This window comes from Crinia signifera, chromosome 19 (assembly GCF_055691185.1).
Source record: "Crinia signifera chromosome 19, ASM5569118v1, whole genome shotgun sequence".
NCBI lineage: Eukaryota > Metazoa > Chordata > Amphibia > Anura > Myobatrachidae > Crinia > Crinia signifera.
Window position 1 is genome coordinate 109418755 of NC_139226.1, and position 144179 is coordinate 109562933.

At 46.2% G+C, this 144179-nt stretch overlaps 6 protein-coding genes across 6 annotated transcripts; all 6 read left to right on the forward strand.

The window, feature by feature from the left end:
- The first annotated feature begins 9816 nt into the window (after positions 1–9816).
- On the forward strand, positions 9817–14047 carry LOC146042031 (uncharacterized). Its single transcript, XM_083161939.1, has 4 exons — positions 9817–9912; positions 10029–10131; positions 10212–10338; positions 12676–14047. The coding sequence occupies exons 2-4, from the start codon at positions 10083–10085 to the stop codon at positions 13598–13600; spliced, it is 1101 nt and encodes a 366-aa protein (XP_083018065.1). The 5' UTR covers positions 9817–9912; positions 10029–10082; the 3' UTR covers positions 13601–14047.
- Positions 14048–19261: 5214 nt separating this feature from the next.
- Positions 19262–25368, forward strand: LOC146042892 (uncharacterized). Its single transcript, XM_083163172.1, has 4 exons — positions 19262–19417; positions 19664–19765; positions 19849–19975; positions 23357–25368. The coding sequence occupies exons 2-4, from the start codon at positions 19717–19719 to the stop codon at positions 24282–24284; spliced, it is 1104 nt and encodes a 367-aa protein (XP_083019298.1). The 5' UTR covers positions 19262–19417; positions 19664–19716; the 3' UTR covers positions 24285–25368.
- A 14392-nt stretch (positions 25369–39760) lies between these two features.
- On the forward strand, positions 39761–48223 carry LOC146042032 (uncharacterized). Its single transcript, XM_083161940.1, has 2 exons — positions 39761–39823; positions 45652–48223. The coding sequence occupies exon 2, from the start codon at positions 45737–45739 to the stop codon at positions 46568–46570; it is 834 nt and encodes a 277-aa protein (XP_083018066.1). The 5' UTR covers positions 39761–39823; positions 45652–45736; the 3' UTR covers positions 46571–48223.
- Positions 48224–54616: 6393 nt separating this feature from the next.
- APOA5 (apolipoprotein A5) lies at positions 54617–72177 on the forward strand. The gene is made up of 4 exons (XM_083163175.1): positions 54617–54831; positions 60220–60296; positions 62681–62786; positions 70865–72177. The coding sequence occupies exons 2-4, from the start codon at positions 60248–60250 to the stop codon at positions 71739–71741; spliced, it is 1032 nt and encodes a 343-aa protein (XP_083019301.1). The 5' UTR covers positions 54617–54831; positions 60220–60247; the 3' UTR covers positions 71742–72177.
- A 3866-nt stretch (positions 72178–76043) lies between these two features.
- On the forward strand, positions 76044–89887 carry ZPR1 (ZPR1 zinc finger). The gene is made up of 14 exons (XM_083163174.1): positions 76044–76290; positions 79497–79658; positions 80104–80194; positions 80296–80366; positions 82362–82448; positions 84091–84213; positions 84409–84474; positions 85039–85105; positions 85569–85639; positions 85776–85865; positions 86086–86196; positions 87856–87945; positions 88353–88418; positions 88512–89887. Exons 1-14 carry the CDS (start codon positions 76177–76179, stop codon positions 88644–88646), a joined length of 1344 nt encoding a protein of 447 aa, XP_083019300.1. The 5' UTR covers positions 76044–76176; the 3' UTR covers positions 88647–89887.
- Positions 89888–110663: 20776 nt separating this feature from the next.
- BUD13 (BUD13 spliceosome associated protein) lies at positions 110664–135460 on the forward strand. The gene is made up of 11 exons (XM_083163176.1): positions 110664–110851; positions 118571–118661; positions 119269–119353; positions 121803–121848; positions 122635–124358; positions 124853–125040; positions 127054–127153; positions 129269–129407; positions 129945–130129; positions 132519–132600; positions 134824–135460. The coding sequence occupies exons 1-11, from the start codon at positions 110715–110717 to the stop codon at positions 134915–134917; spliced, it is 2871 nt and encodes a 956-aa protein (XP_083019302.1). The 5' UTR covers positions 110664–110714; the 3' UTR covers positions 134918–135460.
- Positions 135461–144179: the final 8719 nt, after the last annotated feature.

Consider the following 144179-nt stretch of genomic DNA (forward strand, 5'->3'; position numbering starts at 1 on the left):
CCTATCCACTTGCCTATATGTACCCCTCTCTAAGCTGCCGCCCCTATGCTACCTGATTGGCAGATCTAACTGCCACTCACCTGAGATTTCCTTTGGCCTTATCCTATCTTTTCAATAGCTTTATTTAACAATCACAAATTCACAGGCTCTTAAATACACTCGAGCCTATGCGGCCCTTGTTCTATATTACTCTGTCACATTATACAGATCCACAAGTGTCCTGGAAAACATGAACTACAGTATTGGTTGAGTTCTTAATTATTGGTTTGGCCACCGCGGCTTTAGATAACCGGAGCACAAACACTATCCATGCTTATCATTTCAGGGAATACATCAGTACTAGGGCTAGAGTAGACTAAGGCTTGTGGGGGCCGTGATCAATAAAACTACCAATATGATATACTGATAATATTCTATTAAGTAATACTATTGTTTTAAATGGAAATACTTCCAGTATCACAAATGTGTTACACATAATGTGGTACCCCAATCTACTGGTAATGCAGATATGTATGGAGGTTCCTTACCATTCCTCGCCACCATGTTAATGTGACATTGATCTGTAATAAATATATTGGGGCAAATTTACTACGAATAAATGGTTACAAATACTCCTATATGTAGTCATTTGTGGCTGTACACGGCCGTAAATTCAGATTTTAAAAATGTACAATGGCCGATATATAACAATTTGTATTCTTGTGACAGGCATATTCGTATTCCTAATCAGGAATACGAATGCATACGCCATCAAAAGAATACGGCTAGGAATCACCATTCAGTCGAATGGTGATTCCCAATTTACTAGCAAGCCGTATGTAATATACGGCCGGTAATTGACCCGAAAATATGGCTGGAAAACACTCCTCATTTTCCAGGCATATTTGGGTGAAGCCTGCATGAATCAGTCAGATCTGTGCAGGCTTCATTGTGTAAAAAACTGAATAAATAATTTAAAAAAATGATGTGTGGTCCCCCCGCCCGGCAATTAAAGGCCACGAGTTCAAGAGCCGGTCCTGGTGCCAGAAATTCAGGGGGGAAAAGAAGATGGGGGTTCCCTGAATTTCGGACACCAGCACCGGGATCTTGGCCTGGCCCTGGTTCTCAAAATACGCGGGGCAAAAGGTGTAGGGGTCCCCCGTAGTTTGAAAACCAGCACCAGGCTCAAACAGCCAGCAGGGTATCAGGGCAGTATCTCTTATACAAAATGCTTAGGACCAAAATAATTTTGGATAAAGGAATTATTCTGTATTTCGGAATATTTTCATATTTCAGTGAGGTATCTTGAGGCATCTTGCATTTATGCCGTTTAAATACATCAAACACATGAAATACACACAAAAATATTTTATTTGTGCATGAAACAAGGTTTCAAAAACATGAAACAAAGTTTGTGTACTATCTCAGGCACTGAATATGAATGCCAATCAATCATTTTCTTATGCCCCCCATACACGGTCCGTTAATCGGTCCGTTAACAGCACACATCGGATCGGATCGCATGCCTAGTGCATGCAGTGTGCATGCACTGCGATCCGATCCGATGTATAGCTAGTACAAAAAGTAAGTGCAGCACATACTTTTTGTACCGTACTATGTAATGCGCGGGAGTGCGCATCGCATAGTACAGAACGGAGCCATACACAACGGACCGTGTATGGGCTCCTTGAGACATATTTAGTGCCAATTACATATCATATCCTCAGTAGTGCATTACAGATGTACCCAGTAGTGCTCTTAGCAAAAAAAAAACATTCTGGAAACTATGGATAAGGGATATTTTGGATAAGGGATACTCAACCTGTATAAGGCATAGTTACCTCCTTTCCTGCATTCTGCAGGAGACTCCCTGAAATAGCAGCAATCTCCCTCTCTCCCTCATTAGTCTAGCAATCTCCCTCATTTCACCTAGCCCACATTACACTGTTACATTTTTTGGGAAAAAAGGAATGAGAGATAGATACATTTATATTGAATCATCAGCACCATTTCCCAGCACTTTACCAAGTATAGAATCTCTTACTAACTGCTTTGGACTCATCTACATTTGTATATAAGTCATTTTATAAGAATTCTCTCAGATATACTGTAGCTGTACACACGCTTCTAGGTGCCACGTTCACAATCTCTTTTCACAATCTCTCCATATATGGAACTAGACACGCCCTTTCGGTAGAGCATGACACGCCCCCTCAATGGGGCGCTTTGCAAAATTCTACTACCAACTATAGTCTCCCTAAAACTAGTTTTCAAAAGTAGGCAAGTATGGTATAAGGTCCCACAGCCAAAGCATTAACCCAGTGACCAGTGGCGTAAGTTCGTCCCAGGTGCCCGGAGGCAAGATGAATGTTGGTGCCCCCCCATACACACACACTTTATTATATATAATGCAATATGCTACGGTGCCACTGACTTCAGCATATATTTATGGTTTAACTTACTCTTACTCCCTCCTTCCTTGCTCCTCTACCTCCATCTGTCACCCCTCCGCCTCACCATCGACTGTTCAACCCTACACCTGTCACTCTGTCCACCTCTTTGTCCCCATTTCCACTGCACCTCTTACTCTTTCCTTCCCTGCACCTTTCTGCCCCCCTGTCACCTCTCATTCCCTCCTCCCCTGCACCTGTCCTTCCGTCTGTCACCCCCACATCTCCTTTGACATCTCACTCCTTGCACGGCATGAAGCACAGTAGCGGTGCCTTGCCTATGTGTGTGCTTGTTGCATACCCGATCCGCAGCTTGCTGTGGGGACTCTGCCAGGACATCTCCTTTGCGCTCCTCTGCCGTGGCTTCTGTCTCTGGTCCCGGCAGGTGAGTGTGCATCAGGGCGGAGTGGAGCCGTCCAGCTCCTGGTGCAGCAACCTCTTCTCGCTGCAGTGGCATAACTAGAAATTTTTCTCCCCCTGCCAAAAAAAATTCCAGCGCGCCCCCTATTTTTTGGTAAAGCAGCACAATTAAACTAAAAATAAAAACAGTACCTGCTTTATTCTGTCAGTCGGGCCTGGGACGTACATCCTGACATGCAGCAGGCGAAGGAATTCAGCAGCAGGCGCCACACTACTGTTTCAGGTTTTTCAGGTTTTGTATGCTGGGTGCAGACTCTACAGCGCACACAGAGCTCCTGCCACCTGCTCCATGAGAGCACTGTGAGCAGGGGCGGTTCCCTACAAAAAACAGGGGGGCACCATGAATAGGGATGATATGGTTGCAGAGGGAGTTAGATTGTGGCACCGTTCTCTGGGCACCATGGCACAGTGGTAGCGCTCAGTGAAAACATGTGTGGGTACCAGAGACCCCTCATCTTATATAAATTGGGGTCCCACACATTATTCTTTTGAGCTTATTTTTCGTGAAAAAAGAGGGAATTAGAGAAAGAGATAGAGGTGTGAGAGACATGTCAGATAGAGAAAAGGGAAGGAACAAGAGAGGGAGGAGTGCGAGACTAGGGCAGAGAGAGATAAAGAGATAGGTAAGATGGAGGGACAGTGAGAGAAGGAGTAGGGGGAGGGGAGTATGGGAGAGAGAGAGAGAGAGAGAGAGAGAGAGAGAGAGAGAGAAAGAGGAGAAACTGCCAGGCAGATAGAGGGTGATAGAGATGCGGTGGGAGAGAGAGAGCAAAGGAGAGAGAAAGGTGATGGAGAGGAAAGAGATAGCGTGGGGGGGGGGGGGAAGAGAGATGGAGACAGGTGAGAGAGAGAGAGAGAGGTGAGATGAAGGGATGGGGGAGGTAAGTGGAGAAGGTGAGAGCTGGTGATGTGACAGGCTTAGACAAGAGGGGGTGAAGCGACAGGCTTAGGCGAGAGGGAGTGAGGTGATGGGCTGAGACTAGAGGGGACAGGGCAAGGACGACTGACTAAGATGAGAGGGGTTGAGACAATGTACTATGGTGAGAGGGGGAGAGGTGATGGGCTGCAGTAAGAAGGGGGGGTGATGGGCTGCGAAAAGAAGGGGCGAGGTGATGGGCTGCGAAAAGAAGGGGCGAGGTGATGGGCTGTGGTAAGAAGGGCCGAATTGACATGCTGTGGTAAGAAGGGGCGAGGTGACGGGCTGCCGTGAGAAGGGCGAGGTGACGGGCTGCCGTGAGAAGGGACAAGGTGACGGGTGCGGTGAGAAGGGTCGAGGTGAAGGGCTGCGGTAAAAAGGGACGAGGTGACGGGTTGAGGTGAGAAGGGGCAAGGTGATGGGCTGAGGTGAGAAAGGATGAGGTGAGAAGGGGCGAGCTGATGGGCTGAGGTAAGAAGGGGCGAGGTGACGGGCTGAGGTGAGAAGGGGCGAGGTGGCGGGCTGAGGCGAGAAGGGGCGAGGTGGCAGGATGAGGTGAGAAGGGGCAGGATGAGGTGAGAAGGGGCGAGATGAAGTGAGAAGGGGCGAGATGAAGTGAGAAGGGGCGAGGTGGCGGTATAAAGCGAGGTGATGGGCTGAGTTGAGAAGGGGCGAGGTAGCGGGATGAGGTGAGAAGAGGGTGAGGTGGCGGGATGAGGAGATGGGCTGAGGCAAGAAGGGGAAGAGGGGCATGCTGACAGGGGGTGAGGTCACAGTGATGAAATGGGGCAAGGTGGCAGAGGGTGAGTCGAGAGGGGTACAGGAGAAGGTAGGAAGAGGAAGCAGATCTATTCCCACTAGCATTGGGTGGCTTACAGGGGCCAGCCTCTGCTGGCTGTCGCTGCTCACCTCATACTAGCCTTTGGCTACCGCTTCTCATGTGGTCCTGGTCGCCGCTGCCCTTATCATGGTCCCCGGCTGCTGGCTGCCGCAATGCTGTTAATAACCTGCTCCCACCAGCGCCTACGTTCCCGGCCACTCCTGCTCCCTGCCTCTGCTGCTATTCTCACTGTGCCCGGCCTCCGGCGCTGCTGCTACTCTCCTGCTCCCCGGCGCCAGGGACTGGACCGGACACGTCCAACATTTCCACCTCCACACGGCGCACGGGGACTGAGGAGGAGAGAAGCACCTGCCGCCAGAGCTCATCAGCCTCTTCCTGCAGCAGCAGCTGCGCGCAGCGAGGTATACTGATAATAAAAAAAAAAAACTGAAAATGACAGGGATGACCCTGCCGCTCCCCCCGCACCATCTTTGTTGGGGGGGGGCACTTTGTCTTACAGGGGCTCAGGCGTCTCCGGCTGGACTCCCAGGAGGCAATGGAGCCAGTGCCCCCTTTAAGGCTGGCGCCCGGCGGCAGATGACTCCATTGCCTCCGGGAGTTCCGCCACTGCCAGTGACTGGTCAGGCCAGGCAGAGAACCTGGGGAGTGGGGATCCCCTCAATGAAGGAGTCCCCCCTCCAAAATTAACCCTGCCGTGCCTGAAGCCCAGGCTCTGCCTGTGCCCAATGGCGGTGGGATCTGGGCTGATTTCAGTGTAAACAATAGAATGATTAACTATTGGGTTCTGCTGTGGAACTATGAGTCCCAGCAAGCCTCCCAGCTCCCATCACAACTCCCATTCCAGCGTTGCTGCCAACAATGCCATACCGCCCTATACTGCCCCACTTCGAGCACTGGATAGAGGTATAAGAAAGGAACCACTTAAATTTTATGTGTGCTCATAAATCTTAAATAGTTATTTATTTTTAGGAAGGTATTTGGGGGATTCATTATATTTGAAACTGACTTTCAAATTTATAGCCTAGACAAGTGGTGTCCTTTATTAATAGTGGGATTTTAGAATAGGCAATAATAAAAGTTCTATTCTATAATTGAATTGTGCCACATACAATTTTTATCTTCTATTCCTTGCTAATACAATTTACAAGACCTTTAGGGCGGGGGTATTCAATCTGTGCCGATATTTCCTGAAAGGGGAAATTAGCTGCACTCGCCGATTCAATGCTGTCATTAACGACAGGACTGAAGGGTGTCAGATCCGACTTTTTAAAAAGTCAGATCTGTTTTATTGGAAGCAGACGTTTTCACTGATCCACTGACTTTTCGACACTCGACAGCTGGAACATTAATTCCAGCTGTCGAGTTTTTGTCAGAAGAAACTAAAATGGATGAAATTCCGACTGTTCAGACGTTCCGACAGACGGAATCCTGGATTTTGTTTACTAGAATAGGCTAGAACATAAAACTACACTACACCATCATATTTCACTGTAGGACAGTAGTTCTGACAATTTAACCCCTTCAGTGGTGTTTTTTTTTGGAAGCGCTCCCCACTGGGCGAGTTTTTTATGGGGAGCGCTCCCTTAAAAAAAAACCACCACTTGTTCCCTGGGTCCGGGCAGCGCCGCTGCACTGTTAATCAGCGGCTGCCCGGACCTGCGCCCCCCCGCGCCACGTCCCTGTCCCCGGCAGCCGGCTTGTCATAAGCCTGCGCCGGGGACTTCATACAAAACCCAGAGGGGAGGGGGGAGGAGGAGGGAGCCGGAGGCGCTGCAGAGGGGAGGGAGCCGAGCAGCACTGAAGCTGCCTGAGTTCAGTGATTGAACTCAGCAGCGCTGCCCGGCTGTAAACAGTGGCAATCCCGAGAATTTTCCAGGCTTGCCAGACTGGGCACTGAGGCACAGCCCGGAAAATTCTCGGGATTGCCACTGAAGGGGTTAAATCACTGAACCCTAGAGTTTAAGAATTTTGGATTAATGTTAATGTATTGAGAAATTTAGAAAAACTATATTAAATTAAGTACATTTTGTATATATGTCATCCTTAGGTTTATTCATGAGGCAAGGGACAGGATTCAGTTCTGTTTGTCCACATGTTCTATGATTGGAAGCCACAGCACTGGTTTGCCTATTACAGTGGCCAAAGATAATTAGAATTGGTCCAGGACCACCAATCCACAGCACTCCCGCACCTTCCCTGTATCTCCCCTGGGTGCCACAGAAATGCACATTGTACTACTGTAGATACTGCTACTGAGTAAGGGCCACTCCTGTTTCACCATTTATTGTGGCAAAGCTGAAACCAGTTACCAAGCTAATACTCGGTGTGCTGGACTATTAAGCCTGGTGAAGTGGCAAAGCAGCCACCTCCCTCACACACACACACACACACACACACACACACACACACACACACACACACACACACACACACATACCCATCCCTGCCCTAGCCACCTCCCTCACACACATGTACACCAGCCACCTCCCTCACACACACACACACACACACACACACACACACACACGCACGCACGCACACACACACACACACACACACACATATACCCATCCCTGCCCTAGCCACCTCCCTCACACCCATGTACACCATCCACCTCCCTCACACACATATACCCATCTCTGCCCTATCCACCTTCCTCACACACATGTACACCAGCCACCTCCCTCACACCCATGTACACCATCCACCTCCCTCACACACATATACCCATCTCTGCCCTATCCACCTTCCTCACACACATGTACACCATCCACCTCCCTCACACACACATATACCCAGCACTTCTCCTATACTCCAGCCAATGCAGTCACCTCCATCACAAACACTGATACCCAATCCACGGCAGCCTCCACCCTCTTACACACTTACTGATACGGTACTGAGCCGCCAAGGAGAGCACTGTACCCAGCAGGGAGCAGGTAAGCTGTACGGCCCCCCGTCCCCTGGATCCCGCTCGTGAATCAGGATTAAACCTGCTGCCCCCTGTGCTTGTCGGAAATGTTTGGCGGAGGTAGCGCCCGCACACCCCCCCCCCTGGAGCTAGTTAGCGGCAATCCGCTTCCCCCCCCCCCCCCAGGACTGGAAAGCAGCAATCTGCCCGCACCCCTCCCCTGTAGCACGGTAATCTGCGGGTGTGCCGTGCCCCCCCCCCCCGAGCCAAGCGATCGGTGCCTGGGCTTGCACCGGCCCTGACTGTATACACATCCCTGTCCCAGCCACCTACCTCTCACACACATATACCCAGGGGTTTAAAGTGAGGGGGAACAGGGGTGGAACTGAGTTCCAACACCTCTAATGGTGAGGTGGAACATTTTAACCTCCACATTGGCCCAGCACAGTAATTCCTGCAGAAAAGCATTCTAGTTTGCAGGGGGATTCCATAAAACCCTACTACTGGCCCTGTCTCTGCCTAATGGGGGGAGGGGAGTGGCAGCGGTGAAAGTAGAAAAAAATGTCTTAGCGGTACTGTGTACCGAAAAATGGGCGTGGTTAGGGGCGTGGTCAGGGGCATGGTCATATGACACGAGGGGGAGTGGCTACATGGCAAAACTTTAAAACACCATGACATTTCTGTTTGGGCTTGTGCACATATATGCCCCCACAGTGCCAGATATCATTTACCCCTACAGTTCCACACAGTGCTACACATATATGTCCCCACACATATATGCCCCCACAGTGCTAAGTATGCCCCCACAGTGCCATGAATATGCCCCCACAGTGCCAGATATGCCCCCACAGTGCCAGATATGCCCCACAGTGCCAGACATATGCTCCCCAGTGCCACACAGTGCCAGATATGCCCCCACAGTGCCAGATATGCCCACACAGTGCCAGATATGCCCACACAGTGCCACCCATATAACCCCAGTGCCAGCAATATGCCCCCACAGTGCCAGACAGTTCCAGATATGCCCGCACAGTGCCAGATATGCCCCCAGTGCCAGATATGCCCCCCACAGTGCCATATATGCCTCCAGTGCGTGATATGCCCCCCACAGTGCTAGATATGCCCGACCACAGTGCCAGATATGCCCCCACAGTGCCAGTGGCAGCACAGCACAACTCACCGTGTAGTGCTGGCTGGCTGGCCTGGGCGGCTCAAGTTGTCTCCTGAGTCCTGCTGCAGCCTGGTCTCTCCCCCTCCAGCCGCTGCCTCCCGCCTCCGCCGCCACTGCTGCTACTGAGGGAGGGGAGGGAGAGGAAGGAGAGACGCGCAATGCGCTCCCCGCCCTCCCCTCCATAGGGAATCTGCTGTGGTGGGGGGCGGCGGACCTGTACAGGCCACGCCCCCCGCCACTTACATATGCGGGCAGTAGGAGTCGGGGGGGGGGTAATTTGTTATGGTGGTATGGGGTAACGGCACACTATGTTTTAGTGGTAAGCCGTACTACCCGTACCGCCTCACTTGCAGCACTGGGGAGGGAGGAAATTAGGTGGCATAGAGACAGTGGCGTAACTATAGGGCCGCAGCCCCCGCGGTGGCGGGGAGGCGCCGGGGGTCTGCGGGCGCTATTGTTTCTCCGCCAGCTCCCCACTGCTTGCGGGTGCAGCGGGGAGCTGGCAGGGGGGGTCTGTGCGGCGCGGAGGTACCTGTAGTCAGGGAGAGCCTGGAGGTCCCTGTGCCTGCGGCGCTGAGTATGATGTTGCCGGGGTCCCTGCAGTGAAGTGGAAATAACGTGCTATCTCCGCCGCCCCGCGGCGCGGGAAGCGCTTCTGACTGAAAACACTGGCTGCACACTGATTGGCTGACGTGTTTTCAGTCAGAAGCGCTTCCCGCGCCGCGGGGCGGCGGCGAAATTGTCCGGGAGGGGGGGGGGGGGGGCGAAATTGTCCCGGCGGGGGGGGGGGGGGGGAGCAAAAGTTTTCGTTACGCCACTGCATAGAGAAATTAGTTCCCCCACCTCTGCATGACCACTTTAAGCCCTACATATACCCCAGCCACCTCCCCACTGATTCATGGTAATTTGGCCTGAATTACTCTCTGTAAATCTATTCATTTGTTAAGCCCAGATATGACCGATAATAACCTGAAACTCTGTGTCCACATGCATTGATGGTGGGACTTGGTATTTCATTGTAAGCTGCAGCTTTTGAATAACAAAACACTCAGTGACCAGGTCTGATCCCACTTCCAGCATCACTGTGCATACCACGTGAATAACATTCTGTAAAACAAATCAAAAGTCCAGTAAGCTGCTTTGGATCACAGGGAATGGAGATGGTGCAATATAAAGGCAGCCTACAGAATCAGCACCAGCCTCACACTGGTGCCGAAGGTCCAGGTAAGCGAGATCTTAGCCAGCCTTGCTATGGGAGTAGACATGCACAGCGCAGAACATGAGGTTTCGTTTTTGAATTTGAGATGGATTCTAACCTTCGTATCCATTTCTTTAAGCAGATTTACATTGCTGGGGATCTTTTTATTTTCTGCTGACCCATCCACTGACTCAACATGTTGGTGAAAGTAGCGGTGTTGGCGCTCGCTGTGTGCGCAGTCGCAGGTCAGTACACGCATACAGTAGGCAGGTGAGTTTCTGTGAGTGAAAGACTTAAAGGTTCTAACACATTCTTCTTGCTTTAGGATCTCAGGCTGAAGTCAGCACTGATAATCTGGTTGATGCCTTCTGGAATTACTTCAGCCAGCTGACCAGCGCCACTAAGGACACTGCGGTGCAGATTAAGCAGTCCGACATCAGCAAGCAGCTAAAGTAAGTGACGGTATCATAGGCAGCAATACCAACCAAAGTTTTAGGTATTAAAGTAGTACAAGGGTGGTGTTACCCATAGCAACCAATCAGGCATGTGAGTTTATTTTCTAAACTGCACCAGAAAAATGAGAATGTTCCTGTAAAGCTCCGCACACACGGAGCAATATATTGCTGTGTTCCATTTTTCATCAGCGACCAGAGATGATCGCTGACAGGGGCTTAACTAGATATTCGTAGGCCCCATAGCAAATGTTTTTAAGGGCCCCCTATTTAGCAACTGATGGTGATAAATGTATGTAAAACATATTACTTAGACAGTAAAGATGGGCCCCCCTCAGCTCTGGGTCCCATAGCAGCTGACCCCCTTGCACCTATGGCAGTTACGCCCCTGATCGCTGATGAAAAGCAGACACTGCTGGGGGAAACAGCTAATTACTGGGGGAAGCCGCTGGTCGCAGGAGCATGCTCCTGTGACCAGTGACCACCCCAGAGCGACAGTCGCCCACTACACACGGGGATATGGTCGCTCAGTGACCATATCCAAGGCGATCGTGTGTATGGGGATTTACAATAAGCATCATGATATTTTCCCTTTACAACAATTTGTAGACATGTAAATTATTTATACATCTTCAGGTTTTGTTATTTATTTCAACAGTGAGCCTTGAAATAGATATAGTGAATTAATTATATAGATAGTTGTTCTAGGTCAGGCATGTCCAAACTATGGCCCTCCAACTGCAAGTCCCATCATGCCTTACCACAGTTTTGCTGTTAGGGAATGCTAAAACTATGGCAAGGCATGCTGGGATGTGTAGTTTCACAACAGTTGGAGGGCCATAGTTTGGACATGCCTGTTCTAGGTGCTTACAGGCTTTGTTGAATGTGTATTAAGCTTGCAGAGATAAAGTGGAAAGAGTTTGTCCCAGGCAACCAGTTCCTAAATGTCATTATACAAGCTGTGCTTTCACTGGTATAAGTTTATTCTAGGAGCCCGGAACCCAGTGTTTCACTAGTAATACCCTAGACTCAGCAGCAATATTACACTTCCCCTTACCCACATTCACTGCCAACACCCCAGCATCATCCAGTCACACAGTCCTCCTCCCCTGCATTCATTACAATCACCATAGCAGTAAACAATCTCTCCTACACCTGCATGCACTTCCAGTGCCCCATCAGCACCGAGGCCCACGCTCTACTTCACCCCACCCCCTGCATTCACTGCCAACACCCCATTATTAGTAGTGCTCCTTATACACCTTACGCCGCATAGCAGACTTATTATACACCTGATACCACACAGTAAAGCAAGGCAAAAAAGGGCCACTTCTTAAAAAAAATCACTGGCTGACAGGTGGCTTAGTACTTGTGTATTACCAGGGCGCCCACTAAGCAAATTGCTTAGTGGGCGATTCTGCGCAAGAAAATCAAATTGCATCGCATGGGCCGTTTTAGTGCCCTGCGATGCGATTTTCCTACGTAATTTATTCACTGCTCTCTTATCCCCGGCGGATCGCATCGAATCGCACCTCCCACAAAATCGCATGCGATTTTATAGGGTGAGATGGCATTACATTAGCTACACACTTGTATGACATGCAATGAGGTTTTAGGCACCTCCCCACTATCCACGGCACCCCGAAGCGTGGCAAGTGCAGCGAGTCCCACAAGGGGCGGCGGAACACGTCCTTCAGACCTTTTCATACCCCACTATCCACGTCGGTGTGGAGTTGATTTTATATAGTGTGGCGAGCTCAACGAGCCACCGAGCCCGAAGCGCGGCGAGCGCAGCGAGCCCCGCGAGGGGACGTGGATGACTTTACATGTATTCTGCATCCCCACGTGGGTCTCGCCAAGCTTCGGACTTGGTGACTCGCTGCGCTCGCCACACTATATAAAATCAACTCCACACCGACATGGGGGTATGAAAAGGTCAGGAGGACGCGTTCCGCCGCCGCTTGCCACGCTTCGAGGTGGCGTGGATAGTGGGGGGGGGTGCCTAAAACCTCATTGCATGTCATACAAGTGTATAGCTAATGTAATAGAATTGCACCCTATAAAATCGCATGCGATCGCAAGCACTTAAAGCAACAGCCGCTACTAACCTTGATAATCTTACACATATAGGGCCAGATGTATCAAGCTTCAAAAGTGATAAAATAGAAAGTGATAAACAGCCAGCCAATAAGCTCCTTCCTGCCATGTCACAGACTGTGTTTGAAAAATATCAGACAGGAACTGATTGGCTGCCGGGTGTTTAACACTTTCCATTTTATCACTTTTGAAGCTTGATACATCTGGCCATAGTATCTAATTCTCACCCTTTCTCCACAGTTCTCTCATTGAGGAGAACCTGAAGACTGTAAACTTCTATGCAGGAGAACTAGAGCAACAGTTGGTTCTCTTTGCTCAGCAGATTCAAAAGCAAATGATGCAAGACTCAGACAAGCTGAGCGAGCAGATCAGACAGGAGCTGGAGCAGCTGAGGGTCAGGCTGTCTCCATATGCAGATGAGGTGCAAAAGCAGTTGAGCAGGAACGTAGAACAGCTTCAGAAAAAAGTGGCTCCGTATGCAGAAGAACTTCGCACCCAACTGGACAAAAACATTCAGGTGGTCAGCCAGCAGCTGAAGTCTGCAAATAAGGACCTTGAAGCCAACATCCGTCAGAATGCAGACCAGATACAGGTGTCACTGGTCCCATTTTATCAAACACTGGGGGTCATAATAGACAACAATGTGGAGCAGCTAAGGAAGCAGCTAAAACCCATCACTGATAAATTGAAAGATAACATAGATCAACAGTTCCTGGAGCTCTATATAAGCCTGACCCCCTATGCTGGGGATATGGAGGAAGTGCTGCACAAACAGGTGGAGAACATGGACAATCAGATAAGGAAGAAGGTAGAGCAGATGGAAAGCCAAATCCTCAACTTAACCGTACAGCTGAAAGACCTACTCTACCCCTATGCAGACCAGCTAAGAGACAAGCTCAATGGTGATATAGTAGATATCATAGAGACACTAAGGCCCTACCTGATTAAGATAGAGCGGCAGATTGACCAGAAGATTGCAGAGTTTAGAGACACAATTGTCCCCTTTGTCAATGGCCTGAACAAGGCACTTGTGGAGAAGGACATGAAGCAGGAGCTGGGTCAAATTAGTGTCAGCACGCAGGATCAGATGGATGTTTTGTTGGAGCTAGAGGTCCGAGACAATATCCAAAATTTCATTAATAGGGGAATTTCCCCTAAGAGCTGAGTCCTCATCATTCCGACCTATGCCTGGTCAACAATGTCACCTAATGTAACCTATAGCATAACATATAAACAATGCTTGTAAGTGCATAAGTGTATCAATGTCGGTGTGACTTGTTTTAAGCTTAAATAGGTCCAAGTAGGGGTGTAAGTTCAAACCAGGTGCCTGGAGGTGAAATAGATCGTGGTGATCAGTGGTGGCTCCAGAGGAGGGACTGCAGCACAGTACAAATACTAATATGGGAGCAACACCAACTGCCAGTGAGTCAGTTTGGAAAGGCAGTTGGTGTGGTTCCCTATTTGGATTTTGAACTGCTATGCAGGCCCCCTCTGAAGCCTCCCCTGGTGGTGATCCACCCCTTTAGCACATGTGCGGTAGAACAGCTGACGGGGCAAAGAAAAAGACTACTTTCTATATCATATTTCATGTAAATAAAGTGTTTAGAAACAACTGTATTTGCATATTACTTTGCATATTACACATTCTCTATGGGGGACTTTCTTAGCATACAGTCTCTGCAGAGGGACCTTTAAAACTCCCAGCACATTCTATTACTCTTGAGCTCAAGATCCAGCTGGGGGTCACCAAGGGGGCTTGTGAGCAAGGACAGCAGTCAGAAGTGGTTCCAATAAATCACTACAGAATGAAATGTGTGGAGAGAGATCTATCCATGCTCAGCAGCCCCCTCTGTCGTTCCCTTTGGTGCCCCCCTGACAGCTGGAGCCGGGTGTGGTGTGACACACCGACAGTCGGGATTCCGATAATCATTACTCCGCCGTCGGAATCCCGACTGCACAGCGGGGCAGCGCAATAAAGCCGCTCGCCACGCTGCACTCACCACGCTGCACTCACCACGCTGCGGGCACGGTGGCGAGCTGCGCTCGTTACCTATTTTATTCTCCAGTCGTGGACCCCCATGAGGGAGCAGTCGGGATACCGATGTCGGAGTAATGACTGTCGGAATCCCGACTGCCGGGGAGCCGTCCGGCACCCCTGGAGCCCAGGGGCCAGTGCTTCCAATGGAGTTATGCCACTGGGTCCAAGGCATGTCAAGTTGTATGGTTACCTGGTTCTCATAACAGTCTTTTTTTTCAATGTGATATAATGTTGTCCACAAAGGCCGAACTACCATTGGTGCAGCAGGTGCATTGCACCAGGGTCCTGAGGACTAAAGAGGCAAACTGATATAAACCACTGCTGTGTACACACCTCTCAAATTGTTCATCTTTAAACCGGGACCTGCCGCGCCAAAGGAGGTGGGCTAAGGGGGAGTGGGTGTGGCCTTGCCACAACCCTTTTTTACAAATTTCAGGGGGGTCCCAGCACTCCCCTAGCAGCTGGGTATCCCCCTGGGCTCCCTCCCTACCTCCTAAACAGTTGCCATGCGCAGGCTCATGGCATCTCTTCAGTGATCTCCTCCCCCCCCCCCCTGCCTGCGGGACAATGGGACAGTCTCCAATAGCAGGACTGTCTTGCTGTAATCGGGACAGTTGGGAGGTGTGTGTGTGTGGCATATTGTAAACTTGCGCTGGAGTAAAGGAGGGGGGCCCAAATTATATTTTTGCACCTGGGCCAACCACTCACAAGTTCCGCCACTTATTGTCCATGTCATGTCATTTATGACATGTCAGGTTGTAAACCTCTGCACCTCTGATTGTGTTTAAAAGAGCAATTACAGATGGAGCCCCTCTCATGCTTGCAGGGGCTGATGAAAGAATCGCCAGCCCCCGCCAGCCGCCAAGCCCCACCAACTGTTGGAAGGCGGTGCGCTCACACGAGACACTTGCATGCCCCGTTCCGAGGGAGCTCCCCGTTGGTCACTGCCACCTCATCGCCGGTCCCCGTCGGTTGCTGCCACCCCCCACACCCCCCGTAACCCTGCCCGTCTCCCTGAAGCGGAGATGGGCAGGGTCCTGCCATCCAGCCATTGACTGATTGGGATGCGAGTGCGTGCGAGCACCGGCAGTGAATGAAATGGGCTCCATCTGTATGTCACATGGTCAGGTTTTGCTAGTAAAAACATTGCCCTTCTAAATATCAGGCATAAACTCAATATTACCTATTCAATTCACTCTAAATTACTAATAGCTCACTTCTGCTGCATGTGGTTTTGCTCAGTGCATATGACTGTTTAAAAAATAAAACGGGTCCAGTTGCTTGGGAATCCAACCTGTGTAGCTTACATTGACTAGTCAAAAATTAAAATATCCAAATAGTGTCTGTGGCTGTAATTGGGGATGGAGAGATTTCAGCCCTCCTGTATGGACGGACAACCCCCACCTGCTGGTCCATTCCAGTTGGAGTTTAGGGGAGTTCAGGCATTTAGAGATGACATCAACTCCAAGCACCGGCACTGCTCTCGTGTGCAGTGTGAATGGCGCTGACCCAGAAATATCACAGGCAAATGCCGCAATGGAAATGTGGCAAGACCTGTGTCTGATTTTGGACTTTGGTGGAAAAGGGGTATATAAGTGATTACAAGGCGTTCAGGAAAATATTCTCTATCTACAATCCCCTAACCACAGCTGTAAATGATGTTGACACATCATGGGTGAAATTTAATAGGATGAGAGATTCAGAAAGTGAGAGATTTGGTAAGAAATCTCCAGTTTTTTTTAAAGCGGCAATCATTTACACTGCAAAACCAGTTTGATTTTAAAGTATAAATAATTGCTGCTTTAAAAAAAAATATGGAGATTTCTTACCAAATCTCTCAATTTTTGAATCTCTCATCCTATTACATTTCAAATGTATTGCGGTATCACTGATGTTTTTCTTAATACTCATGGGTAAGTGGACTATTAGAAGAAAGCTTACTAAGATGGGAGTTCTATTGCAGATGAGATATTGCTATGGGCAACCAGTCATATAGGGGGAAATTTACTAAAGGAAATTTGTAAAAAAATAGGTGTATTTGTATTTAGAAATACACTTATTTCTAAATACAAATACACCTATTTTTTTTTTACAAATTTCCTTTAGTAAATTTCCCCCATACTATCTATTATCCTCTAGGGAGTGCTAAATTAGTAAATTCTGGTTGGTTGCCATAGCAACATCCCATGTGAAACAGAACTCCCATCTTACTGTTATAAACAACACCATACAGCAGCATACTGTAACTGACAACATTTTAAAACAATTCTTCAGCAACACTGTATAGTTATTACAGATCGTTAATTAATCTTTAAATTCTAAATGCAAAATAATTATAATAGATATTGGAAACGTCTGCCAATATTACAGGGAGTGTGCATATTGGAAATACTAAAAGTTATTGGCTTTTCCTATTTCTTGGGATGGATCTGTAATATACAGGACTGGTCCTTAACAGTTCAGAAACTTAAGGGCGAGCAAAGGAGAATGAGAAGAGTGTTTGTATAAGAGTCATAGGAGCAAAGTTCACAGATCACGTCACACTCACCTAATCTAGATGTATGTCCTTGGAGTTATGTTCATTAGATATGCTTCCCCAAATAATATACTGTTTCATGTGTCAGCCTCTCGTAACTGTACTATGCTCAGACAACATTTAATTTTGTGTCCAGGTTATAACATCATACAATTCATAATGCACGGGTCATTACTTTGTGTTAGTACATAAGCACATAGACTTAAAGCAGCGGTAATATAAAGGCAAAACTAAATGGGTTATTTTCTTTGCATTGTTTGCTGCTTTAACAAAATGTGCACAATTACTGAGACTGTTCATAGGGTATTAGATTTTGGTCTGATGGAATGATTTTGATCGGTCGACAAGTATAAGGTCGAGGATTAGTAAGGCCCCAGCTGGAATTCAGTATTCAGATCTGGGCGCCACTCCTTAAAAAGAAGAGGGACGGTTAGCCAGGCAGAGGGACGGTTAGCCAGGCAGAGGGACGGTTAGTCAGGCAGAGGGACGGTTAGCCAGGCAGAGGGACGGTTAGCTAGGCTAGGAATTGACATTAGAAAAAAAGGAGACATTATTAATATATATAAAACATAAAGAGCCAATACAGAGTACTGTCGGGTGAAGTAACTCCAGGGGTAGGGAGGGGGACCGGATGATGCGGCGGCGGCCACCTAGTCGCTCCGGAGGGGGGGAGTTGTGGCCTCCGCCGGTGCCACTCACCTCCATCGAGGGGGGGGGGAACACCTGCTGTAAACTGACGCCCTCCAGTGGCCGGCACCCTAGGCAAATAACTAGAGCTGCCTAGTGGTGGCGCCGCCCTGGCTGGAGGAAATGAGATTTCATACGCAGCGAAGGAAAGGTTTTTTCACAGTTAAGGAGCCAGATGTACTAAGCTTCAAAAATGATAAATGGAGAGTTATAGTCAGCCAATCAGCTCCTACCTGTCATTTTTCAAACACAGTCTGTGACATGGCAGGTAGGAGCTGATTGGCTGGCTGGTTATCACTCTCCATTTTATCACTTTTGAAGCTTAGTGCAAGCTCTGGAATTATCTGCCAGAAAAGGTTGCGATGGCTGATTCACTTAATATATTTAAGAAAGGCTTGGAACAATTTTTAGTGGAGAAAGACGAATGGGTAAAAAATTATTAAATATAGCGGGAGTTCCAGTAAGATAATTATCAGCCAAGGGCTCAGGGAATGCTGGAGATAGGATACTATAGTATAATTTTAAAAATAGTTTGAACTCGATAGACTTTTTTTTTACTTTAAAAACTTTTGCTTCCACACAGGGACCGATGGTGGTGCGGTGCGCATTCCTGTGCATTCACACTCAGAACAGTGAGTGGGGGACTGAGAGGGGCGTGGAGGCTGGTGGCCTCATTAGCATATGGGAACTCCCAGCGTTTCATGGGCATTCTCATGAGAACACTGGGTGTTCTCATGCTAATGAGGCCATGACGCGGGCGCAGGGGGCGGGCAGCTGACATGTCAGCTGCCCGTCCAATTCCTTCCCAGTGTGCACACATACGTAAGTGACTTGAAAGTCACTTTTATATGCGCGCACCTTCCACATATTTTGATGGTCGGTGACCAACGAAAGATGTGGGAGGTTCCCCCTGGCCTGCGAATAGATGTTACTGTTTAACATACATTCGCAAACCCCTGCATGCAAATCGCCTTTGCGAATGGGTGCCGCTAGCCATCCATTAGCAAGGCGGGGTTTGGTGGACTCGCAAGGATGCGAATTAGCAGACTTGCGAATCAACCAGAATAATCCCCTATGTTACTATGTTACTATGTTACCCACCACCACTATGCGACACTGAGGCCCCTAGAAGCTGTGGCAGGACAGCCGAAATCAGGACAGTTGGGAAGTATGATACTAGAATCAAGGTCAGCTTTCAGGAAAATGCCAGTTTTACATGACCCCATAGGCACAGACAGTATGGTTATGAAATCAACTCTGTGGTGTGGCTTCCGTTAAGCAACTTCAATCTTGATCTAGTAAGCTCTTTCCTAGGGTCAACATCTGCAATTCAGTACAGATAAAATAGAACTGCATGTGATTCATGGTTATTTTGCCTGAATTGTACTGGTAAGTCTATTATTTTGCTAAACCCAGATATGACCGATAATAACCTGTAGGTCTGTGACCATATGCATTGATGATGGGACTTGTGATTTCACTGTAAGCTGCAGTCTGAATAACAAAACATTCAGCAGTTCCCTCCTATGACTCAGTGACCAGGTCTGATCACACTTCCAGCATCACCATGAAAGCCGGGACACGTCACAAAACCACGTTGTAAAACAAATCAAAAGTCCAATAAGCTGCCTTGGATCACAGACAGGGAAGAGAGATGGTTGTAATATAAAGGCAGCCTACAGCATCTGCAGCAGTCTCACTCCCAGGAACCAAGGGTCCAGGTAAGGGAGATCTTAGCCAGCCTTCCTATTGGAGTAGACACGCACAGCATAGAACATGGTTTTGTTTTTGAAAATGAGAAGGGTTCTAATATTAGTGACCATTTTGATATATATGCATTAGTCACACAATGACAATCTCACCTAGCTAATGACATTATTTTTATGTTATTTGTAATGTTTGGAGTCTTGAAGATCTTCGTTATTAAGTCTAACCATTTCTAATCTTTTATCCATTTCTTTATGCAGATCTACATTGCTGGGGATCTTTTCATTTCTGCTGACCCATCCACTGACTCAACATGTTGGTGAAAGTAGCCGTGTTGGCGCTCGCTGTGTGCGCAGTCGCAGGTCAGTACACGCATACAGTAGGCAGGTGAGTTTCTGTGAGTGAAAGACTTAAAGGTTCTTCTAACACATTCTTCTTGCTTTAGGATCTCAGGCTGAAGTCAGCACTGATAAGGTGGTTGATGCCTTCTGGAATTACTTCAGCCAGCTGACCAGCGGCACTAAGGACACTGCGGTGCAGATTAAGCAGTCCGACATCAGCAAGCAGCTAAAGTAAGTGACGGAATCATAGGCAGCTATACCAACCAAAAGCCAGCTTATGAAAGTCTCAGGATTGCACAGGTGAAGGGTAGGGATGGCAGTAGCGCACGCAGGGGGGGTTTCTGAGTACCCAGAAACCCCCCCCCCAGGAGTCTAAGGGCCCTAGGCTGAAAGCTGAGGGTCCCCTCTTTCCATGGGTACAAGAATTTTAAAAATCGGCCCTTGGGAACCGGAGATATCTGACTTCAAAGCAGTGGTCCCCATCCAAGCCTGTTAATTGCTCTTCCCAGTCAGATATTTCAGGTTCTGTCTGACATAGAGTTTTTCTGATGGTATATTCCAAAAGCTGGGACTCTCCCCCTTTGAGGGACACTAGAAGCTTGTCTCTACTGATCCCAGAACCAGAGATATCAGCCTTCCAGCAGCTGGTTACTGCTCCAGCTCCACTCACCTGGTATGTAGTTTTATATTCTCGTTGGCAGATTGCTCTGCCTCCTGAACTCTGATCCCCTAGTCCCCAATATCATTTGGTAGGTGGGATTCTCTAGATTTTAATTCCATCTTCCAAAATCTAAGAAATCTATTTCTGGGAACTGGAGATATCTGCAGTCAAGCAAGCTGTCCTCCCACCAGAAAATTATGAATAATAAGCCCACTCCACTATACACCCCTCCTCTGCATATTAAACATCCTCTACGACCCTGGAAGTTATGTATCAGGGCCCCTTCATTCAGCCCAATGCCCCCTTCTCCCACCCCATCTCCCACAATCTGTGCAGTAAAGGGCTAATTAGTGGAAATGACTGATCCAGGCCCTACATACTGAGCGGCTGATATAATACCCCCTACCACCCGGGGGACATCAAAGCTTCCCCCACCCCTACCGCTGGAGGATCGATAGGGGCCCCAATACATTGCTATGCTCAGGGGTCTACACTGCTGTTGACGCCCCTGTATGTATATATATATATGTATATATATATATATATATATATTTTTTTTATTATTATTATTATTATTATTATTATTTTTTATATACATTTGGTCTATCTATAATACTTTAACTGACCCAGCATATACTGGGTCACCTAAGTGTCCATCTCTGTGCTTTGCTCCGCCCCTCTGGAAACCCCCTTCTGAAAATCCTGCGTTTGCCCCTGGATGGCCATCAGCCATTGATGATTCTAAATCATTAATGGTTTATGACTAATGTAGAATAGTTTTACCATTGATGGGGAGATCCAGATTGGTTTCCCTCCATCAATGTCAAAGCATAACCAAATAGGCTTTTTATTTTCTTATCCAAGGGGCCGGGACATGGAGCATAGCTCCGCCCCTGACACCCGTAAAGCACCGCCCCCAGGTTTTGTTTGGCCCACAGGCCAATCAGTCAAAGTAAAGGGATGGAATCGATATTTAAAACCATCTATGGTCATACTTCCCATAGTATGCTACCATTGATGGCTATTTACACTAATGCCATCGATGATAACCATCATTGGTGATAGCATCGATGGCCATCCCTAGTCAAGGGTGGTGTTACCTTAAGCAACAATCAGATGTGTACTTTCACTTTATAAACTGCAATAGAATAACTAAAAATTATTAGAATATCAGGTTTTTCCTTTACAACTGTTTTCATAAATGTGTTTTGTACATCTTCTGATTTTTTTTTCTAATAGTCTTGAATGCAGTAGTGAATTCATTATTTAAATAATTTTGCATGCTTCCATGTTTGCTGAGTGCCTATTAGAAATTCAGGTTGTCTATAGCATTGATCTACAGACAGTGTCTGACTGGGTCATGAAAGGCCCATTGGGGAAATGCAGTGGTAGGTTCCCATGGATAGAGACTTGGCTAACCATTAATGCATGGTGTGGATCCCTTGATAAATATAGATAGTAAATACTGCTAGTCAGTGGAGGCTCCAGTGGGGAGGGGGCTGCAGTAAACTCTAAAATGAAATTGGGGAGCCACGCCAACTGCCAGTGAGTCAGCTAGGAATGGCAGTTGGTTGCAGTTGCTGTGCCTCCCCTATTTGAAATTTGAAATGTTCTGCAGTCCCACTACTGGGGCCTCTCCTGCTGATAGTGCATGCATGAAAATGTACCAGATTCATAATAGGAATGTAATGTATACATCATAGTTGTGTGCAGTAAAATATAACATATGCATAATGTAGAAATTAAATGCACAATCTGGAACCTGTGGGTGGGGCCCACTGGGAGTTTCCCATGTACCCATGTGGGCCAGTCCAACACTGTATACAGATATAAAGTTACGCCCCCATACACACTAGGCGATGTTGTAAACAATATTGCTCAGAAAGAGCTTCTGAGCGATATTGTTCACAATATCCACTTGTGTGGACACACAATGGCAGGTATTCAATGCCGACAGCCAGGGCCGGTGTGAACTGTCCCAGCACCCTAGGCAAATTATCACATACCCGCCCGCCTGCCGCCACCGCAGCACCCCCCCCCCCACATTTCTCTCCGCCGCCCCCCCTCACCTCAGCATAGCCGGCTTTCTTCAGAGGCTGCTGGAGTCGACACTTCTCATCACGTCGGCCAGGCGGGTGTAAGCTCACCCGCAGATAGCCGCGGCGCTGACCAGCAAGGGTGGAGGATAGCATCAACGGGCGGGCTCCACGGGGGGGGGGGGGGGTGGTGTAAGTTCACCTGTTCCAGCAGAGAGCTGCTGACCAGCACGGGGGGTTTGCCGGCACCACCCGCCGATCACTTCAACCGGCGAGCTCCACGGGGGTGGGGGAATGAGGGGCAGGGGGGCAGCGTAGGGGGGCAGTGCAGGGCGTGCGGGTGTAATGTAAGCTCATCTGTTCCTTGCTGGTACTTAACAATAACAGCTGCTTTAGTTTCTGCTCTCCTCGGACAGGAGCGCTACTGCAGCTCAGTACCGCCCTCCAGTGGCCGGCGCCCTAGGCAAGTACCTGATGCTGCCTAGTGGTGGCGCCAGCCCTGGCGACAGCGAGCAGAGCTTTCTGCTCGCTGTCACCACTCACCCGGTCAGTATTCAACGCACGCCCCCCCCCCCCCCCCTCATATGCCAATTCCCCCTCGCTCCATTTTTTGAGAGAGGGGGAATTGACGTATGCGGCTCCAGAAGCAGCGAGACTCGCGGCTAAATACAGCGAGTTTTCTGCATTAGCCGGGGGTCTCGCTGTTTTGGGGAATTCTCGCCGTCCTGTGACGGCGAGGATTTCCCCAGAACGTTGAATAGAGCGAGCGGCCGGCACGGGGGTTAAACAACGAGGCGGGATCCCGGGATCCCGACTGTCGGACCCCTATACCACACCCGAAAAAGTATGATGATCTGAGAATTCTACCACTGATCCTGTTACATGTAGTAACCCATTCTCACTCTTCCTCCACAGTTCTCTCATTGAGAAGAACCTGAAGAGCGTGAACCTCTATGCAGGAGACCTGCAGCAACAGTTGGTTCCCTTTGCTCAGCAGATTCAACAGCAACTGACACAAGACTCGGACAAGCTGAGAGAGCAGATCAGGCAGGAGCTGGAGCAGCTGAGGGTCAAGCTGTCCCCATACGCAGATGAGGTTCAAAAGCAGCTGAGCAAGAACGTAGAAGAGCTTCAGAAAAAAGTGGCTCCTTATGCAGAAGAACTTCGCACCCAACTGGACAAAAACATTCAGGTGGTCAGCCAGCAGCTGAAGTCTGCAACTAAGAACCTGGAAGCCAACATCCGACAGAATGCAGACCAGATACAGGTGTCACTGGCCCCATTTTATCAAGAACTAGGAGTCACAATAGACAACAATGTGGAGCAGCTGAGGAAGCAGCTGAAACCCATCAGTGATAAACTAAAAGATAACATAGATCAACAGTTACAGGAGCTCTCAAAAAGCCTGACCCCCTATGCTGAGGAAATGCAGGATGCGCTGCGCAAACAGATGAGGAACATGGACGTCCAGATGAGGAAGAAGGTAGACCAGATGGAAACCGAAATCCTGAATTTCACAGTACAGCTGAAAGGACAACTGTACCCCTATGCTGACCAACTAAGAGACAAGCTCAATGGGGATATGACAGGTGTTAGACAGACACTGGAGCCCTACCTGGCCACGATGAACCAGCAGATGGAGAAGAAGATCACAGAGTTTAAAGACACAATTGTCCCCTACGCTGATGGCCTGAACAAGGAACTTGTGCAGAAAGTGGAGGACATGAAGAAGGAGCTGAGCCAGTATACTGTCAGCATGCAGGATCAGATGGATGTTCTGGAGCAAGATGTCCGAGACAAGATCCAAGATTTTATCAATAGGGGAATTTCCACTGATAACTGAGTCCTCTTCCCTCTGACCTATGACTGCTGCACAAGTCACCTGATGTAACTTATAACATATAGAGAATACTTGTTATTGCATAAGGCAAAATGATATATCAATGCTGTTGTGACTTGATTTAAGCTTAGATAGGTCCAACGCTTTAAAAGTTGTATGTGCTTAGTTTTTATAACAGTCTTCAGTGTTATTGAATTGCCATTATAACTTTACATTGTAACATAGTAATTTTGGTGGAAAAAAAGCTGTTAGTCCATCGAGTTCAACCCATTTGACTTGTAACTACTGACTCGAGTAAGTCATATCTATAGGATTCCCTTAGTGTAATGTATGTAACTTCCATAATACACAACAATTATACTTGGTAAAGGATGTTGGGATTTCCGGTACATCAACAGCTGAAGCAGTGGCGTAACTATACATTTTGGTCCCCCCTGCCAAAAGGTTTGTGCCCCCCCCCCAGGCTCCTCTCCAGCGTGTTTCCCTAGCGTGTGACGTGATGACATCACACGCATAACGGAGAAGCTGAAGCAGGAGAGAGAGAGACCAGCATACACTGCTGCTTCCCTTGACTCCAACGCATCCCAGGCCGCCCTAGCACGCCCATCCGCCTGCCCATCCTCTACACAGTAGCCAATAGCTGGCTCTGTGTACAGTAAATTTAATCAGTGGGGGGGATTTGTCATCTCTGCCATAGCCGCACCCGCGCTGTGGCTGACTCTCCTCCAGTGCTCAGTCAGTGGGCAGCCGCAGGCAGCAGCATGTCAGTGCGTCGAGCGGGTGCCAGCGCCCACACAGACCCCACTGCTGCTTGCTCCCCCAAGCGGCTGCTGGGGCTGCCTTACAGTAGTTACGCCACTGAGCTGAAGGTAGACAATTAGTCCGATCATGATTTAACTAAAAACCAAAACCAAAGGGCAGTACAATGCAATTGCGGGAACGTTATCATTATTTAGCTTGACAACTGCTTATGTTATTGTATTGGAGCATTCCTCAATTTTGTCTGGTGCCACTTCTTCAATAGTAAACGTGATAACCCTGTGTTTGCACTCATTGTATTCCATTAATAAAATGCAACTCAGCAATGCACAGTGTGTCCAGATTCCAGTTAATGAAAAGATTTCTGAAAATAATATTAACATTTAAGTTACATTAATCTGACGTCCTCTCATTCCATTCTAGAACTCAACATATTTCTTCTTACAGTGCTTTCATTTTCTGTTTCTCCATCTGTTGTTTAACCCTCTGTGTGCCAAGTGAATTTGTCAAAATAGGTGTGAAAATTGCCAAGCAAACATTTGTATTCATTATAATGACCTGCAATGTTACCTTATATAGGAAATATCATCTTTTTCTACATTTTTTATTTGAACTTATATAACAAATGAGGGCAACGCTGGCATTTTTAGCAGATATTTTGCCCATCTCTCACAGAGCTGTTGGCTCTCAAAGGGTTAAATACTCCTTTATATACAAATACATGCTTACCCTTCCAGGAGCTTGGGCGACTCATGGTTTATGGGGTCATCCCCAGCAGCCCCCCAGAAGAGTAGACAGCTCTCCCGCATCCTGCACGCTTCCTGGGGAAGCAGGTAGGATTTTATGTTAAACTACAGAAAAAGGAGAGGTATTTGCACTTCCTAATTAAAAATCTATGTATATCAAATTATAAATATGTACCTGTGATATATGACGGAACAAATCATAACACACTACAATCATGCCTCTTTCCCACTACGGCTAAAAAATGGTAAATTGCCGATTTTCAGCGCAATTTACCGTTTTAAGGCTGCAGTGGGAAAGTGAGTTGAAATACCGTTTAAAGCTAAATGGTATTTCAACCCGTTTTTAAAGCAGAGTCCTACACGTTAAAATAACGTTTAAAAGGCAGTGGGAATGCCTCTTAAACGTTATTTAGCCTCCAGCCAGTCCCAGTGCCTGATGAGAACTAGTAGTTCTCACTTTGTGCATGTGTAATGAGTGCACGTGCATAATAATGAGCCGCTCATTACATATGCACATATGTAATGAGCGGCTCATTATTATGCACGTGCACTCACTACATATGCGCAAACTGAGAACTACTAGTTCTCATCAGGCACTGGGACTGCCTGTACCCTGCATGGACCCTGCATGGACCCCCGCTGCCTCCCCACTGCCCTGCATCCCCGTGCAGGTAAGTACAAGGGGAGGGGAGGTGGGGGCACAGGGCAGGGGTTAGGCAGTCTTTACACTTGGGGGGGGGGGGGGGATTAGGCACTCTTTACACTGGGGGGGGGGGTTAGGCACTCTACATTTTACACGGTTCACTGCAATGGGAATGGTACTTAAATGGTATTTAAAATGGTAATCTGCTGCAGTGGGAATGCTAATACCGTTTTTAATACCATTTAAGATTACCAGTACTTTAAACTGGTCTGCAGTGGGAAAGCAGCATTATAATAACAAATGTATTTAATATAATACAATGTATATAAAACAAATGGTCACCTGTAAAACATGCAACATATCAAGTAAAAGACTACAATGTTTCAATTGCAAAAAAAGGACCTCTGTGGTTCCATGTGTTCAAAAAGCAAAAATATTTTGTTAATAATATTTGATACCTTACTCCATCCACAGTGTTTTACATATATTTGATTGAGTGGTTCTCCTCTTTATAATGGTGACAGTCCTGCTGAGGGCTCCGTACTGGACCGTGGTGATAAGGGTATAAAGGTGCATACACACTGGGCGATTTTGCCCAGCGAGAATGTACAGCGATGATGGGTAAAATTGCTGGGCTGATAATCCCTCAGTGCATACACACGGAGCATTTTTCACCCGTTTTACTGATTTTCTCAGGGGTGGAAGGCTTGCCATAGCAGCCCTGTACGGACAGGTCTGAATCAAGCCCTCTATGAGGTCACCATGGCCCTTATTCTGATCGATGCGGATATTCCCGCTTGCGTACGGGCCGCCGATGTTTATCTTCTGCGCATGTGCAGAGGTCACTCTGCGCATGTGCAGGCGATTTCGCCGCAAGGATTCTCTATACGCCGCACAGGGGGCGTAGAGGGGCGTGAGGGGCTACTTAGCCTCATTACCCTATGCATACGCCCCGCGTTTCATGGGCGTTCCCATGCAAACGCGGGGCGTATGCATGGTAATGAGGCCGTGACGCGTGGGTACGGGGCGGGCATCTGACATCGCCGGATGTCAGCTGCCCGCCCCCATACAAGATTTCACACGGACAAGTGTCCGTGTGGTCTTGTGTTGCGGGACCTGGTGGAGCGTGCGGCCCTGCATTCGATGTTCGGCGACCATCGAATGCAGGGGCTGCTCCCACCATGGAGGAGGCGTATCCCCGTCCAATTTCATGCGGATCGCCACATATCCGCGTACGGACGGCAGGTGGCGATCCGTATGGAAGGCGGGGATTTGCCTGCACGGTCGTGGCCGCATATTCTGATCGGGCCGCACCGATCAGAATAAGGGCCCATGTTATGTCATCAAATTCATTACTAAGAATCTTATGTTTACTGCAAAAACTGTGACATATAATTATTATTACATAGCAATACTAAAGAGTTGACTACTTATACTTTCTTAATTATGTTTGTTTTTATTGCTCAGTTGTGTTAAGTGCACAATGACACTACATAATGTGGCAGATACAGCATATTTCTACATGAGGATAATGTGGAAAATCCAGACCAGGTTTTAGAGCAGCAGCAGGAAAGTTAGATCCAGTCCAGGTTTACCTAATGATGTGATAAGATTTGGGATTTCCAGGGCAGAGGGTCAATGTTCCTGATGGGGGAATAGCTGCCCAATTGATAGGCCGGGGGTGTGGGCTGCATTCGGGACTACTGGAACATACTGAGGAGTTTCTTCTATGCCATAGGGGGTGTGGGTTGTTAGGTCTACAACAACTAGGTCGACAAGCATTGGGTCGACACCACTAGGTCGACATGGGTCTAGGTCGACATGGGTCTAGGTTGACAGAACATTAGGTCGACACAAGCATAAGGTTGACATGGGCAAGGTCGACAGTCAAAAGATCGACATGGGATTTTTCACCGTTTTTTTTTACCCGAATGTCGACACAGTCGACATGGACACAGTTTGAAGTGCACTACATCCCCTCGCAATGCTCGCTTTGCTCGCAATGCTTCGGGCACACTATTTTATTCACCCACCATGCCCTAGTGGATGGTAGGGCATGAAATACCGCCTGTTGGCACATGTCGGCTCAAAAAACTGTGAAAAACCCCATGTCGACCTTTTGACTGTCAACCTTGTCCATGTCAACCTTATGCTTGTGTCGAACTAATGTCCTGTTGACCTAGACCCATGTCGACCTAGACCCATGTCAACCTTGCTGCCTGTCGACCTAGTGGTGTCGACCCAATGCTTGTCGACCTAGTTGTTGTAGACCTAATGAGCGTATCCCGCCATAGGTAGCCAACTCCAGTCCTCAAGAGCTACCAACAGTTAACATTTTCCAGGTCTCACAAGTGAAGTTATTAGCTCCACCTGTGGATCTTTTAAAATGTGTCAGTGAGTAATGAGTGCACCTGTGCACCTGCTAGGTGGGCTAAAAAATCATGAACTGTTGGTAGCTCTCGAGGACTGGCGTTGGCTACCCCTGTTCTATGCTGTGACATCTGTATGCTGCAATGCTGTAACCATCCTTGCCTGTGCTGATTACCTGGTATGCTGTTTATCTGCTACAAAATAAGGACCAAGACTTCATCTTATCCAGTGTATGTGATTCCTTGTCACAATACATTGTTGATAAAAAAGGCCTTCATAAGCCTCATGTGTGTCAGGGCCGGTGCTAGGCACCGGAGCGCCCCAGGCGGGAGGGGTGCCACGGCGCTCAACTGCTGGGGGGGGGTGGGGGGGTGCGTGACGTGTCCGACCACCGGGGGGGGTCGCGCGGTGTTGCTACCCGGATGCCGGGGGGGGGGGGGGGGGGAGGGGGGTGCACGCAGTGTGTTTGCTGGGCAGGGTGGAAGGTGTGTCCGCGATGTGGCTACCCGGGGGGAAGGGGGGGGGGAGAGAAGGGGTGCGCGATGTGGCCTCTGTGCTGTTGGGGGGGGGGGGAGGAGAGGGAGGGAGTGTTCACTTACCGAACACCTGCTCCTGCTCCTTCCCCCGGCTCTCTGTCCTGCTCCTCTGCTGATGCGGTGGTAGAGCTTTCCAGCTCACTACCGCCCTCCAGTGGCCGGCGCCCTAGGCAAATGCCTAGACCTGCCTAGTGGTGGTGCCGGCCCTGCTGCCAGGACAAACTGTGGGGAGGCCTCTATGATACTCACATTGCATTAAAGACTTCACGGGGGAAATGTAATAGGATGAGAGATTCAGAAAGTGAGAGATTTGGTAAGAAATCTCCAGTTTTTTTTAAAGTGGCAATCATTTACACAGCAAAACCAGTTTGATTTTGCAGTATATATGATTGCCGCTTTAAAAACACTGGAGATTTCTTACCAAATCTCTCACTTTCTGAATCTCTCATCTTATTACATTTCCCCCCTAGACACTATGGGATGAATTTACTAAGATGGGAGTTCTAATGAAGATGGGATGTTGCCCATAGCAACCAAATTTTATCTATTATCTTCTAGAAGTTGCTAAATAAGTAAGTAGTAGAATATGATTGGTTGCTATATATCAAATTCCATCTCCAGTAGATCTCCCATTTTAGTAAAGCCCTAGGGATTAATAAACACAAAAATACAACATATATATCTGTTGTCAAGTATAACTTAAGGACCATACACACTGGGCGATTTTGAGCTGAAAGCAGCCCAGTTTTTTAGCTCAAAAGCCAGCAGCGATGAGTGGTGAGAGCTGATGCCCGCTCCCATGTCATCGCCAGCCATTGCTGCTCATCTGCTGGTATTATTTATTTATTTTATTTATTAACAGTTTCTTATATAGCGCACACATATTCCCCAGCGCTGTACAGAGAATATATTAACATTCACATCAGTCCCTGCCCCAGTGGAGCTTACAATCTATATTCCCTACCACATATACACGCACACACAGACATTCTAGGGTTAATTTTGTTTGGAGCCAAATAACCTACCAGTATTTTTTTGGATCGCGGGAGAAAATCGGAGTACCCGGAGGAAACCCACACAATCACATGGAGAATATACAAACTCTGCACAGTTAGAGCCATGGTGGGGATCGAACCCATGACCTCAGCGCTGTGAGGCAGTAATGCTAAGCATAACACAGTCCGTGCTGATATTTTGCTTTCCTATAATGTTCACAATTGCAAATTTATTTTCAGACTGTAGGTGGCACACACGTATAAATATGGAACGCAATATGCAGCTTATTACATTTATACCATAAAGCATAAAAATGTTAAAGCAATAAAATCATGGCAATACTTAATAATGCAGATCATACTAATGGGAAGTTAATATAAGGCAAATGTATATAGCAGAGATTTAGGCTTTATACAAAATAAACGAATGTCATTTGAGATATCCTGAAGAGTAACAGTGAAATTAATCATGTGTGTCATTGTTTTACACTGTCTGTGGTTTTTGAAAATGTCTTAATATCTTTTATCACAATTTTCATTAGGCTGTCAGCATTTTAAACGAAGTGTTGACCTAGAAGGTTTAATGTGGTTAGAACATTATACACTCATTGTATTAGTAATTGTATCAGTGTTATAGTAACTGCATGTGTTGCTTTGATTAAAACACCACATTATTTAGAAATGTATGTCAACAAAATGATACCGTAGGAATAGAGTATTGCTAGAGGATGAAAGGTTTAGGGCGGGACGAAGTAAAGGGAAAATATGTCCAAAAATCTCCAAAATTAGGTTTTCAGAATTTGGACTCACTTCCCATATGTATCAAGCATTTCCCGAATGGTAACGCCATCTTTATGTAGCGTTACCCAATAGAAGCCTATGGGTCTTAACCCTTTCAGGTCCAACGTCTAGTCAGGCTCAACAGCCCTAGCGCTAGTAGCAGATCCAGTGGTGAGCCACTTTAAAATAAGAACATTAACATCGTTCAACATTCGATGTAGACCATTTTTGAATAAAAAATAAAAAAATACAATTAATTTAAACTTTTAAACCAAATTAAATGCCGACACGAAAATGAAGAGTTCGGAGGGCAGTGCTCATAAAAGCTTGCTTTCTAATTGGAATAGGGTACAGCTGAAGCAGATTAGAGATTGGAACAGCTGTGAGGGTGTAATAATATGGTAGTATATGTGGGAGAAGGGTAAACCTATTTAAAGAGATCCTTTTACAGAGAGCATTTAAAATGAGGCGGCTGTGGGAGAATCTGATCAGGCATGTAACTGTTAGCTAATTGCACAGGTAAGAAGCTCCATGAGAAAAGTTTTGTAGGCTGTTGTGAGAGATGGTTACCAGACCAACTGCGTGGCACGGGGCAGAGGTATCTCTAAAGACCCCCATACACTATGCGATTTGGGCCCGATTTCACCCAATTCCGGCTGATCGGAACGAGAAATTGGGTGGAATCGTGTGAAAATATAAATACAAGAATACTATGGTTCAAAGTAAACAAAACATCAATCCAACATCAAATAAACATCTAAGCAACATCAGATAATAATACAGATGGAGCGGGACTTATCTATCCAGGGGATGGCGACGCCAGCCATCATCCCCTGCCCCGCGCCATCTGTATGCCAGAAGGGGACGCGCGCGCATGAGGTGCACGCGCGTCCCCTTCCGACGGTGCTGCCGGCGGTCGCCCGGTGTCTACACAGGGTCCCCGCAGCCCCCCGCAGCCCCCTGAAGCGGGAGGCGGACAGGATTGCGTCAGCCTCGCCGCCCGGATACTGAGACGCGCGTGCGTGGGGGACGCACGTGCGTCTCAGTCAGATGGAGCACCGTGTTGCTGGCGGATCGCCAGCAACATGCTGCTGGCGGTTCGCCAGCAACAATAAGACCCGCTCCATCTGTAGATATAATATCAATTCAACATCAAATATATATATAAGCAACATCAAATAATAATAATATATATATTATCAATTCAACATCAAATAAACATCTAAAGATGCAAGAGATGGCGGGTGCATGTTCACTATACAATCATTACTCCTTCATTATTTTAATTATATTTAAATTATCATATATGAGGTGATTAGAATATATTTGGCCAAAGAGAGGAACTTGCAAACCAATGTCCAGGTCACCTCTGTTGAACAGGTCCCTAAGACTCTGGGGTTCACGTCAGTGCGCATTGCACCACCAAACCAGCGCACCCCCCCCCTCCCCCCTCAAAAAAAAAAAACAACACAGGGATTTATGCTTGTCCGCTTGAGGATGTGGAGTATCCAGGACATCTGGCTTTATGAGTTTGATATAATCACCAGTATGGATGACCTAGCGACTTTATGCCGATATTATCTCATCACTTCCTCAGATGCGCAAGGTGATAAATGGGCCCCTATGTACTGCATGAACAGTAGTGTGTCATATAATATAACTCCAGCATTCTCTTGTCTCGCCAGCATTTTCCTGACATTGGAGAAGCATCAGGGATGCCACGCTCACGCTGTTACCTGAATTTATGCCAAGAAAACAGTTTGGAAGCACAGCCAGACAATGGTGATGCTCTGGTATAAAAATGGCTCTATGGAACTAGCGTTAAACTCCAAAGCAGAGAGAGGGTGAGGTAAATGAATAAACGTTCTGCTTGCTGTAAGGAGATACTGTGGGTGAGATTTAATAGGATGAGAGATTCAGAAAGTGAGAGATTTGGTAAGAAATCTCCAGTTTTTTAAAGCGGCAATCATTTACACTGCAAAACCAGTGTGATTTTGCCGTGTAAATGATTGCCGCTTTAAAAAAACTGGAGATTTCTCACCAAATCTCTCACTTTCTGAATCTCTCATCCTATTAAATCTCACATTGGGCCAGATTCTCTAAGCTTCAAAAGTGATAAAATGGACAGTGATAAACAATCAGCTCCTGCCTGACATTTTTCAAACACAGCCTGTGACATGGCAGGCAGGAGCTGATTGGCTGGCTGTTTATCGCTCTCCATGTTATCACTTTTGAAGCTTAGAGAATCTGGCCCCTTGTATGTTTACTGTTTACATTATTCATTTGAAATATGTATGCTGTAGTCATTTATCCTCATTGTTGTAGAACTAATCAGAAAGTCACCGTAGTTTCATGTGTATGTATGATAACTGCATCATGTAACATATAACATTATTGTTGCAGAATCACCAGACGAATCATACAGAGAAAATGTTGGTGAAAGCCATAACCATCACTCTGATTGTGTTCTCTATCACAGGTCAGTAAGATAAATAATGGAAGCCCCATAACCTGTAAATGGAATGCATTGGCTCAGCAATTCTCTGTGCTCGGGCAGCTGGGGCTGTAATATGGGCCTTATTCTGGTTTACTCACTCGGGCATGAATTCGCACCCTTGCGAGTCATCCAGAGCCCACCCGGCGAATGGTGGTACGCCCGCCCCCATTTGCATGCTGAGTTTGTTCGTCCAGCACACGAATGGATGTTTAAACAACCATTCGGATACCAGTGGGAACCTCCACCATCTTTCGATTAAGCACTGAGTTCGCACGCCCCCAGCGTATGCATATGCTCAGAAATGCAGCTGCGCATGCACATACACAAAATATCTGTCCCGGTGCGAATTCATGCCAGATCGAATCAATCTGAATAAGGGCCTGTGTGTGTAAAAGCCTGTACATACTGGGTGACTATAAGCTGAAAGCAGCTCAGTTTTGTTGTTTGAGCTGCTTTCAGCTCAAAATCCGCCCATGTGTACAGGGCAGTGATGAGCGGTGAGTGCTAATGCGCGTCCCGCATCACCGCCGTCTGCCTCCACTGCCGCTCATCTGTTGGTACTACCAGCAGATGAGCGTCAGGATGGATGGCTTTCCAATGACAGTGGCCCCCTAGTCATTGTCTGTAAACCTGACAGTACGGTAGCCTGTAACAGAGGCACTTAGTAAATTACTGGAAATATATATATATATTTTTATAAACAGACCCGTGTACATACATAACCAGCCGAGTTGTAATTCTGCAGAAACTTGTGAGCTTAGTAAATTTACCCTGTAGAATCATATTGAAGAAACAGGAACAAATGACATAGAAATTTACTGTACACTCCACAGCACAGTAGACAGCTGACCCTTAAATTGTGTAGTGTACAGTAAATGTCTATGTCATTTGTTCCTGTTTCTTCAATATGATTCTACAGGGTAAATTTACTAATGCCGTGTTCTCACTGCGAGTGAGAAAGACACGGCTTTTACTCGGCATTAAAATGCCGGGGACTGCCGCGCTGGACCCCCATTCTCACTGCAAGGCAAATTCCCGGGTGAAGAAGTTCTACCCGGGAATTTGTCTTTAAACACGGGTTTTTCGGCAGTGTGAACGGGTTTTACCCGTGTATGAGATTCGGATATGCGACCCGTTCACACTGCCAAAAATCCCGTGTTAAAAGGAAAATTCCCGGGTCTACATGCTCGACCTGGGAATTTGGCTGCAGTGAGAACGGGGTATAAGCTCACGTGTTTCTGCAGAATTACAACTCGGCTGGTTATGTATGTACACGGGTCTGTTTATAAAAAATATATATATATCTCCAGTAATTTACTAAGCGCCTCTGTTTGGTGCGTTTGAGTTTTTTCAGATGGTGAAGTCATTTGTGTTTGGCTGCCATATTTGCCATAAATCAATCACTTCCAAACATGACGCACACGTGGATCAGTGAGATACATCTGTGTTTAGATGTAAAAGAAAGAGTTAAGAATGACATACACCTTTTATAATTCTATTACTTTTATGCCATGTTAAAGGTGCCCACACACACTGAGGCGATTTGGTCCGATTTCGGCCGATTGCGACCAATCGGCCCGTTAAATCTGACCAAATCGCCTCTCCCTGACATGCCGTCGGGTTCGATGCACTGTCCCGTGTGCATCGGACCCGACCGGGTGGTCGGACCTGCTGCCCGTCCGACCACCCGTCCTGGGAAATCCCTCCTGGCGGTGAGGGATCCGGGAAGCAGGGACGCATGCGATCCATCACAACGGATCGCATGCATCCCTGCCGCCGGGAAGGTCCTGTCGGCTTGCCAGGGTATCGGGTGTCCAAACACTGCTGCGAGACATTGCAGCAGTGTATGGGCACCTTAAGTCTAGTTACTACATCATGTGGCAGGGACAGCATACTTCCACAAGAGGGAAGCATGCTAAATCCTGGACTGGAAAATTCAGTCCAGGATTTAGAACAGCAGCAGAGCTGGGGAGATCCAGTCCAGGTTTTTCTAGGATGTATTGGGAATAACTGGCTGATTAGCAGCACCTGTTGCTTCCTGTTATATGTGTGTTCAGTATATGTGTGTTCAGGGCAGAAGGACATGGTTCCCAATGGTAGTTAGCGCCTGGGCAATAGGCTTGCGGGGGTCCGGGGATTACGTTAGGGATTCTCTGGAAGTACCCTTATTGTGATAACTGCCATTGCTGTGACCTGAGAACTGCCATGCTGTAAGTTAAGAACTGCCAATCTGTTATCCTGGAATGCTGTCTACCTGCTGAAAATAAAGAACCAGACTTCATATTTAACCAGTGTATGTGATTCCTTGTAACAATATATAAAGGATGATCGTTTCTTTATCTTAGGGTCCCAGGCTGATGTTGACATCAGCAAAGTATCTGATGGTACCTTAAACTACCTCAGTCTGCTGAGCAGCAGCACCAAAGGCAGCTTGTTAAAGATCCAGCTGTTTGACATCACCAAAAAACTAAGGTGAGTGAGCCTGTTGTGGACTACATACAACAGAAAGCTATTATTAATACCATTGTAGAATGCGATTTTTATTACTAGATGCCTGTAACTTTGCCAAGCAAAATCTTTATCAAATGGGCAAAACCATGATGCACTGCAGGTGGGGCAAATGTAATAAGTGCAGAGAGAGTTAGATTTGGGTGAGTTATACCGCTTTCACATCGCAAAGCCATGTTGAACCCGGGAACATGATCTTGGGTCCAACCTGGCTCCAACCCAGGTCTGATCCTTTCACATTAAACCCGGGTCACCCATTATACACAGGCGACCCAAGTTTAACCCTTCTTACATCCCGGGTCGAATTGCTGGGTTGGTCGATTAGGGTTATTAAGTTTGGTTTACTCACATCGCACCTCGACCCGGGTCAACCAGGCAGCAACTCATCAATAACCTGGATTTTAGAGGAGATGTGAAAGGGATATTATTTTGTTTCTGTGCAGAGTAAATACTGGCTGCTTTATTCTTACACTGCAATTTAGATTTCAGTTTGAACACACCTCCCCTAAATCTAACTCTCTCTGCTTATGTTACATCTGCCCCACCTGCAGTGCAGCCCATTAGGGAAAGATGTAGCTGTTATGATCCTGAGTTCAGAGCCGGCCCTAGCTAATTTGATGCCCTAGGCAAAATTTTGGCTGGTGCCCCCCAGCACTGCTGCTAGTTCTATCTCTGATCCAGCTCCCCTCTCCCGGTAAAGCATATATAACTCAGCAGAAGCCAGCAACACCCATCATCCACTGATGTATCCATAATGGGTGCAAGGTGTGCAGCGCACATGGTCCCCTGGGTCCTGGGGGCTCACACGCTGTACACTCTGCACCCATATCATTCTACTCACCTCATCGTCGGTCCGGCAGAGCAGCGGTAAAGATCACTGGGAAAATGGCTGCGTAGTGACCCAAAGTCACATTACACAGCCCATAGTGACCCATATTCACATTACACAGCACGTAGTGACCCATATTTACATTAGACAGCATGTAGTGACCCATAATCACATTACACAGCACATAGTGACCCATAGTCATATTACACAGCACGTAGTGAACCATAGTCACATTACACAGCACATAGTGACCCATAGTCACATTACACAGCACATAGTGACCCATAGTCATATTACACAGTGCGTAGGGACCCATATTAACATTACACAGCCCGTAGTCACCCATAGTCACATTACACAGGACAAAGGGGTTTATTCTAGTTCATTCTTTCTGACAAAATCCTTCTTAGATGGACAAAACCATGTGCACTGCAGGGGGGCTGATGTAACATGTGCAGATAGAATTAGATTTGGGTGAGTTATTTTGTTTCTGTGCAGGGAAAATACTGACTGCTTTATTTTACAATGCAATATAGATCTCACTTTGAAGAAAAACCCCACCCAAATCTAATTCTCTCTGCACAAGTTACATCTGCCCCACCAGCAGTGCACATGGTTTTGTCCATCTAAGAAGGATTTTGTCAGAAAGAATGAACTAGAATAACCCCCATAGTGACCCATATTCACATTACACAGTGCATAGTGACCCATAGTCACATTACACAGCACGTAGTCACCCATAGTCACATTACACAGGACATAGTGTCCCACAGTCACATTACACAGCACGTAGTCACCCATAGTCACATTACACAGGACATAGTGTCCCACAGTCACATTACACAGCACGTAGTCACCCATAGTCACATTACACAGTGCATAGTGACCCATAGTCACATTACACAGCACGTAGTCACCCATAGTCACATTACACAGCACATAGTGACCCATAGTCACATTACACAGGACATAGTGACCCATATTCACATTACACAGCATATAGTGACCCACAGTCACATTACACAGGACATAGTGTCCCACAGTCACATTACACAGGACATAGTGACCCACAGTCACATTACACAGGACGTAGTCACCCATAGTCACATTACACAGTGCATAGTAACCCATAGTCACATTACACAGCACGTAGTCACCCATAGTCACATTACACAGCACATAGTGACCCATAGTCACATTACACAGCATATAGTGACCCACAGTCACATTACACAGGACATAGTGTCCCACAGTCACATTACACAGGACATAGTGTCCCACAGTCACATTACACAGGACATAGTGACCCACAGTCACATTACACAGGACGTAGTCACCCATAGTCACATTACACAGTGCATAGTGACCCATAGTCACATTACACAGGACATAGTGACCCATATTCACATTACACAGCATATAGTGACCCACAGTCACATTACACAGGACATAGTGACCCACAGTCACATTACACAGGACGTAGTCACCCATAGTCACATTACACAGTGCATAGTGACCCATAGTCACATTACACAGCACGTAGTCACCCATAGTCACATTACACAGCACATAGTGACCCATAGTCACATTACACAGGACAGTGACCCATATTCACATTACACAGCATATAGTGACCCACAGTCCCATTACACAGGACATAGTGTCCCACAATTACATTACACAGGACATAGTGACCCACAGTCACATTACACAGGACGTAGTCACCCATAGTCACATTACACAGTGCATAGTGACCCATAGTCACATTACACAGTGCATAATGATCTATATTCCCATGGATCGCTAGTGCACTATGAGCAGTGACCCCCTGGCAATGAGCAAGAAACCCCAGGCAATGAGCATATGTAAAGGAAACCGTCAGCCATTGAGGACGGAGAAATGCGTCAAGCCATTTAACTCTGCTACCAGCATTGCTTCACATCGCCCCCAACTTTAGCTCCATCTCCTATTGCTCTATCTGGTTCCTGTGACCACCGCTACTTTGGCCGCACGCTGGGAGTGACCTGCTGCGAACTCCACAGTGCTAATAATTAACGAAACACTTATATGCAACTAAATCCTATTAAGGCACATGAACTGTCACACTTAAATGGGAACTGAGCTATACAAATCTTTGGAGATATGTGAACTGATCTCAATTAATCAAAAGTGATTAACAAAAAGCAGGGGACTGTATTAACAAATCCATCATAAAAAGTTATACCATTGAATTAATTGAAACATCATCTGTAGAAATGCTGGATATCAATTGTTTTTAATTGTTTTATTTATGTATGGTTATATGTATATTTAGATGAGAGAGAGAGAGAGAGAGAGAGAGAGAGAGAGAGAGAGAGAGAGAGAGAGAGAGAGAAATAAAATGGATCTTTACCCTGTTAGTGATGAAAGCACATATTTGTGCACAACCGGGAGGAGTCTTTTTACTGATGCTGTCATGCTGCTGACCTGATGGTTTTATAAACACAGAGGAGGCAGGGGGAGGCAGGGAACTGCAGGGCTGACTCCCTTCTGAAACGACAGCCTTATCACAGACTCCAGACATGCCAGCGCGGATCCACAGTGTAAATACACATGCAGTATGTCAGCGCTGCTTCCTCGGCTCCTTTCTCTCTGAGTCAGTCAAAGCAGGGGGGCACAATGGCCTCATGAGATTTGTAGTTTATCCTTAACTGCTTGAAATGTGCCCCAGAAAACGATAAACTACATATCCCATGAAGCCAATGTTCCTACTGCTCTGGTTGGCCGGCTGCCTCTGTTCAGCCTCTGATACGTAACAAACAAGCTGCAAAAGGGACACTGTGGTGGTGCTCTAGCGACCACACCACCGAGAAACCCGGGATCCAGGGAGGAGGAGGGAGGTGAGCCGGGCCCCCCTAACATACCCGGGCTTAGTAAACTGTACCCGCTCCCTCTCTCGGCAGCACAGGGCATAGGAGACTGCTGCCCCTAGGCATAGGCTGATGCCCTAGGCAATTGCCTAGCCTGCCTATGCCTAGGGCCGGCTCTGCCTGAGTTTGTATTATAAACACTGTAACAGCTCTGACCGTCTGAAGCAGGGGTTCTAGCACAAGCTAGATTGTTAGCCCCTTATATCTTTGGTAGCCTGCAGCATCTGAAGCGAGTATGGAGTATAGGATAGACAGAGTCTAAGTCAGGGGTGGGCAACTATTTTAGCTGGGGGGCCGCTTAACAAAACCAGAAAATATTCGAGGGCCGCACACATAATATCTTGTATATACAATACAAATCACAAAAAATGCTTAAGATTTTTATCAAGAATATTTACTTTCCAGGATATAATATAAAAATATTATATATATATAGTGCAGGTTTGTACCACAATACTGCAGCGGCACTCACAGGATTTAATTCTTCAAAAGTATGGTCTGCATTTTATTTAAAAAAATTAAGTCCTGTGAATGCCATCGCAGTACTTCGGTACAAAACTGCACTATATCTCGAGAATGCGCCAGTAGTCATTGCCATTTGCTGTGGAGTGCCGGCTCATGCAATTATATATATATATATATATATATATAGTGGGTCGACGGACTGGCACTCTCCTCTCGTAGGTCAGCAGCCCTGGTGCTCGGCTAAGCAATATTTAGAAGAATGAACAAAAAAGCAGGCACTCCAGGGACTTGATGCAAATGGTGTATTAGAAAAAACAGCAAAAAACACAGCCAACGTTTCGGGGCAACAACGCCCCTTTGTCAAGGCACAATCAATGGTGAAAACATTATAAATATATATATTTATACACATACATACATACATACCCACCCACACAGTGTGTGTATGTATGAATATATATATCTATATATATATATATATATATATAGATATATATAGATATATATATATATATAAATATATATATAGATATATATAGATATATATATATATATATATATATAGATAGATATTCATACATACACACACTGGAGGTTATTCTGATCGGTGCGGCCAAACGTGCGTACGTTCGCTATTAACGTACGCTATCCGTACGCGGCCGTTGGGGTTAAGTCCACCCACAACTCAGCCGCATACGTACGGCCAGAAACAACGTCAAAGGGGAGTGGCGTACAATTGAGCGTACGCCAACGTACACGGACGGGCCAGCCCTTACACTCCGACAACTGGCGTACAATTGAGCGTACACCACCGTTTACGGACGTCTCTCGTCCGTCTTCCCACCGACTTCTTGCGGCTATCTGAGCATACGCCAGCTTGCACGGACGGGTCCCTATTGTTTTCAATAGAAAAGTCAGCTTATGTCACCGCTCGTGAGAGTGAGCGTACGTCCGTGTACGCTGACATACCCTTCACATATATGGACCTGCAAATCTTGGCTTTCAACTATAATTATGAAAATTAATTAATTGATTTAATTAATTAATGTGCAAAATATTGGGCATGGGCTTAAAACATTGCTGAAACATCCTTTGTAGGTGTTAGATGTGGTTTATGTTATTGTATCCTAAATACAAAACCTATGTTTGTATTAGAGTGAACACGTTGACACATGTCGACTTGTGTAGATTGAGTGTGCTACTGTGTAAAGCAGGCATGCCCAAAGTCAGGCCCGGGGGCCAATTGCGGCCCGTGTTGTCTTTTCAAGTGGCCCGAAGCCTCCAGCTGGAAGCGGGCAGAGCATCAGATGTGGGAAGCACAACACAGGACACTAAAGGTGGGGCCCCGGCGAGTGCGCCTTTACCTTGCTGTCTGCTAGAGTGAGGAGGTGCCAGCCGCCACAGTCAGATGTGTTTGGCGTCCTACCCCTGCTGCTGCAATAGTATATCACCCTACTCCACAATCACAGTGACAACAGTGTTTGGGGAGGGGGGCAGCAAGGGGGAAGCTTGCTCCCGTAACATGCAGAGCGGAGGAGGGCAGCAGCGGGAGCCCAAGCATCTCCTGTCCTTGCAGTGCCTGCTTTGCCTCTCCTTCCTCTGGCTCACACAAGGGGCTGGGAAACATACAGAGAAGGGAGGGGGCAGAGTGGGGGACATACAGTGAAGGAGGGTCAGGCTGGGGGACATACAGTGAATGGAGGCAGTGATGGCCATTCAGAGAAGGGGAGCAGGGGCAGGCTGGGGAACATACAGTGAATGGGGGAAGAGTGGGGTACATAGAGAATGGGGGTCATACAGTGAATGGGAGTCATACAGTGAAGGAGGGTCAGGCGTGGGGACATACAATGAATGGAGGCACTGATGGACATTAAGAGAAGGGGGCAAGCTGTGGGACAGAGTGAATGGGTGCAGAGTGGGGAACATACATTGAATGGGGGACATACAGTGAAGGAGGGGCATGCTGGGGGACATACAGTAAATGGGGGCAGGCTGGGGGAAATACAGTGAAGGGGCAGGCTGGGGGACATAGCGTGAATGGGGGCAGAGTGGGGGACCATTCTGATGTGATAAATGATTCAAAGAATGTCAGGCTGAATGGTCGGCCCCCCACATTTTCACCTCACCAAATCTGGCCCTCGTCACAAAAAGTTTGGACACCCCTGGTGTAAAGTCTATGAAAGCACGTAGTGAATGTGTCTAACTGTTTAACAAATACCTACCTTAGCATATATAAGCAGGTCTTACAAAGATTCTTACCTTAAATTAAACAAACCTTTAAATGTAGAGAAGTATAGAAAGATAAGCTTCCAATGTGTTTGAGTGCTGTGTGTGGCTTGCAGGTAGTGAAATCATGGTTTGGACTTAATAGACTGCAGCATTGGTTATTACATTCAGGTGTATGTGTTTGGTAGTAATCAGCGTAAATTAGCAAATCCAGGCGCACGCTGGCATGCGGTATCTGTAGGGGTGGTTTGAGATGGCGGTTGGCGGCCGCCTGTTTTGTGTCCGAAATGAACGGTGCTTTAGTCGATCGTGCGGTAGTAGCACCGCTCATTTTTGGTGCACACCCCCGTGTACGCCCATATTTACGCCCATTTTCCCTCATTATTTCGGCCGCTCCCCTCATCACGCCCCTATGCCGCCCCCAATGCCCGTACACTCGCGTATAGGTTTTTTCGCACGTTGAGACCCGTCCGTAAGCGTTGTGGAGTGTTCGCGCCTGCGCATTAGCGAATGTACGCATGCGCAGATCATAAAAAACCCCGGGACGTACGCGTACGGCCCGGCCGCACCAACCAGAATAAGGCCCACTGTATGGGTGGGTATGTATGTATGTATGTGTATAAAAATATATATATACACACACACACACACACACACACACACACACAGTGTGGGTGGGTGTGTGTGTATATATATATACACACAACACTAATGCAAAAAAATTATTGCCTGTTAGCAGCCGTTTTTCAGCCTCACATATTTGTCCGCCAAAACACTTTATGCAGGACTGTGCCTGATGCGCACAGCATACCTTTACAGCATTGGGACACTCAGCCTGGGGACAAGCTGACACTTTATGGAAGTACTGCTGCCGCCGTTAATGCCCGTCTCCGTCTGTGCCTGCCGCACACAGTATTCCTGGAAGCGTGGGAGGGGACGCGGTGACGCGGCAGCGCCAACCAATGGTGCAGAGCCGGCTGCCGCGTCATCACGTCCCCTCCCACACTCCCAGTAATGCTGTGCGCGGCAGGCACAGACGGACTTTAACGGCGGCGGCGGCGGCAGCAATATCAAAGTATTTTTTTTAAAACACACATTTAAATAAAGTAATGGCGCTCGCGGGCCGCATGTAATATTAAAATATGTTTGTTCGGCGGGCCAGACAAAAGCGTCTCGCGGGCCGCATCCGGCCCGCGGGCCGCCTGTTGCCCACCTATGGTCTAAGTGGACAGTCAATAGGTTAAAAAAAAAGGAAACATCGGTTGTTCTTTGCCATCAATGTAAGGAAACCATCTGGTTCTCCCACATCAATGGCAGTATTCAACATCGGCCATAAACCATCGATGATTTCAAATCATTGATGGTGGATGGCCATCCTTAATAAAGGTTGTTTCATACACCTGAGCGACATTAATACAGGGTTGCCTATCTGGCCCTCTCCTTCACCATGGCTGCCTCATCTGGTGCACTTGTGGATGGGATGAAAAATACATTGACCTGAGTATACACTGAAATCACCCATTTTGGGTAATTTCTTTTAGGGGTAAGCTATTCCACCCAGGGTAATCCTACGCAGAGCGCCTAAAATGGCAGCCGCACCTGGTACCTTATTAGGGTGGAGTACACAACCCATGGAAGTTATTATCCAAAATGCTGCACCAATCCTGCATTATGCTTACTGTGTGCTCAATGCCGGGTTTCTTTTGTCTGTGACTTGTCTGTTTCTGTACTACCATCCTCCTCTGTATTGTGTGCATTGTCTGTTACTGTACCACCAACATCCTCTGTATTATGTGCATTGTCTGTTACTGTACTACCTACATCCTCTGTACTGTGTGCATTGTCTGTTACTGTACTACCAACATCCTCTGTACTGTGTGCATTGTCTGTTACTGTACTACCTACATCCTCTGTATTGTGTGCATTGTCTGTTACTGTACTACCAACATCCTCTGTATTGTGTGCATTGTCTGTTACTGTACTACCAACATCCTCTGTATTGTGTGCATTGTCTGTTACTGTACCACCAACATCCTCTGTATTGTGTGCATTGCCTGTTTCTTTACTACCAACATCCTCTGTATTGTGTGCATTGCCTGTTTCTTTACTACCAACATCCTCTGTATTGTGTGCATTGTCTGTTACTGTACTACCAACATCCTCTGTATTGTGTGCATTGTTTTTAAATGTCCGTAAAGTGCCTTGAGTCCTGTTGGAGAAAGTGCGCTATATAAATTAAACTTACTTACTTACTTTATTAAATAAAAATAAATTCAGAATCACTCCCAAAAGTGCTGTTTTTTTGTATTTATTTTCTTTTATTTTTTAGGGTCTGAGTACCTCTAATAAACAGCTGCAGACTGGGAGTTAAGTGAAACAGTGCTCAGTCTTTCCCCCTATTTGCAGTTAGGTGCGAGTTGGATCTTGAGTGCTGTAAAATTCTCAATAATGGGTAAAATGATGTAGGAAGGGCATCTGGTCGTGGGAAATATGGTTTTAGAATTTGCAAATGAGATCTAAAGTGCTTTTTCCCCCCAACGTTTTACAAAACTATATTAAATTATATGTGGGGGTCCCCATTTTCTCTGTATATCACCCAGGTCAATTTTTATAGAAAAGTTGTGTAACTTGGTCACGAGTCTCTCAAATTGCCATTTGGAATTGAATTGCATTTCTCTGGTGTGAAATTCACATAGTGTAATTGAGTTTCATGATACAAACCCGCTTGCACTCCTAATTGACCCCAGCACTGGCCTTGCTAGCCGGTCACAAAAGGTTGAAACCAAAGTGCTGGCTCTTTGGCTTTGACAGGAGCCAGGTGCTTCATTGTGGCACTCTCCTGCAGCACTGCAGACAACACAGTCTCTGGGAGCAGCCAGCATCTCCAGGAGTGCTGGACACGCTCCTTGAGTGACGGAATGGGGTCCCTGTGAGGCCATGCCCTCTTTCAGTTAGGCCAACCCTATTTTTGGGCAGGCAGTGGGTGGGAATGTTAATGCATGTGTGCACCAGGTATCACCACCTTCAATGAAGTTAGCATCCAGTATGTGTATGCAACATCTACTGTATTTATTTTTAATAACTTTTTTATTTTTAAACTTTAACAGTGCTCTGATAGACAACCTAAATAGTGTCAATGAAGAAGACCCACACAAGAAAGCTACTATTTTTGCTAAACTGATCCAGGCCGAGATGGAACCAGACTCTGTGAAACTGCCAATAGAGGTCCAAAAGGAATCAGAACAGCTGAGAAACAAGCTCTCCCCATATTCTGGTGCAGTAGTCAAGCAGCTGAGCAAGACCACAGAAGCCCTTATGGACACACTTACGTTCTTTGATGAGGAACTTCAAGCTCTTCTACAAAAAAACAGCTTGACCGTTACCGAGAAGCTAAAGAATATAGCCTTGGATCTAGACATTAAGATTAGAGCGAATCCGGGAAATATGCCATTGCCATTTGTATCTTTTTCACAAAAACTGGAAAATACCATTACAGAGAGCCTTGAGGAGCTAAGTGAGAACCTACTAAGTAGCACTGAGAAGATAACTGAGAAGATAGACCAGCAAGTCCTAGCTTTGTATCAGAGTCTGTCTCCATTTGCAGATGATTTGCAGAATTCCTTGAGCAAACAGATTGAAAACATGAATTTAAAGATTAAAAAGAATGTTAACCAGGTGGTGAGCAAGATCCTGGACAACACTGCACTACTGAAAAAGCAAATGAGCCTCTTTACGGATGTTTTTAAGGAGAAAACCATTTTGGATCTTGGGTATGCCAGGAAGACGCTAGACCGATTCATGATCAATATGAACCAGAAGGTTGTAACGTTCAAAGCTATGGCAACATTCTACGGAAACATCATCAAGCAGGCACTTGTAAAGAGTGTCGCAGACTTGAAGCAGAAGCTAATAAATGACGCTGTGAGTGAACAGGATCAAAGGAACCTGGAGATCCTGGAGAAAGATCTCCTTGACAAGATCAGTAACTTCATTAACAGCACCTTGCTCCCAGCCGGTAGCGAATGACAGTGTCTATCAGACAACCACATCAAATGGTGTCCTTCAAATATTTGTATAGCTTCATTAGTTACTATGTGTAATCATGTTATCTTGCTCATGAAATGGGCTATATACATTATTAACACAGTGTAGAACATAAAATAATAATAATAAACATAACTCTACGTAGGTTTATGGTAGCTGCACGTAGAGGCGTGCTATCTGACTTGTTCCGGCAGTAGAGAATATAACGAATCAGTGAGAACCAGTAGGAGTGCTTTGAGTTTTTTCTGCTTTGATGTAAAATCAGTTAATTTAAATATACCATGTTATGCTTACATCCAGGGCTTAAAGTGGTCATGCAGAGGTGGGGGAACTAATTTCTCTATGCCACCTATTTACACCCCCTCCCCTCCCCCCATTAAGCAGTGACGGGGCCAGTGGTAGGGTTTTTGGCATCCACCTGCAAACTAGAATGCTTTTCTGTGAGAATTACTGTGCAGGGCCAATATGGAGGTTAAAATTTTCCACCTCACCATTGGATGTGGTGGAACTCAGTTCCATCCCGTTCCCCCTCACTTTAACCCCTGCTTACATCTTATGCATTTATATCTATAAATCCCAGAGGAAGAATAGGAGTATTAATATAAGAGTCTTGAATTAAAATAGTTTACTTTACAGTTCTAGAATTGAAAAAACTCATTGCATTGGCACTTCTCTGCAGTACAATACAAGGGTGTTTCTGGGTACTACGTCAACAGCAAAGGTATATTCTGTCTGTACCCTTAATAATAGCATTCTCCCTGTCCCCCAGGTGCCTTCTATCCAATGGTGTCTGTTGTGGATTAAATAATTAAATACAAGTGTCAAAGGATCTACAGTATATATCAAATGCATATGCTAAAATGTTAAAAACTGTGGTACAACTAAGTTCACCACCTGTAGTGGTGAGGTGGAAGTACTGTAGTTCAACTTCCACCTTCTCCCTGCACGGTAATTCTATAATAACATAAAAACATTATAGTTTGCAGATTAGTGCCAAAGACCCTACGACCGGCCCTAGCTCTGCCTAATAGGTGGGGTAATTAGGTGGCAGAGGGAATTGATTGCCACCACCTCCTATGGACCACTTTAAGCCCCAAGTATAGCACATAATATTGACAACCATATTGAAGACCAGAGTATGACGGGAGGAGGTGTGATGGTAGTGCACATGTTGGCACTGGGCATCACAGCTGTGGACATGATAACTGTGGGTATGACAATACTGGGCATAATGACACTGGTTATGACGGCAGTGGGCATAATAACATTGGGTATGACAGCAGTGGAAATAATGGGTATAATGACAGTGGGCATAACTGCAGTGTGTATGATGGTGCTGGCATGGTGGCACTGGACATGATGACACTAGGTACGATTGAAATGGGTATGATAGCAGTGAGTATGCTGGCAATCCTTTTTGTGAGACCCCTTAATTAGTTATTTTCCCTTTTTTTTTTCAAAATCGTGACCTTCGACCGTATACATTCTTCAGTGATGTCACTCTGGCTGCAATCATGACATATATAGCAATTATTTTGTACTGTGTAATCTCTATAATCACACATTATCTTGTATCTGTCCTATATTGTAACAATATTCTTCATGAAATGAACAGTAAAGCTTTCATTAATTATATTTTCTCAGACTTTGGCTCATTTTGATTCTTGCCAACATGGATTTTCCTTACAGAGCTCAGATTCAATTGTATAAGGGAACATGGGAATAGAAACATTCTAGGTACAGTAAGCTGAGCTGCAGGGGATCTGAAAGACTGATCTACTATTACACATCAAAGTCCAAGGTTTCTACTCATCCCATCTCACTAATACTGTCAGTCATTTCTGCCTTTTACCGCTCCATACAGAGATTCACTCATTGGAGGATTACATGTTAAACATTAAAAAAAAAAAACATTCTTCTCAAAATAAAAGAAAAAGTCTTCCCCTTGGTTAGATTAGTCCACCGGGGTAAAGGGGATTGGCCATACCCCTTAACAGTGGACCCTACCATTGCATCAGTGATTGACAGTCTAAGTCTGTTTGGGGGTGAGGCAGGGAGTGTGAAAATGGAGGCGTGTCATCACCATTGGTGGGGAGGGCTAAGGACAGTGACCTCTGTGGATGCATACAGAGCTATCACTGTCATGGGCGGATTTAGCGGTGAGGGCACCCCTTGGCACAACTGTAATGGCCATCTCCTTTAACTGGCCTAATTTTATTATGTTCATTGATTGGTCATAAAACCTCATTTGCGAATATCCAATTTAATAGAATAATAAAAAACCACATAATCAAAATTTGAAAAACGTTTTAATATGTATACATACTGTATTTACTAAGAAGGACAGTTTATAGGGTCAGTATGTGCGTGTCCTATCCGTTTACACTCCATTCAAGATGTCATATTGGGCCTGATTCAAGTCCGCTCCCTAAGCAGCGTACATTCGCTGTTTAGTGAGCTGGTAAACGCTGCTCACCGGACATACGAGCGAAAAATCATTTGATGGTAACCAACCATCAAATGATTTTTTTTCCCCTGTTCGCAAATAAACCTCAGTCTAGACTGACATTTATTTGCCTTGGAAATGGCCAAGAATGAGGCTGGCGTTCCCGTCATGTGACGTCAGCCACCCCCCCCCCCCCCCCCTCATGCAGGCTTTGCCAGGCCTGCATTTACATGGGGGCGCCCAGTGTTTTTCTGGGCGCACCCACCTCTTTGTGGGTACATTTACAACTGACCAACACAAGCATCCAAATTCTGCCCTCCAACAAGTGCTGACCCTAGGCATATGACTCATGGGAAATTTCAAGGAAGCAGCAGTGGTAGCAACTCCGACCACATCTGAATAACCCCCAATGTCAGTATTGCATATAGCACAAGGATGTAAGATTTCCCGAAAGTTATTGAGTAAGTACGTAGGTTATCTTGAAGGACTCTTTACTGATCCCAAGTCAACACCAACACAATATAGCACTTCTAATACGTGTGTAAGCACTGAAAGAGGTTTTTTTTAATCCCTGTTGTATAAAGGTAAAGATTGCAGCGGTTATGGTATATTATAAAGCAGCTGCTTGTTATAGAGTTTGTAACACCTGCTCTAGTGATTACCCTACGGTTCACTTCTACATTTATCTTATATAAAAAAAAAAATCTGTTTCACAACGATGATTTGAAGGAATTTTCACAGAAAAAAACATCATTAAGGCACAAATAATTGTCTTTTATTAAAACATAAATGTCATGAATGATAGTAAATTAAATATGAAATCACAAAACCAATGGTATAGCTATTGTACATACAAATTTCAGTCTGGTGGACATTTGACAGGTGTTCTGGCTAAGCGCATCTGCATTGCATTAGTGGCTTCAAGTCAGTCAGAGAGCGAAACAAGCTTTTTATGATCCACTGAAGATGGAATCATTGTCTGTATTCTTGGATCTTGGGCAGTGTAGAGTTCATTGCAAATACTATAATACAAAAACAGAGACACAATTTTCAAACAAACTTCAATTATTTCAAATTTGGAAATCATACGGATGATCGGCAGTCAGAATACTGACACCTGCATACCAAAGGAGGGAAACCCAACATGCGTTAGGTAAGTATACTTACCTTCCTCTGTTTCTTCTAACCCTAACCCTCTCTTCCAGCTAGGACCCGTGCAAGCCCTGTCAGCACCCCAGGCGATCCCCCGCTCACAACCCTCCTCTGCTCCCCCCCTCCTACGCTCACCCGCTCTGACCCGGTCCACAGGGGGGTGGGGGCAGCAGACACCACCCAGCGGATTGATTCTATGAAAATGATTTATCAATATTTCCCATTCATTAGTCCCCTACAAAGATGTGTTTGTGACTTTTCTCTCCCCCCCCCCCAGAATACATGTACCCCACCATGTGCTATTCCTGTAATGTGTACCTCCGCAGGTTGCACACCCTGCTAGCTCTGACCTATGCAAGCTGGTTGCCTCAGTTGGTATCTCTGCGGGCAGGAGGTCACGTGGATGTTTCTGTGCAGGGTTTATCATACTACTACACAAGTATTTGCTTTCCAGTATATGCATTGGGTCCTTGTATAGCTCGCCTCCTACAGTGTAACCTTCATAGTGCGCCCACCATGGCTGAATCACCTGGTGCACTTGTGGATGGGATGAAAAATACCGCCACCCGCAATCATAATCCACGGGTGGGCTCCAGGCAGGGAGGTGTACAGCTCACTGACACCTGCTCCCTGCTTGGTTGAATTCCTGGGTGTCCCGTACTTGGCAGCTGCTGCAGCTTTCTTCCTGGTCTCCTTGGCGGCTCAGTACCGCCCTCCATCCTTCATTCTGCTTTCCACTCTTGCCCTCCCCACCATGGTAGATGCTAAACTGTAGTGGGCTAAAGGACCTTCCATGCCCAGGGGAGGAGCAAGATCGGGGGGCTTGCTCCTTCACTATCCACGCCACCACTGGTTTCCTTTAGTAACCAGGTGGCGAGCGAATCGAGCCACCATACACGAAGCGTGGTGAGAGAAGAGAGCCCGCGAGGGTCCGTTTGGGACCTTTCTTACGACCTTGTTCCTCCTTTCTCCACCCCCTCTCCTCCCCTGTGACATCAAGAGGTCCCTTAGCCCACTACAATTTAGACCTAACCCACCTTACCATGTCCCTCTTCCGCCCAGAAAATGCCATACATATATTATACCATTTTCTGCCACTCAAAAACAAAATAATAGCTTTAATTTAGTATTATCCAATATATAATGTGTCCTACTGTCTGCATTACACAGAGCATGGGGAACGTGAGGAGGAATTTTCCTTTAAATGAATCTGAGCACGTCAGCACTCAGAACACAATGCAGCAGGTTACCAGCAACCGCTGAGCATGGACTTTACTCTGGATTAACAAGTTCTGTATGGTTGGAAGTGTGACACTGCACGTTGGACTTTGCTGTTGATGTAGTGACAGTGTCTTGTAGACAGGATGAAAATAGAAGATAAGGGCATCTACCGCGTTCGGCCATCAACTTTACCCCAGTTTACAATGTTTGTATACAAAAGAGCAGGTTATCAAATTATATGGGCAGGGGCATTGCTCTCTTTACCCAGACAGTGCCACTCTGTTTACATAGGTAAAGTGCAGACAGGGGCAGTACCCGGTTTGTCCTCTTCACTTCACACATGTTTTAAAATCCAAATTGGATCTATGTATATGACCTGCACTGCATGTCTGCGGGATGATATGAGTAAATGGAAGTGTCCAGTGTACATGGGCTGATCTCTGAGGGTCCTGTAATGGGACTAAGGGGGTATTCAATCTTGGATTCCGACTGTCGGAATTCTGAGCTGTTTTTGCCCAGTTTGACGGTTTCTCGACAGGCGGAATTCAATGTTCCATCTGCCGAGTGTCGAAAAGGGGTGTGTTGGTGAAAACAGCCTTAGATTGTCAAAAAACGGATGTGAATTCGACAATCCACGGCCGTTTTCCGACAAAACAGATCCGACTTGTTTTAAAGTCGGATCTGTTCTGTCGAAATTCACCTTCAATACTGAAATGGCAGCAATGAATAGGTGGCGGGCGCTCTTCTCCCTGACGCAAATAGCGCACGACATTGAATACCCCCCAATACCTGTATAATATCAGAGGCAGGCCACTTTATTCTGCAAGATACTGGATTTCTGTATTGCATAATGTTACATGAAGAATAGTTTATAGCTACTCTTAGATACCAATCAGAAATTAGCTTGTATACATCAGAAGCAGGGGTTCTTAAACTATTTTACTCTGGAACGTGTTTGGGGATGGCAGGGAGGCAGTGGATGTTCAGGGGGAGGCAGAGATGGCAGGAAGCCTGCCTCATGAGTCCTCAGATCTGTAAACAAATGATGTGAGGAGTCTGATGTACAGCTAAGATTCCCTTAGCTGGCGATTGCTGGTGCTACATCTAACAAGGACGCCCACGCATCTCACACGCATGCACAGCTCCGTCAAAACGGCGGGGAGCACTTTCCCTGCTCATCTCCGCTTCAGGGAGATGAGCAGGGATCTGGGGGAGCTGGGGGCAGCTGGAAAGCCGCAGAAGGCGATGGAAGGTGGCGGAGGTCTCCGTCGCCAGCCGCTGCCAGAAGGGGGCACACACACGCGAGACGCTCGTGTACCCGCTTCCAGCGGCGGCTGGAGATTGGCAATTCCGACGGGAGCTGCTCCATCCGTAAAAGACAATTCAACTTATTTTTCAGACTCCTCGGATCATGGACCCCATGCTGGAATGGTCAGCACCCACTTTGGGGTCAGGACCCACAGTTGCGGAACCACTGCTCTAGATTATATTTACAACATATAATCAAAAGTCTTATTGACTAATGTAAGGTTTGTGTATTCTTGTTATCACTTATTAATCTTAAACAGATAATCCAGCCAACCAATGGAATTATAAACATGAAGAATCCACCAGAGAGGAACAATACATCGAATACACATCCCTCTGCAGCAAGCTGTGGGCCTAGCTCGTTTTTGTGAACCCAGAGAGGTGAGCGGGCACAGAAGGGATGATTCCTGCAGACTGTAAAGTCATGCTTCTGCTGCTCTGTGCTGCGCACAGTATTCTGCTTACACCAGCGACATACTGCAATTGTTTTTACCCGTAACATTGATTTAACGCTTCTTCCAAGTTTAGCACAAAATTCAATCACACATCGCTGACATGATCTCAGACACATCTTCCTCATCCACCATGATGAAATGTATGAAGATCTTCCACTCACTGGGGGTTATTCTAGTTCATTCTTTCTGACAAAATCCTTCTTAGATGGACAAAACCATGTGCACTGCAGGTGGGGCAGATGTAACTTGTGCAGAGAGAATTAGATTTGGGTGGGGTTTTTCTTCAAAGTGAGATCTATATTGGAGTGTAAAATAAAGTCAGTATTTTCCCTGCACAGAAACAAAATAACTCACCCAAATCTAATTATATCTGCACATGTTACATCTGCCCCCCTGCAGTGCACATGGTTTTGTCCATCTAAGAAGGATTTTGTCAGAAAGAATGAACTAGAATAAACCCCACTGTGACCAAACAAAGAACCGTGGCAGTCCAACCACAGGTACAGACACATCGATGTGTGAGCTTCACAGTAACCAGCACAGCGATGCCAAATCTATCTATGGGACAGAAAAACAGAGTCTCATTACTTGTCAATCAGCCCATAACAAGACAGAATGGGGTCTATGTATCTCTCTGTCCTTCATTAAACTTCATTGAGTCACACACAATATCTTCTGATTGGCTGAGCAGCACCACCAACCAGATCACATGCGATCTGAGGAATGCGCAGTTAGGCATCCACATCAGACAATGGCCCTGATTCTGGTTGACTCACAAATGAGCTTTTTTTCCGCTGCTTTGCAAGCCAATTAACGCCGCCTGCAGGAATGCCCGCTCCCTGCTGGACGCCGAATGTCCCTGAAGACCTGCAAATGGATGTTTTGCCTAAGCATCCATTTACAGCCTTGCGTGTGGGTCCGAATTCTTTCGATGGTCACTTATGGGCAGATCTTCAACATCAGTCACCGTTGCGAATTCACAACCGTGGGATCAGACCAGAATGAGGGCCAATATGCACTATTTGTTGTTTTTATACCGTAAATTCGGCCAATATCATCCTAATGTGTACCCAGCATTGGAAGCTGATTGGCTGCTTTGGCCAATTTCTCCAATTTATCCCTCAGAGGTCTGATCCATCTCCCCCAGAATCACCTATTGCATGCCCTGAATGTGTTCTCTGAATAGTCAACTTCTTCTTGACACCGTGCCTTTATAATAAAGTTATGTCATCTATGTAATAAATGCATCTGTAATTTATTCTTCCCTATATTTTAAATCAGTACAGAAATCATTACACGTTCATATGATATATATATATATATATATATATTTTGTATAGATATATAATGGAACACAGGAGTCGCTGCCTCCTTGTGGTCAAATTGCAGCATTCACCACAGCAACAAGAGGAGTCCTGTATCTTTCCTGTGTGTATCTCCCTGAAAATCAGGTGTGCTGACATCTCTGCCAGGTACACTGCAGCTGAAGAGGCGTCACCCAGGTGAACGCTTTCACATGTTCTATAAAAAGTGAGCAGGAAAGCATGACAGCAGCAAGATGCCTGTTTATGTACCAGATCTATCTCAGAGGTGACGGCACAGGGTTGAATCAGCAGGTGCTTCTGGGATCAGATAGAGGAGGATTGACCTAAAAACTATAGGTAAGAATATATTGTTTAACATTCCACTGTATACATATTCACCATATATATATAACATGCACAGCACTGCAGAGTTTACAAAAGTACATTAAGTACTTCCAGGGATGGGGAAAGAAATCCCTGTGTAAAGGTAAAGGATATATGCTTTTGTAGACCCCATCCCCAGTGCCATCCATGTTTTCTGCTTTAGCAGATTACTCCTTATAATAATTATAGCACTAGTACGCTGGTTGCTGAATCAAATATTGGAGTGTTGGACCTCTTTGCGCATTATATACAATATATCAAGCTAGTTACTGTTCAATGCTTACCATATAGCAGTCTGTTAGTATAAAAGAGTAATATCAACATAAAAATACATTTATTTTATAACATAAATGTCTTACCATTCAAACTAATTACCATGCAACTAAATTAGTTGCAGAATGTGTAGTATATAGTTTTGCACTGTTTTATAATCTAGAATAGGTTTTAGGTATATCTATGATTAAGCACAGGTAACTTATTTAGTACCTCAGTCATTTTGGTATTTTGGTCTAACCATCTGTGTGCAGCATGGATATCCTTTAAACCTGCACTGTTAGGATGGGTTGGGTACGGGATCCTGGAACCTAGGATGCCAAGGGAAGAAGACTGACAGTGGCATCCCAATGCTCAGGATTCCAGCACCTCACAGTTAAATATCCTATTCCTAACCCTGTGTCCCTACCTCATTAACGCTAGCCCTCCATACCTGCAGCCTAACCCTACTCCCCCCACGCAGCCTAACCCTAAACCTTACCCATCCTTTTTAGTGCCTAACACTAAAGGTGTCCATACACACGCAGATTTATCTGCAGATCTGTCTGATTGGAACAAAAACATGGTTATGGATGAGAGCAAATGACAGTTGACCATTTGCTTGGAAATGCTGGAAAACTGACAAACTGTCACTCATTTTTGTTCCAACCAGCCAGATCTGCAGATAAATCTTACTAGTGTATGGGTACCTTAACCATCTCCCCTGCAGACTAACACTCCTCCCTCCCGCAACCTAACCCTAACCATCTCCCCTGCAGCCTAACACTCCTAACTCCCACAACCTAAACCTAACCATCTAAGAGAAAAAAGGAAAGTGTGTCACTGTGTGGTGCACAGGAGGTGAATTTCACATAAAATGTAACCTTTATTGATTTCTTTATAAAATGTTGCAAAATATTGACATAAAATATACACAAATTAACACGGACAAACGTATTAAAAAGGATACTCGATCCTCACACAGGGGTTCCCCCGCTGCACTATCTCCCTGAAATAAGTTGGTTCTTCTTAAACGGCACACGCTACTCAAAGTCTTTTAAAACATATATATATATATATATGTTTTAGCTTAAAACAGCAGCGCTACCCACGGACGCCAGTCGACACTGGGCCCGTGTTGACAGAGCAGCGGTGTGTGGCGCCTATCACCGTCTGATCTCTGGTACCTGAGCGGCAAGGTGTCGGAGGTGTTATACGTGTACACCACGATCCCTGCTTAACACTGCATAGCGGTCGCGGCTGACGATCTCCCACTGAGCGGCAGGTGATCAGCATCGGAAACACAGTCCGTATGCTGCACCTGACTGACTCGGGGAAGTAGTCTGAGCCGGTACACATCCCTCTCCCACAAATTGGGGCGGTGGAACAGTACACACCGCCAGATATTGTACCAATCCATTGTGCCTGCTCACGTCACTGCAAACCCCTCATTAAATCTCCACTGATGATAAACCACAAATCATTATTGTTCATGAGGAGGCTGCAGCCAAAATATATATATATATATATATATATATATATATATATATGAACCCAATATTCCAAATCGCGCTCTTTGTACAATTAAGTTAAGTTAATCTTATTAGTCCACAATTGGTTCGGCAGCCTTTACCACAATGTCCCCAGAGGGATAAGGGACCCCAACAACCATATAACACCCAGTTGTGGAATGGCGCCAAGATTAATAAAAGTCCATAAATATGGAGGTCCGATCTCCAGTGAAGCACTCAAGGTAATTCTTCCGATCACTTTATTTTCAGAAATATATTCAAGACACGATGTACAGAAACGTCCCTATATATATATATATATGTTTTAAAAGACTTTGAGTAGCGTGTGCCGTTTAAGAAGAACCAACTTATTTCAGGGAGATAGTGCAGCGGGGGAACCCCTGTGTGAGGATCGAGTATCCTTTTTAATACGTTTGTCCGTGCCAATTTGTGTATATTTTATGTCAATATTTCGCAACATTTTATAAAGAAATCAATAAAGGTTACATTTTATGTGAAATTCACCTCCTGTGCACCACACAGTGACACACTTTCCTTTTTTCTCTTTAATTGCCTTGTATTGTGTCCGTGGTAGCACCCCCTCCCATTCAAAATCATCGATGGTTCATGGCCGATGTTGAATACTTTTGCCATCGAAGGCGGAGAACCTGATGGTTTCCCTCCATCGATGGAACAATATCGATGGTCATCTATTGCATAGTTTAGCACTATCAATGGCCAGTTGTGGAATTGCCATCGATGGCAACCATCGATGGCAATGGCCACGATGGCCATCCCTCCGACAACCTAACCCTAACCATCTCCCCTGCAGCTTAATACCCCTTTTACACCAAAAACACCGGTCGCACCCGGGTTTTTGATCCCCGCTTCAAGTCGCAGCCTTGTGGGCGAATTCGGTGTGTCAGGGGGTGGGCAGCCTAGGGGGCGAGGACAACATCATTTGATGGTCGCCGACCATCGAATGCTGTGGAACAAACACGCAAAACTAAAGCTGGCCATACATCAGAAAGACCGTTCAATCATGATTGTGTCCAATTTCCCTTCAACTCCCCGGCAGTCCTTGGTGGTTTTTGGACACACAATGTACTCACAATCCATCATGCAATCAGTCATACGATCCATCTGCTCAGGGCCGGCGCCACCACTAGGCAAATCTAGGCATTTGCCTAGGGCGCCGGCCACTGGAGGGTGGTATTTCGCCCCCCCTTGCCGCCCGGGTACCTGTCCTGCGGCGTATATGTGCGTAAAAGCTGGCGGCGGCGGCAGCGGGGGGTCCCTGCAGTCAATAAGAAATAACGAGCGCTATCCGTCAGGCTATGCGGAAGCGCTTCTGTTTTGGAAACACTGGCCGCACGCTGATTGGCTGAATCTCAGCCAATCAGCATGCGCCGTGCGGCCAGTGTTTCCAAAACAGAAGCGCTTCGGCATAGCCTGGCGGATAGCGCTCGTTATTTCTTATTGACTGCAGGGACCCCCCGCTGCCGCCGCCGCCGCCAGCTTTACAGCGCCGCAGGACAGGTACCCGGGCGGCAGACACCGGGGGGCCCCCACCCTGACTTGCCTGGGGTGCTCTGGTGCCTTGCACCGGCCCTGCATCTGCTGCATTATTGTATGATTGAAGCTTCATTTAAATAGTGGGCTGGCCTACTAGGATCAAAAGGATAGGAGCACCAAAAATACAATTTTTTTTTATATTTACAGGTTGCCAGCAACTACCTACCTGCTCACATCTGCTGTGTTATGACATGATTACATAGCCCTAATACAGCAATCATCTGAAAACTGTTTTCAGAGTAGTGACAGAATTGTGCAAAAGGACGTCCACCGCTCTCTTCAGCCGCTCGTCCGTCTGCCGCTTGGAAACTTCTGCGACTCCCAGCATCTTCACTGCCACGGGCTGCCCGGAAGCTGCACCTCTCTTCTCTGCTAGTCAGGGAGGGAGTGTCACATGACTCTGGTTGTTTGAGCCATCTAATGACAGATTGCATGTGCTCAAAAGCACATGCAATCTGCTCCCAATGCCAACTGATCTGACGTGCAGGACGTCAGATCAGAGGACCAATCCTCCAATCTCCCGGGGCCGGGAGATTGTGTGATTGTATGATTGTATACACACGAGGTGCACACAATCGGCATACAATCCATTCTACAATCCATTGAGATTGTATGATTGGGTGCAATGTCTTTCTGATATATGGCCACCTTAAGACAGATGTCAGCTGCCCGCCCCCGGCAACTATAGTATAATATATCGAGTATAGTAGTTTACTGGACGGAGGAGTGTTATACCCCTTTTACACCGCCGCAAAAACCCGGGTCATCGGCAGGTCAGACCCGGGTCAGCGGCGGTGTAAATGGGTCACGCCGTGTCCCTTTACACGGGACTTCTACCCAGGTCCTGACCTGGGTAGAACACGGCTAGGACCTGGGTAGTGGGCGGTGTAAACGGGTACGCCGGGTCATCCGACCCGGCTCCCGTTTACATGAATGGGGGACGTCCAACCTGCAAACTGCAGCGTGCACAGGTTGGGTGGGTGGGGGGGGGCACACACAGCCTCCACTGCTGTCTGCTACGCTCTGCAGACAGCAGCGGCGGCAGCGGAGGAGGTGAATGGATGCCTGTGTGCGGCATCCATTCATCTCCCGGACGAGGGCAGGGGGGTGCACGGGGGCTGGGGGCAGCCCAACAGATTATCTTAGTGCTGGGCTTGCCCCCAGCGCAGCAGTCCGGGTCCCGATCAGCACTTGGAAATTATGTCATCTCCAAGCTACGGCTGGGGGATGCGGCGGCCGGCTGAATTGGGGGGGGGGAGGAATTAGATTAGGGTGCCGAGAAACATCATGCTGCCCCTGAATGTATAATGTGGGTAGACATGATGAATGTTGATATGCTACTTATCGACAGAGGGGCAAAGACTGAGAAGGGAAGGTGGGGAAGACACAGGTCATGTCAGTGCTTCTAATCGTGACACAGATAGCTGACTTATACCATGTAACATATTGTGCATATGGGTTTCTGGTTGCACGCAAATGCCTTAAATTATGACAACAATAGCACTGGTATATGATATGATCAATAGAGCTGCCACCACATCATGCAGTGTAAGGGACAGAGCAGAGCTGCTGCACACGCCCCGTGTATCAACTTCTTCTACCACATTTACTGTATGTGTGGATCTGAGCCCTCAAACATTGCACTGGACCAGAGAGTAGCTGCCAGGAGGAAGAGACAGGAGCCTTACAATGAAGTGGGAGATTGTGATCTTAGAAAGTGCAGCACTGGTTCTATTATGTATTTATTGTTATATTTTACCTTTTCCTGATTATCTTATTTAAATGTTTGAAACAGCCTATACTATAGACCATCTGCGCTGTGAATATTAATACTGTCATCCATACAGTATCCAGTGTATAAAAAGACCAATTTTCAGGGCTGTTACCGCTCCCCTAGACTCCCTTACTTACTCCAATGCACTGCAGAGTGGGAGATTTTGGATTAAATCTGGAAACCCCTCTCTAAAAATCCTGAATTTGCTACTGTGCTAATAACATTCCATAAACGTTGTTTTCTTTATAGATTTAGACGTTAAGTCTCCCGCATCCAGATGGCAAGTGGAGGGATTTTCTGTCTGTCGCTAATCCTTACTTTAACAGGTAAGTGTTCACATGTAACATACATATTTAATTCCAGCCTAGCATAGGTGCATGCAAAGAACTAATCTACATGTTCTAGAATTTTCATACAGTATAAACACAGTCACATTGTGGCAGATACAGCATATTCCCACATGAGGATAATGTGGAAAATCCAGACCAGGTTTTAGAGCAGCGGCAGGAAAGTTAGATCCAGTCCAGGTTTCTGAACTGACCAGGGTTGGGCTGATGAGCAGCACCTGCGCTTTCCTGATATAAGTGTTTCCGGGGCAGGAGGTCATTGCTCCTGATGGTGGAACAGCTGCCCAGGTGATGGGGATGTGGGCTATGGTAGGGACCACTGTAACATACTGAGGAGATTGTACTATGATGTGACACCTGTATGCTGCAATGCTGTAACCATCATTGCCTATGCTGATTACCTGGTATGCTGTTTACCTGCTACAAACTAAACACCAAGATTTAATCTTATCCCCTGTATGTGATACTAGAGAACAGTATTTAAAAGCAGAATGTCAGACTCCTTGCTCCAAAGAGTATGAGTACAGGAAATATATATAAAGAAAATAGTGCTTACTGGACTCACAGGCAATTGAATTACAGTTCAGGGGGGACTTTAGTTCTGCTGAGTTTATATTGGTCGATATGTTGTCTGTATTTTATAAGAGTATAGGGTCTACAAGAGGAAGGTCGACTTGCATTGAGTCTACCACTGAAGGTCGACATGCATCAAGGTCGACATGTCTGAAGGTCAGCATGGGGTTAAGTCGACAGGGACATTAGGTTGACACAAGCATTAGGTAGACATGGGCAAGGTCAACAGTCAAAAGGTCGACATGGAGTTTTTCACTTTTTATCCTGAATGTCGACACAATCGACATGGACATTTCAAAAGTGCACCGTGTCTCCTCCCAAGGCTCTCTGCGCTCGCCATGCTTCGGGCATGGTGCCTCACTACGCTTGGCACACTATTATGTTCTCCCACCACTCCCTAGTGCAGGGGTGGGCAACAGGCGCCCGCCGCTCCCGAGTCCAGCACAATGAGAAGCGGCCCCGACAATGCTGACAAGCGGAACGGTGAGGTCCCGCCGCCGCCGCCGATGCATGACCGGCGACGCGCCATCCCCGCACAGCATTACTGGGAGTGTGGGAGGGGATGTGATCACGCGGCTGCCGCACCAACCAATGGTGGGGAGGCAGCTGCCGCGTGACCGCGTCCCCTCCCACACTCCCAGTAATGCTGAGCGGGGATGGGACGGTCATGCATCGGCGGCGGCGGGACTACTAGTCAGAGCAGCAACGCAGGCACTTAAAATGTCAGGATCCTCCTGTCCTGACTCCCGTCTGGCAGGCTCCACAACTGTAAAAGTAAGGCACTGCTGCAGTTATATGTAAATATATTATATCTTGTATGACTGGCACTCTCATAAACATGAAGTCTCATGCTGGGGTGACATCCAAATAAGGGGCATAAATCAGTCCCATTGATATACATATAATGCAGGTTAGGAGTCACGCAACAGGCTTGTATTTGTGCAGAGGGTTTAATCAGGCAGCATAATGATCTGTCATTTCATTATGTTGCCTGATTAGAACCCTCTGCACAAATACAAGCCTGTTGCATGACTCCTAACATACATTTTATATATATATATATATATATATATATATATATATATATATATACACATACGGGGCACATAATGCTGTTATGATGGCCCTGCCAACCTGTGCTGCCACTAAAGCGAGCCAGGGTATTTCCACCCTCCTCCTGTGATGTGAGTGACATGCTGAGATGCTAGGAGGCGGGGGGCGGAGCTTCTTGGTTGGGGTCGGAGGCAGCTGTGTTAAGGTAGAATTGCTGCTGGGTCCTGGAGGTAAGGGAATGCAAAATAGAGGTAGAAGCTACCTCCATTTTACATCCCATCTCCCCCAGGACCCAGACAGCAGCATATACAGATGGAGCCATCCTCATCTAGCCCACACTGGATAGCCATGGTGAGCCAAGGCCTCTTGGTCTCAGCTGCAATACAATACATAGAACAATACAGTTGGAGAAGGGGATTAGCAGAGAAATCTGATTATTCGCTTAATCTTATTAAAGGGCGAGATGAGGATGGCTCCATCTGTATACAAGATACTTTGTGTGCGGCCCTCGAATATTTACTGGAAGTGTAAAGCGGCCCCCCAGCCAAAATAGTTGCCCACCCCTGCCCTAGTGGAAGGTAGGGCATGAAATACCACCTGTCGCCACATGTCGGCTGAAAAAAAACATCTACTGTAATAGTGGGGTACTAAAATATTTGGCTGTTATTACCCCATAAGGATCTTACTTTCTCAAAGATTAATGAAGTCATTATCATTTTGTCTTTTACTTTTGATAGGCTGCCAAGCCATTGAGTCTCGCAATGGATTCTGGGAGTATTTCAGTCAACTTACCAATGAGAAAAATGGATGGAATCTGCAAGAAAATGCCCTCAGAGAAGTCGCGTGAGTGCACAATAAATGCTGAAACTGCTAACCGCTACCTCAGAGAACTCGGGGCTTGATTCATGTTCGTGAGTCAGTGGCAAACGCAGGATTTTCAGAAGGGGTTTCCAGAGGGGCGGAGCAAAGCACGGAGATGGACACTTAGGTGACCCAGTATATGCCGGGTCAGTTAAAGTATTATAGATAGACCAAATGTATATAAATAATAATAATAATATACACACACACATATATATATATATATATATATACATACATAACAGCAGTGTAGACCCCTGGGAATAGCAATGTATTGGGGCCCCTACCGATCCTCCAGCAGTAGGGGTGGGGGAAGTTTTGATGTCCTGCGACTGGTAGGGGGTATTATATCAACCGCTCAGCATGTAGGGCCTGGATCAGTAATTTCCACTAATTGCCCCTTTACTGCACAGATGGTGGGAGATGGGGTGGGAGAAGGGGGCATTGGGCTGAATGAAGGGGCCCTAATACATTACTTCCAGGGTGGTAGAGGATGTTTAATACGCAGAGGAGGGGTGTATAGTGGAGTGGGCTTATTATTCATAATTTTCTGGTGGGAGGACAGCTTGCTTGACTGCAGATTTTAATGGAATTAAAAACTAGAGAATCCTACCTACCAAATGGTATTGGGGACTAGGGGATCAGAGTTCAGGAGGCAAAACAATCTGCCAACAAGAATATAAAACTACATACCAGGTGTGTGGAGCTGGAGCATTAACCAGCTGCTGGAAGGCTGATATCTCTGGTTCTGGGAACAGTAGAGACAAGCTACTAGTGTCCATCAAAGGGGGAGAGTCCCAGCTTTTGGAATATATCCTCAGAAAAACTCTAAGTCAGACAGAACCTGAAATATCTGACTGGGAAGAGCAATTAACAGGCTTGGATGGAGACCACTGCTTTGAAGTCAGATATCTCCGGTTCCCAAGGGACGATTTTTAAAATTCTTGTACCCATGGAAAGAGGAGACCATCTGCTTTCAGACTAGGGCCCTTAGACTCCTGGGGGGGTTTCTGGGTACTCAGAAACCCCCCTGAGTGCGCTACTGTGAGTAACACAAAAACTTTGCGTCTGGAACAAGCCATGGGGCGATTCGGACTTGATCGGTCAGGTCCGAGTTCGCTACCCCAGCTGATGGTCTGGGTTTGCGAATGAGCAAACCCCAGAAACGAACGGCTTCAGCGAGTTTCACACTCTCCTGGGCATTTGCTCACTGGAGGGCAGGAAGGGGGCAGGCGCTGGTGTCCGCCAAGTGTTTTATGGGTGTGCCCACAAAAACAGTGGGCGCCCCATGGAAACGATGGGCGGACACCTGAGAATGCAGGCATGCATATGCATCCTCAGGGGGGCGGGCATGAAATCAGCACCCTCCCCCATTTCGGCGGATAGCACCCATCTGAAAAGTAACTATAGACTTGCTGTGCTGCTATTTAATAGATAGCACTCCCATATGCTTTGCAATGTATGAGTGGTCAGCGGAACCGGTCGTTCCGACACCTGCCGCTATCACTTTCGCTGACTCACGGGCAGAAGCTGAACCGACGGAATCCTGACATCAATGGAGATGCTGGAACCCGAATCCTGACTGCTGGCATGTCGATCATAAGCATGCGGAGCGGGTTAGCGTTAGGGTGGGGAGTAGGGTGGGTTAGGGTTAGGCACTAGTGGAGGATCTAGAATTCGGGTACAGGTGAGTGTGGGGATAGTTAAGGTTACTCAATTATAAGGGAGGTTAGGGTTAGGCTTTGGGAGGTGGGAAGGATAGGTTTAGGCTGTAAGATATGAGGGTTAGGGTTAGGCATTAACATGGAAGGTTAGGGTAAGGCTGTGGGGAGAGGGTTTGGTTTAGGCTGTAGGAAGGGAGGGTTAGGGTAAGGCTGTGAAGAGATGGTTTGGGTTAGGCTGTAGGAATGGAGGGTTAGGGTAAGGCTGTGGGGAGGGGGATTAGGTTAGGCTGTAGGAAGGGAGGGTTATGGTAAGGCTGTGGGGAGGAGGATTAGGTTAGGCTGTAGGAATGGAGGGTTAGGGTAAGGCTGTAGGGAGAGGGATTGGGTTAGGCTGTAGGAAGGGAGGGTTATGGTAAGGCTGTGGGGAGAGGGATTAGGTTAGGCTGTAGGAAGGGAGGGTTATGGTAAGGCTGTGGGGAGGAGGATTGGGTTAGGCTGTAGGAAGGGAGGGTTATGGTAAGGCTGTGGGGAGAGGGATTAGGTTAGGCTGTAGGAAGGGAGGGTTACGGTAAGGCTGTGGGGAGAGGGATTAGGTTAGGCTGTAGGAAGGGAGGTTATGGTAAGGCTGTGGGGAGGGGGATTTGGTTAGGCTGTAGGAAGGGAGGGTTTGGGTTATGGACAGGTAGGTATGAGGTAAGTATACTTACCTGACCCCTCTCGGAATTCCCTCCATTGGGATGCCAAAGTGTTGGTATTCTGTCAACCAACACCCGGCCTGCCGGACATCCTTATGTATTCCATGACTTAAACACAGATGTGTTGCGATGGTTTCGGGGTGTGACAGTGATTCGGTACAAGGTAATCATGGCTCTTTCTTCCGACAGCCATGCTGCCCGATAATATAGTAACTCAATTATGGAAAGACTAGGTGATTCATCGCGCCCTGCGGGTGCTCTTCACACCGGCGTAAGGGGCTGCGCCCCCTTAATTTGTGAATGTTTGTATATGAGAAATATGGTTAGAATTGTATGTAAGATGCCTGTATTGCAACTTGAGTTATAGGTGAAATGTGTTAAATAGAGAGCATATGATGTGGAAGGGGGTGTGTATTGTTTTGTTTAATTAAAAAGCGGTTACAGAGTAAGATGTACTGTACATTGATAGTGTGGAGGGTACAGTGACATTTGTGGGTGGGGGTGTGTGTGTGCAGTAGTATAGTAGGGTGTTTTTGAGCCAGCGGCTCCCCACTGGCGGAGGTCACGACACAGGAAAACAGGAGGCTGGGTAGTGATAGGGATGTGTGGGCATAAGGGGGACTAAAGAGGAGGGTGGGGGACACTGTGCAGCTTCTGCCAGTGGGAAAGAGTCCAGCGTGGCAGCACAGGAGTACAGGACGGTGGCTCAGAGTCAGTGTCTCCTCCTACTGGGTGGGAGTTAGGGTGCATGAGAGCAGGAGGCTGGGTGGTAAAGCATGATAGGGGAATGTGGGCAACACAGGGTGATCGGCTCCCCACTGGCGGAAGTTATGGGGCAGGAGAACAGGAGACAGGGCAGTGATAGAGGTGTGTGGGCATGAGGGGTAGTAAAGGCTTTTGGCTGTTCCAGAGTAGGGATGGGCATTGGTGCAGACGCCATCGATGGTTGGTATTGATGGCGATTTTGCACCATGCCATCGATAGTAGTAACATATTACTTGGATAACCATCGATTGTTGTAGCTATGACTGAATAGGCCGTGAGTCAATCAGAACTTTGTGGCGGGACTTCCGGGTGTGTGTTGGGGGGGGGGGGGGGGGGGCGGAGCTATGCTCTGTGTCCCGGCACCTTAAAAAAATGTGAAACTTGATTGGTTCTCCTTTGCCATTGATGTAGGGAAACCATCTGGTCCTCCCACATCAATGGCAAAAGTATTCAACATCGGCCATAAACCATCGATGATTTGAAATCATTGATGGTCGATGGGCATCCCTAGAACTGGAGGAGGGTGGGGGACAGTATGCAGCTCCCATGAAAGCAATACACATGTTAAACTTGAGGTTCTGCGCTATAGGCCGCCACAGGAGTTGGTAAAGAAGGAAAAAAAAAACAAATCCTTCAAATAACAATACAGTGAAAAAGAAAGGCTTAACAACTCCAAACGGCGCCAAGTGAACCCAGTATCAGTTTGGAGTTGTTAAGCCTTTCTTTTTCACAGTATGCGGCTCCCGGCAGTGGGAGGGAGTAAGGGGGTGTATGAGAGCAGGAGGCTGTATAATAGTGGTATGTGGGCAAAACATTGATAAAAGTTGTGGCGCTGGTGCAGAGGACCGTGGGGACACTTCTGGCAGTGGGGGGCCTTGAATTGCTGGAAGGGGGGGTCGCGGGAGGGAGGGGCGTGCAGGGTGCCGTGAATGAAGGGAGGGGGGGCGCGGGGGTCCGCGATTCGCGGGAGGGGGGCGTGGGGGGGGGTCATGAATTGCGGGAGGGGGAGGTCGTGGGGGGCCACGAATCGCGGATGCCGTGAATCGTGGGAGGGGTGTGTGAATCGCGGGGGGGGGGTCGCGGGGGTTCGCGAATCGCGGGAGGGGGTCCCGTGAATAGGGGGAAGGCGGGAGGGGGGGTGCGGGGGACGCCGTGAATCGTGGGAGGGGTGTGTGAATCACGGGGGGGGGTGTCACAGGGTAAGGCGAATCACGGGAGGGGCACCGGAGATGCTGAGGGGTTCCGTGAATCGCGTGAGGGGTCCGCAAATCGCAGGAGAGGTTGCGAGGGGTGCCGTGAATTGGGGGGGGGCGAATCGCGGGGGGGCTAGACTTGCGGGGGGGGGGGGGGTGCCGTGAATCGTGGGAGGGGGTTTGCAAATAGCGGGAGGGGGGCGCAGCGAAGCATGGGAGGGGAGCGCAGCGAATCGCGGGAGGGGGCGCGGTGGTGCCGTGAATCGCGGGGGTGCCACGAATCGCGGGAAGTGGGGTCGCGTGGGTCCGCAAATCGCAGGAGAGGGTCCGCGAATTGCGGGAGGGGGCTTGGGTCCGCAAATCACGGGAGGGGGGGCGCCGTGAATCGCTGGAGGGGGGGTCGTGGGGGGGGTGTCGCGGGGGTCCCGCGAATCTCGGGAGGGGGGTTGCGGGGGTCCTGCGAATCACGGGAGGGGGGGTCGCGGGGGGTCCCGCGAATGGGGGAGGGGGGGGTCGCGGGGGTGCCGCGAATGGGGGAGGGGGGGTCGCGGGGGGTCCCGCGAATGGGGGAGGGGGGGTCACGGGGGTGCCGTGAATCGCGGTAGGGTGGGGGGTCGCGTGGGTGCCGCGAATCGCGGGAGGGGGGGTCATGGGTGTCCGGGGGGGTTTGCTGGCAGAGGGGGGGGGGGTGCGGCAGTAATGGTGGATGGTGGCTGTGGAATAATGGTGGATCCTGGGCGTGTACTGTAGCCCTGGCTGGGCGGGGGGAGGTGATGTCAAGGGGGTGGAACGTCATACACATAAAACACTGGTCTTTTCCCTAGGGGGGGCGGGTTTGTGTATCCAGCTGGGCGGGAGCGTTAACTACACAGGGGATGAGTGACAGATCTGGCTAAATATATAAGAGATGTGCATCCAATGGTTGCATCTTCATACTCATTAAACTAGCAATCTGAGGCACCTTACTACAAATCCCTACGGCAGTGACATTTCGACACAGCTGCTACAGTTCTGTGAACAGCTCCGAATCAGGATCAGTGGCAGCACCAGTTGTAACAAAGTCCAAAGCTCAAACAGGGGAGACGTACCAACTGCCACACCAAACGTTGCCACTAGCAGGTGCTGTGCCTCCCTATATGAATTCTGAATTACTGCACCCCACCTCTGGAGCCAACACTGACCTGGACCCTTGATGCATGTAAGAGCAGTATGCAAAACACTATTCTAAATCACAGGGTCTCAAACTCGGTCCTCAGGACCCCATGCAGTGCATGTTTTGCAGGTCTCCTCAAAGAATCGTGAAATAATTAGCTCCAGCTATGGATCTTTTAAAATGTGTCAGTCAGTAATGAGTGCACCTGTTGGGTGACCTGGAAAACGTGAAATGTGTGTGGTCCTCAGGAACAAGTTTGAGAACCACTGTTCTAAATTTAAGTCCTCCACATAAGTTTATTTATTTATTAACAGTTTCTTATATAGCGCAGCCTATTCCGTTGTGCTTTACAAAGGAGACAGTGATACAACAAACAGGGTATTTACAAAAAGTCAAAATGTAGGAGGGCCCTGCTCGCAAGCTTACAATCTATAGGGAAATAGGCATTGATACATAAGGATATATACTGTATTCTTTATTGCATCGATTCTACCAGAATGCAAGGTTCTGTGACTGGTTCTGGAATTTGATAAGCTTGCCTGAAGAGATGAGTTTTCAGGGAACGCTTATAGGTTTGGAGACTGGAGGAGAGTCTTATTGTGCTTGGGAGGGCATTCCACTGAGTGGGTGTACCCTGAAGAAAGTCCTGCAGTCGGGAATCATTAGCACATGCAGGGGGGGGGGGTTTCTGAGTACCCAAAAACCCTCCCAGGAATCCAAGGGCCCTAGACTGAAAGCTGAGGGTCCCCTCTTTCCAAGGGTACAAGAATTTAAAAAATCGTCCCTGGGGAACCTGAGATATCTGACTTCAAAGCAGTGGTCCCCATCCAAGCCTGTTAATTGCTCTTCTCAGTCAGATATTTCAGATTCTTTCTGACTTAGAGTTTTTCTGAGGGTATATTCAAAAAGCTTGGACTCTCCCCCTTTGAGGTACACTAGTAGCTTGTTTCTACTGTGCCCAGAACCAGAGATATCAGCCTTCCAGCAGCTGGTTACTGCTCCAGCTCCACACACCTGGTATGTAGTTTTATATACTCGTTGGTAGATTGCTCTGCCTCCTGAACTCTGATCCCCTAGTCCCGAATACCATTTGGTAGGTGGGATTCTCTAGTTTTTAATTATATTAAAAGCTAAGAAATCTAGTTCCGAGAACTGGAGATATTTGCAGTCAAGCAGGCTGTCCTCCCACCAGAAAGTTATGAATAATAAGCCCACTCCACTATACACCCCTCCTCTGCGTATTAAACATCGTCTACCACCCTGAAAATTATGTATCAGGACCCCTTCATTCACCCCAATGCCCCCTTCTCCCACCTCATCTCCCACCATCTGTGCAGTAAAGGGGTAATTAGTGGAGATTACTGACCCAGGCCCTACATGCTGAGCGGTTGATATAATACCCCCTACCACCCGCGGGACATCAAAGCTTCCGCTCATAGCACCCCCCACCCCTACCACTGGAGGATAGGTAGGGGCCCCAATACATTGCTATGCCCAGGCGTCTACACTGCTGTTATGTATGTGTGTGTGTGTGTGTATATATATATAGATATATATATAGAAATTTTGAATTCCGCACTCCCAGCCAGCATTGAAAAATAATATGGGGTGCTCCTTTAAGGCAACACAGTGTGTCCCAAATGTAGAGCAGGGTAGGATATGGTTAATCCAATAAGGGCACTCACCGGAGTCTCATCATGAAAGGTTTATTTGGTACATTACCAGTCAAAAAAGCGCTGTAGGTCTACGTTTCGGTCACCAGGTGGCCTTTCTCAAGACACATCAGCAGTTGACATCTTCACAGCACAAGAGTCAGGATACGACTAGATATGGATTAACCATATCCTACCCTGCTCTCTCTCTCTCTCTATATATATATAATTATATTATTAGTATTTATGTACATTTGGTCTATCTATAATACTTTAACTGACCCGGCATATACTGGGTCACCTAAGTGTCCATCTCCGTGCTTTGCTCGGCCCCTCTCTGGAAACCCCCTTCTGAAAATCCTGCGTTTGCCCCTGGGGAATGGGAGCGAGTAATGAGTGAGGATGGGAGATGCGAGGAATACACCTACATACTTATCTATAAAATAATGCAAACAAGATTATGTATTGCATTATCTATGTAAAACAAAATACCGGATTATATTAGTGAACATTGTTAAAATCTAATATTTAGGGGGGTATTCAATCCTGGGTCCGACTGTCGGGACGTTCCGACAGTCCGAATCCGGGCGGTTTTTCGGTCCTTCCTATAGGAACTCGACAGTCAGTATTCAATGTACCGACTGTGTTGGAAAGTCTGCATATCGGTGATAACGGCTCTGGATTGTTGAACAACAGCCCTCAATTCGACAATCCGCGCCCGTTTCCGACGAAACAGATCCGACTTGCTTTAAAGTCTGTTTTGTCGGAATCTGCCTTCAATGTTGTGGTTAACGGCAACATTGAATAGGTGGGGTCCGCTATTTCTCCCGATGGAAATAGCAGCTGGGATTGAATACCGTCCATTGTCCTTTAATTACCATTGAGGTCGGTCCAGCCTATTATTCATGTATATATTATTTTCCTCTCTTCCTCAACAGTGGCCTTAAAAACAGTCTCCACAGTGGAGTAAGCTACGTGGGTAATATCTTTGGACCACTGAAGAGCGGTTTCCAGAAGCGCCTGTATGAGGACTCCGATGGACTCCGCAGGCTGATCCAAAGGGAGGTACAGGATCTCCAAAGGAAAATTTACCCCTATATGGATGAAGCGCACCACAAGATAACCTCAAACCTTCAACTACTACAGAACCGTTTGCTTCCGTATACTGAGGAACTGAAATATCACGTGGGATGGGGATCACAGGAACTCCGTTCGCAGTTTCATCTCTTTAAGAACGATGCCAACCCTGGGGTAGCAAACAAGGTAACACAAAACATCCAGGACCAAATAGCTTTGCAAACAGGTAAAATGAGACAACTGCTCTATCCTCTGGCTGATAGACTGTTAGCAGAGATCCGTCATGCCTCTGAAGAACTCCATGGGAATCTAGCACCCCATGCTTTCATCTCTCAGGAGAAACTGACCTCGCAGGTACACGAGCTATCTCAGAAACTGACTCAGAACGCAAAGGAGCTGCATGAGAAGATCCACAAAAACTTGGATGATTTGAAGGCACAGCTTGTGTCCTATCCCTGGGAGGTCAAAGAACAGTCCCCAGATAGGCAGGCGGCAGAGCCTGTTGCCCCCTATGTGGATGAGATGGCGGCGCAGATGCAGAGAGAGGTGGAGGAATTCCACAGGAACACTCAGATGCAAATAGAAGAGTTTACAAGGACCATTAATACAGAGATGGAAGACATGAAGTACAGGCTGGCCCCTGCTTCTCCGGACTTACAGCACACAGTCACTTCAATAGAGGACGTGCAAGAGAAATTAGAGTCTTTGTGGAAGGACATAGCCAAGCACTTAAAATAAAGCTCTCTGTGTAAATATGGGAGCCCTGCTCTCAGACGGCCATACAGCACCGCTTACCTTAAAAAGAACTAACGCTAAAAGCACTTATTGTGAAATTCCATGTACATTATAAGGCATCTATTTATGTAGAGTGTAATATACGAACGGAAGAAAGGTAGAAATAAGTCTTCTGCGTCACGCTTTGTAGCTCACTAATTCGTATACTCATCAAGAGGCCAGTGACTATACATGTAGGAAGCTTGGAGTATTAGTTAGATACTATTAAAGTAATCTAGCAAATGGCAGGACTCATCATTCTACACCAGGCTCCTCCCCTGCCCTTTCTCTATCCACTGCTCTGCCTGGGTCACAACCCGGGTCACTGCTGAAGTGCACCAACACACACCCCAGTCTTCCCTCTAAGGGGCTTTCTCTGCTAAATTAAAGTTACACGCTGAGTCTGTTGTCTTCAGTGTAAACTTTGCGTCAGAGCTTTGTCACTAAGGAACAACGGGGCAGATGTATTAATCTGCCTATAACGTTTGGCGAATAACGATTCCCGCTTCGCCAGCATAACGTGGAGAAGCGGGCAAACGTTATAGGCAGATGTATTAACCCCATCTCAGCTGATAAGGAGAGCCGTTATCCCCAGCGTGAACGGCTCTCCTTATCGTCTCCCTCGCCACCCCGCACATGCGCACTCGCCGTCCCCCCCCCGGCCGGATTTCTGGGCATGCGCGAGATCTCGCTAAAACCGCGAGATCTCCAGCGCAGCCTAAGCCAGACGCAGGGCTAGCGTTGTCCCCATAGTGGGGGATAGGACAACGCTAGCCCTGAGCTGGCGAAGCGGCCGGGGCGAATTAACGCCTTGAAGGCTGTTAATACATCGCCCCGGCCGTTAATCCCTGGGGGGGATTGCAGGGACAGCCCCGCCGAGCGTAACTCGGCGGGCTGTCACTAGCGCACGTTAGGTGCGCTAGTAATAAATTAGGATAAACGTAATCCCCCCCAGTTAACCAGCGTTAAGTGCATTTTTGCACTTAATGCTGGTTGATAAATCTGCCCCAACATGCAGGAAAGAAAAGGACATGAGTTAAGCTGGTGCAAACTTCCTGCCAATTTGCATACCTCTCAACTGTCCCGTTTACTGTGGGAACGTCCTGGTTTTTGGTCCCGCGGTGGGGGCAGTTGGGAGTCCCCCCTGCCACCCGCTTGTCAGCGGGGAATAGACACTGTGCGCATGAGCACAGCATCTATTCCCGCAGGCAGAGGGGCATCGGTGCCAAAGCGGGGGCGTGGGATCCCATGACTGATGCATTTTGAAGGCCACGCCCCCTCATACGAGGCCACCCCCCCAAAATTTCCGGGTGCGTGGCTGCGGCACGTGGGAAGGTCCTGCTGGACCACCAATGAAAGTTGGTAGGTATGCATTTGTGTAGTGTAAAATGCACTTCTAGCCCCAGAAGAACTTGCTCATGCGCCTCACTCATACTTTGCTAGTAACCCTCATCTTCCTCCATATACTTACGCAAACTAACTAACATAAATGCGGGAACACATGTGCAAATGGAGGCATGTGGAGTACTATAGGTGACTACCACTGCAAAGCTGCCATTTTGCACTGTGGGCCTGATTCAGACCTGATTGCTAGGCTGCATATACTCAAAGCCTATTGACCAGGTCAGCACCGCTGCTAGCCACGACGAACGCCCCCCCCCAATAGCATGCGAGGGTGTGTGTACGAGAACACTTCCACTTGAATGCGGCTGAAGGGGAATGAAATCATTCGGTGGTCGCCGACCTTTATTTCCCATGGAGATGGCCGTAAAGGGGGCGGGTGCTGATCTGACGTCAGCTATCTGCCCCGAGCAGGCAGCGGCCTGCCTGCAATGCCAGGGAAACGCCCAGTGTTTTCATGGGGATGCCAATAAAAGCTGGCGTTCCAATGCATCAACGCTATGTCCGTCCCTGCCGACCCTCCTCTAGAGCGAACGGTTCGGCAATTGTGAAGCATAAACTCGCATGCTCAAGCCCCAAACATTAGGGAAGGTTCTGAATCAGCCCCTTAATGACATCCAATAAGTGTATTGTGTTTGCAGAAAGGCCCCTGTCAGCCTGCATATACATAATTATATAACTCGTTTCCAACCCTGGGATTGCACGGTTTGCACCAGGCAAATGCTTAGCCGTTAGTAAAACCATTTGCAACAGTGCAGGCCCAGACAGGCAGATGTAAGGTGATATACGTATATATGTCGCTTGAGATTCCCTTAAATACTCTTCCAGTGTCGCTGAGTCTAAGGGGAAAATTTACTATTTAAAACTGATCAACATCACACTGTATATATTATTTCTAGAAGGTGATTTTTGGTGACGATCCCTTTCTCTCCCTTCATACCAAAATCGATAAATGAGGTTCCATTTTAAAGATTCAGTTCTCCCCTTCTGTGTAAAATTGTATTGTTTGTTTACAAATCAAAGTTAAAAATGAACTTTTGGCCCATTCGCATGCAGAATTTTCGCATAGGCCACCTAGTAAATCTATACTGAACATACCCCTACACACTGTGATATATCATTCGGAAAGCCGACATCGATATTTCATTTTGTGCATTGCCTTGTGTATACACTGGGAATGTGGCAGTGGGGTTATACAGGTATGTAACCAGCCTTTGTTATGGCTAGGATTTCCCGTTAGTGTATATTTTGTTCATGTTTACACATATTGTTTTTATTATCATGTAAGAAATATAAATATATATGTATATAAAATAAAAGACTCAGTGTAATTGTTTTACTTTTCTGAAGCCAGGAAAAACAGAAGAAAGTACCGGAAGAGTCCACAGAGGATTCCAGCGGAGAGAGGAGAAGGTGCCAGTGTACAGGATCCCTGGGCGGGGAACTGAATGTCAGGGGATGAGATTCAGGGAGAAAGGGTCTGAGGGGGTTCAGCGGTAGTGAGATAGGGTGCCATAGAGAGTAGTGAGAGTCTATGGGACAGAGAGTCAGAATACATGATAGAATCCTTTTGATAAAAGGTTACTTAAATAAACATTTTTATGGGGACAGGTGGCAACAAAGATGCAACTCAATGATGACACCTAGTCCACCCATTTTATACACTTTCTATATATATTTTACTTGATAAGTGGGAGACCGGGTGGAGGGAGACTTGCCCACTTTGCTGGTGGTGCTGGGAGTGTCACCTAATTTCATAGTTACCTTCCCTTCTGCATTCTGCAGGAGACTCCCTGAAATAGCAGCAATCTCCCTCTCTCCCTCATTAGTCTAGCAATCTCTCTCATGTCCCCTAGCCCACATTACACTGTTACATTTTTGGGGAAAAAAGGAATGAGAGACAGATACATTAACATTGAATCGTCAGCACCATTTCCCAGCACTTTACCAAGAATAGTAGCTCTTACTAACTGCTTTGGGGCTCATCTACATTTGGATCTAAGGGGCCCATTTATCATGATCGCATTTACAATGCGATCTGGGCGGAATATTACCGCCCAGGATCGCACTGTAAAATGCGATCATATCGGGGGATGTATTATTTTTAAGGGCGCAGGGACAGGGCTCCGATAGCATGACACGCCCACTCAATGGGGCACTTTGCAATATTCTACTACCAACTATAATCTCCCTGAAACAAGTTTTTAAAAGTAGGCAAGAACGCCTAATTTTGGTATGGTTAAAAACCGGGGGGGGATGGTGGTGGTCCTGGGTGTGACCAGTCGGGGGAGAGCACTGCCTGTGACAGCTGTTACCATGGAGAGGAGGAGCGGGAGACTAATTTTGGGAGCCTCCCAGCTGAGAGTTAACAAATATTAAATTCGGATTTGATTCATTGGTAAAATAACATATTATACATTCTTCCAATGGAAATTCTGATCCAAATACTATTAGGAGGGTAGATGAGACTAGTTCCCATGCAGTATAGCTTACAGGAAGTGACGTTCAGTGAGGGCGGAAGTTGTTAGATGCCCTCACAACGTTTTTAAATTTATGTGTAATTCATGTAGGTGTCGTTTATTTTGTTTTATTTTTGCAGCATTGTACCCTCGCGGGCTCGCTACGCTCGCACGCTTCGGGCACGGTGGCTCGCTTCGCTCGCCACAGATTTATATTCCCCCTCCAGGTATACGTGGACCCAGGGCATGATGGGAAAATTACCTAAACTGCATGGGATCTAGACACTACCATATCAGGAGCAGTGGAGAAATTGTCATATCACCTTCTAGCTATCATTTATGCAGTACATGCATTGGTCGCTAGGGGCAGCACCTCCATGCCTTGGTTAGCAGGAAGGCGTGGCACCACCACACACGTTTAGCTGACAGCTAGTTCCGGGTCATACCGGGAGGTAGCGCTCGCACACGGTGGTACCAGGAAGACGCGGCGCCGGCTCTGCTGCTGAGTGACCGGGTGACGCGTTGCAGGAGCGGGCAGAATGTCGCTTCTCAAGCTCCCCTCCTCCGCCCCAGTGTTCAGGGAGATCAACGCTGAGGATGAGGATCAGCTGCCGTCAGAGATCGAGTCCCTGTGTATGAGCTGCTATCAGAACGTGAGCCCGGGGAAGGGGGTGTCCTGTAGGAAGCCGGCATGGCTGGGGTGCAGCTGAGAGCAATGTCTTGGACAGTGGCCGGCCTGGGGGTGGGTGGAATGACCTCACACTTTCAAGAGAATAACATTGACAAGTAATATGGGCGCATACACTGCATTGTACCCTTCTGCGCCCAGGGGTTACTATGACAGCTGTATATAGCACTGTATATACCGATATGTGCGTCAGTGTCTGTATATAACGGAATGAAAATGTGTGTGTGTGTATATAATTACTAGTAAGTCCCCTTGAACCAGATGCTTTGAAAGCTAGTCTGCTACCTTGTGATTGCCTCTGTGTTTGCGCATGACTGTGAGAGAGAAAGAGATGTAGTTTTCACTTGCTGCCAACAGATAGTGTTTTGGAGACACACGAACAGACACTAGATATATATGTACAGAGTATTGATCTGAGTGTGACCGTGTTACTGTCTGTCCCACTTATTTCCAACTGCAAGTAAAAAACGCCAGTGGTTTGGGAACTATGTAAAAACCGGACCCGGACAAGACTCCGGACCACCGGACAGGACATCAAAATCTGCAGTCTGGAGCTTGTAGGGTCCGGTCCGGGGGGTGTCCTGTTCGGGGGGGTGTCTTGTCCGGGGGTCCCTGTGATAGCTATCACCAGGGACATGGGGGAGGGGAGATTACAGCCTCCCCTTGTGGTCCGGACCGTCCGGTTTTTGCTACATGCCCGGACCATACAGGGAGACTTTATTCTACCCGTCCTCCTCTACCTGGTGAAAGGTGTGACAGGCAGTAGGGATGGGACATCGAAAGAAAACATCGGTCAAATGATGTTTTTCAACATTGATTGCAAAACATCATTTAGACCTAAACATTGGTACTGTGAACCCGATGTTAACCGATGTTAACCGATGTTTCGATTTTTTTTTTTAAATAAACTGGTTACCAAAGCATATAATACACTAATAAGCTTCTGAAATGATAAATAATCCCTCTATTAAGTTTATCTTGTTGGAGGCTTACAGTTTATACACACACAATGGATATTTGATTCATGTTTTGTGGTAAATCAAATTTGTTACTGAAGGAAAAAAACATGAAGCGTTAACTATCAAAACTTTATTGCAACAACTCACAATCTGCTATTTTTACCTAGATTTTTAACTGTAGCAACAGGCTAATAACTTATGTTAATCATAGAAAATAACAAAAAAAACTGTACACACAGTGCAACATAGAACATACTACATAGAACAATCACATAGTACATTGAAAAAAACTCTTTTAGCAAAATAGGAATCTACTATTGAGGTACATAAATTATGGGCCTCACAATACAGGTGGATAAAACAAAATAAAAACTGGGAGGAGAATAACAGAAATTGGGGAAGGGGAGACTGCAGTTCAGCATACTTTCAAACTGGCCCCCAAATTTTCCCAAAAGCTGCAGAGCCAGCCATCATAGCAACCAGTGAGTCACTAACAGCACCAGTTGCAGTGAGGCAGGGGTGGGGCTGTCCTGTGTGCTGCTGCTGAATGGCTGGCCAGACTGTCTTTTACTGTCAGCTACCACCCACAGCAGCAGCACACAGCCACACACACACATGAAAGCCCAGCCAGCAGTGATACTGTCATGTTTGTTAATGTTTTTTTTTTTATCAGTCTCTTAAGTTTTTAATGAATATAAATCAAGGAGAGAGTGAGCTGGCTGCAAAGCATTGAAAGCAGCACACATTGACACACAAAAGAAAAAACATTGGAAGATTGAGAAAAACATCGGGGGAGAAATCTAGCGATGTAGATGAAACATTGGATCCTTAACATTGCAGGGTTAAACATCGAACATTGGAACCATAAATCCGATGTTTCCGATGAAACATCATATGATTACCCATCCCTAACAGGCAGCCCCCCGGACAGGACACCCCCCGGACCGGACGCTACAAGCTCCAAACTGCAGAGTTTGATGTCTGGTCCGGCAGTCCGGGGGTTTTGTCCTGGTCCGGGTTTTACCCATACCCAGTGGTTTGTCCCATCAGAAACAACAGTTCTGTTGTCAGACCCATTTACGTGCCTTCTTCCATCTATGTACTGCACACAAGTACCTATTCTCCAGTATGTGATGTTACTGAGTACCTATAGCACACCATCCAAACATGAAACAAATTCGATAGGTATGGGTCATATAGTGTTCATTCTAGCACCCGCCATCTTTGAAAGCCCATGCAGTTCCTCTTCCCTGCCTGGGGTCTGATATGCATATCAGTGCTGATATACAGACCACACTGGGGCAGATGTACAGATGGGGCTTGTTCCATCTTTGCAGGGCTGGCGTTTCTAATGCAACCCCACCGAGATACTGGGATGCGCGTGCGTGTGAGACGCACGCGCGTCCCAGTTCAGTGTAACCAGCGGGGAGGGTCTGGCGAGCCCCGGCCAAGGATGGCAGGGGCTCCATCTGTATTAAGCCTGGAGTAGAGATAAGCTGGAGATAAAATAAAAGGAGATAAAGCACCCACCAATCAACTCCCAACTGTCATTTTCAAACACAGCCAATTGGCTGGTGCTTTATCTCTCTTCACTTTATCTCCTGTTTATCTCTTCTCCAGGCTTAATACTTCTGCCCCACTGTGCTAGAAGTACTACAGCAGACAGCGACACCCCAGGCAGGGAAGAGGAACTGCATGGGTTTTCAAAGATGGCGGGTGCTAGAATGAACACTAGTCATAGGGTGAACAGTATGAAGGGTGACACAAGCATGAGGTCAACAAAGATTGGCAGGCAAAAGGTTGACATGGTGTTTTTTAGCCAACAGTCGACATGGCTGCGCTCGCCATGCTTTGGGCATGGTGCCTCTGCGCTCGTACATTATTGTGTTCTCTGTCAATGTCCTAGTAGATGGTAGGGTATGAAATGCTGCCTGATCTTCAAAAAAACTGCGAAAAACTCATGTTGACCTTCCATTTGTCGACTTTTCAACCTATTTCATGTGTTGAGCGGAGCCCTGTAGACCTTTAGTGGTTGACCTAATGTATGTCGACATAGCATCATATCCCAACTAGACTATGTCCCCTCCCCCGAGAGGTAAGTGTGCAATAACACCCCACAATATTCAGCAGATACACTAGTGTCGCATTTGTGAACATGAAGGCACAGCCTGTTTGGGGTCACTGTATGTGTCTGCTTCTCCTCTCTCTGTAGGGGGTGACACGACTTCTGCTCACCAAAGTGCCTTTCTTCAAGGAGATCATTGTCAGCTCATTCGCATGTGATTCATGTGGCTGCTGCAACACCGAGGTCCAGTCTGCCGGCCGGATCATGGAGCAAGGTGTCCGGTATTCGCTTCGGGTCAGAGACAAGAGGGTGAGGAACTGCGTGACTGCACAAGCTGTACATGGTTATAAAACAAATGCGATGGGTGCAATTTCTAGCAAAGTTAGGTCACAGGTTCCAAAGTAACTAAAAATAAAATAGCACAGCGTCTGCCATTTTTCAACGATAGCCTGCAACATGACAGTTGGGAGCTGATTGGCTGGAACTTTACCTCTTCAATCTATCATTATCCAACGCTGTGTCTGCATAAGAAATGGAACTTTCGTGAGGTCCTGGAAAACTGTACTGTAATATAGACATGCTGCATACCAGATTTTAATCAGCAGAAGCTGCTTGTGAGTCCGAATTGCTCCATTTTGCTGTTTAAAGGGATTAATTGCCGAAAAGATGCTATGAGCTTACCGAGTGATTTGTGTCTCTGCCCTAGTCACAGATTTCAATGTAAACTATCCGTTTCCTGTATATATATATATAGGATGTGAACCGTGAGGTGGTGAAAACAGACTATGCAACAACCCGTATTCCAGAGATTGACTTTGAGATCCCTGCTTGCACGCAGAAAGGAGGTGAGCATATATATACATGTATATAGCCAAGCACCTTCCATTGTATAGCCCCAAACACACACGTGATTCATAACCTCAACGCCTTCTCTGTTCTCCACCAGCTCTCACTACAATTGAAGGAATCCTTGAAAGAACCATTACGGGTCTGCAGCAGGAACAGCCCCACCGAAGGGTAAGAATCTGCTGCTGTGTGAGCTTTCAGGAGCCAGAAAAAGCTTCTGTGTATACTGGACTAGTACACAAATCTCCTGCATACTGATGACATTTGGGGATTATCTGCTTACTGGGCAGAATTTTTAATGACTATCAGGGGTTCTTAAACTCTGTCCTCAGGACCCCTTACAGGTCACCCGGCAGGTGCACTCATTACTCAGACACATTTTTTTTTCCGGTGAATCAGGCTGTTTTCACTCCTTGCGGAAAGATGTGATTCACCCTATTCAATGTTCTGTTCACCAGTTCTGTTTCATGCTCGCTGCAATTTGTTGGTGTATTTCAATGGGGTTTTCACTGGGATTCGCCGAGAGTGTATTCAATGCTAGGATGGAGAACTGCTTTCAGCATGATTTTCGCCATGATTCACCGTTTTGCATTCAACGTCTTTTTAAGGTGGCAGGGAGGCTTCCATCTTCCTGCCTGTCGCCGTCACCCTGCTCCCTGCGGCGGTCGGTGCAGGGGTTAAAAATCATGGTGGTTAAAAATAGTCATCAGGGGCAGCGGTTAGGGATGCCAATCCCGGGGCATTTTTTCAATCCCAGGATTGAAAAAATTCTCCCCGGGATTGGCTTTCCTAATAAAAAATATTTCCCTGGCTGCCCAACATTTACTTACATTTTGCAGGTGCGGCCGGGTTGCTGGGTGGGCAGCTTCATACTGCCGGGTTGCTGGCTAGGTGGGCAGGAGTTTGTGGTCTGGCGGCTTCATACTGCCAGGCGTGATCGATGCCTGCCTGCGCAGCGTGACCTCTGATCTCGTCATGCTGCGCAGTGCTGCTCTGCCTGGTATGGGAGAAGCCGGGCAGCGTCTGAGCGTGTGCTCAGATGCTGCCCAGCATTAGCTAATCCCGAAATCCTGGAAATACTGCCCAGAGTTTGTGGAAGCACTTTGTCAAGAGTTGAATTTGTACAGTAGTATAGAAAATACACAAAAAATAAAAGTAAATCTGGCAGACTATATAAACCCATACTTGTGTTGTCAGATTCATTTATTTTTTATTATCTGTTCTGTTTTAATGCAGTTTTGTACCCTGAGTTGGTAACTCTCAAATGTTTGGACAGATCAGTAGAGACGTGTAACTTGCATAGCGATGTTCTATTTGAAACAGCCTACTTGCCGTTGAGCTCTGCATACGGAGGTGTCCTCATTCACCTGTTGTCTTTGCACCATAAGGCCTGAGACACTTAAGCCATGAACACACGGTGCGATGTGCTAGGCATTTGTGACTAGATAGTCAGAACTGCAATGGAAGTTAGCCAGAATCCCACCGTGTGTGCACTGCGGGCAATTGCGATGCGCAGCAATGCTAACTCCTGGAAAAGTAGACTGTGCAGGCAAGGCAATTTTGAATATGACGCACAGTTTAGTGCATTTGGCAAATCGCCCATGCCTTGCGTCGTCTGTACACTCCTTTAGATGCTTCCTAACACATCGCATTTCCTGGGTTTTCACCCCTTCCTGAATTTTGCATCTTACGTCTGCCTTTTTACCCATGTTGCTGAGTCGCATGCAGAAGTACAGGAAATGCCAGCATCAGTAGTCCCTAGTGTTCATTTTAGCACCCGCTATCTTTGAAAACCCATGCAGTTCCTCTTACCTGCCTGGGGAGTCGCTGTCTGCTGTGGTGTTTCTAGCACAGGTCTGGTTTGCATATCAGTGCTGATAAATAGCGGGTGCTAGAATGAACACTATGTCCGCATTGTACTTTTGTCACAATATTGGTACAAATTAGATATTTGTGAGAAGTCAATGGAGTGCCAAAGGTGGGCTATTTGACACAATATGAGGATAAATGTATGTGGGCACATCTATGCATAACCCTGTATATTAATTCTGAAATCCTGCTTGTATGGAAATACTCAACATTCTGAAGCTACAGCAACTTCAGTTATATAGCTTGATTATCATACAGTGAGTGAACAGGCGTCACATGTCTGTCTTTTCCCTGTAGGCTGAAGATGCACAAGTTGCACAGAAAATTGATGACTTCATTACAAAACTACAGGACATGAAGGCTGCGGAGACTCCATTCACATTTGTAAGCACAATTACTTCAGACGGGTTCAAGTGTCAATGAATTAAGCACTCCGGCGTCATGTGTGTCTAGATCACAGGTTCTCAAACTCTGTCCTCAGGACCGCACACAGTGCACGTTTTCCAGGTCTCCTCACAGAATTGCAAGATAAACAATTAGCTCCACCTGTGGACCTTTTTAACTCTCTCTGCACATGTTGCATCTGCCCCACCTGCAGTGCAGCATGGTTTTTCCCCATAAGAGAGAATTTGCTTTTGCGAGTGAACCACAATCTGGCCCAATGTTCGTTCTTTATCTGATGTAGCAGGAATAGGAAAGCGCAACAGAATATAGGGCCTGATTCAGACCTGACTGCTCATCTGCAAATTTGCAGATGACTGCGAGTAGATCGCTGCCGCCTAGACGGAAGAAAACTCGTCCTGTTTAAATCTGCGAATGGATCTGCAAATTTGCAGATGCAATTCATGAACCATTGAATGATTTTTGTAGTCTGTGTGTAAGTCTGACCCATTAATCTGAGACAGATGCTGTCACACACCCTCCCTTAAAATACCTGTGCACCCCTACGTTTTTTTTTCTGAAGCTCCCAGAAGCCATCCAGTTACCACCCCCATATTGCAATTGGATATTTTGCATCCCTGGGCTATCCCCATTCTAGGATAGCGACAGCCCATTGCAGCCTATGGCTACACATCGCACTGGCCAGGTGGCAGTGAGGTCAGCGGGGTCGCTGGGGGGAGTCAGCGCATAACAGCACATGCGCAGACCCCCTGGCTTCCGGGTTAGCGCTTCACTTTCAGAGCCCTGTCCCTGCGCTGTCAGGGATGATACATCCCTGTGATGTGATCGCATTTTACAATGCGATCCTGGGCAGTAATATTCCATCCAGATCGAATTGTAAATGCTTTCGTTGATAAATGTGCCCCTCACTAAGCTTCAAGGGGATGCAGTTACAATCCCGGCGTTCAGAATCCCGGCGTTCGGAATCCCGACCGCCGAAATGCCGACACATTCTCCCTCCGTGGGTGTCCACGACACCCCTGGAGGGAGAATAAATGAGTGTGCCGAGCGTAGCGAGGCACCGGGCCCGCTGCGTGACGAGCGCAGCGAGCCCGCAAGGGGGGGCGATCCACGCCCCCCCCCCCCTTGTCGGGATTCTGAACGCCGGGATTCAATACTGAATCCGCTTCAAGAAAGATAATTTGGCGAGCCAGCCAATCAACACCTAACAGACTGTGTTTGAAAAATGGCAGGCAGGAGCTGATTGGCTGGCTTTTTATCACTCTCCATTTTATCACTTTTTGAAGCTTAGTGCATTTAGCCTATTGTGACCATTTTACAAACAGTGTGTATATGTATCTGATACAGAGGGGCTGATAAGGAGCTGCACGTATACCTGTTTGCTCTGAGTTTGGAAGTACTGCAAGTGGGTACACAAAATATTGCAGACCTCGGCAGGTGCAGACTTAAAGAAGGTGTAACAGTTGGAGTCTAGAACTATGCCAGAGTTTAATTTTAGTTCAGTGGAAGCTTAGAATGACGCATGCACCTCACTTATATGATGCATAACTTGCTGGTTTAGTCACGGTTTAGTCACAGATTCTATTAGAACATTGATGTGTGTCCATAATAAAATGTGTTTTAGATCCTAGATGACCCCTCTGGGAACAGTTTTGTGGAGAATCCTTTTGCCCCCCAGAAAGATGAAGCCCTCACAGTTGCACATTACAGGAGAAGCCGAGAACAGGATTCAATGCTAGGCATAGAGGTGAGATCACCGGCCGGTTCCGTCACATTGTAGCCTAGGTTTTCTGGTGCTCATCTGTGTCGCTATGAACCTTTTTTCTTTTTTTTTTCTATTCATAATTGTTTTAAATGAAGACAAGATGAAAAAGGATAATGTTAGTGGGAAATAGAAGTGGTGTAGAACTTTGAGTGATTATTTGTGTTTCTTATCGGAAAGAGTCCGAACGGGCAGCAGAGCGCTGAGGAGACGAGAGAGGTCCATGCAGAAGACATGAGAGATGAGGTAAGATGCTAGATTCATATTACAGGAGCCTTTGAGACCAGTTAAATCAGGGTCTCTTCTCCTGAACTTAAGGCCCCCATACACTCTAAGGACAAGTCGGACCTGATTGTCCCGGCAGCTCCACGGGAGGGGTCACACACATGATTAGGCACCATGTGCCAGGTTTTGCATGTGATAAATCGAATGCGATTTATCAGATGCATCTCCCGGGGAGCTGCAGGTGTGGACAATGTCGAGGGGACCAGGGAGGGGGAAAATGGCCGTGATCAGAGAGCTGGGTGGAGGGAGCAGGGTAAGCCACGCTAGCGTCGGGAGCACTTAAAAAACAAAAAGTCCATACAAATGAATGGGCAGCCACTGATTGGCTGAGAGGTCTCAGCCAGACAAAGGCTTCCTATTCATTTGTATAGTCCTTTTTTTTTGTGCTCTGCTAACACCTCCCTCCCTCCGAAGGGATGTCTACATGTGTGATATCACGTAGTTTATGGGGGCCTTTACCTTTGCTGGTGTAAGGGTGTGGCTGTTGATTCCATGACCCTGTGATCCTTTGCTTCTTTCCTACAGGTGCTTCAGTTTCAAACAAACTGTCCTGAATGTAATGCTCCAGCAGCCACCAATATGAAATTAGTGCGTATCCTTTACAGTGCAAATTAACACTACATGAGTTTGTTTTAGAAATAACACAGGTTTGATGGGGATTAGATGACTTGACGGACTGTATTCAGTTTTATACCTGCCTCCTAATGATAAACTTGGAGTACAGGTAAGTTGGTGTGTACTGATTGGGAGCTAGAACAAGTAGCAGAGCAGTTCTGTGCTACTGTCTGGCTGAGGTATAAACCTGTAGGGAGAAGGAACATATACAGAGGTTGCCACCCCTGCTACAGGTTGTGAGTAGGACTTTGGGTGGTAGTTCTTCAGAAGCCACCAGGCTGGTTTAAGTGGGCTATAAAGTAATAAGCCAGACTAATTAATTATTTGGGTACATGCTATAGGGCAGCAGCATTTACAGTCTGGCTTGGGATGTGTACTAGGTGGTACATAGGGCAGAGGTACCAATTGATAAGTGGGTCACTTCCTCAACTCCATAACAGAAATCCCTCACTTCAAAGAAGTTGTCATCATGGCAACAAACTGCGACGCCTGCAGCCATCGGACCAATGAGGTAAGCTTAGCTGTGTTTTGTGTTTTTTACTTTTATTTTTTTGCTTTAAAAAATGTAAACAATATCTACTGTATACAGTATTATAACATAATATGCACATGCGAATTGGGAATGAGACCATCTGGATTCATTTCAGGTCAAATCAGGAGGCGCTATAGAAGCTCTTGGCACCAAAATTACTCTTCACATTACAGACCCGTCCGACCTCACGAGAGATCTACTCAAAGTAAGCATTATTTCTAATAATAAATGCACGTTTTTTAAATGTTTCAGTCCATTTATGGTGATTGTGCATTTTTTTTATTTTAAATGGTTTATTGTATAGCTATTTATATTTATCGTTGACTTTATATTTTAACATCATTCTTGTGTTTTTAGAGCAGTTCTGTAGATATTTATACCTGCGGCGCTTGTAAAATGATCACTTTGCTATTTTGATGTCATAGTCTGAAACCTGCAGTGTCAGCATCCCGGAACTGGAGTTTGAGCTGGGAATGGGAGCTCTAGGAGGAAAGTTCACCACTCTGGAAGGACTCTTGAAAGACATTCGAGACTTGGTAAGAGATGATCCGGTTTCTATTTCATGTGTCCTCTAACTTTCACAGTCCATTAATGTTGTACTATGCCGATTTGTAGCTATTGTTGTAAGTGACATGCTTGGCTTTCTCAATGTGATTCAAATGTGGTCACAATGACAAGGGTCAGTAGGATTGTTCTATGTAAGGACTGGAACTCCTCTCGTACACAGCACTGCATTGTCATTGGTGCCTGGGCCCAGCTGTAGGGGGTGTTTTCAGAATTTCCTTCTAAAGCTGTGTACACACGGTGCAATATATTGCTCAGTGTCTCCTTTTCATCAGCGACCAGAGATGGACGCTGATGAAAAGAAGACTCTTCCGGGGGAGGCACACACCTGGTGATTTTATCTCCCACCGCACATACAAATCACTGGCAATATGGTCACTCAGCACCGCCGGGAGGAGGGCCAAGTCGGAGGTTGGACGGGCAGCAGGTCTGCCCTCTGGCTCAGGTCTGATGTGCATCGGACCCAAGGGGGATAAGAAACACATCCGATTTGGGCCGATCCATGAAAGCTTGTGAAAATCATGATGTCTGGCTATTCACTGTAAATCCATTGGCATCTCCCTCACCATGTAATGGTTTCCCAGTCTGTGTAACCCAGAGTCTACTCTGCCTGTGCGATAGAAATTGTCTGAAAACTCCGGGGCACGCCTTTGTTTTCCCTGACCATCCCAGATAACGGCCGGTTACTACCCTGCCCAAACTCTAGCTTATTGTCAATTAACTTGTGGATGGCTTGCAATCAGAAAAGACACTTCCTGGTTTTTTTTTTTTTCTCCCGCATGCTCTCTACAATCTGTATGCATGCGGAGTCTAACTATAATCATCCTTGCAAACTTGCAGGGCTGCGATCAGGTCTAAATACCCCCCCACCTCCCCTCCCTATTGTATCAGTGTCCTATAAGGCAGGAAATCAGGTCACGGAGCATTAGTAGTAAGTAGTGGTCCTTTAAGTTAATTACCGATTTTGGGGCAGATGTATTAAGCCTTAACAAGAGATAAATCCAAGTGTGATAAGGAGAGATAAACGTCCAGCCAATCACCTGCTAACTGCCATGTTACAGCCTGTGTTTGAAAAAAGTCAGTAAGGAGCTGATTGGCTGGACATTTATCTCTTCTTATCATCCTTGCATGTATCTCTTGTTAAGGCTTAATACATCTGCCCCAATGCCTGTAACATGGCAGTTAGCAGGTGATTGGCTGGACGTTTATCTCTCCTTATCACCTTTGGATTTATCTCTTGTTAAAGCTTAATACATCTGCCCCTTTATATCTTTCTCGCTATAGTCTGTTCTGTCGCTGGAGTTGTGGGATTGAAAACTTAACAGGTCTCCATATAATAACAGATGGCAAATGGTGTAAGTGTGTGTGCAAGTCTAATGAAGGGTGTTTTGCTTGGGAGAAGGGACGGTTTGTGATAGCAAAGGGCTGATATGTGAGGATATAGGGGACAGGAGATGGTGTGAATAGACTTCATATAGGGGCCACTTTTACACAGTCGCATAAATAATTTAAAAAGGATTTGATAACAAACTGCAACTACAAAAAAATGGATTGCCTTTCTGCAAGACCTCCTCTGGTGCTGTAATGTGTACAATACGTCGGAAGCCACTAAGTAGATGTTTCGTCTCCAGGTGGTTGACAAAAATCCCTTCACTCTTGGTGACAGCTCTACATCAGACAGAAGGGAGAAACTGCAGGAGTTCGGCAGGAAATTTGATCGGGTATGTTTCTTAGTTGCCATGTAAATGTTGTGCTTCTTTCTTTTATTTCTGTAATTCTTGGGGGGGGGGGGGGGGGGGGTTTAGTATAGAAATGCCTAAATAGCGATACTTTGGGTTCATTAGAAGCCAGAAGTCCACTGTAGTGCTGATAATCTCTGTTAAGGAAAGTTGACCTTGTCCTTGGAGTAGACTTTCTATTCGTTGATTTGGTAACTTAGAACAATGAATTTCAAAGGACACTAGTGATTTAAATGCTGAATCAAACTTCTTAGCAATGTCATGGCCTTTCGAGGCCTGCAGGGAGGGGGGGGGGGGGAGGGGGCTTGTGTATGGGAAGCCTGAACATCTTCCTTGCCATTGATCCTCTTCTTACTGCACCATTTCCTAAAAATTTTCCCTCTGTGCAGATACTAGAGGGACAAATGGATGCTCATATTATTTTGGATGATCCAGCGGGGAACAGTTTCCTACAGGTAATCCCATAATGTTAAGCGGAAATACTGATAAAGCCCAGTACAGCCAGAATGGGCCACATCCTAATGGTGGCGTCTTTCTCTTCTCTATAGAATGTCTACGCCCCGGAGCAGGACCCTGAAATGACCGTAGAGAAGTATGAGCGATCCTTTGAGCAGAACGAAGATCTGGGTCTCAATGACATGAAAACAGAAGGCTACGAGGAGGAAGCGGCACAATGTAGTTAATGTTTAATTATACAACCCTCCATATCCTAGAGAACCAGAAGACATTGGGCCATGTATACTTCTGTTTATATAAGTGAACCGGCGGTGTTACCAGTTTATATAGTACATGGCCTGTCCTCTGGTATCCATGTAATTTGGTAAGGAATAATTGCTAAGCTTTAGACACTGTGGCTCAGTGTTTCCCAACCTCAGTCTTTAAGGCGCACTTAGGGGGATATTCAATTGCCTGCCGCTATTCCCGACGGGGGAAATAGTGGTGGGGCCCTATTCAATGCTGTCTTCCCCCAACAGCATTGAACCGGGATCTCGGCAAAACGTGCCCAACTTTACAAGCAGTCGGGCACATTCTGCCAGAAACTGAGGAGCTCCCGGCTGCTGCAAAAATTGCGGGGCTTGAGACACCGGCCTGCCACCGATTCCCTTCAGTTACATGTCTCCGCTGCAGGACAAATCACTTGTTGGTCATTGACCATGGAATGATTTCTCCTTCCTTCGCAAATAGAAGTCAGTGCAAATTGACTTTTATTTGCGTGCGCTTGGACTAAGACGGGGTGGGCGGCTGGCCGTCGTCCTGTGACGTCAGCCGCCTGCCTGCGGTCGCATGTGGCCGTGCCCAGGAAATGCTGGTCGTCCCCATGTGCCTGCCCCACATCCGCCCCCATCCCACCCCGATGCATACAAATAGCTTGGTGACTATGCAGTCGCGAAAGCCATTCGCAAAGAGAGGCTGAACATGCCCATAATAGAGCATGCACAGTCCCCTAAACATTGGGACGGGGGCGAACACGCAAATTTGCGAGTCAACCAGAATCACCACATAAGTTACCTGTGCTCAAGTATGACTATACTTATAACCTGGACTGTAGGTTGACTACCTCTGCTGTAGATACATATGGAGCAGATATGCCAAAGACCTCTACAGGCCAATACACTTTATTGCAATATTACCCTAACACAGAATCGTTCTATCACCTGTCGTGTGCTGTGGGGATGGTTTTGATTTGTAATTCATTTTTCTTTCCATTGATCTTTCTCACTTCTGATAGTGGCTTTCTCACGTTTGAGACCTAATGAGATGTTTTTGAAAAGACCCCCAAATATTTTGGAGGGGTGTTCAATTTCTGAAACATCGGTATTTTAAGTTAACTTGGAAACCTCGCCACAAGGAATCGTGGTGGTATTTCTTTTTATATATTTATTTTTGGAAAATAAAAAGCAGAAACTTAAAATCCTTACTATAACCAAGACTTGTGTATTTATTCATGCCCATAATGAATGGGCAGGCGTTGGGGTACACCTAAGGAAGGCAGGTGGGGAAATTAATGGGTTAAGTGTGCACAAAAATGTCAAATGACGCTTTCTAAGGGTAAGGCCTAAATGCACCTTGGTCTCTTTGTAAGCATTATGTGATACAACGCATCCTTGTCTGTGGATTCCCCAATGAAGTATATGTTGTTTCTGGGTGGTCTTTCCTGCTAGGTATCTGGATGGCTCACAGACAAAGGGGGATATTCAATCCTCCCGCAGCCATTCCCAACGGGGTAGATGGCTGCGGGGTCCTATTCAATGCGGTCTTCCCCGACAACATTGAACAGGGGATCTCGGCAGAACGAGCGCGACCTTCACAAGCAATCGGGCTCCTTCTGCCGGGAATTGATGAGCTCCCGGCTGCAGCTTGCCGATTCCTGTACGCAGCTTGCGGCCACGCCCCCTTCTTGTCCCACTGCAGACAGGACATTGAAACCCGCCTGCATATTCTCGGTCGAGCAGACCAAGAACGGGACAGGTTCACAGCTGTTGGGCCAGCCCAACAGCCGTGACCCAACATTGAATACCCCCCCAAAGTCTAGGTCGAACCTGATTAAATCTCGACATGCACTAGGTTGACATTGACAAAATGTTGATGCGGGAAAAGGTCAACATACGTTTTTCACTCTTTTTTTTTTTTTTTTTTTTGACTCTTTAATGCTTTACCGTCCATATGGACTCTGATTGAAAATGGTAAAGGCCAAAGCATGGCGAATGAAGTGCGGCACTCATTTCTAATTTGGGGATTCACGTGCTCAGGTTGATGCCAAATAACCCTGAAGAACAGGTCTACCTTTTATTTATTTTTTGGACTGTCTTGCTAGACTCTGAGCTAATCCCCCTTCTATTACAATCTAAACAGACTATCTGTAATTTCCTGTATTAGTATTTCATATAATGGTCTCCATGTCCTTCATAATCTCATAATTTTGCAGCTTTTTGAAATGGTCAGTTTGACATCCAAATGTATTTACACTGGGTGCTGGACGGGGTTCCGACAGTCTTTTACCCGACGTCGGGATCCTGACTGTTAAAACACCGACAGACTGGTTCCCGATGGCCACCGGCTATTCTTCCTCGTGGGAGTCCATGACCCCAATAGAGGGAGAATAGAATAGGTGGTGAGCGTAGCGAGGCGAGCCCGCAAGGGGCTTTGCTGCGCTGCCATGCTGTCTGAGTCGGCCAGTTGGGATCCCGACAACAGGCTAATGACTGTCGGATCCTATACTACAACCAGAGCCCTAGCCAAAAATCACATTTATACCCCATTCTCACTGCTGTAAACATGGGTTTTTGCCAGGGCAAGCAGTAATTTCACGTGTCCTGTCTCAATGTGAAAGGGTCTTTGTGAAATTCCCGGGTGTTATGCCCTGGGAATTACACACGGGTTTTTCCTGAGTAATACACTGGTGTATGGCAGTGTGAACAGGCGAGACCCTGGATTTTCACACCAAAAAACAAGCTCATTGGGGGGGGGGGGGGGTGGTATTGTGACAGCCAGCCAATAAAAGCTGTTTTTTTAAAAAACATCCAATCACAGCAATTTGTACAAATTTCCCAACACCTAATCAAAGCTGCAATTACAGTCCACACACTTGTTGGAAGGCAGACCATGGAAAGCAGTGTGAAAGGGGCAGACAAGGGAAATTTCCGGGTCTGAGGTGCAGTATGAAGGGGGTCTATTTAGCTGAGAAGCTCTGTGCCCCGCCAAAAATCCGGCAAGAAAAACCCATAATTTTGCAGGGGCGGCAATGAGAACGCAGCATACATTATTTCCTGGAACCACAGCAGTCTGTTACCCAGTTCTAACAACGTTACAAATACATTTTAGCAATGGGGCTACTAAAGGTTATAATACAGTAGGTGTCTTTTTGCCTTTTATGTATGTGGGTTCTTAAACCATATGGTGGTAGCCTTTTCATTCAGGGTGACGGTATGAAATAGTGACATTCTGTGCAACATTCTTGTGACTTTTCCTTCATCTAATAATAATTACGCAAAAATTAGAAAGAAGGGGCCACCCCACTGGGGAGACTACGTTCCCTGTGACCATAGCTCAGATCATACAAACTTTTAGTCATTGCAGTATTACAGTATTGCTCAGTATTACAGCCAAACCATAACACTCTTTGTAGCTGCCACTATCTAAAACCAGAGCCTTTAAATTCTATAAAAATAACTTGAATGAGGAGGCGTTCGCAAAATACAAAGAATCAAATAAAACTTGTAAAGGGGTAATCAAAGCAGCTAAAATATTATATGAAGAGTGCATAGCCACTGAAAGCAAAACCAACCCAAAGAAGTTTTTTAAATACATAAATAGTAAACGTTTAATTAAGGAAAACATAGGCCCACTAACTCATACTAGTGGAAAAAGTGTTACTGATGACAAGGGAAAAGCAAAACTGTTAAATGAGTTCTTCTCATCAGTATTTACTAAGGGAGAGCAGACTGTGGAACGAACATTTACCACAAACGGGACAAATAAGCCAGATCTCATTGTGGATTTCACGCCGAAGGAAATAATACTGAGGCTAAGCAAACTCAAAACAAATAAATCACCAGGGCCAGATGGGATTCATCCGAGGGTATTAATGGAATTAAGGGATGAACTAGCTACCCCCCTACATTATATCTTTAGCAAGTCACTATCGTCAGGTATAGTACCAAAAGATTGGAGAATAGCAGAGGTAGTGCCAATATTCAAAAAAGGAAAAAAGGAAGATCCCGCTAATTACAGACCCGTTAGTTTAACATCAATTGTGGGTAAACTATTTGAAGGATTTTTAACCCCTTCCCGACATTTGACGTATATATACGTCATGGCCGGGAAGTACTTCCCGACACATGACGTATATATACGTCATGACTTCTAACTGTCACTGCGTCTAGAGACGCAGTGACAGAGGGACGATGTCTGCTGTCCCTGACAGCAGACATGTCCCTGCATGCCCAGGGGGGGCTGCGATGCCGCCCCCCCGTCGGCGATCGCTGTGATTGGCTGTTCAGTGTGAACAGCCATTCACAGCGTTTTCTGTGTCACCGGCGAATAACGTTCGCCGGTGACACAGGGATCGGAGGTGATTGGTGCTGTAAAGTACAGCACCAATCACCGCGGGGTGTAAGGGTGACACTGGTGTCACCCCACCTCACCCCGCCCGCCCCCAAAGGCCGTGATTGGTTCGTCGGACCGACGGACCAATCACAGCCATGGAGGGGGGTTTAAACTAACGGTGACTGCACTGCAGACGCCATTCCGGTCTGGAATTGCGTGCAGTGCGGTCACCGTACCCAGCTGCCGCGATATACTGACCAGAACCCCTCTAAATACTTACCTGATCACTGCCTGGATCTTGCTTATTCTTGTGACATCCTGTGACATCCTGTGCTGTGTTGTGCTGCTGCGAGTTATTAGATAGAGAGAGAGAGATAGAGAGGCCTAGTGCTATATTTTGTGCTGCTGCAGTGTGATAGAGCTATAGATAGAGAGATAGAGAGAGATAGAGAGATAGAGAGAGATAGAGAGATAGTGACAGATTGTGCTATATATTTTTTATATAACTGACTGTTGCCCCCCCTTTTGTGCTGATCAGTATAAATTAACTGATCAGCAACTTTTTGGGGGCGCAGGTTTTTTTTTTAGATATATATACCTGTCAGTGCTGCTGCTGCAGTGTCATAGAGTGAGAGATAGAGAGATAGAGACAGAGTGATAGAGACTGCTATATTTTGTGTCTGCTGCCCCCCTTTTGTGCACCCCCAGCAACTTTTTGGGGGTGCAGGGGTTATTTTTCATATATATAACTGTCAGTGCTGCTGCTGCAGTGTCATAGAGTGATAGATAGAGAGATAGAGAGAGATAGTGACAGAGAGTGATAGAGAGTGCTAAATTTTGTGTCTGCTGGCCCCGCCTTTTGTGCTGATCACTATATCTGAGGTGATCAGCAACTTTTTGGGGGTGCAGAGGTTTTTTTTTTTTATATATACCTGTCAGTTGCTGCCAGTTGCACTGTCAGTTGCACCAAAGGTTGTGCACCTGCTGCCCCTCACTGGTAATCAGTGTCGCATCACTGATCACCTTTTTTTTTTTTTGTGGGTGCTGTGGGGTCTTTTTTTAATTTTTTTTTTTACACACACTGTGATTTTGTGGGTGTCCTGTGGCCACTGTGCGCTGATCAGTGACGTACATCACTGATCAGCTTTTTCGGCACAGGGTTGATCTATTTTTTATTTTTTTTTTGATCAAATTCCTGTTGCCTTTGAGCGCTGTTCAGTGACGGACGTTACTGACCAACATCTGTGCTCAATTTTTGGCGCAGGACCTTTTTTTTTTTTTTTTAACCCCTTCAATTTTTTTTTTTTTAACCCCTTCAATTTTTTTTTTTTTTTTTAACCCCTTCAATTTTTTTTTTTTGTATAAAGTATTTTTTTTTTCTGCACTACATACACACTACACACTACATACCCCCCGGGTTGAAATAAAGTTTGTACCCCCCCCCTACACTATACACGTGTTGAAACATTTCACTACCAGTAACACAAAAATAAAAATGGCATCCCAAATGTCATCCCAAATGTCATCCCAGTCATCCAGAAGAATGTATTCAGTGGAGGAGGCATATGCCATGCTTGCCTCTGACTCTGACACAGCCAGTGAGGCAAGCGGGGAATTTGAAGGATTCGTCTTAAGCTCCTCTTCCTCCTCTGGTGATGAGGGACCCCCTCAAAGACGCCCCCGTAGAGCAGCTGAGACCCACCCCCCAATAATTGATCTCGTATGGACCCCACCACCAGACAATTTTGAGCCCCAGGTTCCTGAGTTTTTGGCCATGCCAGGAATCCAATTTGATTCCACAGGTCTCAGAGAAATTGACTTTTTCAAATTATTTTTCTCTGATGATTTTATAAATTTAATGGTGGACCAAACTAATTTATATGCCCAGCAGTTTATTGCTCAAAACCCCACGTCATCATTTGCTAGGTGGACCCCTGTAGATGCAGTAGAGATGATGACGTTTTGGGGTCTGGTGTTTCATATGGGCATAGTAAAAAAGCCAGAAATTAGGCAATATTGGAGTACAGATGTTCTGTACAGCACCCCATTTTACCGTATGGCCATGCCCCGGGCTCGATTTGAGACGATCCTTAAATTTTTGCATTACAACGATAATGCACAGTGCCCACCCAGAGATGATCCCACCTTTGACCGGCTATTCAAAGTCAGGCCGGTCATTGATCATTTCAGTGCCAAATTTGCAGAGATGTACATCCCAGATAAATTCATTTGCATAGACGAGTCCCTTATACATTTTAAAGGAAGGGTTAAATTCCGCCAGTACCTTCCCAGTAAGAGGGCAAGGTATGGCATAAAAATGTATAAGCTGTGTGAAAGCACCTCAGGGTACACCCACATGTTTAGGGTATATGAAGGGAAGGATTCAAGAATTGAACCGCCAGAATGCCCCCCCTCCCTCGTAGGTGTTAGTGGAAAAATTGTCTGGGATTTAGTGCACCCCTTCCTGGATAAAGGTTATCACCTCTATGTGGATAACTTTTACACTAGCATCCCCCTGTTTAAGGCCCTTGGTTCAAGAGGTACAGCAGCTTGCGGTACTGTGCGCAAGAACCAAAGAGGCCTCCCAAAAACGCACATTGCCCAAGTAATGAGAAGGGGTGAAAGCAGGGGAATATGCACCGAAAATATGTTGTTGGTCAAATATAAGGACAAGAGGGATGTCCTTATACTGACAACAATTCACGGAGACAGTACCACCTCCGTCCCTGTACGAGGTACCAGTACCCACACCTCAAAACCTAATTGTATCCTGGATTACAATAGGTACATGGGCGGAGTGGATCTTTCAGATCAGGTACTGAAGCCGTACAGTGCCCTGCGGAAAACAAAAATCTGGTACAAGAAGCTGGCCGTGTATATCATCCAGATGGCACTGTATAACGCTTACGTGCTATTCCGTTCTACCGGCCAGAGGGGGACATTTATGCACTTTCAAGAGGAAGTCATAAAGGGCCTAGTATTTGGGAACCAGCAGGCAGAGGGCCCCAGTACTTCTAGTACTGGCCCCCGTATTGTACCAGGGCAGCATTTTCCGAACGAAATCCCCTCCACTGCAAGAAAGGGCAGGACACAAAAAAGGTGCAAAGTTTGCTATAAAAAGGGAATAAGAAAGGAAACTATTTTCCACTGTGAAACTTGCCCCGACAAACCCGGCCTATGTATAAAGGAGTGTTTTAAAATATACCACACATCTATGGATTATTAGGTTCATCATTTCACCGTGCTTCGGGGGTCTTGCTAATGCCACATAGCACCCACCAACATTCCACCAGAATCTGAGCTGCAAAATCCAAAAATCACTCCTTCCCTTCTGAGTCCTGCCATGCACCCAACTGGTATTTTTTGGTCACATATGAGGCATTGCCATACTCGGGAGAAATTGGGGCACAGATTTTGGGGTGCTTTTTCTCCTTCATACCTTCTGAAAATGAAAAATTTTGAGCCAGAACTGCATTTTTGTGTAAAAAATGTAATTTTTCATTTTCACTGCCCAGTTGTATCAAAATTGGTGAAACCCCTGGGGGTTTGAAATGTACACTATACCCCTAGATGAATTCCCTGAGGGGTGTAGTTTGCAAAATGGGGTCACTTGTGGGGTGGTTCCACTGTATTGGTGCTTTGGGGGTCTTGCTAATGCGACATAGCACCCACCAACATTCCACCAGAATTTGTGCTGCAAAATCCAAATATCACTCCTTCCCTTCTGAGTCCTGCCACTTTTTGGTCACACATGAGGCATTGCCGTACTCGGGAGAAATTGGGGCACAGATTTTGGGGTGCTTTTTCTCCTTCATACCTTCTGAAAATGAAAAATTTTGAGCCAGAACTGCATTTTTGTGTAAAAAAATGTAATTTTTCATTTTCACTGCCCAGTTGTATCAAAATTGGTGAAACCCCTGGGGGTTTGAAATGTACACTATACCCCTAGATGAATTCCCTGAGGGGTGTAGTTTGCAAAATGGGGTCACTTGTGGGGGGGTTCCACTGTATTGGTGCTTTGGGGGTCTTGCTAATGCGACATAGCACCCACCAACATTCCACCACCAAAAATCACTCCTTCCCTTCTGAGTCCTGCCATGCACCCAACTGGTATTTTTTGGTCACATATGAGGCATTGCCATACTCGGGAGAAATTGGGGCACAGATTTTGGGGTGCTTTTTCTCCTTCATACCTTCTGAAAATGAAAAATTTTGAGCCAGAACTGCATTTTTGTGTAAAAAATGTAATTTTTCATTTTCACTGCCCAGTTGTATCAAAATTGGTGAAACCCCTGGGGGTTTGAAATGTACACTATACCCCTAGATGAATTCCCTAAGGGGTGTAGTTTGCAAAATGGGGTCACTTGTGGGGGGGTTCCACTGTATTGGTGCTTGGGGGGTCTTGCTAATGCGACATAGCACCCACCAAAATTCCACCAGAATCTGAGCTGCAAAATCCAAAAATCACTCCTTCCCTTCTGAGTCCTGCCATGCACCCAAATGGTATTTTTTGGTCACATGTGAGGCATTGCCGTACTCGGGAGAAATTGGGGCACAGATTTTGGGGTGCTTTTTCTCCTTCTTACCTTCTGAAAATGAAAAATTTTGAGCCAGAACTGCATTTTTGTGTAAAAAAAAGTGGATTTTGGTCCTACCTGTAAAATCCTTTTTTCTGAATCCATGGTGGACACTGGGACAGTGGGGTGTGGGTGGAGCTTCAGCTACAGGCACCAAGGAGATTATATTTCTTTGAGTGCAGCCCAGGCTCCTCCTCCTCCACGCCCCCTACAGGCTTCAGTTTGTTCAACAGCTAGCCATAAAGTAACAGGAAGAGAAAGAGAAAAAGGAAACCATGCAACCAGGAGGAAAAAAGGTTTCCGAAGGAACCCCCCTATTGCCAGCACTGTGCGTGAGGGTGGGCGCCCAGTGTCCACCATGGATTCAGAAAAAAGGATTTTACAGGTAGGACCAAAATCCACTTTTTTCTATCATACCAATGGTGGTCACTGGGACAGTGGGACGTCCCAAAGCTGTCCCTTTACGGGAGGGAACGCACCTGAGCTGCACTGAGGACACGGCACCCAAAAGCAGAAACTGCTGTGGAGAACGTGTCAAATTGGTAAAAACTAAGGAAAGTATGTGACCAAGAGGCCACATGACACAGCTGCTCTGCAGATGTCTCCTGCCGAGCCACCCAACTGGGTTCTCCTGCACGAGTAGAATAGGCCTGAAGAGACCAAGGAACTGGCATATACGAAGACAAATACGCCTGTTTGATAGAGAGGTGGCGCCAGCGGGCCCAAGTTTGCTATAACGTCAGGCCGCATCATACACCACAAAACAAAGCATTTGAATGCGCATGGCCGCATCAAACAACACAAGTATTTGAATTGCTGATGTCTGTAGTTCGACCAACGGAGCCATAGAGCTCTGACAACAGTTAAAGAACAAAGTTCTGGAGAGTCCTCTGAGGGAGAAAAGGCTGGGAGTACGATTTCCTGATACATATGAAATCGAGCAATAACTTTAGGTAGGAACTCCATGCGGATACAGAGAACCGCCCTATCAGGACAAAAACCCTGATAAGGAAAAAAGTGTGATAAGACTTTTCCAAGAGAGCCACTTGGAACCACAGGATCCAGGGGGTCTAATGGAGAGCACTGGAAGGCCGACAATACTAATCGCAGGCCCCCAGGCTAGATAGGTGGCACAAAGGAAGTCTGTATATGACGCAATTTCTGGAAAAAAAGATCTGGGTCGGAATCCTTTTGGCTCGCCCGCCTTGAAAGAGGACGGAAATTGATGAACCCTGTACCTTGAAGAAGGCTAATCTCAAGGCCAGATCCAGACAGAACCGTAAAAAGCCAATGCCCTAGACAAATAGAAGTCTTGTGGCTTAAATCCCATAACTGAACACCAATGGTAAATGGTTTGCCACACCCGATAATAAATTCGGGATGAGGATGGCGTTTTTGCCGCGGTCGTGACCACCACAGGAGGAAGACCCTTAGTCCTCAGGAGTTCTATGTCAAGAGCCACGCCGGTAAAGCCAACCTGGGAATATCCGGGTGCAGGCACAGACTCTACAATAGCACCTCAAGGGAAGCTGCTGAGGAGGCTCCACGGAAATGGTGAGGAGGTCTACGAACCAAGCCCTCTGAGGCCAGTATGGGGCCAGGAGAAAAACCACTGCTGATCTGTGATGCTGAAGCCTGCGATTAAATCACGAGGCCATTAGGTCTATCTATGGGAGGCCCCAGTAATCTATTAACAACTGGAAATTGTCCTTGTAGAGAGCCCACTCGCCTGACTGAATGTGTCGGCTGAGAAACTCAGCTAAACCATTTTCCACTTCTTGGATGTGTACCACAGACAGTGCAAGACGATGGTGGTCTGCCCAGTAAAGGATCAGAAGCACTGCTCTCATGGCGGCCATGCTCCCAGTCCCACCCTGGTGAATGATATACGCCACTGCCATGGCGTTGCTCAACTGGTCTCTCTCTGTCTCGGACAGAACCAGGCGAAGGGCACAGGTCAGCGCCCGAAAAGGGCTAGGAGCTCCATAATGTTTATGTTGAAGCCTGGCTTATTCTCTAAACACCCAAGCCTGCAAGGAGAAGCTACAGAGGAACGCTTCCTAACCTCTAAGACTCGTATTGGTCATTTCAAGTGTACAGTCTTGAATAGAGAACTGACTTCCCTTCCAAAGGATTGGTGAAATAAAACCACCAAAGAATAAACTTTTGGGGTTTTGAGGTCTATTGGAGAATGGTTCCAATGGCGGAGCATCTCCAGTTGCAGAGGTGTGTAGTGTAGCCTGGAAAATTACAGAATACCAGCTTCCCCAGGACCGTTCTGCATCGGTAAATATATACTCTGCAATGCTTGAGGAATGCTCTCAGGAGGGCACAGAGGAAGAGCACCACCAGGTGAATCATAGTCTGTGGAGGGACCATGCTGGACTTCTTTATTAGCCAGCCATGGCATTGAAAACAGGTCTAAGGTCAGTTTGTCTGTGAAGAGTCTCTGGAGACCATGCTAAGATTAGTAGGTTGTCCAGATATGGCAATAGATGGACTGCCATAGCTCGCAAGAACCCTGCCATGATGGCTTTGACATTGTTAAAAAGTCACGGGTCCGTTGACAGGACTGTCCAGCTTCTTCACGAGGAACAGGTCAGAATAAAAAAAGTGCCACACTGAGGGGAAGGTACCAGTATAATGGTGTCCACTGACAGGAGTGACTGTATCTACTGAGTACGCATGCACTATGTGCATTGAACCAGGTACTCTGAGTATGAGTTGTGGCCCATTACCCTGCCATGACGCCTGGTAATCAGAACCAGTCTATTTGATAGACTGAAAACTAACCCCAAAGCAAATGCTCTAGAATAGGATATACTGTACTTCCACTAGGTGGAGAGATCAGCAATAAGGCACAGTTATTGTAAACGTTTCTCCCTCTAGGGAGGAATGTCCGAACCTTAGGTAGCAGGACCAATGTTCACAAAGCAGACTAGACACTATAGGGAGACCCAATACCATCTTGAATTTTTCCGCTGCTCCCAGCGGAGATGGGAAAAAGTGTATAGAGGCATCCCAAGCATTATAGCCAAAGGGGGCCTTAAGTGCCTGCCCAAGTCCTAACCACTGGGACTGAATCGCTGCATCCTGGCAAAGCATATATTAGTAATGCTCACCCAAAGGGGTCAACTGTCCCTTGTGAGTAACTACGGAATGGGTAGTTTATCGTCCAACTAAAAAGTAGCATACCACATGTGTGACATGTCCTTTTTATATATTACTATGTGCAACATAGGAACATATAATCCACAATGCAACACAAGTATTACTCTGTGTAGTCAACAGAGCAGACTAGCATAGCCATAGTACATCACATACTCTGTGTACTCTAGGACAGCAGTATACCTCATCTGCAGTACACCATATATTACTTGTGCACTACAGGATAGCAGTGAACTTTTGACCCTTTGCTGCTGAATATGTTTATACAAATATTCAGTAGAATTCACAGCAGCACAGGCAGGGTAAGCAGACTGCCTTAATAAGCCCCTGTCCTATGCTATCTATCCCTATATGGGGGAGGAACAGAGGACTGTAAGACTGACAGGTATATACTGTGTATAAGAACAGTTTACCAGCCCACTAAGATAAGCATGTGGCTTGCAGTCAGGCATGAACTGTGTATAACAGTATGCCAGTACACTTAGGTAAGCGTGTGGCTTGCAAACAGGCATGTGCTGTGTATAAGAACAGTATACCAGTACACTTAGGTAAGCATCTGGCATGCAGACAGGCATGTACTGTGTATAAGAACAGTATACCCGTACACTAGCATGTGGCTTGCAGTCAGGCATGAACTGTGTATAACAGTATGCTAGTACCCTTAGGTAAGCATGTGGCTTGCAGACAGGTATATACTGTGTATAAGAACAGTATACCAGTACACTTAGGTAAGCATGTGGCTTGCAGACAGGCCCGAACTGTGTATAACAGTATGCCAGTACACTTAGGCAAGCGTGTGGTTTGCAGACAGGCATGTACTGTGTATAAGAACAGTATACCCGTACACTTAGGTAAGCATGTGACTTGCAGTCAGGCATGAACTGTGTATAACAGTATGCTAGTACTCTTAGGTAAGCATGTGGCTTGCAGACAGGCACGTACTGTGTATAAGAACAGTACACCAGCACACTTAGGTAAGCCTGTGGCTTGCAGACAGGCTTCTACTGTGTATAAGAACAGTACACCAGCACACTTAGGTAAGCCTGTGGCTTACAATCCGGCATGTGCCTTTGTGCTTTAGTTTGTATTCCTGTGGTCTCTCATCCAAGAACAAACCAGGCCCAACACTGCTTAGCTGTGAGGTTGGGCCAATCCTGGGATCTGAACCCAGTACTGTTTGATGATCTGTCTGCTTGTGTGACTGCCAGTGCCCAGCAGAGATGCTTTTTTCTTTTACATTAGTTAAAAGCCTCTGGGACCCGACACCAACACAAAGGAGTGAGGTGGGGAACAGTGTAACCTGACACCAGGTCAGCGTGACAGAGGGTGCAGAAACTATCACTTCACTCCTCAGGCAAATACTGAGGTAAAAGTTTCACACATATATACACACACTGCTGAGAATACAGCAGGAAGTGTAAAGGCAACACACCAACCCTGTACACAATACTGAGATAGTGTGGTAGCAGGGAATGCAAGCCTGGTCCCTGACTATAAGGTCTGGGGGAGGCCGGGTGCCCTTCTCTCTGCTCGCTCTGACTTGCACCTGAGCAGCATCTCTCATGCTGAGAGGGGGAGGGGGAGGGGGAGAGAAGGCTCCCCTGGCGGGAAAAACCGAGTAGGCAGCCGCCAGGGGGGTTGGGGCGGAGAAAATGGGGAAGCTCCGTCCCCTCCTGGAACCCCAGGGACTGCTGGATCCCCATTCAGCTGAAAATCCCTGGTGGTCTAGTGGGACGCGGAAACGACTGGGTGCCACTGCCAGGACCGCCGGGAGCGCACCAACTCCCGGCGATATTGCCGCTTAAGTGTGCCACCTCGCCGGAAGAGTGACTCGCATGCTACAGCAAGTAGTTCCTCCCGGCGCCACGTTCCCTCAGCGCACCTTACTGAGGAGGTGAGGAGGCTCCACTTACCTGACCCCTGCACCGGGAAAACGGTTCCCGGCGCCGCGTGCTACCAGCGTGCTAGAGCCCGGAGGAGTCAGCTTACCTGATCCGGCCGCGGCATGTCCCGGTGTGTTGCCAAGAGGGACGGCTGGCAGGCCTGGCCATGAAGGTCAGCGAGCCGGCCCGGACCAGGAGAGCAGCCTGGTATATTGCACAGGCTTGCTCCAGTAAAAAAAAGAAGATAAAAATAAAATGAAATTGAAGTATAATCACAGGGCTGAACACAGCCCTTCCTTGGACATCCTGTGCCATGAGGCACCAAGAAAAAACTGAAGCCTGTAGGGGGCGTGGAGGAGGAGGAGCCTGGGCTGCACTCAAAGAAATATAATCTCCTTGGTGCCTGTAGCTGAAGCTCCACCCACACCCCACTGTCCCAGTGACCACCATTGGTATGATAGAAAAATGTAATTTTTCATTTTCACTGCCCAGTTGTATCAAAATTGGTGAAACCCCTGGGGGTTTGAAATGTACACTATACCCCTAGATGAATTCTCTGAGGGGTGTAGTTTGCAAAATGGGGTCACTTGTGGGGGGGTTCCACTGTATTGGTGCTTTGGGGGTCTTGCTAATGCGACATAGCACCCACCAACATTCCACCACCAAAAATCACTCCTTCCCTTCTGAGTCCTGCCATGCACCCAACTGGTATTTTTTGGTCACATATGAGGCATTGCCATACTCGGGAGAAATTGGAGCACAGATTTTGGGGTGCTTTTTCTCCTTCATACCTTATGAAAATGAAAAATTTTGAGCCAGAACTGCATTTTTGTGTAAAAAAATGTAATTTTTCATTTTCACTGCACAGTTGTATCAAAATTGGTGAAACCCCTGGGGGTTTGAAATGTACACTATACCCCTAGATGAATTCCCTGAGGGGTGTAGTTTGCAAAATGGGGTCACTTGTGGGGGGGTTCCACTGTATTGGTGTTTGGGGGGTCTTGCTAATGCAACATAGCACCCACCAACATTCCACCAGAATCTGAGCTGCAAAATCCAAAAATCACTCCTTCCTTTCTGAGTCCTGCCATGCACCCAAATGGTATTTTTTGGTCACATGTGAGGCATTGCCGTACTCGGGAGAAATTGGGGCACAGATTTTGGGGTGCTTTGTCTCCTTCATTCCTTGTGAAAATGAAAAATTTTGAGCCAGAACTGCATTTTTGTGTAAAAAATGTAATTTTTCATTTGCACAGCCCAGTTGTATCAAAATTGGTGAAACCCCTGGGGGTTTGAAATGTACACTATACCCCTAGATGAATTCCCTGAGGGGTGTAGTTTGCAAAATGGGGTCACTTGTGGGGGGGGGTTCCACTGTATTGGTGCTTGGGGGGTCTTGCTAATGCGACATAGCACCCACCAAAATTCCACCAGAATCTGAGCTGCAAAATCCAAAAATCACTCCTTCCCTTCTGAGTCCTGCCATGCACCCAAATGGTATTTTTTGGTCACATGTGAGGCATTGCCGTACTCGGGAGAAATTGGGGCACAGATTTTGGGGTGCTTTTTCTCCTTCTTACCTTCTGAAAATGAAAAATTTTGAGCCAGAACTGCATTTTTGTGTAAAAAAATGTAATTTTTCATTTTCACTGCCCAGTTGTATCAAAATTGGTGAAACCCCTGGGGGTTTGAAATATACACTATACCCCTAGATGAATTCCCTGAGGGGTGTAGTTTGCAAAATGGGGTCACTTGTGGGGGGGTTCCACTGTATTGGTGCTTTGGGGGTCTTGCTAATGCGACATAGCACCCACCAACATTCCACCACCAAAAATCACTCCTTCCCTTCTGAGTCCTGCCATGCACCCAACTGGTATTTTTTGGTCACATATGAGGCATTGCCATACTCGGGAGAAATTGGGGCACAGATTTTGGGGTGCTTTTTCTCCTTCATACCTTATGAAAATGAAAAATTTTGAGCCAGAACTGCATTTTTGTGTAAAAAAATGTAATTTTTCATTTTCACTGCCCAGTTGTATCAAAATTGGTGAAACCCCTGGGGGTTTGAAATGTACACTATACCCCTAGATGAATTCCCTGAGGGGTGTAGTTTGCAAAATGGGGTCACTTGTGGGGGAGTTCCACTGTATTGGTGCTTGGGGGGTCTTGCTAATGCAACATAGCACCCACCAACATTCCACCAGAATCTGAGCTGCAAAATCCAAAAATCACTCCTTCCCTTCTGAGTCCTGCCATGCACCCAAATGGTATTTTTTGGTCACATGTGAGGCATTGCCGTACTCGGGAGAAATTGGGGCACAGATTTTGGGGTGCTTTTTCTCCTTCATTCCTTGTGAAAATGAAAAATTTGGAGCCAGAACTGCATTTTTGTGTAAAAAAATTAATTTTTCATTTTCACTGCCCAGTTGTACCACAATTGGTGAAACCCCTGGGGGTTTGAAATGTACACTATACCCCTAGATGAATTCCCTGAGGGGTGTAGTTTGCAAAATGGGGTCACTTGTGGGGGGGTTCCTAAATTTTAGCATCTTATGGTGCCTAGAAACCTACATGGTGCCTAAAAAATAATCTCATAAAAAGGAGGCTCCAAAATCAAGTAGGTGCTCCTTCTATTATGAAGCCTGTGGTTTGGTCAACGTGCACACTAGGGCCACATATAGGATATTTATGAAAACAAAAGAATTGGGGGAATCAATTTTTAGTCCCATTTCTCTAGTAAAATGTACTGTGTTCCTTAGAAAAATGTATTAAAATTGCAAATCTGCAAAAAAAATGAAATTTTGAAATTTCACCTACACTTTGTTTTAATTCCTGTGAAACACCTAAAGGGTTAACAAACTTCCAAAATGCTGTTTTGAATACTGTGAGGGGTGCAGTTTTTGAAATGGTATCATTTATGGGGGTGTCTCACATACAAGTCCCTCAAAGTCACATCAGAACTGAACTGGTCCCTAAAAAAATCAGTGTTTGAAATTTTCTTGAAAATTTGAGAATTTGCTATTCATATTGTAAGCCTCCTAGTGTCCAAAAAAATTAAAAGGAAGTTGAAATAATGATGGAAACATAAAGTAGACATATGGTCTATGTTAGTTATTAACTATTTTGAGTGGTATGATTATTTATCTCACAAGCAGAAAATTTAACATTTTGCAAATTGCTAAATTTTCCATTTTTTTACGACATTTTGGTATTTTTCACAAAAAAACACAGACTGTATCGACCCAAATTTACCACTAATTTGAAGTACAATGTGTCACGAAAAAACAATCTCAAAATCACTGGGATAAGTAAAAGCAAAAAAAAGTTATCCCCACTTAAGTGATACATGTCAGATTTGAAAAAAAGGGCTCTGTCAGGAACGCAAAAACTGGCTCTGTCAGGAAGGGGTTAAGGGATGGTATCCAGGAATATTTAGATCATCACCGTCTACTCAGTACTAACCAACATGGGTTCGTGAAAAATCGTTCATGCCAAACTAATCTACTAGGGTTCTATGAAGAGGTCAGCAAAAACCTCGATAATGGAAATGCTGTAGATGTGATTTTCCTAGATTTCGCTAAAGCATTTGATACTGTCCCACACAAGAGATTGATTAATAAAATGGAGAACCTAGGATTGGGTGAAAATATTTGCAGATGGGTAGGGAATTGGCTATGTAATAGAAAACAATGAGTGGTTGTGAATGGTGCCATATCAGATATGATACCGGTACTAAGTGGAGTGCCCCAGGGTTCGGTTTTGGGGCCCATTTTGTTTAACATTTTTATTAATGATATTGGGATAGGGTTACTCAGCAATGTATCCATCTTTGCGGACGATACAAAACTTAGCAAAGTCATCAAATCATCAGAAGATGTCACCATGCTTCAAAATGATCTTGCAATTCTAGATGAGTGGGCAAAAAAATGGAAGATGAGGTTCAATGTAGATAAATGTAAGGTTATGCACCTTGGGAGACACAACCAGTGTGCAAGTTACAACCTTATACCCCTTTTACACCAGAGGTTGGACCCGGGATATTGCCTCTCCAGTCAGGGGCAGGGCATGGTGTAAATGGGCTGAAAAAAAATAACACGGGTACTGTTCCCCGGGAATCTGACCCGGCAAATGTTCAGGGTCGGACACGGGGCTTATCCAGGGCTCAGGGTGGTGTAAATGGTCATTATCCGGGTTATTTGGCAGGGAGAAGGCCGCATAGAGCTGATTGGTGCTTCTGCAGCTCTGGCAGATAGTGTCATCTGCCGGAGACCCGCACATGGAGCAGCAGCAGCATCAGCAGAAGCAGCGTTACCACGCTGTGTGCAGACTGTGCCCTACACTACAGCAACAGTCTGTGCTGGAAGCACTCTCCCCAGTGAGTTTACAGCCTCATCTGCAGGAACACACGCTGGCTGTCACACAGTGTGTCCCAGTGTGTTACACGTTTGTATTCATACGCATCTTCATCTTTCTTTATGAGAATACATTACATCTATAAAGATTCCAATGTATGATGATTTTATGCATATTTTCAGCTTAATAAAGCAAAAAAACTTGAGGAGTGTCATGTTCCATTTGTTGTGACCTCATTAACAGGCCAAAAATCCATTTTTTAATGACAGCAGCAAGGAAAGGCAGGGCTGATCCGTTCTCAGTGTAAAAGGGCATTACCCGGGAATAACCTGGATTGAAGTGCAGTGTAAATGGGGTCTGAGGCAGGGCATGCCCTGGTAATTTCCCGGGTTCAATTTCCCGGGTCCTACCCGGCATTCTGGTGTAAAAGTGGTATTAGTGGAGATGATCTGGGTAATTCCATACTTGAAAAGGATCTAGGAGTCCAAATAGACAGCAAACTAGGATGTAGTGCCCATTGTAATGTAGCTACAAAAAAGGCCAACAAAATTCTGGCATGTATTAAGAGGGGAATGGAAACTAGGGACTCAAGGGTAATTATGCCACTATATAAAGCATTGGTGAGACCTCACCTAGAGTACGGAGTACAGTTCTGGGCCCCACACTATAAAAAGGACATCATAGAATTAGAAAAAGTCCAAAGGCGAGCAACAAAGCTTATTAGGGGAATGGAGAATTTAAGCTACGGGGAGAGATTAAGCAATTTGGGACTATTTACATTAGAAAAGAGACGTTTAAGGGGGGACATGCTCAACATGTACAAGTATATCAAGGGCCAATATAAGGAACTGTCACACACCCTCTTTTCTACTAGGAAGGAATCTAGGACGCGAGGGCATAAGTATAGATTAGAAGAAAAAAGATTTAATTCAGCTAGTAGAAAGAATTTCTTTACGGTCAGAACAGTCAAACTCTGGAACTCTCTTCCCAGAGAGGTGGTAACGGCTGGCTCATTAAATGCGTTCAAGGCAAAGTTGGACAAACATTTACTGGAGAAAAACATCCATGGGTACAAATAAGAAATATAAATTGTCTGTAAAATACCAGAACCTACCAAATCAGCAATGGATATCTATACCAGGTTGAACTAGATGGACGCAAGTCTTTTTTCAGCCTTACCTACTATGTAACTATGTAACTATCTCTGTGAGAGATGTTAAAAATATCCACTAAAAATATCAGCGTTGCTTAAATTTTATTTAAAAATAAATAAATAATAATTTAATTGGTATATTTCCTATACAAGGTAAAAATTACTGGTCATTATAATGAATAAAAATGTTGGCTTGTCCGTTTTTACACCCGTTTTGACAAATTTACTTTACTTTTCTATGGCTGATTTTTGACTGTGGTCTCCTTTGAATTCCTCGGAGCTCAAAACCAGCAATTTTGAGTATACACATGGTGCAATTTTTGGGTATGTACGATCTTGACTATACTAGAAATGGCTCATACTAGATTATACAATTTCCAGTAAAAATTGTGCTGTCTGCATAGTTTTTTTCTTCTTCTTGCGATACCGAACCTACACTAATTCTCTCTGCACATGTTACATCTGCCCCACCTGCAGTACACAGTTTTCTCTATTTGAGAAGGAATTTGCCTTTGCGAGTGAACGAGAATAAGGGGCTGTGTATGCTCCTTGGTTAAAGCCCAGTCCACCTTTTGAACAATCATTGATTGTAATGCTGTGTACACACGGTCCGATTTCCTTTCCGATTTTGACGATATAGTCAAGATCGGATCGGCATCGGATGCAGATCGCAAGGGTTTGATCTGCACTATATAGTCAAGATAGGATGCAAATCGGATGTGCCTTAAGATCCTATCCACGATCCTATCTGGTCAGATCGTGGATAGGATCTTAAGGCACATCTACCGTGTGTACACACCATTACATTTTCTTGTGCATACACTTTAGAATGTTAACTCCAACGCTCCATATTTTACAAACGCCACGGTTCTAGGTTAAGCAACCAATTTAACCCTTGCCTTAACATGATAAAATCGACCTGCTCATTAGCTGCTGTGGTACATCTATGCATGGCTTGAAAAGGCAGCCTGATCAAATAATACATTTTGAGCAAAGTCTGAAGGTGCACTCTAGTACACTCTATTTACCATTCCTTATATAGTGCAGTGCACATGATATAGGGGTTATTCAGACTTGATCGCTGATCAGGTATATGCCTGCCCAGACAATGCAAGCCTGTGAATTGTTTAGCATGGCTTGTATAAATGAGCTGGATCGGTGATTAGTTGCAAATCCATTCGCAAGTCGCTCCCCATGGAATGATGTTTCCAGTGTGTGCAGTCTGTGCGCAGCCGAGGACTTGGCAGCTGCTATAGAAGCCATCTGATCAGTGCTGGAGCTGATGTCACCCACCTCCCCTTTTAAAAGCCCCGGCATGCCTGCATTGTTCCTGATGTTCCCAGAAATCATCTTGTTACCACTCCCGAAACCACGGCTACCTGTTAACTTGTATACGGCTAGCGATGATAAAATATATCAGGATTGTATCGCAGGATGGACGTGCACATTATGGTCAGTACGCATGTGCAGTCTATCGATAGTTGCCCAGCCTGCGAATTTGCAGACGTTCGATCAGGTCTGAATAACCCCCTATATCATAAAAAAATGTCCTCAGTCGTCTGAACTATATCGTCAACATCTGCATGATTGGGGGGTGCCGGGCAACAATATCATTCAGTGTGTATGAAGTCGATCGTTTGCCCAGGTGTCCCGCTGATATTGTTTGATATATCGCCTTTTAGATCTAGTGTTTCATGTTTCACTGAGAAATTGAATACTTCCCCCAAACGCCAGTTTCCTGTCAATCAAACAGCAGCTGCTTTGCGATTATAAAATAAAAAAAAAATCACTGAACTGTCATTGTACCAGATATGAAGGTTCCTTGTTCCATATACCACAACCTGAGCCCCCCCCCCCCAGTAAAATTCAACACCCGTCCGTGACTGCACTGGCTTCAATGTGACTGGCAATGACTTCCTCTTGGAAGTCCTACATGCCAGTCACATACGCTATATGCAGCCCCAGTAGGATGCCATTCCCTGCCTTTCATATGACCCAACCTGACTTCTATGGGCTGCATCAGATGCAGTCCATAGATGTCAGGGCTTGCACATATGCAGTCATACCACATCATCTGCGCATGCGTCATTCCTGGCACATGCCAAATTCATTGTGCAGTTTGCGGGATGCAGATCTGCTGTCTCTCCTCCAGACACAAGGGGGTAGCAGCAGCTCTCAAGTCAAACATAAGTAGGATCCACGGCTGGTGTAACTCTCTGCACATGTTACATCTGCCCCACCTGCAGTGCACATGGTTTTGCCCATTTTCCAAATTTGTACTGCGGTCAGATCTGAATAAGGGCCATTGTATGGACCCAATCCCCACAGTAGTAAGGACGCTGGGCTGCATATCTCTGAATAGGCTTATACATAAACCAAGCCTTCTTATAATTTATCCTCCTGTGCAACTAGTGTGGCGCGTGCCCGCTGAGTGCACGTCGCTTCCCCTACCGCAGGTGTCGCTGTGCAGTGGCCGGGCGGCGCTGTGTCTCTGCGCTCACACCGGGCGCTCTCTGTTACATTACACGTCCACCGGAAGTGCGTCTCATAGAGACATCCGCCACCGGTAACATGGCTGCGCCCGGAGGAAAGGTCCATGGTATTTCTAAAGCTGAATACTTGAAACGTTACCTGGACACTGAAAACGCAGCAGGGGGTGATGGGCCGGCGAGAAAAAAGAAGAAAAAGAAGAGACCGGAGGGGAAGGGGTAAGACGGGAACAGGGGGTGGCTGCTGTCAAGGACAAGTGTGTATGTGTGACCGAAATCTCAGTCTCTACGCCTCTTAGTGATACCATTTAGATCAGACATAAACATATTGTTGCTCTTTTAGTTTCAGGTGCCCAGCAAGTAGTGTTTTAGTATCCTCTGCTGCATTCACAATGGCCCTCGTTCAATGTGATTGGAGTGGCTATAGCAGCAGCAATGATAGCGCTGTATGTCAATGTAGCAGGAGGCGCCTACTACAGTCAGACCCCTCCTGCTGCAGTAGTGATTCAACCTGTGTCCTAGGACTCCACACCGGATCACTTACTCGCTATTGGGCGCCTTATGGCACCCATGCAATCCGCCTGTCGCAGACGCTAGGAAATCGCTGTCCATTGACTGGGATCACTGGTGTCTGCCCCCCGAAATGGTAGGAACAAACTCTTTACTCAAATGGAGGATGCCGCTGCCCCTTTCTTACCCCCTAAATGGCATCAGACTGTCAATCACTGACTGCTGATGCTAGACTGCATCCTGTGCTCGCACACATGCAGAATGGGGCAGGCACAAAGTAGAAAATATTGGAACTTTACGCATGAGGGCGCAGTAACAAAGGCAGACTCGACGAGCAGTTAAAGGGTGGTGGTGGGTGGGCTAGGAACACTTACACATACGTGTTTACATGCATGTAATAAATGTGATGGGTTGATTCCTGGGGATCTTTAGTGCTCATATGGGCCCTACACACAAAGCGATATTCAGACACTTTCTGGGCGATTTTTACATAATTTTACCAACTCGCTCAGAAAGTGGCTGAATATCGCTGTGTGTGTAACCCACACAGCGGTACATTTGCGCGGCCCTGTGGGTCCCCGATGTATAACAGCCCTATTTGTAAATTCATAGTGATTGCTCAGAAGGCCCTGCACATCTCTGCTGTGTGGCTGCCTTCTGAGCGATCACTGTAGGGATCAACCCGGCCAGTCACACAAGTACCTCCGCCGTCCTATGCCTCACTTGGCTCCCCGGCCACCTGGCTCGCCTCTCATTGCCTTCCCTAGTGTTCCTGCTGAACGTTTTATAATTCACTCAAAGCGCCCTGTCCTTTTTGTCTGCTCCCCGCTGCTGAGCTGACATACCGGAGACCTCAGTGGCGTCTCAGCACAGAGCAGCTGACAGCCGCTGCATTGATGGCCATACATATTCTGCGCACTGCACAGGCACACGGCATTACATCGGCCCCCACCGTCTACACTCCCGGGACCAGGTTCGCTGCTACTGTTACACGTGGGCAGCGGAGCCGGAACTTCGCAAGTCCCGGAAACACTGTGCTGTCAGTTTGTGTAAGTGTATGGGGGGAGCCGGAGAGGGTAAGTGTTGTGTACAGAGCAGCAGCGAATGACCCGGCTGGCAGACCCTGTGACAGCTCCACTAATGCAACTGGTAGCACAACCAGGCCGAAACGATGGGCCTGGCACAGCTCTTTCTCCAGGCAGGCTCTGCCTATGACTGTGTCAGCGACCTAGGGGAGATGGGTCTGGCTGAGTTCAGAGATGTGAGTAGTGTTCCCCATGGGCTTATGTGCTCAAACTTTCTGTCTTCAATTATTTACAATCTTGTAAAATGTTTGAGGGTACTCACAGTTCTAAAGGTGGCCATACATCAGAAAGATTGATCTTAAGATCGATTGCGCTCATGATTGTGTCCAGTTTCCCTTCAACTCCCTGGCAGTCTTTGGTGGTTTTTGGACACACAATTTACTCACAATCTGTCATACGACCCGTCATACAATCCATCTGCTGCATGATCGTATGATTGAAGCTTCATTTAAATAGGGGGCTGGCCTACTAGGATCAAAAGGATAGGAGTACCAAATATCAATTTTTTTATTTATTTAATTTACAGGTTGCCAGCAACTACCAATCTGCTCACATCTGCTGTGTTCTGCCATTATTAAATAGCCCGACTGCAGCAATCCTCTGAAAACTGTTTTCAGAGTAGTGACAGAATTGTGCAAAAGTAGGTCCACCGCTCTCTTCAGCCGCCCGACTGCCACTTGGATACTTCTGTGGCTCCCAGCATCTTCACTGCCACTGCACCTCTCTTCTCTGCTAGTCAGGGAGAGAATGTCACATGACTCTGGTTATATGAGCCATCTAATGACAGATTGCATGTGGTTAAAAGCACATGCAATCTGCCCCCAATCCCAATTGATCTTAAGGCCCCCATACACCATGCGATTTGGGCACGATTTTGCCCGATTCGGATGAATCGGGCCTTAAAATCGGCCCAAATCGCATATGGAGAGATGCCCTCCGACCCGATGCGTGGCCCCGTACGCATCGGATCGGAGTCGGCAGGTCGGACGGGCTGCACATAAGATTTTCTAAATCTTATGTGCTGCCCGGAGCCGTGCGGGGACTGCAGCTGGCGGGGGGACCTACCAGAGCCGGGCGGAGGGATCAGGGGAGCGGCGCAGGGAGCCTGGCAGAGGAGGAGAAGAAGCTGCCGTCAGCGGGAGCAGGGGGGGCGGCACAGAGTACCAGAGAGCCGGGCAGGAGAAGACGCTGCAGCGGCAGCGCGAGTGGCGCCGGGATCAGAGCACTAAAAAAAAAAAAAAAAGCCCATACAAACGCATGGGAAGCCATTGATTGGCTGAGACCTCTCTCAGCCAATTAGCGATTGGCTGAGAGAGGTCTCAGCCAATCAATGGCTTCCTATGCGTTTGTACGGGCTTTTTTTTTTTTTAATGTTCTGCTGCTCCCGAGTCCCGCCGCTGCCCGGCAGCGTCTTCTCCTGCCCGGCCCGGCTGCTCCCGCTGACGGCAGTGGCTTCTTACACGGCTCCCTGCGCCCCAGCCCCAGGATCACCGGTGCCCCCCCTGCCCCTCACCGCCCCAGGCTCCCCGTTACATGTGGTAAATTGCAAGCGATTTATCACATGTAAATTTGGCACATCAAGTGACAAATTGTATGTGAGCCTCCCAGGGAGCTGCCGGGCGGCTCACAGGAGAATTGGGTCCGACTCGGCCTAATGTATGGGGGCCTTTACTGCAGCACGTCAGATCAGAAGACCAAACCTCCAATCTCCCGGGGCCGGGAGATTGTGTGATTGTGTGCACACAATCTGCATACAATCCATCTTACAATCAATTAAGATTGTATGATTGGGTACAATATCTTTCTGATGTATGGCCACCTTAAACGTATCATATGAGTGAGGTGCAGGGGGGGGGGGGGGGGGGGGGGGGGGGCATAAAGGGAAGCCCATAGGCTTCTATGGGGTTACGCCTTCTAGAACTGGCGTAACCCCCAGCAGCAAAGCCCCGGCGGTGGGGCTCTGCTGCATATGAAAATGAGGTAAAAACCCAGAGAACAGGGTTTTTACGCCATTTTTTTGTTTGGAGCATCTCGCCCTTTCTGTGAGAAATTTGAAATCTCTCATGCTGAATCTCCCATTATGAATCTCTGGCACAAATCTCTCTGTGTGTAGGGTCCTATAGACTCAGCTTCCGGGAATCAACATAAGGTTTTGCACTCTGCTAAGCCTGCCCCCGGACTCCTGTTGGCTAGTTTCAAAGGAGTCGTGGGGGCTTAGCAGAGTGCAATAGCTTATGCTGATTCCCATGCTCTGAGCGCTAGAGATCCAGCACGTATATTACAAACATGTTAACATTAATGTTATCCTGCCACTTACTTTATAGTTTGCATGTTACAGTATAATTTGAGGTACTTGTGTAATATCTGGGCGCCCAATTATTTGATTGTATGCCTTAACTTAACCCCTTCCCGACATTTGACGTATATATACGTCATGGCCAGGATGTACTTCCCGACACATGACGTATATATACGTCATGACTTTAAACTGTCACCACGTCTAGGGACGCGGTGACAGAGGGACGATGTCTGCCCCCCCATCGGCGATCGCTGCGATTGGCTGTTCACCAGCCAATCGCAGCGTTTTCCTGTGTTACCGGCGAATCAGACGCTCGGTAACACAGGGATCAATCACCGCCGGGTGTGAGGGGGCGTGAGGGGGTCACCGGTGATGACCACACCTCACCCCACCTGCCCCCAAGGCTGTGATTGGTCCGTCGGACCGACGGACCAATCACAGCCATGGCGCGTGATTTAAACTAACGGTGACTGCGCTGCAGACGCAATTCCGGTCTGGAATTGCGTGCAGAGCGGTCACCGTGCCAATCTGTCGTGATACTGACCTGATCCTTGCCTGATACTTACCTGATCACCGCTGGTAGCGTGCTGCCAGCAGCTGGATGCTTCCTGGATCTTGTGACTTCCTGTGTGCTGCTGCTGCAGTGACAGATAGTGACAGAGAGTGACAGAAAGTGCTATATTTTGTGTCTGCTGCCCCCCCTTTTGTGCTGATCAGTATATCTGTGCTGATCAGCAACTTTTTGGGGGTGCAGTTTTTTTTTTTTTTATATATATATACCTGTCAGTTGCACCAAAGGTTGTGCTGCCTGTGCAACTGACTGCTGCCCCCCCTGCTGCCCCCCCTTTTGTGCTGATCAGTATAAATTAACTGATCAGCAACTTTTTGGGGGTGCAGGTTTTTTTTTTTATATATACCCTGTCAGGTTGCACCCACAGTTGTGTGCCTGCTGCCCCTCACTGCTAATCAGTGTTGCATCACTGCATCACTGATCTGCAGTTTGTTTTTTTTGGAGAGTGCAGTGGGGTTTTGTTTTTACACCCACGTTGCTTTTGTGGGTGTCCTGTGGCCGCTGAGCGCTGATCAGTGACGTACATCACTGAACAGCATTTTTGGCACAGGGTTGATATAATTTTTTTTCTGCGGTTTTTTTAAATTGTTTTTTTTTGGGAGAGTGCTGTGGTTTATTTTTTTTTAAATTGTTTTTACACCCACGTTGCTTTTGGGGTCACTTGTGGGGGGGTTCCACTGTATTGGTGCTTCGGGGGTCTTGCTAATGTGACATAGCACCCACCATTCATTCCACCAGAATGTGTGCTGCAAAATCCAAATATCACTCCTTCCCTTCTGAGTCCTGCCATGCACCCAAATGGTATTTTTTGGTCACATATGAGGCATTGCCGTACTCGGGAGAAATTGGGGCACAGATTTTGGGGTGCTTTGTCTCCTTCATTCCTTGTGAAAATGAAAAATGTGGAGCCAGAACTGCATTTTTGTGTAAAAAATGTAATTTTTCATTTTCACAGCCCAGTTGTACCACAATTGGTGAAACCCCTGGGGGTTTGAAATGTACACTATACCCCTAGATGAATTCCCTGAGGGGTGTAGTTTGCAAAATGGGGTCACTTGTGGGGGGGGTTCCTAACTTTTAGCATCTTATGGTGCCTAGAAACCTACATGGTGCCTAAAAAATAATCTCATAAAAAGGAGGCTCCAAAATCAAGTAGGTGCTCCTTCTATTATGAAGCCTGTGGTTTGGTCAACGTGCACACTAGGGCCACATATAGGATATTTATGAAAACAAAAGAATTGGGGGAATCAATTTTTAGTCACATTTCTCTAGTAAAATCTACTGTGTTCCTTAGAAAAATGTATTAAAATTGAAAATCTGCAAAAAAATATGAAATTTTGAAATTTCACCTACACTTTGTTTTAATTCCTGTGAAACACCTAAAGGGTTAACAAACTTCCAAAATGCTGTTTTGAATACTGTGAGGGGTGCAGTTTTTGAAATGGCATCATTTATGGGGGTGTCTCACATACAAGTCCCTCAAAGTCACATCAGAACTGAACTGGTCCCTAAAAAAATCAGTGTTTGAAATTTTCTTGAAAATTTGAGAATTTGCTATTCATATTTTAAGCCTCCTAGTGTCCAAAAAAATTAAAAGGAGGTTGAAATAATGATGGAAACATAAAGTAGACATATGGTCTATGTTAGTTATTAACTATTTTGAGTGGTATGATTATTTGTCTCACAAGCAGAAAATTTAACATTTTGAAAATTGCTAAATTTTCCATTTTTTTACGACATTTTGGTATTTTTCACAAAAAAACACAGACTGTATCGACCCAAATTTACCACTAACTTGAAGTACAATGTGTCACGAGAAAACAATCTCAAAATCACTGGGATAAGTAAAAGCAAAAAAAAGTTATCCCCACTTAAGTGATACCTGTCAGATTTGAAAAAAAAGGGCTCTGTCAGGAAGGCAAAAACAGGCTGCGGCGGGAAGGGGTTAAGGCATACAATCAGATGCGATGTGATTTTCGGCAAAATTGCATCGCGACCAAATCGCATGCGATCGACGCGATTTTCCATAGGGTTCAATGTTAAATGGTCCTGTTCATACCTCCACTATCCAAGTGGGCATGGAGTTGATTTTATATAGCGTGGCGAGCGCAGCGACCCACCGAGCCTGAAGCGTGGCGAGCGGACGCGGATGACTTAAAATGTATTCCGCGTCCCCTCGCGGGGCTCGCTGCGCTCGCCACGCTATCTAAAATCAACTCCATGAACACTTGGATAGTGGAGGTATGAGCAGGACCATTTAACATTGAATCCTATGGGAAAATCGCGTCCATCGCATGTATTTTGGTTGCATGTGATGCGATTTTTCCGACCCGATCATAACATCGGGCGCCCAGTTATTACACAAGTACCTAATTTGATCATGTTACAGTCATTTTAGTACTTGTATATTATCACGGCGCCCACGATTTCCATCGCAGGGCATTGTACAATGAAAAATCGCATGCGATATGACGCGATTTTACCCAACTTTAAATTGTACAGGCACCCAGATGCCTTATTACCATGTTAAATGCCCCCCCAGACCCTATTTTTTAATTGTATACCCACCCTCTTGGGTCGACTCATGAGTATGTGAAATGGCCCCCCATTTTTAACACCACCCCACTATCAACGCCAACCTGAAGCGAGGGGCGGCGGTACGCGTCCTCTGACCTTTTCATACCCCCACTATCCACGTCGGCATGGAGTTGATTTTATAAAGTGTGGTGAGCGCACGCGGATTACTTCACTTGTATTCCGGGTCCCCTCGCGGGGCTCGCCGCGCTTCGGGCTCGGTGGCTCGCTGCGCTCGCCACACTTAATATACTCAACTCCACGCCGACGTGGATAGTGGGGTTATGAAAAGGTCGGAGGACACGTACCGCCGCCCCTTGCTGGCTCGCTGCGCTCGCCACGTTTTGGGTTGGCGTTCATAGTGTGGGGCCTTTAACAATGAGTTAACATACTCATGACCCATCAGGGTGGGTATACAATTAAAAATCGGGTCTGGGGGGGCGGTGGTGGTGATGTTATATCCACCATTCCCCCCCCTAGTGGAGTGTCATGGGAACTATCGCTCTATGCAGCATGGCCCCCTTGCCATCACTCCCTCCCTGCCATATCCCCCACCCCTTCACCCCCCAGTGGTGGTATGGTGTCATACCACCCCCCCCCCCCCACCCCCCAGTGGTGGTATGGTGTTATACCCACTCCCCCGTGGTGGTATGAAATGTGAATCCCTATGGTATGGTATAATTATTTTATTGTTCAGCTCCTGTGATTTAAGTATTAGTACAAGTAGAAATCTTAATATTGTCACTTTAGTGCAATTTTCAGATTTAGTAAACCCTCTCCCATGACCATGCAGTGTGCAATCTAGTTTTGTGTCTTTTTGTTTTGTTGTTGACACTGAGCCTTTGAAGCTGTGTTCTATGTTTATCATCATGTACGTAGTTATACTTTTTACCTTTTAGCATGCGGATAGTAGATGATGATGCTGAGGATTGGAAGAAAGTTCCAAAAAAAAAGGAGGAACCAGTTGAAGAGGAAGAGGACCAACCAGTGGTGAGTACCACTAATTCTGACCTTTTAAGATGCATTGTGAATGTTCTGGACTGCGTTGACTTACACACGGGTAGATTGTAAATGATTTTGAAAGTAGCGGTGCTGCTTTTTTTTAACAACAAAAGAGCTAATTATGCCATAAAACATTTTATACTTTACTTGAACAAACAAAATAAGTACGAAAACATAATTTATAATTCCATTTTTAATAAAGAATTTTAACGCTGTAGAAGTATTGACTTATAGGGAATTTTTTTCAATTCTTTATACAAGTGATGCAGGGTGCACATATGTTGTTTCTATGGTAACCACTCGCACTTCTCAGGCATTGAAGCATAATCTGAGCACACATAACACATGGGATCAGGAGCTTATCCCGGATCCCGTGTGTTATCACACCATAACGGGTCATAACAGGCTATAATTGGATAGCGGTCACTGGGCTAAAATCACTATAATAACCAGTTTGTTTATGTGAAAACATCATCCCATCTAATAGGATACCAGCATTAGTTTGATTGCCCTGATTGATGCTGTTAAGTGCTTGACATATCTGATCCAGAACACCATTGCTAGTCTCACATAACATTCCTCATCTACTGTGTAGGTGGCTGAGTTTGTGGATGAGCGCCCAGAGGAGGTCAAACGTATGGAAGAATTCAGAAACACCAACAAGTGGAAAGTGATGAAACGTGAGTCGCTACAATATACACAGGTTAAATATTGAGACTCGACCCAGTTGAGACAGATTCCTGGTTAAAATGTCTAGAGCAGAGGTCCCTGAATGCACAGCCCAGGTGTTAGGTATATCCATACTTCGCCACAGGTGTCCGAATACCTCAGTAAATTTGATTTAACCATCTGTGCTGAGCCACGGACATACTTATCCTGCAGTCCTGGTGTGTAAAACACCAGCGGCATATTATCATCCCTAGAGCCAGATGCACTCCGCTTCAAAAATGATAAACCAATCAGCTCCTTCCTGACATTTTTCAAACACAGGCTGTGACATGGCAGGTAGGAGCTGATTGGCTGGCTGTTTATCACTCTCCATTTTATCACTTTTGAAGCTTAGTGCATCTGGCCCCTAATATGAAATAACCCCCCCCCCCTATCTAACACTAAGAAAGCAAGCTAGCAACGTGGGCTTTTATTTCAGTATTGTGCTATAGTACTAGATCAGTGGTTCTCAAACTCGGTCCTCAGGACCCCACACAGTTCATGTTTTCCAGGACACCTGACAGGTGTATTCATTACTGACTGACACATTTTAAAAGATCCACAGGTGGCACTAATGATTTCACTTGTGATTCTGAGGAGACCTGCAAAACAGGCGCTGTGTGGGGTCCTGAGGACCAACTTTGAGAACCTGTGCTATAGATAAAGGACATGTAAAGGGTATATGGCTGTGATGCGTCTGTCTGGGTATATGGATGTTGTGCACATGGCATCTGTTACCATGCAGATACAGTGAATAGTTGGCATACAGTTTTGTGCTGTTATGCCCTAGAACAGGGCACGATTGGGTTATGTGGCCATGTTCCGGTTATGCTGTGCACATGGCAGTAAATGTGTCCAAATGGGCATAAATCACTACAGGTCCAGGTGATGGGTTCTGTTATGCATAGGACTATGTAAGGCAGTATACACTGAGTGGCAAAATTATTATGACCACCTTTTGCCCTTAATACTGCATGGATTCTTCTTGGCATGGACTCTATGAGATGTTGGCAGGTGGTATGAGGAATTTGAGACCATATCTGATGAACTGCACTTTCCAATTCCTTAAGATTTGATGGTACTGGATCCAGCTGCCTGATGGCCCGTTCAATCTCATCCCAATTGGATTGAGATCTGGTGATTGTGCAGCCACCTAAACAAGGTAAAGTCTCTGTCATGCTCTTCGAACTATCTGCGGACAATGCCAGCTTTATGACATTTAGGAGCATTGTCCTGCTGGAAGTATCCATCCCGGCAGGGTACACCATTAACATGACAGGATGTACTTGATCTGAGATAACACTCAAATACCCTTGGCCATTTAGACGTTGTTCCACATGAATCAAAGGACCCATACAATGCCAAGAAAACATCACCCAAACCTTAACATTGCTGCCATCAGCTTGAAGTGTTGTGGCAATGCAGTTGGGGTCCATCCTTTCGTGCTGTTTTCTCCATATTCGCACCCTGCCATCTGCATGATGTAATTGAAAAAGTGATTCATCGGACCACATGACCCTTTTCCAGTCATCTACTGTCCAATCCTTGTGCTCCTTTTGTGAACTGGAGATGTCTGCTCTTGTTCAAGGCAGACAGTAGAGGCTTTAGAACAGGTTGTCGGCTTCCATATCCTATATGGTATAATGTGCGGAGAACAGGTCATTGAGGGACCTTTGCAGTTGCTCCTTGATTAAGATTCCCTGCAATTTGATGTACTGTTGCTCTTCTGTTGGACTGGACAACTTTGGCAAGTCTCCTGTCAGATGGAGCATTCGGTAGCCTGTGACTACCACAAGCCTGATGTTAAGACCCGGTTTTCTGCTTGGTAGTCCACTCTCTGTAAACAATAATAACGGCTGCTCTCAAACACTTCACAACTGCAGCCGTTCTGCTGATGCCGACGGTACGAACGCCTACAATCCTCCCGCGTTCAAACTCCTTTTAAATCACGTTGTTTGCCCATTTCTTCTCAAGTAACAGTGCCTGATGCTTCACTTGTCCTACATTCCCTATTTATAGCTATCTCGCCTTCTAGCGGCAACAACGTTAAGTTATGGCTGATCTGCGTGTAAGTGTCAAGTGGTCATAATAATTTGGCCACTCAGTATATATTCTACCTAGGAGTGTGGCGGGCATCGGGCTATACTATATCAAACTTTATGCTAGGTAAATGATTGCTGGCAGTATACTGTAGACATGATGCTAAGCTGGGTACAAACCCTACATTGTATCAAGGACTGATGCTTTTATACTAAGCACGGGGCTATGTATCGATGGCTCAGTGTAATGAAAGTCTGCTTTGCTGGGTTTGTCATACAATGTGTCCAAATGTTTTTCCTGATGTTCTGTACGTGATAATTGGGTCAATCCTCATTGCCTTTAGTGCTCTGTGATCCTCTGACATTGTCTAATTATTTACAGGTGACAGTTCGCCAGAAACCGAAACGTCCGAGACCAAAGAACTAAGGTAAGTTCATTTGTTTTTAAATACCTATATCTATAGAGTGTAAGAGGGATTTACAGCATGTGGGCACCGTGGGTTTTATGAAGCCTCTAGAACAGAGCAAGATTGATTGCTGTAAGCTTCCAGAACAATTATCCAGTATATATATATAATTTTTTTATGCATAATTGCTGTTTAATGTCATAACTTGCCTGTATTTCTGTCCCTTCCATGGGTATACAATACCGATTTCAGACCGGAAATGCCGGTTCGCACCGGGGCTTAGAAGACCGGTCCATCCCAGGAGTGACCCGGCATTTGCGGTCTGAAAGGTCTGCATCCGATCGGGCTTATTGCGGGGTCAGTGACGTCACACGGGGGCAGGGCTGAGCGGCGGAACGTCATGGGGGGGGGGGGGGGGGGGGGGGCGGGTGGGCGGAAGAGGCAGTGCTTGGTGCTTGGTGCTGTCAGTGCTGCCTCCTCCATACTGTGAACAGGACAGACACTGGTTACCCATTCACACTGCACCTAACCCGGGTCAGAACCGTTTTCAACTCTGGTCGTGGCCAAGTGTTGAACTCCCATGTTGCTCGACACGCGGTGGCCCGTACAATGTTCTTCTTTGCTTTCCTCATTGATTCTTCTTTTATGTGAATGGAACTCGCTCTGCTATGATAACTATCTGCTTTTGTTTGCTACAGTTTTAATCTTAAAAAAAGAAAAAAAAATTGAAAAATATATTATAATATAGTATGGTGTATATTATAATATGCAGAAATAATTTTTCTTTTCTTTTTGTATCACTTGTAGTGCGGCATTGGACCCCTCTCCTCGACCGGGCGGGCACGACTCTCCAGACCCCACTCCTCCTCGACGGAGCAGGCATGACTCTCCAGACTCTTCTCCACCTCAAAGGGGCAGGCATGACTCTCCAGACCCTTCTCCACCTCAAAGGGGCAGGCATGACTCTCCAGACCCTTCTCCACCTCGAAGGGGCAGGCATGACTCTCCAGACCCTTCTCCACCTCGAAGGGACAGACATGACTCTCCAGACCCTTCTCCACCTCGAAGGGGCAGGCATGACTCTCCAGACCCTTCTCCACCTCGAAGGGTCAGGCAGGACTCTCCTGGCCCCTCTACATCTCGAAGGGATAAACATGTCTCTCCAGATTCTTCCCAACCTCGTACAAAGAGACATGACTCCCCAGACTCTTCGCAACATCTAAGTAGAGGGTATAACTCTCCAGACTCTTCTAAACCTCAAAGATTGAGACGTGACTCCCCAGATCCTCCTCCTGCTCGAAAGGCTAAATATGACTCACCAGAGCCTTCTGCATTAAGTACATCCCATCTAAAAAGGGGAGGATTTGATTACCAGAAGCCTTCTCTTTCTCGGCGTAACAAACCGGACCCCCCAGACGCACTACCCTCACGACGTAGTAGGTGGAATTCCCCAGACGCGCCTTCTCCAAAGCATGGTAGGAGGGACTCCCGGGATGCATCTCCGGTTCAGCGTGGCAGTAAGGAGGATTTTCCACAGCAGGATAGGATAAACTCCTCAATTAAATCTTCAACCTGGCGTGACAGGGGGGATTGCCCAGGCAGCTCTCCTCCACGTCGGGGCCGGCGGGAGTCCCCGGATGCCTCTCCTCCACGTCGGGGCCGGCGGGAGTCCCCGGATGCCTCTCCTCCACGTCGGGGCCGGCGGGGTTCCCCGGATGCCTCTCCTCCACGTCGGGGCCGGCGGGGTTCCCCGGATGCCTCTCCTCCACGTCGGGGCCGGCGGGGTTCCCCGGACGCCTCTCCTCCACGTCGGGGCCTGCGGGGTTCCCCGGACGCCTCTCCTCCACGTCGGGGCCGGCGGGGTTCCCCGGACGCCTCTCCTCCACGTCGGGGCCGGCGGGGTTCCCCGGACGCATCCCCTCCACGTCGGGGCCGGCGGGGTTCCCCGGACGCATCCCCTCCACGGCGGGGCAGGCAGGGTTCCCCAGACGCCTCTCCTCCACGGCGGGGTAGGCAAGAGTCCCCACCGCAAAGGGGCAAACAGGTCTCCCCGGGCCCATCTTCACCACATAAGGTAAGACGGGATTATTCTTCTCAAGGTAAAAGACATGATTCTCCAGATGTATTCTCCTCACATAAAGATAAACTGAGCTCACAAGAAGTCTCCTCAGCTTACAGGGACACAAATGTTTCTCGACAGCATTGCTCTCCTAGCAAAAACAAACAGAGTTCCCATTACTCGGACTCTGCCCAATCTTCCCACCATAGGAGAGCACCTCGTTCTATAAGTCCATCTTCCATCAAAAATAAAAGACCTGACTCTCTACATCAGACAAACCGAATTAGCCCTCCGGACTTTCCCAAAAAGAGTGAGCAAGGCAAACGTTTGTATAGCGCTGACAAAGGTTCAACAGTTACGAAGAGATCTGATCGAGCTGCTCCATATTCCTCCAAATGGCATGAATCTGATTCCCCCCCTTCTTCTACACGGAACAGAGCGGAGTCACCACCACAAGGCAGAAGGAAAAAAGGTGCGTTTACTAAAGGAACCTATCAATTCACTTTAATAAGAATAACGCACTGCTGTGGTAATTACAGCTGGTTAATATAGATGTAGCGATATCTGGTGAACCTTCAGGATCCTTGTCAGTAATGTTAAGCATTTTAATTGTTTCTTGGTGAAAATAATATCAGAGATTTATTTATTACCAGTTTATTTATATAGCGCACACATATTCCGCAGCGCTTTACAGAGAATATTTGAACATTCACATCAGTCCCTGCCCCAGTGGTGCTTACAATCTATATTCCTTACCATATGTATGCACACGCATAGACAATCTAGGGTTAATTTTGTTGGGAGTCGGTTAACCTACCAGTATATTTTTGGATTGTGGGAGGAAAGGTCTTACTTTCTTGAAAGTCTTAGGAACACATAGAACATTTGTTAGCTATGCTAAATGTTAAGATGCCATGACCAAACGTAAAGTTTTTTTTCACGCCACATTTAATATCTCATTTACAGTAATGCAACAGGATTCTGATTCCGATTTGTCTCCGCCAAGGCCTAAGAAGCGGCGGAGTTCAGACTCGGACTTGTCGCCGCCACGGCACACACAAAGGAGAGGCTCGGATTCAGACTTGTCTCCCCCTCGGCTCAAAGCTGCTTCAAAAAGAGATCTCACAGCTTCGCAAAAAAGTTCTGGGTCCCAGGTAAAGTGATGCCCAACATGGGTTCATAAGGGGTTGGACTGTGATTGTCACACCCAAAATGGCAGTTGTTTTCTCCACTCCAATTCTCAAAATCTCCAACAGGTCATTCTGTCTCTGGTAGCAGGTGGGATAATTACTTACCTTCCAAAAAGGATTAACTGAAACTGTTTGTTTAAAGAAATCCAGAAAACATAACATGTTAGCGGCATAATGACAGGGAAAGAACCTCAAAATGTGTTTTCCTAAACCCTACAGCTTAGGAGATAAATTGACTAAAGCTTCTAAAAATTAAAAGGTGATATTGCCCATAGCAACCATGGAGGTTCCTTCTATCATTTCTCTATTGCATCCTAGAAAACGTTAGACAGAATGTCGTTGGTTGCTATGGCAACATTTGTTTATGTATTTTATGAATAGTTTCCTAATAGTGCAGCATATTCCGTTGAGCTTTACGATTGGAGACAGTGATACAACAAACTGTGTAGTTGATAGCAAAAAGGTAGGAGGGCTAGTAAAAAGGTAGGAGGGCCCTGCTCGCAAGCTTAGTATCTATAGGGATATAGGCATTGATAAACAAGGATAAAGGGTCTAATTCAGTAAGGCTCACTAAGCAGCGAAGATTGACTGCTACGCATGCCCTCTAAAGCTGCCTGGCCAATGAATGTCCGCCCCCCGCCGCCACACGAACATCCCCAATGTGAATGGATGATTAGCATAAATAATAGCGCATGCGCAGTCCCCAAAACGATGGGGCCGAACTCGCAAAATTGTGAATCCGGTCCAAAGTCCACCAGAATGTAAAAGTTCTTGGTGTTTGTATGATACGTTGACCCAGCAATTTGGCCAGGGGTCAGGAGGATGAAAAGTTTGAAAAAGGTTAAATTGACTGGTTCTGGAGTTTGATAAGCTTGTCTGAAGAGAGGATTAAAGAGTCTAAGGGGGGTATTCAATGGCTGTCGTGCTCCCGCAGCAATCTCCCGACGGGGGAGATGGCTGCGGGGCCCTATTCAATGCTGTCTACCCCGACAGCATTGAACAGGGGTTCTTGGCAGAACGAGCCCGACTTCAGAAGCTGTCGGGCTCGTTCTGCCGAGAAAAGCCGGAAATAGTCGAGCTCCCGGCCCAGAGCTCGAGTATTTCCGGCCTCAGCTCGCGGCCACACCCCCTTCTCGCCGCTCGGCGGCCGGACATTGAATCCCGACTGCCGAGCTCCAGTCGAGCAAAGCAAGAACGGGACAGGGGCGCGGCTGTCGCGCTAGCTCGACAAGCGTGCCCCTGACATTGAATACCCCCCTAAAGCTCCGTAAACACGGAACGATATATCGCTCAACTATCAAATTGCTGAGTGTTCCGTTTTCATCAGCAACCAGCGCTGGACTATGATGAAAAGGAGACACTCTGCCGGGGGAAGCCGCAGTTCGCAGGAGCATGCACCACTTCAGGGCTGGTCATGGGAGCGCACTCCCGGCGACCGCTGCCCAGTACGCACATATCCTCTGTAGAATCGCCACGTGTGTGCAGGGCTTTAGTAATGAGTGTGAATGAGAGACGTAGATCTTGTTAGGAGCAGTTGGGAGATATTTTTAGATAAGAGATGTATGTTGGTGTAGTTTGCTTTATGGCCTTGTGTGTAAGTAAAAGTATTCTGTATTGAGTAAGATAGAACCCAGGTAACCAATGGAGGGACTGACACTAGATTTGCAGACGACGAATGTCTGGCGATGGAGATTAGCCTCGCAGCTGCATTCATGATGGATCAATATCACCTCTCTTTATTTTTAGAAGCATTAGTAAATTTACCTTTTAGGTTTGGCATAGTCAGTAGAAATATTTAAACATATCTGGCTTTACACATATCCTGCAAAATTACGCGCTGTATTAATTTATTATAACTTCATGTGCAGTTGAGTAATGCAGCACATAAATAATATGTGTATGCTTCCATATGACATGGTGCGGAACAGGAGTTTGTCACTTTGTAAACGTGGCTATAACTAGTTGTGCCAATTTCAGATGCTGTCTGGTGGTAAAGCTGGGCTGGTGTCTGCAGACGTTCTGAGAGAAGAGAAAGAAGAGCAGAGACGGGCACAGAGACAGAACAAGCACCTGGAAGGTGAGCAGGGAAAGGTCTGCTGCTCGGTGTACATCCCATTATGTTAGGCCGTAATAGTATGTGTATTTGTTGAGTATTATCTCCTTTTACATTATTTCACCATAATAGTAGAAAACGGAACCACCCTCATTCTTGTAGCTGCAGACAGAACCGGAAGTGATGGGATGTGGTTCATCTCCATGGCAATGGGAGACTTCGTCTTCTCCGCCATTACCAATATTATTTTAAAGTATCCCAACCGGTTTGCTGAGTACCCCAGGTTGGGAACCTCTGACTTACAGCATTTCATGTATAGCACTAGGACTTTGAATGTCATTGACTTGTACTGAGGTGGACATACATCTTGGCTTGCTGCATACTCCTGCCATTTATTGTGGTATTATGGACCCCAAATGTGAAAGGGTGAAGGAATTTAAGGATAACCCACACCAGCTGATTCAGTTAGTGAGGTTTACCTTGTGAGCTAAAACCCAGAGGTGGACTTTTCCTGACTGCTTCAGGAGCGGTCAGGAAAAGTCTGCAATAAAAGGCAGCCTCTGTGGTTTAAGGCTGGGGATACCCATTCCACAACTAAGGCAGAATCAATACTGTAGCTTAGCACGCATTAAGTCAGGGGTGCCGGACGGCTCCCCGACAGTCGGGATTCCGACAGTCATTCCTCCGACTTCGGAATCCCGACTGCTCCCTCGTGGGGGTCCACAACCCCCATAGCGGGAGAATAAAATAGGTGGCGTGCGCAGCGAGACACCGTGCCCGCAGCGTGGCGAGCGCAGCGAGCCCGCAAGGGGCTTTGTTGCGCTCCCCCCGCGGTGCAGTCGGAATTCCGACATCCGACTAATGACTGTCGGAATCCCGACCGTCAGGGATTTATACCACACCCTTAAGTCAGGGTTTACAGTGCGGTGAAAAGGCAGTTTTATTGAATAGCTCTGGATATGAAACCTGGAGCTTTTTCCCATTGCACAAACCTGGATAATACAGCCAAGAGGCGCGGTGTAATATAACTACAAATGTCCTCTACAAAGGTGAAATTCAACTTTTCCTTTCCTTCCTATTACATTTGTAGACTGAATACATGTAAATAAGGGACTTTGGTAGCTAGTGCTTTAACTGAGCACCAAGTGAATTTATGAAAATAGGTGTGAAAATTCCCAGGCAAACATTTTTTATTCATCATAATGGCCTGTAATGTTTTACCTTTTTATATAGAAAATATCATTTTTTTTTTTACACTAATTTTTTTATTTGAATTTATATAACAAATGTGATCATCACTGGCATTTTTAATGGATATTTTGCACATCTCTAACAGTGGTGGTGGCACTCAAAGGGTTTTTTCAACTTTTGCAATGTTCCAATGTGTGTTGTCACCATCACATTATCTATTGTTTTGTTGTCGTCTTCTGACGGCAGTCGGGGTGGCAGCATCGGTACACTGAATACTGGCATCCTGACCGCTGGGATGCTGACTGCATCCCGATAAATTAGCTGCGCTACTTTACAGCAGTTAATTCAATTCCCTTTGTAAGTTTAAAAAAAGGATATTTGTGGGAAGTTGACAGTTATTTGTAAGGGGCAGATGCTTGTTCCTTCTAAGCCCACAGATTTCTGTGCACGTCACAATATGGTTGAGGCAGTTCAGTAAGCAATTTAGCCACATATTTGGCTTGCCAATCTTTACAGATCAAGGGCCAGATGCACTAAACTTCAGAAGTGATAAACAGCCAGCCAATCAGCTCCTACCTGCCGTGTCACAGACTGTGTTTGAAAAATGTCAGGCAGGAGCTGATTGGTTGGTTTATCACTCTCCATTTTATCATATTTTAAGCTTAGTGCATACGGACCTTAGACCTTCGGGGTCTGCAAGAAGTGACTGTGTTTTGCATGGGTGCTCACATTGCTCTTTGCAGTCTGCTTATAATCTCATGGGTGCACCTCCGTGTGATGATGTCATCGGGACAAACATCTGGTAGAACAGATCTGCCTGTGTGTGTGGCTAGCTTTCCTGATATATGAGCAGAATATGCTAAGCATCCATCTTTGTGGTGTCCTAAGGAAAGAATATGCAGAACTAGCAGCAACTTACTGTAAACTTGTCCTCTTTAATCTACCCAGATGACTCCAGGAACACCAAGACCGTCTTTCGAGACAAGAGTGGAAAACGCAGAGACTTGGAAGCTGAACATGAAGAGCAACTGCAGAAACAAGCTGTTCAGGACAAGAGGGACGCGATGTATGCCGAGTGGGGCAAAGGGTAAGACCGGTTCTGGAACCATGATATGCCTGACATGATAGATGAAAGGGACGTTTACTGAGATGATGAAAGTCGATGGTGTTAAATGAGGTGTTGGACCGGCATCAGTTGAACAGACAATTGTCCGTCCCATTGCCAACATTAGTGGGTTGAGCATTCAAACAACATTCATCTGAAGTGTGACAATGGGTGGAAATGTTAGCAATGCCGACAAAAGGATCATTTTAGTCTTTGTTGTGGGGATGCCATAGTTCTTTAAACCACAGTAAACCCCAGTAAACATTTTGGATTGAACACAGTGGAGAGACCTTCATAATTCAGGTAAGGGGGGGACTATAACAGAGACTAGTATAAATGTAGAAGTAGCTTTTAAAGGAATCTTTTAAGACCAGCATTATTAAATGTGCATAGGACTGAACTTGACATAAGCTTGACTAGTAGGAAGTATCCATACTTACTGTACGGGCATCAGACACGCTACGAGGACGTCCCGTAGAATTCACGGTTTGTATGATAACGTTGTGCCCTTTCTTCCAGCCTGGCACAGAAGGAAAAGCAGCAGCAGAATCTGCAGGATGCTGCTAAAGAGATGTCAAAACCTCTGGCTCGATACATTGATGACACTGACCTGGACCGCATGTTACGAGAACAGGAGAGAGACGGCGATCCCATGGCAAAGTTTCTGAAAAAGAAAAAAGACAAAGAAAGCAAAGATCGGAACGGTATGTTTTCTTTTCTACTATCATCTGATGGGACTTGTCGTTTTACAACAGCTGGAGAGCCATAGCTTGGCCAGGCCTGTTCTAAAGTGTCCTTTGAACCATAGTTCTTGTCAGTCTCCTGCTTAGCTCTTCACTCCTGTGGCATACTGACTGACTTTCCTCCAGGGGACTTGTGTATCCTGCAGTCCCTTTCAGAGGTGCTGTTTCTGCACTGTCTGCTTCCTAGCAACCTAACCAGTGAGCAGCAATACCAGCCACTGCTGCTGATGGCCTAGCCCAGTGATGGCTAACCTTGACACTCCAGCTGTTGTTAAACTACACCTCCCAGCATTCCCTGCACCAGTTTTAGCATGGCCAAATAGCAAGACTGGTGCAGGGAATGCTGGGATGTGTAGTTTAACAGCTGGAGTGTCAAGGTTAGCCAGCACTGCCATAGACCTTGTTGTAGAAACTTTGCTATCTGAAGAAGCCTTACTTGGGAAGCCTTTTCGGTACTTGTGTACTTTCACGGCTCCCATCGCATGCCAAATGTAATGGCATGCGATTTTTGCATTTTTTAGCATTTTTTTTTTAAATCGCATGCGATTTTTAACAGAAATGCTTCCAAATGCATTGAAATTAGTATCAAACATGTTCAATGGCCCCCAAATGTCATTTTTGAGGCTGTACCACCCGCACTATGAACGTGAACCCGAAGCATGGCGAGCGCAGCGCGCCTGCGAGGGGCGGCGGTACGTGTCCTACGACCTTTTCATACCCCCACTATCCACGTCGGCATGGAGAGTAGAAAGTGTGGCGAGCGCACGCGGACACCTGTGAAGCCCGCGAGGGGACGCGTATACCTGTGAAGGTATCCGTGTCCGCTCGCCACGCTTCGGGCACGCTGCGCTCGCCACACTTTCTATTCTCAACTCCACGCCGACGTGGATAGTGGGGGTATGAAAAGGTCGTAGGACGCGTACCGCTGCGCTCGCCACGCTTCGGGTTCGCGTTGATAGTGGGGGTGGTACAGCCTCAAAAATGACATTTGGGTACCATTGAACATGTTTGATACTAATTTCAATGCATTTGGATGCATTTCTGTTAAAAATCGCATGCGATGCGATTTTTTTCCTATACGATGGACATCGTGGGAGCCGTGATTGTACACAAGTACCGCCTTTTCCGTTCTGTATGATTCCCTGACTTGTGAGATGTATTGACTGTTTACCTTCTCGTTTTGATAGTCTGAGCGCTCCATTTGTGCCGAGTGAGAAATGCCCAGCCAACCAGCTCCTAACTGGCATTTTTGCGAACACATCCTGTAACATGACAGTTACGAGCTGATTGGCTGGGCGTTTATTACTCTTTGTCACCCTCAGGTTTATCTCTTTTTAAGGCTTAATATATCTGGCCCAAAGAGATATAATGGACCAGTCAATTAGTTCCTACTTGTAATTTCTCAAACGCCACATGTAACATGGCAGCCAGATGATTGGCTGGTCCTTTGTTCTCTTTTTATAAATCTGAACTTTATCACTTGTTAAGGCTTAATATATTTGGCCCTTTGTATATAGGTTTGACCATGTTTTCCAAATTATTCAGATTAAGCCAACGTTGCTGTAAGCGATCCTTAAAATATCTGCTAAAACTGCCAGGGGGTTGGCGGGGCAGCGAGGGGCACCGGGGGAGGCGGTGAAAGCACCGTAGCCCCTGGCGGCGGTGAAAGCCCCTGGCGAGAGCCAGCCCCTGCAAGAAAGAGGCCAGCTCCATCTGTACGTTAATATTTCCCAACTCCAGTCGTTAAGTAACCCTTACAGTGCGTGTGTTTGTGCTGGAGCACAGGTATAGTCAGTAATGACTGGCACGTTATAGGTGGAACTAATGATTTCACTTGTGATTCTGGGAGGAGACCTGGAAGCATGGACTGTTGTTGTTCCCTGAGGATCGCAGTCCTAAAACTCTGGTCTAGGTGATTCCTTACTAGAGGCATTTTCTAAAGTCCTTGAAGAATCCCATTGTGAATGGGAACATTTGGTAACTCCTTGCTTGTCATAGATATCCTCCTTTGTAATAAACGGTTCTTTCGTCCAAACATAAAGATGTTAGAACTGTTCTGGGGGCTGACTCTTTCCTTTAGTCTGAGAACTGTTTGTACAGATAACACCATAGAAATGGTTTCTTAGGAGTCACATGATAGGCACTGGCTGCAATGGAAATGTGATTTTGTAGTCTTGCTTTAGGTGCTGGAATATGTTTATTATAATTTTTAGCTACGACCCAGCAGGGAACAACTTTAATGTTCAATGTTTTATAATGTTCCACCATAGAAATGTTCAAGTTTTCTGTTGTGTTGCTGCAGATTTATAGTGTGGTGATGATTTTTTTCTTTGATTTCTCTTTCTTCAAGAGCGCCCAAGATATAAGGGTCCAAACCCTCCACCAAATAGATTTAATATTTTACCTGGGTACCGCTGGGATGGTGTAGACAGGTAAGACTTCACTTGCGATAATAAGTATTTTATTGTTTTATTAATGGCATTGGGGCAGATGTATGAACTAGCATTGATGCATTTCTGCTCTTAACTCTTGTTAACTGGGGGAATGACGTGTCTTGAAATGTATTACTAGCACACTTAACGTGCACTAAGGACAGCCCGCCGAGTAACGCTCGGCTGGGCTGTCCCCTGCAATCCCCCCCAATAATTAGCGGCCAGGGCAATGTATTAACAGGTACATGGCTTTTTAATACATCTGCCCCATACTCTGATAATTACACAGGTTATTCATTTATGGGTGCGCAATCTAGGGCAAAACATTGTCACCCCAGTTGGCAGGCATGCATGCAAGTACCCGCTAGCTTTTTCCTGCATCAATGTCCCTTTTTAAGTCTGATGTTAAAACTCAAACACCACAATTACCATGTCCGGCTGTATCGGTCTCAAGCAGACACCCACTGATACTCCCTTACACCCATACATATTGTACCCTGCAGATCACTGACGATAATCAGCTAGCAAATAATGACATTGCCAGTGAGTGGCGTAAGGTCATACCAGGCACCCAGAGGCAAAATAAGAGGTGGTATTTATCTTGCACATGTGCTGACAGCCCAGCGACTTACTGTACCAATGGCACATCTAGGAGGTTAAGGATTCCTTATTGCAGCGAAGTAATAGAGCATTGAGAGGTGTTTTTTTTTTATACAGCTCGAAGAGAGATAAAGTTTAGTTTAGAGATATAAAGTACCAGCCAGTCAGTTTCTGCCTTACATTATGCAAGCTGTTTGTGATGGGAGCAAATTGATAAGTACACTATCTCTCACAATTTTATCTCTCTCCAAGCTTTGATAATGCCTCCCCCCTTCCCTTAGAATTAGTGCAAATCCTTTCAAACCAATTCTGCACTGCTCTCTTTAAGACACAGCAGCATAGCAGTAGCTCACTATATAGGTTGTGTCTCCCTTATCCGTGTATTCCAAAAAACAAAATATTCCAAAAACTGTGGTTTTTCAGAATATTTCGTTCCCCCGCCTCTTGTTTCTCATCTCCCAGTGTCCTCGGCAGCCATCGGAGTCCTCTTTAGCGGCATCCCCAGTCCCAAGGATACATTGTGCCCCTGAGACAGGATATGCCGCTGAAGAGAATTCTGACGCCGGGGGACCATTGGGGTACTGCCGGGGAACATGAAGGTATGAATTTTTTTTTTTTTCAAAAATCCCTTATTTAAAATGCTCGTGATCCCGAGCAATTCGGATAAGGGATACTCAACCAGTATAAACACTTTGATCTGTAAACTTACATTCACGGACTTCAGCAAAGGGGGTTTGCGTCATCAGTGACTAAAGTAAATCTCTATGAAATAGTTCAGCAGCCCCTTTTCTTGGGGTCCCTTTGAAAGCTGGAGCCCAGTGGCCACTGCCTCCAATCTCTCTTGAGAGTTACATCACGGTTACCAGTGCCAGACATATTGCATCTCACCAGTCCTTTCTCTCTGGTATTTAGGAAGTTTTCAATATTGATCACCGGATACCAGTAAGACCATCTTTAGGTGTTTCTCCACCTTCTCTTCTGAAGAAGATGCTGAGTTACTGGTCAGGCGGAGAAACGCTTAAAAACTGCCTTACTTCGTGCACTGCAGAGAGTCAATCAAAGCTCCATCTTTGGATTGTGCCACTTTCCTATGCACACCCCATAAGCTTGCTTCCTAATGTGAGGAGAGATGCATGGAATGGCACATAGCACTGTGTGCAGGCGTACCCAGGAAGTGTCATCGCACAGCCCAGAATCCAGCACAGTCTTTGTTTATAATTACAATCACTTTATTTTTCTGTCTTCTGTGCTCTAACACTCCTGTACTTGTATAACTAGACAGCATTGCTTTTCATTTCTCTGTGGTATAACGAAGTTCCTCTGCATTGGGTATGGCAATATCCAGATGGCAGTATTGTGTTTCATTGCCTACGTGCCCGGTGATACAAAGATCCGCTGATCAATAACAGGCACACCAGTTCTGTCATCCAAAGGTGGAATACATCCTAAGAGCAGCAAGAAACTGGATATTCTTGGCTATTGTGTTGCACGTACACTGAATATATGTACGGTCCAAAATGGAATTATAAAAAGCAATATTTATTTTTGTGCACAATAGCAGATAGCCTTAAATGTGAAATCTATGTATTTCCGATTAACTGTGATGTTTTGCTTTCCCCCCAGGTCCAATGGATTTGAGAACAAGTATTTTGCCAGAATATCAGAAAATAAAGCTGTCCAGGAGTCGGCTTACAAGTGGAGTGTAGAAGATATGTGAATTCACCCATTGTCTGTGGTCAAATCTTGGTTCGGCCGTCGGACCCTTGCAAGGAGTACATTCGCTTACATTCTTTGTCTTGTGCGAGGCCTTTGTGTGTCAGCCACCACAACAGTTACAACTGTAGACATTGTCTTTGTGTGATGTAATGTATTGGTAGCAGACAACATGGGGAACAGGCCTTGCGAGTATTTCCTGTAAGCAATCTCTAAGCAGTACAAGTAACAAGTATTAACTATAGAATCTGCCTGACCTTAGGACATGTGGTTAGACCCTGACTTGCTATCTGCTTACTGATGGACTGCCATTGGGATGTGTTCCAGGCTATATACCCCGTGGGTACGCCTTGCTGCATGGGTTCCCCTGAATTCCAAGGGGTCTTCAGACTCTGTGTTGCTGATAGGAGAACATAACTTCAGGGTATATATATTTTTTATACAAGTATCTCTTCCCTAACACCAACACTATATAATAATATAAATGGTTTCCTTGTCTTGTAATAAGTGTCTGTATGAAATTAAATGGTTCTTTATTTGTATTCAACACCGTGTGCAGACTATATTTATTGCTTAAAGCTTACATGTACTTCCAATTCCCTGGTAGAATTATTCCCCTTATTGTCAGCTCTCGGATTTCTTTTTTCATAGATTAATAAAAAATAAAACGCAAAACAAATCAACCGAAAACAACAAAATAAATGTATTTTTTTTTATTAGTTTGTCACATTTTATTTTTTAGTATAACTTAAAGGGACACGACCAGCATATTGTCATAATACTATCCGCCAACCTAAACAAATGACAGAACAATATAATCATGATGTCGGCACCAGTGGCTGTATGCATCCACTCAGAGCAACACTTGAATTGCTTCATCAGGCGCCCTCTATTGGCCGCCGGTGTACAAAACACTTACATTCCCCCTCATAGAGGTCAGGAGCAGCTTTCGCCTTTTTTTATAGTATATAGTTTTGGCTGCATAATGTGTGGCAAATAAAGAGTCATTGGTTACTATACACTCCATAATGTACAAGCTTTCCCAGTTTAGTAATGTCATAGTTCAGTGTATTGCAAATCATCTGAAGGTGCCCATACACTACGATGCACATGCGATTTGGTCACTTTCTATGAGATTACAGCGATCAAGCATCCAAGTTGCATGTATTTGAGAGCAGGTCTGATGAGATGTGCAGATCCGTGTGCATAACATCAGAGCCTGCAAGTTGCAATGCCAGCAGGAGAGGTCTGTTGGATCGCAGCCAAGCCAGGAATTGTGTTCCTTCTAGGATCTGGCCCGGGCAGGGTGGTCCTGTACGGGGGCAGCAAGAAAATGGCACGCCGGGCTCGTTGGGGGTGGCCCCGGCCGATGACATCACCAAAGGGGGTGGGCACGGCCGGCCACATCACCAGAAGGGGCAGGCCTGGCCTGCCGACGTCCTCTTTGGGGCAGGCCTTGCCCTGCCGGCGAAGCAACAGACATTTACAGTGGTGCTGGGCTTTCCTGTGCACACCTGCAGGGACAAACAGGCAGGGCGATGCTAGAACAGCCTAGGGTGAACGCTTCACTGGGATTGCACGTGATTATATTGTATGCAAAAGGACCCCATATGATATATCGCCATTCTACTGGCCAGATAGGTCCTGGGTGGTTTAAGGAGGGATTGCGGGCAACTTCTTAACTCCAAAAGAATGTGCTTATAAATTATCGGGACATTATCCTCATCAATTACTATTATATATTTATATAGCAGTACTATTTGTCACAGTGCTGTACAAAGAATATTTGTCATTTTAATTAAGCCCCTGTCCTATTGGTGCTGAACGTCTATAATCCCTAACATACACCATACATTACTTTTTGTGCAATTAGACTAAAATTTACAGCTATGGGGCTTTTTCATTGTTTCCTGCATTTTGACTTCCAACGTCCCCCTTACAGCCAATGTTTTTAGAGTGTGTGCTTAAGCACTGATGGTTACTTTTCAATGAAGTTGACTGAAGTACTAATTAAGGGGGGAGAGATGTACTTAGGATTGATGAGAGATAACGTACCAGCCAATCCACTCCCAACTCCATGTTACATGATGTGTTGGAAAAATTGCAGGAGCTGATTGGTTGGTACTTTCTCTCTCTACTTGATCACTATCTAAGGTTGAGTACATCTGAGTTACATGTTCTTAAGCATATAGGTATCTTTAAAATCTGCACTATCATACTTTGAGGATCAAGTTTGTGAACCACTGAGCTAGTCTGTATTAAAGACACATTTTTTTTTATTTGGGGTAATTGCTATAAATGACCTATGCACAATCTCCAGTACATCAATTATGACATTTTATTATAATCTTCGTTATGTATTTTTATTATTCTTACATTACAATTAGTTATGTCTATGTATGTATGTCTATGTAGGTATTCCACTGGATACATCTGTTTCTATCACCCTGTTTTTAAGATTTCTTAACCCTGAGGAACTATGTGTATGGACTAAACGCGTAGAGTCTCTGGCGCCATGTTAATGCAATAAGTTGGAGGATCCTGTCGATTGAGTTTCCTGTAATGGAGGTGGCAGGAATATACCATCACTTCAACTGTGTATTTAATGTGGATACTTTGTCACCTGCCTTTGTTGTAGCAATTTATGATTCGTGCATTATTTTCTAGCAAAAATATAAAAAATTGGCACCGATTGGGCCCAATGGCCAATTACTGATTGGCCATTGGGCCCTAAGCTAAGTATACACGATATATACCTGACGACGGGGGGCAACTACCACCAAAATGTTGTAATACATTTGCAGTTTTCCCAATCCCTGGAGTGCTATGCTGTGGATTCCACCTACATGTGTCCATCTGCCTGCTATCTTCTCTAGCAAGGGCCCCCAGGTATCTGCCTTCATTGAATGGAGTGCCAGCTCGCAGCAACGATATATATAGATAGGCAAAGTCAGCATTCCCCCACATGAAAGTAATGTGGAGGATCCTGACCAGGTTTTGGTAGCAGAATCCCAGATATGTAATCATTCCTGATATAAGGGTTTCCAGGGCAGAGTCACCTTGATCTTGAAGGCGGAATGGCTATCCAAGTGATAAGCCGGGGGTGTTTTATCATAGGGAACATTTTCAGTGCTGTGCTGAGAGTACCTGTATGCTGTGACCTGCTGTTCAAAAATAAACACATTTATTTTTTTCCTTGTCACAATATATATAATATGAAAGAGAGAGAGGCAAGGTAACACATACACATATATGATCTTTGTGCATGGTTTGTCCGTCTTGAGTCAGCTATAAGCAGTTGAAGCCAGGGCCTTCCTTGGGCACCACCTACTACTGTCTCTGACCGTGAAGCACAGAGGGATCACTTAGGTATGTATGTGTTGGATGTGGGATAGGGGGGTGGAGTGGAGAGACCCCTCCTTTGAATATGTAAATACCAGGACCAATATTCTAGAGTATTTAGAATCCATATATAGTCCTCCTTTAATATTCAATAACAATTTTTTTTGTCTCTTCTCTCCAGCCAAGGTTTTATATAACTGACCATGAAAATCACCATACCATTTAGACAAGAGGAGATGTGGTCCTAGCATGGAAGCAGCCTGTTTTCACATGTAATGCAGGATAATATGTCCCCAGCTGTAGTTAATCAAGTTCTAGTGGAAACGTTCCACTGTAAAATGACATTACATTAAATTTCCATGGGAACATGTCAGCGCTTTCTTCAGAGTGAAATATACTTTCCGTACTGCACTAGTTCCATTTTGCCGTTTCCTGAACAGCGCACTCTGAGTTATACTAATGTATTTTCTCTGGGAATTTGTCGCTAATACGTGTGGTAATTTGGCAGTGATGTGAATCCGTCTTTGTATATTTTGTGCAGGTAAAATGTTGCTGAATAGTGATATTTCATTCCTAATGCCTAATGAATGAATTAAAGTTATCTGTAGAGATCATTTGGTTGCTGGCTGTTATTTCCGCTGTCAGGGACGTTTGTAGAGACGGAAGCGCCATGTAATCGCATGGCGCGCTGTGACCCATGGATAATTTTAGGATTGGAAATATTGCCCTCTCCTCTCAGTAATATAATTATAATGCTCCAGTATTACCCCTTCTTAATAATGACCACCCCTGTGTACACATGTATACTGGATTCCCCCTTCATGTCGCTGTGTGCCCTGGCCACATAACATCGCCACCTCCCTGGCCACTCCTCATGGGCTGGTCTTTTCTCCCCTGCCCATGAGTCCTCCCAAACCCGAGATCCCCGAGCCATGTCTCAAAATTAAATCACATCGGGAAATTTAATCAGATCTAATTGGTACAAATGCATCCATTCAATCAATCCTATTCACGGTCAGGACCCGGTGGTCGGCTAATCTACAAGGGGCCGAATTCACCCGAGTTGCTATTTTTACGAACGTCAAGCTCTGACTAAATCTACGAATTCTACCTTTGCCCTTTATTTGGGTCCCACCAGCCGCCGCAATTTGGAGGACCCACCATTACTTGCCCCAGACTCCAGCGGGACATTTGTTTTGCCATCACCACCAAAGGAGGATATCGCTGCGGTGCAATCCTAAATTGGATAAAAAAAATCCCAAGGTGAACTGCATCGGTAAATATACCTACCCTAACAGCTTGAACCAATGTGATTTGAACGGTTTCTTCCTCCACACTGCAGTTATCATATGGCGGTGTACATACTCTTCTTCATTAATGCTTGTGGCATGTTTTTGGGCAGCACTAATGTTTATTTTATTATATGTCTTTACGTCATTACATGTGCACCATTAAATGTATTTTCATTTTTTTTCTCATTGGTTTGGCGCTACTTTCTTTCTTTTTTTTTCAAATGAATAGACAACTGGTAGAACATGGCCGCATATGCCTGTAGAGTTCTATCAGATCGTCTAATTTGCTATCAGTCGGATGTGCTAATTCAGCTCAAAATACGAATAGAAAGTACGATTGATGAATCCTGCCCGGATCAGTCAGACTCATGCTGCACAGCAAGAGGGCACATAGGACATTTATTAACAGTTTCTTATATAGCGCACACATATTCTGCAGCGCTTTTCAGAGAATATTTGAACATTCACATCAGTCCCTGCCCCAGTGGAGCTTACAATCTATATTCCCTACCAAATGTACACGCACACATTCATTCTAGGGGAGCCAAATAACCTACCAGTATATTTTTGGATTGTGGGAGGAAACCCATGTCCTCAGTGCTGTGAGGCAGTAATGCTAACCATTACACCGTCCGTGCTGCCCCCATATTATGTGTATAACTCCACAAATTATTATTTTGTATATTTATTCGGCACAATGGTATGCTGCAATTTTACGTATCAGCTTTACCAGTATCTCCAAAAATAAAAAAAATTGGGATCTCGATTTGAGCATATCCACAATGGAGGGCAACCATGTGCTCTAGGGCAGTGCCAAGGATCTCTGAACAACCTGTGCCAGTGGTAGAACAGCGATACCACCCAACATTCCAGCAGTCAGGACTAAATTACTTTTAAGCCAGGTACACACATCCATATTTGAAATTTTTTTGCTGATAATGTATCGTTACGCAAAGTTCTTAAAAACATCCAGTTTTTTAAAGCGGCAATCATTTACACTTCAAAGTCAAACTGGTTTTGCAGTGTAAATGATTGCTGCTTTAAAGAAACCTGGAGATTTCTTACTAATCTCTCACTTTCTGAATCTCTCCTCCTATTACATTTCACCCACAGTATATGCTTGTACTGTGGACCAAACATGCAGTTTTATATGGCTATATCATTTTCTACCACTGGGGGTCGCACTATATTATATAAACACGAAAATTTGAAGGCGCTGTTATACTGTATTGTATATCCACAGATGCCAAGACACAGAAGACTACGGCTTTCATTTAAATGCTGCAATCAGTTAAAATGAATCATTTTAATGTACAGATGTAAAAGAACTCATACCTCAACATATTTTAGGCTCTGCATGATCTATTGAATTTGCTAAATCAAGGAACTTTAACTGTTATTCCGACTTTATTAGCTGTAATCTCGTTATTGTAGATAAAGGAATAATCATTTTCCAACTGAACAAATTAGAATATAAAATGGGTTTTCAAATAAAACAAAAAACATTCAGCTTTTTGCTCAGCGTTTACATATGGCACTGTAAGGTCTATAAGTATTAGCAAGTCATTATTATTATTACATGTATGCGTTATACAGCGTTTATATAAACCACAGCACAATCAGAGAATATTCATTCATTTACATGTCTTTTACACTAATACTACACTCACACATACACAGGGCTTAAAGTGGTCATGCAGAGGTGGGGAACTCATTTCTCTATGCCACCAAATTACCGCCCCTCCCCTCCCTCCCCCCATTAGGCAGAGACAGGGCCAGTGGTAGGGTTTTTGGCATCCCCCTGCAAACTAAAATGCTTTTCTGTGAGAATTACTGTGCAGGGCCAATGTGGAGGTTAAAATGTTCCACCTCACTATTGGAGGTGGTGGAACTCCGTTCCACCTCGCTCCCCCTCACTTTAACCCCTGCACAAACACAAGTGTCACGTTAATCAGACTCAAATTTAACTAAAAGAATACAAAAGTCAGGAACAAAGTTGCCTCCGACTGAAGAGTGCTTTGATGTGTTTTGCTTCCTTATAGCAACTGCTTAAAAGGGGTGGGTCGATCCCCAAGAAAATTGAGGCGAAAAGAAAAAAAGTGGTAAGCAGCGCTTGAAATTAATGATGGGTGAATCAAATAAGTTAAAAGTGAACATATTTAATGTAATACAAATGAATAAAATAATTGCAATGGTTATAATAAAAACAATGTAAAGTTGTTAATCCAGATCTCACGTGGTTGGGAATGTCCGCAGTCGAAATCTGTATAACCTGTACTGTCCTCACAGTCAGTAGTACCAATGGAGGGCAAGGTCTAAAAAATTGGCAACCCTTGGAGGGTAAGTGTGATGGTTGAGGGAGTGGCTGCTGTGGGAGCCCAACTTCTACCTCACCGCCATTTGTATCCAATTTTAGGAAAGGATTAGGTTGTGGAAGTCTAGAAAAGGAGGATCTTGTGTTCAGACAGGTGTACAGATGAAGTCCAATGAAACACCACGGAACTGGAGAATGAAATAGCACCACCAACGCGTTTCACTGGGCTGCCGCCAGCTTTATCAAGCTTGATAAAGCTGGCGGCAGCCCAGTGAAACGCGTTGGTGGTGCTATTTCATTCTCCAGATCCGTGGTGTTTCATTGGACTTCATCTGTACACCTGTCTGAACACAAGATCCTCCTTTTCTAGACTTCCACAACCTAATCCTTTCCTAAAATTGGATACAAATGGCGGTGAGGTAGAAGTTGGGCTCCCACAGCAGCCACTCCCTCAACCATCACACTTACCCTCCAAGGGTTGCCAATTTTTTAGACCTTGCCCTCCATTGGTACTACTGACTGTGAGGACAGTACAGGTTATACAGATTTCGACTGCGGACATTCCCAACCACGTGAGATCTGGATTAACAACTTTACATTGTTTTTAAAATTATAACCATTGCAATTATTGTATTCATTTGTATTGCATTAAATGTGTTCACTTTTAACTTATTTGATTCACCCATCATTAATTTCAAGCGCTGCTTACCACTTTTTTTCTTTTCGCCTTAAATTTAACTAATTAACCAAATTCTAGATATTGTACTGGGTGGAATTAACTATATATAATAGTGACAACGGGGCAGATGTATTAAGCCTTCACAAGAGATAAATGCAAGGGTGATAAGGAGAGATAAACGTCCAGCCAATCAGCTCCTTACTGACTTTTTTCAAACACAGCCCGCAACATGGCAGTTATCTCCCTTGGATTTATCTCTTGTTAAAGCTTAATACATCTGCCCCAATAATACAAAAATGTTGATATACTGACCAGTGTATGCATGTTCATGCCGAGGGACGCGCCCTTGGCATCACTATGGGGGAGCAGGAAGTGCGGGCTTCTACCGGGTGTCAGTTACTAAGGGGTGACATCAAAATGCTGGCTCCTGCTCAGTGACAGGAGCCCGATGCTGCTCTCTAACATATGCAGCATCCGGCTACTGTCATAAGTGCTGAAACAGACACTGGGGGCAGTCAGCATCTCTGGGTCTCCTGAAGTGATAGAAGTAAGTATATACATGTGTATGTGTGGTTTCGGGACATGAAATCACACCCACTCCCATGAAGCCACGCCCCCTTTATTTTCATAAAGCATTCCTAAGGAGCGAGCATGTAATCTTTGATGTTGCACCAGGTGTCAGTTAGGTAAGCGATGCCCATGTGTCCAAAATATTCTGGAATTATACCCCTACCTAAAAAATCACCAAAAAAGGAAGCCCAATGTCCACTTGTTAGTAGATATCAGAATAGTTTTATTCTTGATAAAAATGTATACAAATATAAAACTGCATCTATCACATTGAGGGTGTCATGTTATCCTTCGCCACTAGGGGAAAATGTTGGCACTTCCTGAAAGCCCCTTTTCAGGTGTGAGTCCAAATGGCAGGGACCTCACAGATGGTGACTGAATATGGCACCGGAAACCCTGTGTGTTTCATTCCTTATAGGGGACTTCATCAGGGGTAATATCAAAATCACAACTGCTAAATAGATGGAGACAAAATTCCCCTGAAAATTCATAGGATAGGAGTTTAGCTTTCTTTGCACTAGTAGTAGCTTGTAGTAACCTCCCAAACAGAGGTGGCCGGGCCAGAAAATGACTCCTCTGGCTGCAGCATTGTCTGCACTTACTGCTCACCTCTCGTATCTATACAATTATTTCCTAGGGTCTGTCCAGTCTCCTGAATGCATGCGGTGAAAGCCACTGTGTCAGGGGGTCAGACAGACACAGGAGAGGAGCACAGACCACCGGGAACAAGGTAAGGTACTTGTTTCCTAGAACGGCGCCCACGATATTGATGTTAGGCATCGCAAGGAAAAAAATTGCGTCTGTCGGCCAAAAAATCGCATGCGATGCGACCGACGCGATTACCGCGATTTTACATAGGGAACAATGTTAAATGGCCCAATTGACCCGATTTCACATAGGGAACAATGTTAAATGGCCCACAGACCCCAAATAGCCACCCTGAAATGTGAAATGGCCCCCCCAATTGTTAACGCCACCCCACGATCAACGTCAACCCGAAGCATGGCGAGCGCAGCGGTACGCGTCCTCCGACCTTTTCATACTCCCACTATCCACGTCGGCGTGGAGT

Bases quoted from the DNA above. Each gene is read 5' to 3' on its own strand.
- LOC146042031 (XM_083161939.1), top strand. From the start codon at position 10,083: ATGTTGGTGAAAGTAGCGGTGTTGGCGCTCGCTGTGTGCGCAGTCGCA. The intron at 10,132-10,211 runs GTCAGTACACGC...TTCTTGCTTTAG, and splicing joins CGCTGTGTGCGCAGTCGCAG to GATCTCAGGCTGAAGTCAGC. The intron at 10,339-12,675 runs GTAAGTGACGGT...CTTTCTCCACAG, and splicing joins GACATCAGCAAGCAGCTAAA to TTCTCTCATTGAGGAGAACC.
- LOC146042892 (XM_083163172.1), top strand. From the start codon at position 19,717: ATGTTGGTGAAAGTAGCCGTGTTGGCGCTCGCTGTGTGCGCAGTCGCA. The intron at 19,766-19,848 runs GTCAGTACACGC...TTCTTGCTTTAG, and splicing joins CGCTGTGTGCGCAGTCGCAG to GATCTCAGGCTGAAGTCAGC. The intron at 19,976-23,356 runs GTAAGTGACGGA...CTTCCTCCACAG, and splicing joins GACATCAGCAAGCAGCTAAA to TTCTCTCATTGAGAAGAACC.
- LOC146042032 (XM_083161940.1), top strand. From the start codon at position 45,737: ATGGAACCAGACTCTGTGAAACTGCCAATAGAGGTCCAAAAGGAATCA.
- APOA5 (XM_083163175.1), top strand. From the start codon at position 60,248: ATGGCAAGTGGAGGGATTTTCTGTCTGTCGCTAATCCTTACTTTAACA. The intron at 60,297-62,680 runs GTAAGTGTTCAC...TACTTTTGATAG, and splicing joins GCTAATCCTTACTTTAACAG to GCTGCCAAGCCATTGAGTCT. The intron at 62,787-70,864 runs GTGAGTGCACAA...CTTCCTCAACAG, and splicing joins AATGCCCTCAGAGAAGTCGC to TGGCCTTAAAAACAGTCTCC.
- ZPR1 (XM_083163174.1), top strand. From the start codon at position 76,177: ATGTCGCTTCTCAAGCTCCCCTCCTCCGCCCCAGTGTTCAGGGAGATC. The intron at 85,106-85,568 runs GTATCCTTTACA...ACTCCATAACAG, and splicing joins CACCAATATGAAATTAGTGC to AAATCCCTCACTTCAAAGAA. The intron at 87,946-88,352 runs GTATGTTTCTTA...CCCTCTGTGCAG, and splicing joins TCGGCAGGAAATTTGATCGG to ATACTAGAGGGACAAATGGA.
- BUD13 (XM_083163176.1), top strand. From the start codon at position 110,715: ATGGCTGCGCCCGGAGGAAAGGTCCATGGTATTTCTAAAGCTGAATAC. The intron at 124,359-124,852 runs GTGCGTTTACTA...TCTCATTTACAG, and splicing joins ACAAGGCAGAAGGAAAAAAG to TAATGCAACAGGATTCTGAT. The intron at 132,601-134,823 runs GTAAGACTTCAC...CTTTCCCCCCAG, and splicing joins CGCTGGGATGGTGTAGACAG to GTCCAATGGATTTGAGAACA.